The 142,724-nt window shown below is 46.3% G+C and overlaps 2 protein-coding genes across 22 annotated transcripts; one reads left to right on the plus strand and one right to left on the minus strand.

Annotated features, from left to right (window-relative positions):
* The first annotated feature begins 10,245 nt into the window (after positions 1-10,245).
* On the plus strand, positions 10,246-87,608 carry ST3GAL5 (ST3 beta-galactoside alpha-2,3-sialyltransferase 5). 18 transcript variants are annotated; one of them, XM_072861942.1, is made up of 10 exons: positions 10,246-10,356; positions 24,953-25,074; positions 26,860-26,974; positions 29,243-29,586; positions 30,994-31,180; positions 32,726-32,884; positions 69,424-69,485; positions 71,525-71,566; positions 78,649-78,845; positions 83,913-86,525. In XM_072861942.1, the coding sequence occupies exons 2-10, from the start codon at positions 25,037-25,039 to the stop codon at positions 83,981-83,983; spliced, it is 1,215 nt and encodes a 404-aa protein (XP_072718043.1). In that variant the 5' UTR covers positions 10,246-10,356; positions 24,953-25,036; the 3' UTR covers positions 83,984-86,525. The 18 variants fall into 18 exon arrangements, with proteins under 18 accessions (XP_072718043.1, XP_072718045.1, XP_072718048.1 ...); XM_072861944.1 differs by having other exon boundaries at positions 26,860-26,968; XM_072861934.1 differs by having other exon boundaries at positions 10,252-10,356; positions 24,953-25,064.
* Positions 87,609-102,868: 15,260 nt separating this feature from the next.
* On the minus strand, positions 102,869-127,449 carry ATOH8 (atonal bHLH transcription factor 8). 4 transcript variants are annotated; one of them, XR_012042522.1, is made up of 6 exons: positions 126,684-127,449; positions 112,463-112,654; positions 111,802-111,898; positions 110,460-110,516; positions 110,249-110,357; positions 102,869-103,800 (listed from the first exon to the last, which is right to left on the minus strand). XR_012042522.1 is itself a non-coding variant. In XM_072861766.1 (3 exons), the coding sequence occupies exons 1-3, from the start codon at positions 127,116-127,118 to the stop codon at positions 103,795-103,797; spliced, it is 633 nt and encodes a 210-aa protein (XP_072717867.1). In that variant the 5' UTR covers positions 127,119-127,449; the 3' UTR covers positions 102,869-103,794. The 4 variants fall into 4 exon arrangements, 2 of the variants coding, with proteins under 2 accessions (XP_072717867.1, XP_072717866.1); XR_012042521.1 differs by having other exon boundaries at positions 110,249-110,516; XM_072861766.1 differs by lacking the exons at positions 110,249-110,357; positions 110,460-110,516; positions 111,802-111,898.
* Positions 127,450-142,724: the final 15,275 nt, after the last annotated feature.

Raw genomic sequence — 142,724 nt, forward strand, 5'->3', positions numbered from 1 at the left:
GGCTGGAGGTCAGTGGTCACCCTTCAATGTCTCCTGAAAGCAAAAATCCCCCTCCTCCCAAAGCAAAGCCATAGACTGATTTCAGGGCAGCTCCCTGGGACCCACCCTGCAGATGTGCCTGCAACGCAGCAGTTGTAGCACTGCTGCCCAGTTATGAGTTATGTATGTTATACCCAGAGTTAAATTAGGACTTTATATTAGGTAAAAACACTTCTGGGAAAGCATACACTAAAGCAATCAACAGCTTGCACATCTGCTCAGTTTCCCAGATCTTGCCACTGCCTGAAAAGAAGCCCTCTCAGCCCTGGAGCAGAGCTAATAAGCACTTTCCCATTCTACAACAGCTTTATATCTTCTACATCAGCCTGACAGAGTTTGTGCCTGGCAGCTGCAGCCTTACTGCAGTTCTTTATTTTATCCAATTACTATCTGCGCAGTTTAGTCTTACTCATAGCAAGCTGCCATTCTGCTGCTCACACTAAGTTAGTATTTTTTGCCATGGCTCTCTGACTCGTCTTGAATATAGCCCAGGTACCAAAGGTGCTCTTGGAGGATGCAGAGAGGAAGGGACAGGAGGTTCCTTTCAATCACAGCCTCGCTAGCCTCTTTCTTTTCACTGTTTTAACCACTGCATACCTGGTTCATCTCAAGCAAAGCTGCTGCGAAGATTACAGTGGCGGTTTTCTCAACAGCATGGTGCTTTTTTATTGGTTCAGAGCAGGCTGAGTCAGCGAAGACACTAGTTCTGCTTTGCTAAGTTGGCACTCCAAATTGGCAGTATTTTGTGTGTCTGAGCATGGGCATGAACGAACATAGGCTTGCCATGACTTAGCTGCAAAATACTAATGTATGTCATTTAAACGTATGCATGGGGTAACTTATACAGCAATGGATGAAGGTCAAGTCAAGGGATTGCTTGAGAGAACTTCACAAATACAGGCCCATGGAACCTGACAGGCTGCATCTGTGGTGCCGAGAACTGGCTGATGTCCTTCCAAGGCCACTCTCTGTCATCTCTGAAAGGTGATGGAGATTGGTGGAAGACCCCAACAACTGGAAAAGGGCAAATGCCAAACACATTTTCAAAAAAGGCCAAAAGTTCAACCTGCGGAAAATAGGTGGGACAGTCTCACTTTGGACCCTGGGAAAATTATGGAGCATGTCCTCCTGGAGCACATTTCTGGGCACCTGAAGGAGAAGGTGATGGGGAAGAGGTTTGGATTTAACAAAGGGTAAATCATGCCTGATCAACCCAATTCCCTTCTATAAGAAAATGACTGGATTTGTGGATGAAGGGAGAGCAGCAGATGCTACTTACTTTGACTTTAGCAAGCTTTCAACAGTGTCTCCAACAATATTCTTGTCTCCAAGTTAGGATGTTACGATCTGGAGGGGTGGGCAATTAGATGGGTAAAAACCTGATTGGATGATCAAGCTCAGAGAGTAGTTAATGGCGTGTACTCCTCCTGGAGGCTGCTAACAAGTGCAGTACTGCAGGGGTCTGTCCTGGGACCTGTCCTGTTTAACATCTTTATCCATGATCTGGACAAGGTGATAAAGTGCACTTTCATCCAGCCTGCAGGTGACACCAGGCTGGGAGGATCAGTCCATATGCTTGAAGGCAGGGCTGCCGCTCAGAAGGACCTACACAGGCTGGAGGAATGAGATGACAGAAACCTTATGAAATTCAACAAGGACACATGGAAAGCCCTGGACTAGGGAAGGAAGAACTCCTGGCAATGACACAGGTTGGGGAATGACTGGGTGGGGATCAGCTCTGCTGAGAAGGACCTCGGGTCTTGGGTAGGCAGCAGGCTGCACATGAGCCAGCAGTGTGCCCTGGAAGCAAAGGCGGCCAAAAAGCATCCTGGGCTGTATTAACAGGACCATAGGCAATAGATTGATTATACCCCTCTACCTAGCATTTTAAATGAGACATTTGGAGAGGGCCTCCAAGATGGTTGAGGGCTAGAGCACATGCCCTATGAGGAGAGACTGAGGAAACTGGAAACTTGTCCAGCCTGGAGAAGAGATTAATGGGAGATTTGATTGCAGCCCCCCAGTACCTGTGAGGAGGTCATTGAGAAGATGGAGCCAGGCTCCTCACTAGGGTCCATGGTGGGTGCATGAAGAGACACCAGGCATCAGGTGAAACAAAAGAGGTTCTGACTAGATATAAGGAAAAACTTTTTCACTGTGACAACACGCAAACAGTGGAGCAGGTTGCCCAGGGAGGTTGTGCAAACTCAGTCCTTGAAGATTTTCAAGCCCCAACCAGATAACATCTTGTGCAACCTGGTCTGACCTCAGAGCTGACCCTACTTTGAAGAGGAGATTGGAGAAGAGACCTTCTGAGGTCCATTCTAACCTAAGTTGCCGTATGATCCTAATGTATGTCATTTAAGTTTATCTGCAGAGTAGCTTATCTAAAAAATGTTAGACAAAGTTAACTGATAAAGACGAAGTTAACTGATAAAGAATGGCACAAAAAGAGTGTGGTCTGTGGCGTGTACATACTTCCCATTAAAAAATTCTTGTTTTAGGTCCCTGCTTCAGAGATATGGCAAAGGTTACAGCAGATATGCTAAGTAAACAGGCTGTTCAAAACCACAGTGTTGGAATTTAAACCAGCAGGTGATAAGTGCTTATACTTTATTCTGAGGAAATCTACTAATCTGCCTAAACAAAATTCAGGAAAAAATGACAAATTGTATCAGTGATTTTTATTGGGGTTTAAAGATAACTGCTAAAGGAGCTGCATAGGAATTAGTAATGTTCTAGAATAAAAAAGGCAAAATTTACCTAAGTTCAAAAGAAAGCTTGCTAAACAAATCTACAGTCTTCCTCCTTTTGCTTGGTGTTTTAGATTGACTCAGTTTCCATTTTAACATGGACATTTCCAGGAAGGGCTGGGGCAAGGGAGAAAGGAAGAAAGAAGCCAGAAAAGTCTTCCTTTTGGCTCAGGCTGATGTGATCGTATTTAATATTCCTGGGAGTGGCAGTCCACAGTCTTGTGGCCAAGGCACACCTCCTGGTCAGCTGAGCCATGGAGAAAGCTTGTGACAACCTCCCAAAGCTGCTTGTCACAGCGGGCTGGATGCTTTTCTCCTCTCAGATTGCTTCACTCCACATCCTCTTCTCTCTTAGACCTCTTAGAAAAACTTGTAGACATCTACGATCTCGTAAAATGATTTAAGGTTATACTTGCTCTCTATTACTAATGCTTTGTGGCATTAGGTAATTGCTTAATTGAGCATTTAGGAAAGCATTAATATATTTTTCTCTGCAAATGCATTATTAATATATACATTACAATCTCTGCTGTTAAGGCTTTGTACAATTATTAATAGATTTAAAACAATATGAACTGCATGAAAATATTTTCTTCTAGGAAAAAGAAACTCAAAAGGACACAAATGGTATCTGGTCTATCATCATTATAAATTACACATGTGTATTGATAATTCTTTACTCCTAATAGTCCTAAGTCTGTCTGCACTAGTTAAAATTAATATTTCTGTCCTGTTTCCCCTTAATTCACAAAGCCAACTTAGATGTTTGAAGAATAACAAACTGCTTTGCATCCACCATTTTGACCACTGACTTCTCCTCAATACAATGTATTATTTTCATCTAGAGCAGCACACTATGTATAACATTACTCCTTCCATCTAGGTCGTATTTAGGATTGTACTGACAACCTGCATTCCCCTGGAAGTGAGAAAGGCAATACACCTACAAGCATTAATTTGTTTTTAATACATCTGGGAAGAACACATTAAAGACTTTTAATGAGATATTTTTTCAAAATAGCAGGCAGTGCCAAAAATGCATGTGGGCTTAAACATAATACCATGGTACACAAAACGGTGAAGGAATTAAGGCAAAGACAAAAAGGAGGTGCAGAAACCCTACACAATTACTTAATGATCTGAAGTAGTTTGGGGAGATTATAACAGCTGGATGATCTGGGGTTGGGAGGTAATATTATCAGGCTCACTACGCTAAAATAATCATAAGTACATAAAAACCGATACTAGGTCAGATGAAAGCTCCATCTAGCCCAGCAGTTTCTGACAGCGGCTGATAGCATGTGAGTAGGAAGAGAGCAAGAACAGGGCAAACACGTTCTGTATTTCCCCAAAATACCTTCCCAGTTCCAGCAACTTGCAAATCAGGAACTTGCTGAGCTAGATCAAGAGTCTTTGGTGATTCTTCAGTTGCTTTTTAAGCCCATGCAAAGTTTTGGTACACACAATATCCTGAAGCAAAGACTTCTTCTAGCTTAACTATAGACTGTATGAAGCATCACCTCCTTTTGTTTGTTCTGAGCCTTCCAAGTTCTACTTTTGTTTGATGTACCTCAGTTCTCTGATAAGGTCTGATAAGTTAGTGAACAATCTTGATTCCTGTTCCTTATTTGGATCACTGAAGATTTTATATAGACTATGATATTATCTCCCCTCCCCTGCAGACTGAAGAGACCCAACTGAGTTAGCCATGCCCCATCTGGAAGCCCTCCTACTATTTCTGATAATTCTATTGAATTTTTTTAATCTTTCCCAGTTCTACCATATTATATTTCTCAGATGGGGATACTAGAACTGCACAGGGAATTCAAGACGCAGGTGCAACAGGGATTTATACAATAGCATAATTATTCTTTCTCTTTTGGTCTCTATTTCTCTCCTAATAAATTTTAATAATCCTAACAGTTCTCAGTTTCCATTTTGATCACTGCTGAGCCCTGAGCTGACGTTTTCACAGAACCACCTCTTATAACCCCAAGGCCTTCCTCCTCAGTGGTAAAAGTCAACTCAAAGTTCTGCAGTATATATGTAAAGTTAGGATTTTTTTTTTTCTTGTATGTTATCCTTTCATATTTATCTGATTTTAATTTCACCTGCCATTTTGTCACTGAGTCTATTAGTAACACAAAGTCATCCACAGTTTTTCTCAGTTAGCCCTACCCTGAATAGCTTAGTATCATCAGCACATTTTGTAAATCACTATTCACCTCCATTTCTATCAGTTATTCGTCCATGTTTCATATCCACTAGCAACCTATTATTTTACTTCCTTTAGGGAGGAATCTGACTGAGTGCTTTTGGAAATCATCATAGATGATTAATTGAATCTTTGCTGGTCCATGAGCCTGTTGACTTCTTCAAAGAAAGCTGATACATTTGTGAGACATGAATTTGCTTTACAAAAACCATAATGACTTCCCCTAAATATGTCATCTTCTCCATGTGCCCACTAAATCTTTTCTGTTCTTTAGCATAATTTCTACTTGTTTGTCTAGTAAGGACGTCAGGCTTCCAGGTCTACGGCTTCCAAAATCTTCTCTCAAATCCTTTCAAAAATCTGCAACTTGAGCAACTTTCCAGACCCCCCTGATGCCGAGGCAGTTTTAAGTGAGAAGTTAGAGACGGCAGTTAGTACCTGAACTACTTCATCTCTGAGCTGCTTGAAAACTTTTGGTTGAACAACATGTGGTCTCAGCAGTTGGCTACTGCTCATTTTATTAACGTGTTCCTTCATCTTTTATACTTATACTTTAATCTGAGACACATTTTCCCAATTACTCCCCTTAAAGAAGCTTCCCAGTATTGGAGCTTACCCAAGCTCATCCATCCCATTCACAAATGCAAAAATCCATTTAGCTTTTCTTCTATGGCTGTATCTTCTCCAGATGTTTCTTCTGCATCTTAATCTATTTGTCTTACACAGCAGTCAAACTCTGGCAGGCTCCCTGATTTGTTCCAGGAAAGACTTGCTATTATTTTTTCTAACTTTTGCAAGTTGACCCTTAAACCTCCTTCTGGCTGCTTATCATGATGTATTTAACCCATCAGAGGTTATAGTCCCTTCCTTTCCTAATTTGGATACAACTTCTGCTTGTTGAAGGAAGCCTTCTTCATCTAGTAATACCCCTTACCATGCGTCTTTTTCCGGTGCATTGGTTCTGCCTCCAGAACAATGGCTTTAAGCAGTTCCTGTGCCACCTGTGAAGACTTAAGTCTTTTAGATGTTCCTTTTAGACCCCTTTTAATCAAAGGTGTGTCTTGTTTTATATTGCTCCTCTTTTTTGAAAAGAAAGCAGAATACTACTGATTTTCTTTTTCTTGGTGCTACAAGGTTGTTGAATCCAAGGATGCTACAGTTAGTGCTACAGCATGGTTCTTTGTCAATAATATTATGACATTGTTTAGGTCCACACCAGGGATTGCCTTTCCTCTTCTGGCTTCCCAGCTAGCGGTCACAGACAGTTTCTAAACAGCTAGATACAGCATCACCCCCTCCTGTGACATTTACCCAACCTACATTTGAGTTGTTGAAGTCACTTTACGATTGTGTTTCCTGCCCTGCAGACTCTCTGATCTCCCCGCCTTGTTAGCTAGACTGGTGACGCAGTTCAAGTACTGCATTTTTCCTATTTATTTCTGGGACTTCAATCCACTGAGACTCCATCTTATTCATTGACAGAGTTAACTGGTAATTGGAAGATCCTCTAAGCTTTCTTTAAAATATAGCATCACTCATCCACTGGCACGCCTTGTCCTGCCTTTGTATTTTACATCTCAACAATATAATACATAACAAATTTGATTGTTCACTTTTCCTATTAGCTTTCAAAACCTGAGGCTATCTTCCTACTGAGATTAATAATGTTCTGGCTCCTGTCTCAGTTTTAAAGAAGACGGGCAGGTCATGGTTTCACATGCTGTTCATGGCAAGGGGGTATATGCATACTGCATAATTATTCCAGTAACTGGTCCTCTATTAGCATAGCTAGGGTGTGTGGCTTTCTACAGTGGCGTCCTATCTCCCTTATTTTGTCCTTAACTGTTTCTAGAATGTATTTCGATTTCTTTGTGCTGGCACTAAGCATCTTTCATTGCCAGTAACAGAAAAAATCATCTTCCAGGTAGGAGAGTGGGATTGGACATGAAGATGACAAATAGCTGTGTGGTTTTGCCTTTGTCCTCCATGCAAATTGGGCAGATCCCACCTGTACAGATGACTAATGTCATTATATACACAGTTCTAGGTATACAATCTATATATTGTATACCTAGAACAGGAGATATTGTATATCTCCTAACCAGAGGAGAAACTTCACTTTTTTAAATTACTGTGGAAAACAGCCTGTATTTTTAGCAACAAACACCTAGATACAAAAGCACTCTGTTGAGAAAATGCTTCTCCTATAACTACAGTGGGACTGTCTAAGCATTTCTTCTCTAGTACCACAGCAGTGTCACTATTCTGTAATTCATTCATCAATCAGAATAAACATTAAAGCATAACACAGCTTAATAAAACCATTAGAGCTGTGCCACAGAAATAATTACAAAGACTGGTAATAAGAGAGAGCCATTTACTTAAATGGAGCATCCTTTTAAAGTGATGACTTACCTTACCCCACCCATCAAAGTAGGACAGCTGGAACATGGGAAGCAGCAGAGTCCATGATTCAGGCTCTTTCCTAGGAGGCAAAATTGATGACTGAACCTGAAAACATTTTTCTTGTATGGACCTAATTATGCTCAGAGCTGAGATCTCTGAGGTCTCTGATTCAGCAGTGGCTTGCTCCTATTCACTAATAAAAACTGAAAGGCATCCAGGGTGCCAGTTCTCCTACAGAAAAGTAAAGTTTACGGAAATGGCTAGACACAAGCTCACAGTTAAAATAATAATACAGGTAAGAAGGCAATTCTAAGAAAACAACTTAGAAAATAACAGATGCGCGCAAATCTAAAACCAGAATAAATCATTTTATTTTAGCAGCTGGTGCATATGCCAAGGGGATGGTGTTCTCAGGCTTGCTTAAATAAAGATATAGAGGATAAATGTCGCGAGGCTTTCAGAAGTGTTCTGGTGCCTAACTCCCACTGATTCAGTGAAGAAGTGCCCAGATGCACTTAAAAACCCCTTTTTATGCCTAAACTGTATGTTTAAGCATCTAAATATCTCCGAGAATCACTAAGTCCATAATCACAAATTTCAGAGATCATGGGAACTATTCTCGTATAATGTTTGATGAGATGCTGCCTCTCTGCCCATCCACCCTTCCAGCATTGCCCAGTGGTGTGAGCTACATGCACCCTGCCGTGTGTACCTCTCGCGTCCAAACCTCCGACCATCGATCCGCTGCCTCGCCACGCAAAAGAGCGGGTGGTGTTTCAGAGCCCACATCGCACGGCAGGAGCAGGAGCCGGCAGCAGCATGGTCCACACCTCTGCCAACTCCCAAATCCAAACATATTTACTGCCACGATGCATTACTGCCATTGTCAAAGCTGCCGTAGAGACATACTTTCAGCAGCAAATATAGCAGCTGAAAACTGATCTGAATCTATTTCTAGCGCTTTTTCACTCTGGTGGAAGTGAACATGTTCTGAAATGTTTTCTGCTATTTATCTCCCCCCCCCCCCCCGATGCCATTTTTTCTCTTACAATGATGTTTTTTCTCGGATTTATTAAGGTTTTATTTCTGATCCACTGAGATCACTCCTGCATTTTTTTTAAGAAATTAATATAATGCATCTTTGTTGCAGCTGCTCTTCTTCAAGGCTGCTTGTAAAGCCTGGTTGTTTCCCAGCTAAAGCCCGATGAGATGGGCCCTGTGACACCCTTGTGCGTGCCTGGCTGTACAGTCGGGGTCTTCATTTGCATCTTCGGGCTTCATCTGAAAGTCCAAACCAATTAATGGTTGCTTGCAAGTATGGAGGACTAGAGTTAAGAGCTAATCCTAAATAAATCTTCTATCCTTGGTTATGCCAACAGCTGAAAAAATGGAGAAGGAAATACTTTGTTTCTGACATTTATATATTTTCTCTTGAATTGTACAAAAAGTGATCAAGGGTCTGCCCTGACTATAAATCAAACCACCAAACAGTCAACAGAACACAAAAGCGATATATCATCCATTGTAGAGACTGAAAGCCATTGTTTAGCAAGAACCGTGAAGAAAAGACCAATATACGGATAAAAAACACACCTGCATTTATATTGTTTAAAATTCAAAAGCATCTAAACCATCCTGCTTCAGGACATGAGCTCATCCATCCCTTGCAGTCAGGGAACATATATACCCGCCTGAAAATCGTGGTTGTTTCAGATCTCCTTGTGTAGCAGTTCTTCTCATAGGAAAGCGATGCGGACCTCTACCACATCATTCCTTTTTAATTGTGAATGACACCGCAGGGCCAGTTTTATCCCACCTTGTCTAAGAGCAAGCGTATCCCCCTCGGCTCTCCTGACATGGCCACCATAGAGTGTTATGCACTGTAATATCAGCACTCATATATTAGCAGCTGCTGATGTCTGGAATTGCTGTTTCTGTTTTGCAGCAATCATCTAGGTTAGGGAGCAATTTTTGGATACCATAGCAATAAGCCAGCTATTTAAAAAAAAATTAAAAAATTCCTAGCTAGCACAAGCTGTAATGACTTAATCTGTTTTCTTGCTTAATCAGCTCTCTCCCGCAGCCGGTGCCCAGGCTTTCTAGCTCTGCTCCAGTGGTTTTTCAGCTCTTTTTTTTGGTGGTTCAACATGTGACTTCTACACCCATGGTCAGGCAGGTCGACAAGGTCGTTTCTCCTCTCTTGCAAGTCAAGCAGCCATTTACACGAGTCCACCACTACATCAGACATTTTTTAATGCTTATTGTGGTAGCGTTGGGCGAGTCGTGTCAGAAAAACGAGTTTCCTAAGACAGCTTGCGGAGAGGCCTGAAAACCCTCATGCACCCAAGCATGAGGTTCAGTCCTGGGAGTATAAGGCACAATAAAAGCAGCTAAAATGCTGTGGTTTTGAGACCGATCTCTTTTTCCACAGGGAGAGGGTGAAGGCGCTGCACAGGCAGCGAGGAAACAAGGTGGTGAGGCAGGGGATGGCCGGGCTGAGGGGACGGGGGGCGCAGGTCCCCCTGTATGGCCCTGTCGCTGTGTGTGTGTGTGTGAAACCCCAAAACCACGATTTCTTGAGGAAAGAAAGGTCTGGAAAATATTCATTTTGGGAAATAACACCACAAAAGGCTGCGGAATAGGGAGGTTGTGGCCCGTCTGTCGGTGCCCGCCCTCCCTCACCCCGCTGCGCCCACCCCGCCGCCGGCTCGGCGCTGCCTCCCCTCAGCCGCGGGCAGCGCAGGCCCCGCTCCCCCCGCCCCGCTGCGGAGCCGCGCTCGGCCCCCATTGGCTGCGCTCCGCCACGTGCCGCGGCGCCACCGCCCCCCGCCGCCCCCCTCCCTCCCTCCGCCGGCTCCCGCGGGGCCGTTACCTGCGGCGGGGCCGCGCTGCCCGCCCCCGCCCCGATGCGGAGGCGAGGCGCCCGGACCGAGCCCAGCGCAGGTAGGTGGCGGCGGGCCGGCGGAGACCCGCCCCCCGCGGGTATGAGGCGGCGGTTTGGGGTAATTTGCAGGGGGGAAAGGGTGGATTTTTTTGGGGGGGAGGCCGGTGCGGCGGCTGCGGGTGTGGGGAGCTGGGGCGCTGAGGGGGGCGTGGTGGTGCTGAGGGGGCTTTGCCTACAGAAGCACCCCGGGAGCTTCCGTCGCTGCTGAAAAGGGTCTGAGGTGCCGCTGAGGCGTGAAGGCACCAATGTCTGGGGGTGTTTTTTGGGGGGGCGATGAGTCCTGGAGGTACTTACGTGCCACGGGGCCGCCGCTCCCTCAGCGGGCCGGGGGTGCCCGGAGGCCTCTAGGGTCACATCCAGGCCAGGCCGCGCCGTCCACCCCGCTGCGATGTGGGGCTGAGGTGTTTAGGATGTACCCACCAGCGCCCGTGCTTTGAGGCTTCTCCCAGGGAAAGCGAGGAGACGCCGGGCCGGGGAGGTCTCCGGTCGGTGAGGTGGCAGCTGCGAGTTCTCGAGCAGATGGGCGATGGAAGTCAGGTCTGTCTTGGGCCTCTCCTGGGAGGGAGAGGAATGTAGTTGGGGCTGTCTCGAGTTGTTCTTCTGAAATAAAGGTGTATCTATATATATAAAGAAAACAGGCTTCTGCTTGTCTTTCTTTGAGTTGTGATAGCCTTTTTGTGGGTGATTTTGTCTTTTCCCGCTTGGAGCGATGCAAATGCAAAACAGAAATTGCTTCTGCTGTTGCTGCCAAAACCTTTTTATTTTCTTCAGCACTAGTCAGGAAAAAGAGTTTTTTGTGCTGAGCTGCCTTTTTATTTTTCCCTCCTATTTCAGTAGATAAGATCAAAATATAAGGCTGATGGAGGGGAGATGTTTATTTTGCAGCTCTCTTTAGTTATGGAAACGAATGGGAAATGTTCATAAAATTACTGGAGGTAAACAGCTTTCCTGTGGTAAATGGCTGGTTTTGTCTGATTCTGAGAAAAGGGGTAAATAAAAATGCATATTTTTTACTTTTCTAAAGCAAACTTGTTGAGATAAATGCTCTTTATATGTCTAAAGTAGACACGTTTTTAAACGCAGCTTACGACAGGACTGTACAGATGCAGTTTAGGAGTGGTGTGCGGTTTTCCTGCCGACTGTGTTATTCCATCTGTTTTGCTGCAGCGAGGTTACTGTTTCCCTTCTAGATCATGCACCAAGAAACCTTGAGCTGTCTCCCAAGCCCCCTGCTAGCTGGACAAGAGGCAGCAAATGCGGAGAATCTCATTGAAAGGTCAAAATGCAGCTGGAGAGTTAGTGCATGCAAGTGCTTTGCTGCGTTGGCCACTTCCTTGGGGCTGATGAGAAATGGGCTCATCCTGCCTCTGGTTTCCTGGAACTTCTTGGGATTTAGCATTCTCCCTTCTGTAGAGTTTGGTTAAATTGGCCAAATGATTGACAAGCAGTTACGGACAGGATGTAGGAAGACAAAATGTGATAGCAGAAACTTCCTTTCACTGAGGAAAATGGGCTAAAAATGTTTAATTTTGTTTGCTTTACATAGATCTGTTTAGGTGACGGATACAGAACGTGCTAAGATTGCTGCAGAGTTGGGGTGTTTGGCGGGCGAGTTATTTTGTTGAGATGAGAGATCCTGGAAAACTTAAGTAGGTCTTGAGTTTTGATAAAGGCTAAGTTACTGAACAAGACCCACCCAATGCTTCAAACTTGTCATGGAGTAATTTTCAAATTACAAGTGAGTCTGAATGAACCTTACTCAAACACAACAGATTAAAGCATCCCCAGTGGGTGCATCCAGCGCTTCAAAACCGCACAATGGTAATTCAGACATAGGACTTCTGGATCATGGAGGAGTCCCCCCAGTTGCAGGCAACTCTCTCTCATAAGGTCATGCATAAATTATTAAGGACTTTCTTAAAACTTGTGTAGGCTGTTATTTTCCGTTACTCCTATGGGAAGGCTGTTCCTTTACTGCTAAGGAATTTTTTGCTCATAGTCCATACATATATTTATGACCACTTTTTCCTGTCTGCTAACATTGTTCTTCTGCTTGAATTGTTTGCTCTTGGCATTGGTGTTTACATGTTTGGTGTATCTAAGGACAAACTCTCAACCTATTTTTGCGAAGCTAGACCAGCTGAGCTCTCTGTTCTCCTTGGGAGCAGCTCTTCCTTCACGTGTCCCACCAGTGCTCTCTGTAACCTGTTAGGTTCTGAAGTCTTGAATTCAGAAGTTACTCACTAAAATTGGTTCCAGCAACATTCTTTGCTATATTGCAATTTCCTTTTAAGCCTTTTCTTCATGGGAGGCTTTTGGGATCTCCTCTTTTGCTTCTGTAGGCTCAAGTGTGATTTTTACCATGATCTCTTGGAGTGTTAGATGATACTGTGGTAAAAATGCTGCAGTACTATTAACATTGTTCCATAATTACCAGTTGTTCGGTGCTATTCTGCTGCATAATTCAGATGTAATATGAAACATCTTGGCTGTGTAAGTCTGCTGGCATGTTTCCTTAGCCCAGTAAAGATTAATGCTATACCCTGTCTTTTCTGACCATTTCTTTTAGGGAAGATTTATTCCTCAAACTTCCTGTGTAAGGGGAAAGACCTAATTTGTTTTTGCTTTCTTGTGGGGGCTCAGAAATACCTTCCACTTGTGCTGGATGAACTCGCCCAGCTGGTGGTGGGTGGTAATGCTGATACACTGTGCTCTCTTCCTCCCCTCCTGGCTGGCGTGGCTCTTCCTCCAAGTACTGGAGCAGAGCGGCTCTTCCACATATGCAGGGTCTGTGGGTCTGGGGAGGAGGATGTGCCTCAGAAAGGATCGTCTGAGATGTGCATGGGAGGGGTTTCTGAGTAGCAGCTGCCTGCTGTTACGCTGCAATTAATTCTTCCTGCATGTTTGCTGCTTCAGCAGCTGCTGAGGGGAGTGGCTGACCTCAGGTTCTGAACATCCTGAGGAGGCAGGCCACCATTTCTTACACAAGTAACATAAAAGGGAAAACAGGGATTTGCTCTAAAAAAAAAAAAAGTGAGGGGGGCTCAAAAGCTTCCTCTGCAAGAAAAAAACTTATCTTTTTAATACCACAGTATTCACAACAGCAATGCTTTAACTCACCTGTTTCTTTCTGCTTGGCTGGAACACTGACTTTCTGTGACTCATTTGGGAGTCGGAAAAATTCCAATTCAGATAGTTTTCGTCTGTCGCAAAGCGTCAGCTGCCCTCTTAAGTGTTGAAGCACATCTTGTTGATATTTCTTGTTTTTATGCATTATGGAGTTTTGCTGTTCCTCACTTTAGAGCACCTGAAAGAGATTTCACAGAAAAGCTTAGAAAGCTTGACTAGAGAAGAGGGTGCCGAGGCAGAAGTGAAATCAAGAGGGTGATCCCTGTTTAGAACGTTGAATTGTCATTCAGAACCCCACTAAGAGTTCTTTGCCTATAACATTATTTTAGCAGGCACTGTTAATATCCAAAAAGCTTCCTGTGAATATTACTGAAAGGAAGTGATGGTGTTACACTCTGAATATCTCTAATTAAGCTGATAATTGGACTGAATTTGAGCTGGAACCAATTTTTTTGTGTTCAGTCTGGATGACCCAAGGTTAAGAGCAAGTTGTAGCCTAGCTATGTGTATCCTTCCTAAAGGAAAAGACTGGGCAAATAGACACAATAATGTAGGGTTATGAATGATTTCATGAGTTAGTTTGGTGGTTGATGTTGCAAAGAGGATGAAGGAATGAGCCATTAAACAATTAGAAGAAAATGCAAGTAGAGCATCATAAGGCCAGGAGAGAAAAATGCTGATGCCTCTAAGGTACTATTGCTTCTTGGTGGTATTCGTGGCTCCAGGCAAAATAATTTTCACCTGTGATCCTGTCGGTGCCCTTGAGAGTGTCTGTCAACTGCTCTGAAACTTTCATTTAATCCTCGTTTTGCTTTTGGCCAGTTGGGTCTACAAGTGTAGGATTCAGTATTGTCTTCTCATTTTCTGAGGAGACAGATCTTGACCAAATGAATTGCAGATTGTACAGACATTGGTTATTACTTTTTATTGTCTGATTAAAAAGCCTTACCAGTCAAAGTTCTTTTTGTAAGACGCATTATATGCTAATGTAATCAATACCCTGTTGTAGGTGCTTATAACCATATTGTAGGCTAAACTCTGCCATCAAGGATGTATTCTTTCTATTGACTTTATTAAATTAACCAAAACAACGGACTCTACTGTTCATCAGAAAAGGCATGTCTGTCAAATGCTTTTTTCATTCAATAGTAATAGGTGCTAAGGAGATAATAGTCAAAGAAAATTTATCAAATATCTGAATATGTTAAAGTACCAGCTTTACTGTGGCGTTTATATAGTTGCAACAGAAGAAATAATTGTCAGAAGTCTCTAATTTTTAACTTTAGTTCCAGTTTTTCCTCTGGTGAGAAGCTGTCGGTCTCTAATCTGCAACAGCTCCTAGGCTGCTGTCTTGTCATGTCTTGTGACTGTTTCTGCTAGGAAGTGGTAGGATGATGATCAGAGGATTATTTGAAGATAAACATCGAACAGTTAATACATTGCTACAGTTTATAACACAAGAGTCTCTCATGCGTCAGAGTGTCTCTGATAAGTCTGCCTCAGATCTTTAATATCTCTGGAATTTTTCCTCATGCTTGTGGTTTTAAGGGGTTTTTGTCATGTACTATTGAACAAGAGTAATAAAAAAAGATATTTCAATGTTTATTGTGTTATAGAAAGAGATTTTCCAATCAGAAACAGTTCCTTTGGGATTACTTGTCTGTTCCTTTTCTTTCCGTGCTTTTTCCTGAGTATTTTGTCACTATGGGCAAATGGGCCCTTTCACATAAAAGGCTTTTTACTTTCCTTGTTTAAGTTTGAAATCCAATTTCAACATCTGGGAAGCTTTTAATTGGTTTTCCTTGTCTGGAAACCTGTGTTTAAAATTTGCCTTAAAAATTTGGATTCACTTCTGCAGAAGTCATTGGAAAGTGAGGCAGTCCTTGACTGTGTTGCAGTTTCTTGGGTGACTCTTGCTAGTGGATGCTTGTATGTTGTTCCAGGTTGGTTGTGGGTTTTTTTAATAAATTCTTTAAGTTATAAGAGAGTAGGTTTTCAAATTGGTTTTGTATTTAAGAAGGACCTTGTGTTTTGGATGAATAAAAATACCTCTAATCCATTGCAGTTGTAATGTAGCAGTTTGATTGTACAACACTTGCAACTGCAGAGTCCTCTGTGTATAATGGGTTGCACAAGTAACTGTCCTTAGCTTCATCTTTTTTATTTTTTGTATTATCATTTTTCTCCCTGAATATTATTGGGACAGGGCTTGATCCACTGTTGATGTAAAAAAAAAAATTTTAAAAATTTGTTTATTATGATTTTTTTAAACAGGGTAGAGATTATTTGCAAAATTTATTTCATTATGATTTATTGTTTCCAATGAAGAGATGATGATGTTTGAAAGCATAGGAAGGATCTGAAGGTATCATGGGTTGATTAGAAGACTTAGGAGGGAGAGTCCTGGAGGAGGGACACCCTTGAGGGACTTGTGGACCACCTATGCCAGAGCAGGTAAGCTGGTAAGAAGCAGAGAGGAGCAGAGGAAACCCAGCGAGAATCACAGAGGAGCTGAAGACAAAAACCATTATGCATGTGACCCCAAGCTCCTGCACTGCCTGTCGCCTCCCCAAAGGAGTTGGGACGGGCTCTGTGTAACCTGTGGCAAAAATAAGGGAAATTGAGACAAGGAGGAGAGGAGAAGTGTTTGGCTTGAGTTTAGCCTGTGGAAGGGGAAGGAAAGGTGGTTACTCATGGGTTAAATAATTTGTTTTCTTTTTCTCAATATTAGAATTAGTGATTAGAAGTTGTATTAATTGGCAATAAATTATGTTATTTAAAAATTCCCCGAGTCAAGACTATTTTGAGCATTGAAGAGAATTGAACAGGTTTTGAGGATGTGGGAGGGAATTGGGAGAGTTCTATACTGATTTCTGAATCAGGTTTTTTAATGACTTTCTTAAGAGAAGATAAAGAAGTCAAATTTTGCATATTCTTAGGTTTCTTCAACTGAGAGGATCTGCTTAACAGTGGCTCTTAAACATATTTTACATCTGTTCAAAAAAACCCCACAAAAATGACCACCTAATTAACCATTTTTTTTTTTTACATCTCAGCCCTTATGCTTGATCTCTATGGGTTTCAGCACTGCAGAAGCAAACAAAACTAATCTGAACTATAAATTTTACCAAACTATTTTTCATGTTGTTACATAAATTAACAACCTTCTATTCAAATATTATATCAGTCTTAAAAGCCTTAATGAAAATTAACATCTCATCTATTTGGTCAATAATGAGGATAGGTTAAAATGTGTAATCTTTTTCTAGACAACTCTCGCAAGTAATCACAGACATTAGTGTTGTAGTTGTGTCCTGGTTTCGGCTGGGATAGAGTGAATTTTCTTCCTAGTAGCTGGTACAGTGCTATGGTTTGGATTTAGCATGAGAATAATGTGATAACACACTGATGTTTTAGTTGTTGCTAAGTAATGCTTATACTAAGTCAAGAAGGACTTTTCAGCTTCCCATGCTCTGCCAGCGAGGAGGTGCACAAGAAGCTGGGATGGGGCACAGCCAGGACAGCTGACCCAAACCGCCTAAAGGGCTATTCCACACCATATGGCGTCATGCTCAGTATAGAAACTGGGGGGAGTTGGCCGGGGGGCAGCGATCGCTGCTCGGGGATGGGCTGGGCATCGGTCAGCGGGTGGTGAGCAATTGCATTGTGCATCCTTTGTTTTGTACATTCTTTTATCATTACTATTATTATTACTATTTTATTTCAATTATTAAGCTGTTCTTACCTCAGTCCACAAGGTTTTTTCTTTTTACTTTTACTCTTCCGATTCTCTCCACCATCCCACTGGGGGGAGTGAGCAAGCGGCTGTGTGATGCTCAGTTGCTGTCTGGGATTAAACCATGACAAGTTGTCACTTAATTTGTGCAATCTGTTTTCCCCGAATGTGTCCCAGGAACAAATCTGTAGTTGGCTTAAGGTTTCTTAAATGTACTCTTCTAACTCCTTGAATAAAGTTTTGCAGTATGTCTGTGGATTTTTCTGTTGCTTTAAAAAGCCTTGGAACAGGAAGTTCATGCAGAATTCATCACTGATAATGTGCACAACATCTCAATGAAGAGTATCTTGCTCAATTTTATTCCATATGAAAACACCTCTGCTTTTAAACTTCACCTTTCTCTTTTGAAACATAAATGTTGCTCAAAACTAAGTACCTTTCATTTGATCATTTACTGTTTTTGAAAGTATGTTTTGTAAGCAGTTTGTGTGATTTACACACACAGGAGGGGGCCTGAAACCAGCAGGTGTTTTTGGGTGTTTTTGCATTAGTTTTGCCTTCTGTTTCACTGCCTGCCCAAGCTCTATTGTTCTTGATTAGCAATTCCTTTATATAGCACTTTCAGCTTTCAGTTGCTATGGGCTTTACACTGCAAGCTTCTTGATCTTGTTACATGAACTTCAAAGGCTGCATTGTGCAGCAAGACCTTGAGATAGACTGTCTTGCAGATGACTCGTAAAGCTGACTGTTTCTGCTACTTCTGGTGGTACTGCAAGAGGGAAAGTTAATTTGTATTTTCAACTCCTAGGAGCTTCAGATGTAGTCCCAGATCATGATGTGCTAGGTGCTATGCAACTGTAGAACAGAAGATGCCTCTTGTCTTGCTGGGCTTTCAGCAGTGGCTTGCCTAGGGTAGTTTCCCCATGGGCTCCGGTAAGAGCCTGTAGAGTTGCAGGTTGTAGATAACAGCCCACGTGCAGGTACTCACAGAGATCTGGGGGATAAGCTTCTGCATAAAGAGTTACTGACTGACAGTAACTGTCCATGCTGGTGCTTCCTCTGTGACTCTGGTCCTTGCCTGCACAGACAATTGTTTTGGAACAGTAACTGCTTATGTGAAATGCTGGGCTCAGCTGTAGAGGCTGCTAACTGGACCCTCGGTGTGTGGGGAGGCAGGAACGTTCTTGAATTGGTAGGGCAAAGGAGGTAAGTGGAAACATCCCCTGTGTGGGGTTACGGTTCTGGGGGCTTAATGATAAGGGTGGTGAGGAATGTAGGTATATGCCTCATTCTACACTTGTATGCAGGCTGATGTGGTCCTGTCCCTGGTAACACTGTTGGCACTCAGACAACGGGGGCTGAGAGTCCTTGTCATTGGCTAAATTCAGGTGCTGTACATAACCCAACACAATTTTTCAGGGTGTGGCCCTGGTCATTTACAACTCAACACATGCTGCTTTTTAGTTTTTAGCATTCCCACATAAAAAGACATCCTGAAGACTTAAATTAATTGCTTCTGAAATATTCCAAGTGTGGAAATTTTGTCTGCTTAAGAACAACAATGAGACAAAAGTAAATTATGGTGAAAAGAATAGCACCACAAAAAGCTTTGGAGCATATTCCTACTGATGGACGATTTAGCTTTAGCAGCAGCTTTACACAGATCACTTAAGTTCAGTAGATGAAAAACAAATTTGAGTCCCTCGAGTCCTCACTAATTACACCACAATGAGTAGCTATGGAAATGTCAATGCAAAATGTGATTGTAATACAGCATTACTACTGAGGCATCTTTTGTATGCAAATTGAGACATTTCCATTTATGGCTCTCAAAACAACTGTAGCACTGCCCCTTTCTGAAAGAGTGTAGCGGTGTTTGGCAGTGGTGTCTGTATGCAAACAACAAAATCTGGATGCTGTAGGCACATCTTGTCTTTGGTGCTTGGTTTCAGTGCTGTTCAATATTTTCATCAATGACATTGACAGTGAGATTGAGTGCACCCTCAGCAAGTTTGCAGATGACACCAAGCTGAGTAGCGCAGTTGACATGCCAGAAGGACAGGATGTCATCCAGAGGGACCTGGACAAGCTGGAGAAGTGGGCCCATGTGAACCTCATGAGGTTCAACAAGGCCAAGTGCAGGGTCCTGCACCTGGATCGGGGCAATCCTCGGTTTCAATACAGGCTGGGGGATGATGTGATCGAGAACAGCCCTGTGGAAAAGGACGTGGGGGTACTGGTGGATGAAAAGCTGGACATGAGCCATCAATGTGCACTGGCAGCCCCGAAGGCCAACCGTATCCTGGGCTGCATTAAAAGCAGTGTGGCCAGCAGGTCCAGGGAGGTGATTCTGCCCCTCTACTCTGCTCTGGTGAGACCTCACCTGGAGTACTGAGTCCAGCTCTGGAGCCCTCAGCACAAGAAGGACATGGAGCTGTTGGAACGGGTCCAGAGGAGGGCCATGAAAATGATCCGAGGGCTGGAGCACTCCTCCTATGAGGACAGGCTGAGAGAGTTGGGGTTGTTCAACCTGGAGAAGAGAAGGCTCCAGGGAGACCTTATAGCAGCCTTCCAGTACTTAAAGGGGGCCTATAGGAAAGACAGGGACAGACTTTTTAGCAAGGTCTGTTGTGACAGGACAAGGAGCAATGGTTTTGAATAAGGGAGGGCAGATTTAGACTGGATTTAAGGAAGAAATGTTTTACAATGAGGGTGGTGAGGCACTGGCACAGGTTTCCCAGAGAGGTAGTGGAGGCCCCATCCCTGCAAACGTTCAAGGTCAGGCTGGATGGGGCTCTGAGCAACCTGACCTAGCTGAAGATGTCCCTGCTCTTGCAGGGGGGTTGGACTAGATGACCTTTAAAGGTCCCTTCCAATCCAAAACATCCTATGATTCTATGATTCTTAACTGCCATGGTTCTCTCTGTAAACTCATAGATTTTTTTGTTTGTTTGTTTTTAAGCCCAGGAAGACTGTAGGAAAGGTGCACTCTCAGGTGCTTGTTAGTGCCAGCCTCGCTCTTTTGAGCACTCTTACGCCCTTCAAGCCAGTGGAAGGTACTTACTGACTTAGATGAGAGTGCAGGATCAAACCCTGAGTAATTTTAAAAAAATGCTATGCTGGACAGGTGTATTTTGACTTGATCTATCTATCTGTCTATATGTATTGACTTGCTCAAGAAAAGAATCATCTGAAGTAAACAGAACTGACAAAAGTCAAACTGGCAAACTTGCAAATGAAATGAAAACTGACATTATTTCAGTTACATAAACAAATTAAACAAAACCATTGAGCATACTAAATACTAGGAGTTGGACTCAGAAAGGATGTGCTGAGGTAATTTATTAAATTCTCTGTGTTTCCGTGTTCCTTTTTTTGCACATCCAGGTTGAGTAAAGCAACCATTTTAGGATGACTGGAATTTATTTTGCTCAGAGGCAGGAAAGACTTTCTGATAGCACTTGTTTATTGCATTCTTGCATTCCTCGTTAATCCCCTTCTGTCTTCATCGCTCTCCTCCTCTTCAGTTCCTTCTCCATCTTTCAGATCTCTTGCAGCCTTCCCTTTTCTTTGTTTTGAAAGGCTTCATGAAAAGTGCATCTGCTGTAGGATCTCTGCATACAATTCTGTAGTAGGAAATTCTCACCCTTGGAAATGATTAAAAGCATGCTGTTTGCAGAGTACTCTTCTTTGACAATTTATACAGCAGAGGAGATTAGCAGTGTCATTCCATGCTGCAGGATGATTCCAGGAGGATATTAGTGCCATTAGGCAATAAAAAGTTTTATATACGTTGAACAGTCTTTCACTAGCAAGTCTTTCTGTCAAATTACAACAGAACCTGGGTCCTAGAATAGGAAAGACTAATTTGCAAAGAAATGAAAACCTGCTTTGAACAAAGCAAAGGCAGTGAGGCTTTATCCTTACCCTTGTAATTCAAGCTGCAAAACTTAAAGGATTTGATACAAACTGCTGGAAAATGTGTGCTTAATCTGGACTGTGTTCCCTCATAAATGTTACCATTACCACAGCGAGACCTCACGATGTCACTTCGTTGCAATGATTTCCTGGTAGCAGGATTCTCTGATACCTAGTCTGACTGATTCCTTTGTGCAGAATCTGTTCTAATCTAGGTTCCTATAGACTGTGATCAAGTTACCTCTTTATGTTGTTTACCTGAGAGAGAATTATTACCTGCATTGTTCTCTAGTGAGAATGGCTGAAGCTTGTTTCATGCTTTTTATTCAGCATTTTTTCTTTTTAAAAAAATAAAAGTTCCATTTTATACTTCTCCCCAGCCGTGTATGTAGAGATCTGTGGAACTGACAGATGTAATTATTGTTTTGTTGTACATTGTAGCTTAGGCATATGCAACATTCGGCGATCACGTCCATGCAGTAAACCATCCATGTCGGTGGGCAATTCCCTTCCCTCTGCCAAACAGTGCTGAGTGCCTCTTGTTTGTGCTGGTCTGAGCCAGCCTCCTCCAAGGTGATCTGGCTGTTGGTACTCTGTAGTACGTGGAGCAATCCTGAAGTTTCCACATGGTCTGCAGGCCTTGTTCACACTCTTCTCTGCAGCGTCTTCTAATCGCCGCTCGTTTTGTGTGCCACGTGTGACTGTGCTGGCAGGCTCCATGAACTGGTGCTGCTCCCTGTGCATGCTGGCAACATGATCTCTGGGAATACCTGTTGTCTCCAAGATATGTTGGTATGAAGGTACTGGGTCCCATGATGAGGGATTGTCATGGTTTAACCCCAGCCAGCAACTAAGCCCCACACAGCCGCTCGCTCACTCCCCCCTGGTGGGATGGGGGAGAGACTCAGAAGAGTAAAAGTGAGAAAATGCGTGGGTTGAGATAAAGACAGTTTAACAGGTAAAGCAAAAGCCACGCATGCAAGCAAAGCAAAACAAGGAATTCATTAGCTTCTTCCCATCGGCAGGCAGGTGTTCAGACATCTCCAGGAAAGCAGGGCTCCATCAAGCGTAACGGTTACTTGGGAAGACAAATGCCATCACTCCGAACATACCCCCCTTCCTTCTTCTTCCCCCAGCTTCATATACTGAGCATTACGTCATATAGTATGGAATAGCCCTCTGGCCAGTTTGGGTCAACTGTCCTGACTGTGCTCCCTCCCAGCTTCTTGTGCACCTCCTTGCTGGCAGAGCATGGGAAAAGTCCCATGCTGAAAAGTCCTTGACTTAGTATAAGCACTACTTAGCAACAACTAAAACATCAATGTGTTATCACATTATTCTCGTGCTAAATCCAAACCACAGCACTATACCAGCTACTAGGAAGAAAATTAACTCTGTCCCAGCTGAAACCAGGACAGGGGTGCTTAGTTGTCTTGTCTGCGTAGTGTGGCAGGAAGGATGTGTTTCATACCTGGACTATAAGGTGATTGTGCAAGTCCTGCTGGATTGGCACTGGACATCTCAAGGTAGAGCAGTTCAACTTGGTGATCCATAACTGGCACTAGGATATGGTCCTAGTAACAAATCTTGCTGATGCACACTAGGCCTTTACCCATGTGGACTTGACTGATTTGCTGCAAATCTTACCTGAGAGCAAAATGGACTTGTAATGTGGATGACTGGGGTGGTGGTGTCAGCACCCAGTTTTGCTCCTCAGTGCTGTTTTTATTCAGTGGTATAGATGCAGCCAGTAAAGACGAGGTGGTGTTCTGAGAAAATGATGAGCTTGTAAGGCTTGATAGGTTCCCTGTGAGCTGTTGTCTTGTGTCCTGACAGATTGTGTGGGAGACTGGAGCTGGATTTGACTTCCAGCTTAACTGCTAGCATTCTGGGGGACCTTGAGGTGTCACTTACCCCTTGGATTTTGGTTTACCCTGTTCCAAGATGTAATAGTACTGACCTTGGTTTGTACAGTGCTTCCAGACCTGCTAAAAGGTGTGGTTTAAGGTGTTGCTGCTGTGTCACAAAGGCCTACAAACGGCTGTGACAGCTCAGAAAGCCTGTGCAATTAATAAACACAGCTAGGTGGGTAATTTGAGGTTCTTAGTAGTATCATAATAATGAAGTGACCTATGTTTGAGGTAAGTGGTGAAGTTTTCTGCTGGCAAAAACCATGAGGCTTTTTTTTTTTTTGCCTTGATCTGTTTTGTGGGTTATGACCACTTGCCGGTGACTCTAGAAGGCATCACTTAACTGTTGTCTGCTCTTCAAAGGACTTAAGATGCTGGTGTTGACTTTTATCTCTCCTTCTTCCACCCTGTCTCACAATGGTTTGTGGCTTTTGACCTTCTACTGCGTATATAAAATTTGTTACTGAGAAATGATGTGTGACTGTGCAAAGAGAGACTGACTTTGAGTCATCTTCTGAACTGGGTATCTCTGAAATTTCAGTGGGCTGGATCTGAGATCTGGAGGGGATGCTTCTGTCTCATCAGCTCCTTCATCCTGGTTTTTAAGAACCTGGCAATAAAGGCTAGTTCAAATGGGTCGTATCGCCATATAAAATAAAAGGAGGTGGAGTGGAAAAGAAAGTGTGGAAGATCATGCCTAGATAAAAGCCTTCCCTTAGCCCTGCTTTTTTAAAAAGTTATTGTGACAGAGCTCTTGGGCAGAGAACAGAAGAGTGTGGACATCTTTGCAGTGGAAGGCAGAGAGGGTTAAGCACTGAGATCAAAGGGAATGGGTAAGGCTGAAATCCTGCATTGTGGAGGATCAGGCTGCACCCTTCCATGGTTTGCTGATCAAAGGGAGCGCTGCTTTGAGAGACTGATTGGTAAGGCAGGAAAAACCCTTGCCCGTATCTCTTCTCCTTTCAGGGCAAAACCAGCAGGCTCGTATGGGTAGGCTTTGCATGGCTGTTTCCTTGTTTGCTCACATCTTTGGTTAATGGCAGCAGTCTGTGAGAAGTTGATGTGCCAGCCTGCATTTTTCTTCCCAAAATCAGAACTGAAGCATGCTGATAGAAACTTGTGGGAGCTTGCAAACACTAAGCATGGAGATTGCTTCTCGTTAGCTAATGATCAGTGACTTGGCCATCTGTGGGGGAGCACTGTGCGCTCCTGCTGGGTTCACGATGTTCGTTGGAGGGGAGCTGCTGCTGCGCACAGAAACTGCCCTTGTGCTGGCAGCCTCCTGGTCCTGCTGTGTGCCAGGCAAAATTTCCTGCACACCTGCTCTGGTGCTTGCTGTTGAAGTTGCTAACCACGTTGTTGGGGCTGCTGAAGAGGGCAGCAGTAGATTCAGACTGATGATGAGACACGTTTGCTTAACCTCAGGGAAATCAGGGAGTTGATCTGAGATGTGGGCTCTGGTTTTGAGGATGGGATCAGGGTAGAGTAGTACTTGGACACTTTGATCCAGGGATCCTAAATACCCTGAGCATACTGTGTCGATTTTTTTTTACTGTCCGGAGTCTAATAATCGCTCAAATAAAATGGTGTTTAAGATCAAACAATAGTGTTTGACAGTAACTGATGTAGTTGCAATTATTAGACTTCAGGCTTATGAAGAATGCAAAGACCTATAGGTGGGTACATGTACATATTTTTAGAGTCACGTCCTGGCAGTGCATCTGAAATGAGTATATTCTTGATCACAAGGAGGTCAGGAGCGATTCGGTGTTCCTGACACAATAACCAAGAATCACAGTCTTCTCTGGGAAACAGAGTAAGTTAACAGTCATTGGATGTCCTCTGCACTTTTTTCCATTCAGAAAAAGTTATGATAATTTTGTTTTTCCTTCTTTTTGACAGCAATGCTGAGTGACAATAACTCTGTGAAGCTGAAAAGTGATTGTTCACCTCCTGTGCAATGGTGTAAGGTGGCTGCACGTGAAGATGAGAAGACCAAGCTGGTTTTTAAAAGGTACTCGCAAGTAAGTGTCATTGTCATGGCAATATAGAGGTCAGTTGCTCTCCTTCTAGCCTGGGCAGTTACAAAAAGGATGCAAAAATCAAGGTATGAGATTGCCACAGGAACGAAATGGAGGGTTAGGCATGCAGCTCTCCCTGGGCACCTAAAACACTTTGAGGGCCTAGGCTCTCTCATAGTAGTACCTGTTTTCCCAAGCCAAGGTGAGATCCCAGTACTTCACTCACAAGTATTTCCAATCTTTTTTTGATCCAGATAAGTAACAATGTTGAGGCTTTTGTACAGTCTGATAACTGAAGAAATTGAAGGGCAGTGGATGTTTAGTGGGTATTTTGGGGAGGTGTCCCCTCATAGTTAACTTGTTTATGAAGACTTCTGGAATGCAACATCACAATCTTCGTTACTCCATTGTTTGTAGTTTAACATCAAATGGGAATTAATGAGTGTGTGCTAGTGTACATCCAGAACCATATTTTAAATCAAAAAAGCTCACTACCGTCATGCGCCTCTGCCACATGAATTTTTAGGTCTTAAAGCTTAAAAAGCCTAAAGCCAAACTGTTGTATCCACTGGTGTTTTGAGCACCTGAATGGTACAGCCCCAGCTGAATCTAGAGATACTTGATAAAGCTCTGTGGAGGAAAACCAGCCTCATTTGTCTGCTGTGAATCCCCTGTTTCTGTCAGTCAGCTCATTTCCAGGCATTGCAGCCTAACATGCTAATGAAGGTTTTAGACGCCTTATCAGTGCAACATTTAATTTAATTAAATCAGATGTGAGAACAGTGCTGCTTTTCCAGTGGCCACCTTATTTGCAGCACATACTGCAAATTAAGTGCCAGAATTGCATCTATTAGCCCATACGCTATAAGCTTTTTTAAAAGAAAATCTTGGAAACCTGTATTAACTTAACCTGAAAGAGTTTCAAGAAGCACTGAACACTTAGTAGGTTGTATATTTTTTTAAGACATTTAAACAAATGTCCAGTCCTTAGGAAACCATAGGAAATGTAAATCAATAATAAAGCTCAAAGTACATGCTTGAGCAACAACCACAACTCTAACAAAATAATGATGTAATTTTTGCAAATTGGTTTAGACATGAAATGAGCCAAGTGAATATTTGGAGATCAACAGTGAGATTCCTTAGGAATGAGAAATGAGTAGATCAAAAATACAGATAGTCTATATTACTCAAGTTTGAAGTTTGTGGGTTTTTTTTTTCCTTCTGCATGTTTTGGGGATGTAAATAATTAAATTAGGCTTCTCAAGATAAACGTGAGCATCTAAATTCTGCATGCTAGCCTACCAGTGAGTTGAAAGTTCTGCTTGTGAGTGATGGCCATTGGCCCAAAGTCTTGCAATTTGAAGTTCCATCCCTTTTTTTAACTTGCATGAAAATATGTATTTCAAAATAAAGTTGCCCTTTAAAGTAGGAAAACAAAAGTCACTTTTGGTTTCTTTATGCGAGGAGAGCTGTTTGACCCATCAGAGGCACATTTAAAGTATGTGATGCAGGCATAGAACTGCATAAATCAGAGTGTCGATATGCAACATTTTCCTTATCAAAGCATCTACATATGTTCCTACTTTCCTGCAGATAGCTCTGAAGAGTTCTGAAAGACTTGCAGTGAACAAAGCAATAGCTTTTCTTGGTTTGAATAAAATGCAAGTATTCACCTGAAGTTCTTCAACTGCCTTAAATTTGTTTAAAAATACTCCTTTAACAATTGATGGATTGCTGGAAAAAAAATTTTCTTCCCCCCCCGTACACCCTCCTGTTTGTTTTTAGACTTCTTGCACTGTTTGTGGTTGGAGCGTGTTTCCTTTATATCCTCAAATTACGTTTTGGCCCTGAAGAATGTGACAGAACAAAAATGCCATTTGTGGACCTCGATCGTGTAAGGGTTGGTATTTTTTGGTGGTTTTTTTTTTGACTTGGCTTAAAAAAATGTTATTAATTGACAATATAAGAGTTATAAGGGTCTAAAAGAACTAGAATGCTGAAATTATCCTGTGAGGGAAAATATATTTTGCTTCATTTCATGCCGTAGAACTTCTGGTTTTTGTTCCTGTGGAGTGACAACAGAAGTGCATAGAGAAACTGGATTTTTAGGGTTAAAATGAGGTAACTGTGACTGTTAAGAATAACATTTGAAATGGACATGTCATCATACTATTGTGTCAGTGCAGATGACACCGGTGAGCAGAAAATTGATGCAAATGAAAAGTAACATATTTAAAAGAAAAAAAAAAGCCACAAACCCAATACATTAAACCAAAAGTTTATTTTTACCTAAGCCGGTTCCCCAGTCTGCTTTGCCTTGTAGTTGCGCAGATGTTTTTGGAATCACAGGGCAAATGTGCAGGAGGGTGCAGCTCTTGGTTCGTTTATTTATGTAACATAGCAGCGACTTACTTCAACTACAGTTTTGCGTGTGGCTTTTAAGCTGGTGTAACAGATGCCAATAAAGCTTTCTTGTAATTCTTGCTGACATTTCTCTGGCTTTGCTACTTAACCTGTTTGCTCTTTATAACAGTACACCTTGGCTTGGAGTTGTTACATTTCTGTCTTTGAATGTTGTGTGAAAGACACAACTTATAGCAGAAGCCCTGATTTAAGATAGTCTCATCTTAGCATCTCTGCATGTGCATCCTCTTCCACCTTCTTCAGTGCATGTTTTTCTCCTTCTGAGCCTCTTTGCCTCCCCTTTTCTTCTCAGTTGACTTATTTTTTTTCTCTATAACATATTCTTGCTTCCAAACAATCACCACCTTAAGCCAAGCAAACCTAAAGGCTGCATGAACTGTCTCTGTTGCTGTCTCATGATTCATTTACTTTGTGTTAGATGCAGGATGAGGAAATAGCGTTGCTCTCTGTCTAGTTAGGTAGTAGCTGATTGCAGACTGTTAGGGGCAGTTGTCCAGTGACTGGCATTAATTTTTACTGATAGGATGTACAGCTGTCAGCCTTAAAAATGAGGCTCTTCCAAAGATGCACTGACTGTTGCTGGCAAAATACAGCATGAAGTTGCTCAGTCGTGCTTTGCCAAGGAAGAAGTGGGGTGTTTATGCCCAGACTTAGAGACCTTTGTAATGATGGCAGAGGCAGTTCTGTAGAACAATCTTGTTTAAAAAAAAAAAAAAGGGCAGCACAATTTCCCTCCTTGTGTGCCCAGATACACACTTCCCTTTCCTTAACAGTACAGAAGGGGAACTGAGGTAGCACAAGGTTTGAATCTTGACTCTGTGACTCCTGTGTTTGCTCATGGTTTGTTTTTTTTTTTTTTTTTAAATTCCGGTGGAGGAGAGATCAGCAGAGTTGTATTGGGGAAGAGAACATGCAAAAAGATTTTATTTTAACTGATAAAAATAATACCTTTGCTATTTCTCTTCTTCGTTACATCAGATACCGGCTTGCCACTACAGATTTCTAAAAAATGTACATGAATAGTTTTTGTTTGTTTTTTAATGAGACAGATCAATATGTAGTTTTATCTGACGGCTTAATCTTTTTATGCAATATGGAACTGTAGTCTTTTATTTTGGTGACTAGTCTTTGAAAGAAGACCTGAAACACCTCCACCTTGCATTCCTTTTAAAGTTGTATTTTAGTCATTGGTAATACCACTTTAGCAATACTTCTGGAAGAAGCATTGCTTCATTTGGATTAGTAAGGAAGTCCAGCCTGCCATTTCACAGAACTTTTACCCAGTGGATGTGTCTCTGGTAAAACCCTACCGCAGGCAGAACTCAGGCCATGCAATTGAGCAGTGGAGTAGAATTCCACTTGCTGGCTTGCTGCTGAATTAGATGGGTAGAAGTTTGTCTAGATTTTTTAATCTGTTTTTGTAAGTAACAATACAAATGTTCTCAAATGGCTCATTTTCACTTATCTCTTTTAGTAGCCTAATTTATTCTTTAGAAAAGCTCCTATCCAGATTTAAGTGATTGGAAGGAGACACATTCCTTTGCAGGTTTTCACCCTGCACTGTTTAGTATCTGCGTTTAAGTGAATGCTTTAAAATGTCTTGTATTTCCATGTTTAAGCTTTCTTTATAAACCCCTCTGTTTCTTTATAAACCCCAGTGGTCAGCTGGTGGGTTGCATTAAGAGGGCTTTGTATGTTCCTGAAGCTAGCTTTCCTGACTGAAATCATGTATGTTTTGTTTTAGAGAGCACAACAGTATGCCAGCGCTGCACTGCAGGAACAGTGCCGGCCTTCTTATGTGAAGAAAGAAATGGGGAAGTTATTTGCAGAGAAATATAGCATGGACATATCTCCCTTTGTAAGAAAAAATGTAAATGAAGATGAAGCTTTATTTAAATATGAACCTCCTTTTGGATTTCACAAGTTCTTTGATAAGCTTAAAAATCTCCTTGAACTCTTACCTGAGCATGATTTACCAGAAAATTTGAAGTCAAAACACTGTAAGCGTTGTGTTGTTGTTGGCAGCGGTGGAATTCTTCACGGATCAGAGCTAGGTCACTTATTGAATCAGTTTGATATTGTTATAAGGTACGTTTTTTCCATTTAAGGATTCCAACTACTTCAACTTTACTTTATGAGCCGACTTAGTTTTTTTTAAAGGGAAAGTATCTCAAACATTTATGCAACTTATAAGACTATTTGTGAAAATACTTTTGAGAAATTTACTTGTGACTTGGTGGAATTTGAAGTCTTAGGAGCAAAATAAATTGGTGTGTTCACAAGGCAGGAATTCAGTGTAATTATTGTGGACTTCAGATACAAAAAAACCATGGGCAGAAATGAGATAGAAACCAGTGAAATCATAGACAAGTAGACAATCCTGTTTTTATCCATTCATATGTTTAAGCTTTCAGAGGTAGGCTTTAGGACTCACCTCTGCCTTTTTCCCCTTGGTTAGTTGGGATGCTTATTTGAAGGATCTTTTTTATAACAGCTTTTTCAAACACAAAAATTAATTGGTGTTTCAGCATACAGTTTGCTTACATACTGTATAGCATGCTTATCTTTCCTTATCTTTACAAGATCAGTGCATGCTTTCTATGATTACCCATGTTCTCTAATGTCTGAATTAAATGAATACATGCTCTGTATTCGTGCCTTCTGAACATTATTGTTTGAACTCTCCTTCTTCATATTTTGAATCATGTAAAGTCACAAATGAATTTAATACAAGCATTTTCACAAGTTGCTTTGTAAACTAAGACTTGCCCCTCTTAAAAAGGGAAGACTTGATACGCTGAGTCAGTATCTCTTATATGAAGGTAAACAAACCTGTTAGCATGTGGAGGGGCAGAGAACTTGCATTAACTGTTCTCTGAAATTAGGGCTGGCAGCACAAAGGTGACTTTTCTGTTGATGTAGAAAAGTTTTCAGGACTTACACTGTTCTGCAGAACTGATGGAACTGGATGATGCTGTTCTTGTCAGCAGCGTGCTAGCATCTGAAGTTTTTGGTGAGCTGGAATGATGTAAACCCACAGGATGTGTTAAATTGTATTGAAAGGATAATTTTAATGCCTTTCTGTGTGTAATACTCGTGTGTGTGTGTGTATATACGTGTGTATGTGTGTATATATATCTATATATAAAAAGATAATGCAGGCAACTTCCTATGTGTTTTCTTTCCCTTCTTCTTTTAAGCCTCTTTGAGTTGGCACAAGGCAATGAATATGAAATTCTGCAATGCTGTTTTAAGTTACTTTTCTATTCAAGCTTTTCTTTTTGCACTTGTGCCAGTTAATCTAGAAATAGAATTGGCTTCCTCTAAGTTAAGGGATGGATGAGCATGTGAGGTGAGGAACATGGTGATACTAAGAAAACGCTGTACTCCACTATCTTAAAAATCTGTGGGCCAAATAAAAGTTCTTTGCTTAGTGTCTGATACTTTAATGAGATTGTAACCCATTTGGGTTTTTTTGTTGTTTGTTTTTGTTAGGTTAAATGATGCACCAGTTCAAGGATACACAGATCACGTTGGTAACAAAACTACTATACGGATGACTTACCCGGAAGGAGCCCCCCTTTCTGAACACGAGTATCCTCCTGCTAGCTTGTTTGTGGCTGTTTTGTTTAAAAGTGTTGATTTCAATTGGCTTCAAGCAATGGTAAAAAACGAAACCTTGGTATGTAATGTGGCAGTTATGTACCTGTGATTTTGTTTTTGTTTGTTTTTTCTTTTCTAATGCTTGAGAAGCTGGCTAATCTGTTACTTCCTGTTTTATTATCCTGAGGATCTTTTATTTAACTTTGTGGGGTTTTTAGCTCTGTCTCCTAGTTACAGTTGGTACCAGCATTCGTGTTGAAGGCCCATGCTGACAGTAACACTTTTTTTCTGCAGATATTGGTGATTTGCACCAAGCTACATGACATATCGAGTGTTTACTAAAGTGGAATTCATTTCACATTAGGTTTAAGTGACTTGAACAAGTCTGCAGAGCCGGAAACAGAAATTAGATTTCTGGATGCCAGTCCATTTTTTTTTTTTTCAACAGCTAAAGCCTGTGCTGTTACGATAGGTATACCTGCAGTTAATACCTGCACCTCTTTTCACTGGTGCCCAGTGACAGGACCAGAGGCAATGGGCACAAACTGAAACACAGGAGGGTCCCTCTGAACATCAGGAAACACTTTTTTTTTCTGTGCGGGTGACTGAGCACTGGCAGAGGTTGTGGAGTCTCCATCCTTGGAGATATTCAAAGGTCATCTGGACGTGGTCCTGGCCAACCAGCTCTAGGTGTCCCTGCTTGAGCAGGGTTGTTGGACCACTTGACCTCCAGAGTTCCCTTCCAACCTCAACCACTCCATGATTCTGTGAACTGAAAGCATGCTTCTCCTTTCAAATACTAGGTTTTCAGTTGGATCAGCTCTCTGTGCAGGCATTGGTACTTTAGTAAGCTTGTTCAGAGCACCAATGGGAAGACGGGACCATGGCAACCTAGATTTTTATCAGTTTAATCTGCTGTAGCTTTGTATGTTAGGGTAGCAATAAGCCTGTTTAAAAAATATAGGTCTATGTTGCAGCTATGTAAACTTTATCATTTGCTTAGTGGTATGCATTATAGGGAAAGATTTGTAAAATGAGCCTGATTTTAGTATTGTTTTTTCCATTAGCATGCATCTAATTGACTGCAAGTGGCATGAGATCAGAATCTAGCTTGCTGAGTCTTGTGTAAATCCTCTTCTGAAGTGCTCCATTTATCACTAGGTGGATGCTGTCAAACAACAGCTGTTCACTTTAAAGCCTGAGCAAAATTGTTTTAAATCCAGTACTTGCTTCAGAATGCCTGATTAATGTTTGTGGAAAACTGTGGTTTCCTTTCCCATTTCTTTAAATACTGCTGCCTGCTCAGTTGTGCTGGGGAAGGTCTAAAGAACCTTGTGGATTCTGGTGAATATGTTGACTGATTAAACACAAAGTGCAGTCAAATATTCAGAATAAACAACTTTGTCCCCTGCTATCCTCTCTGCAATTCCAAATACTTAGGCTTTTCCTCTTTTTGGTTAGTCACTTGAGCTGTACACTGGTATTCCTGAGCCCACCTTAGCTATAAACTGTTTCCTGAATTTCTCAGAATCACTGATGGATTCTATTACTTGCGTACTGTATGCCATGCACTTTGCAGTCTCAGAGTTTGCCTTTGCTGAACTATTTTTTTTCTTTCTCTTAGCCGCTGTGGGTGCGACTCTTCTTTTGGAAGGAGGTTGCTGACAAAATTCCTTTTACATCAAAGCAGTTTAGGATTCTGAATCCAGTCATCATCAAAGAGACAGCTTTGGACATTTTACAGTTTCCTGAACCTCGATCAAAATTCTGGGGTTGGGATAAGGTAAGAAGTTTCCTTTTAGGAGGAGACTATAAAATACAAACTAAAATAAGAAACTGAAAAAAGTTTTGGGCTCTTCCTTCAATATAGTTTCTCTGTGCAATTTCAGAGCTGGTCTCAAGTAACAGGGAAATTAATGCGCTCTCAAAAGACTCTTGTATTTTCTTGTGTAAAATCAAAGTAGGATTTCGGCTCACCTTTTTAGATAAGGTGGTATGCCTGTGCATGCTGACATGAAATGGCTTGTTTTACAAAGCATACAGATGCTGTGAGACATAAATTCATTCCAGTACAGTGTGTTCACTCACACATCATGGTTACTGGTGTTAAGTATTCAAAACATGCATTTGATGTATGTTAAGTGTGTTAAGAGCAGCCCTGTTAAATCAAGCCAGCAATCAGCTATGGACAGATGTGTCTCTAGCTGCAGGAAAGCAGAGAGAGTACGGAAACCAGGCCCCAGTGTAAAGCAACCTTCCAGCTGTTGGAATTGCTATGTATGCCAGTGTACTCAATAGCAACTGATGGATACATCCTCCCTCTACTTCTTTCACGCCAGCAATAGTATGGAGTGATGAATTGCCCAGTTTTAATTATACACTGCATTTTTGTTATTGTAATTATTCGTTTGAGAAATTGGATGTCAGTAGTTCTCTTGAACTATGAAAAATACTGAATAACCATCATCTTTTTACCTTTTGTGTGAAAGCATTTAATGGTAACATTATTGCACAAATGTTTGAAGGATCTTCTCACGTTTATTTATAAAAATAATGTTACATACCAAGCTACGTATCTTTTAGTTGTATCGTAGTGTACTTGCCTTCTTCATGGGTTATTCAGTGAAAAGGCATGTTATGAAGAATCCTGTTAGAGAGCCTGTTGCTTAAGACTGAAGTAAGCGTACATCAAGAAATATCAAGTTTAACTGCATGTCAGGAGTCATTTAAGTGTTTGGAGTGAGGGTTCACTTGTGGTTTAACTACATAGTAATAGGGCATCTTGTCTTCACAGGAAAAGATTTAGAGTTGACAGCCAAAAGTCTTGTTACAGGCAAATACTCAAGTTGTATTAGTATTTGGCCCTGAAGTTTTTAGTTTTACTTGATCATTTAATTTATTTTTAGTTTTAGTTGTAATTGATTTTAGTTTTAATTGATTGTTTAATTTACTTCAGTTTTAAGTGAGGGGAGGGAATAGACAAAGCCTTTAAATTTTGTAAAATGTTTATAAAGCTGGCAAAGGAGAATATATTTGAATTCAGCAGGCTTCTTTTTCCCCCTTCTTAGAATGTACCTACAATTGGGGTCACAGCAGTTGTTCTGGCCACACATTTATGTGATGAAGTAAGCTTAGCAGGATTTGGATATGACCTCGATCAGCCCAGCACACCTTTGCACTATTACAACAACCTCTGCATGGCTGCCATGAACGGACAAACTATGCACAATGTGACAAGCGAAACAAAATTCCTGCAAAAACTGATCAAAGAAAAAGTTGTCAAAGACCTCACTGGTGGGATACATTGTGAATTCTGTGTCAAAGACAGCTAGTGATTGAAGTGTGGCATGGCTTGGATTTGTTACATTTCCAGAGGTTCAGCTGGAACAACCTTTTCACTGTCTTAAGTAGTTCTTTAAAGTGTGTATAGAATGGACATGGAATCTCAGCTGCCTTTTTTAATGTCAAGTTCAGTTTGTTGGACTTTTAAATTTATTTTGATGTCAGATTTTACTTTGCACATTTTTGTGGATAACTATGTAAATACAACTTGGAGTTGAAAGAGATCCATTTAAAATATTTAATGTTTTAAGTTGTCTGAAGAAAAGCAGAGTTTTTCTTTTCAGATGTATATGGTGCGCACAAGACTAGCCTGAGTTGTCTAACAGCATACAAGAGTTATTTTCCACTGAACTACTGTCTTTGTTGATCCAATTCTTCGTGTATGACTCCTTTTCATGTATACCATGAAAAGAAAGGCGTATGCTTCTCAAGTCTTTCATTTCCTGCAACTTGAGCGTTGTGTTTCCCCCTCAAATATTTATATTCTTTTGTTTTTGTACTAATTTTTTCTTGGGGGTGGAGGAGGAATGTGGGAGTGGAGGTAAAGGAAAAGGAACTGTTGTGGCAACAACTGAATAGTAAGTACTTTGGCATTCATGATTGATATTAAAATCATTGATGCATTAATATATTGGGTTAGAATCCTGCTTTATGATGAGGCATGTTTGGGCCCAGGGCATACTGTAAGAGGATTTAGTCAGTAGGAGACTTTCATCTGAATCAGATCTTTTGTCATTTCCATTCCTTAGTACCCAGATAAATGTTTCAAACTAGTTGATTTGCAGCAGAGTTCAGCTACCCCAATTAAGAAAGTGGCATTAATACAAAATCTGCTCCCCCCCCCTTTTTTTTTAGTGGCTTGAGAATTGCTGGTTCTATAAGACACTGGTTTGTATAAATCTTCCATTTAGCAATAATAGAATCTATGACTAGGCTAAAATTTCCATTGGTTTACTTTATGATCCTTTACTAATTAATTACAGATACTGTAACCGTAATAGTTTACAATTATGATAACCGTTATGAACTCTAGTGTTGACTGGTTAACTGAAGGGAGGGGTAGAGTTGTTGGTTTTCCCAGATCAGCTTTTAAGTCAGAAGTTGAGTGAGTGTGTATAAGTTAAGAAGAAAATCACTTTGAGAAAGTAGTATGATCTAGTAGCAAGCTAGATAACTGCTGAAAGCAGCATACTTTAAAAAAAAAAGATATAAATATATGTTCTTGTGACTGGAAGTCAGTGCATTGCAAAGAAACTGGACTGTGCAGATCTGCAACCCGGCTTCGGTGTTCATTTTCATTTTGTTACTAGCAGAGTATGACTGTGTGTGCACTGAGTAGTGTTGTTACTCAATCTACAGTATATGATAAATGCTTTCTTTGGACATGAAAGCTTGTTTGCAAATTGATCCAAGGTTGGCCTAGAAACGTTATTCATAGTCATGGACTCTCCACATGGTGAACATTCCCACTTGTTTGGTTTTTTTTGTTGTTGTGGGCTGACATATGAATGTAGTTGTTTTAAATTTTCAAAATACTAACGTGGGAAAGCAAGATTAGGGTGGTTGGGGTTTTTTATTTTGGTGGTGTTCCCCCCCCGCCCCCGGAGAGAAGTCCTAATGAATGATAATGTTAGAATGCAGGAGCAGCAGACTGATCTTATACTATCATTATACTAAATGGTATTTAGTATAATGATACTAAATGGCCATTATAGTAAAAGGCAATAAAATGACATCAGATCACAAATGTAACTCTGAAGAAAGTTGGGGACCTCATCTTTTGTAAGTCGCATGTACCTACATGTCCTTGAAAGCCAGTGGTGGATGGTGAGCAAATTTGAAAATGAGATTCTTGTCTCTGGCACTGTTTGTGTTTATAGCAATAATATTAATCTAACTTCTCCTCCTCTGTGAAACACATTAATTTTTGTACTAGCAATAAATTTCTAGTGTATGTTTTTCTTGTAAGTATAACAATTATATTGTTTAATTTAAAAATATTTCATGTGTGAAGAGTTTTATACAGATAGTCTTTTAGTTAATATATTAAAATGTGCTAATTATTTTATCCTGGTATTTAAACTGGAAGCAAAGTACCTTAATTTCATTTGGTATTAGCGAAATTTTGGAAGATTGCAGAACATGTGTGTTGGGAGGACATCCTGAATACACCGAAAGTAGGTGTTTCAGAGCACTTGGTCCCTCACCAGTTTGCTTTACTCAGTAACTTAAAAATAATCAGTTGATTAATGTAAATGCCAATAGCTTTTTAGAGATGCTGTATTTACTGTCAAATTCTCAAATTATGTTGATGTAGGATTAGATTGTTTTCCCACCAGTTTTACGGCTTGTGATAAAACATTGTTCTCCGTGGTAGTGTATACTGCATTGAATACGCCAGCACAGACTCAACCATCCGTGAAATGGCAGCAAAGTTCAGGTTGCAAAAAGCAATAAACTGATGAAACCACTTTCTACTTATGTATTTGTCTCAGAGTTTGCAATTTGTTCTGCCTCCTTTATTAAGGTCTTACTGGTCCAATTGAAAGTCTTGATGCCATCCCAGGCACTCAAGAAGAGGGGAGTTAGTGGCCGATGAGAACTCTTTCTCCTTTCATTTATGCCTTTTTATGACTTGTCAGCAGAGTTATATCTGTCTGGCGCCTGGAAGAGAGAATCCATCTCAACACTGACTAATGTGGATGAGAATATTTCAGACTGGGTTATAGCACTGGCCTTAAATTCAAGGGTGTGTCTCCTTCAGTGGTGGAGACAGACTGTAGCTTCTGGGGTGTGCTTCAGTCTTGCTGGAGGTGAGATAAGAACAAAAGCTCTGTGTGTCTCCATGCTGCTGTGTCCCCCATGTTACGCTTTGCAAAGAATCTGCATCATCCCTTGTAGATATGCCTTAATGGTGTTTTTTTAAAAAGTCAACAAAGAATTTGGGAGCTATGATAAAGCCATTGTGTTCCACATCAGAATTTCTCTTTAACTCTCCTTTCTGTGTAGGAGCTATCACAGTTATGACGTGTCTGACCTGTTCTGATGCTGAATTTTTTTCATGGCTCCTGTGCAGGGAACATAGCTTCAACTTTGTCCTACCTTGAATTTAGAGTCGTCGTTAAGTACTTGCATTGTCTGTTATGCCTCAGTCTTTCAGGTGAGATAAATAGAAATTCTCTGTTAGGACTGAATAATTCTGAAACTGTTTTGAAGATTTAAATAATTTGTGAAGCTTTTTTTTTATTCTTTCAATATGTTCAGATTTGTATGGCCACTTAGGGAATAGCAAAAGAGGTGAACGGCATGTTTATTTTGGCTAGATCGAATTTGTTCAAACAAATGGAAACTTTGAATTGTCAAGTGTGACTTTGTGGTGCTGTTTTTCAAGTGTTTATAGGAGTCCTGCACCCAGCTGGTTTATCTTTAACTGGAGACAAACTGATGTCGCCTTGGGAAAGTACCATGGGTAAGGTTACAATGTATTTCTTATGATGCCATGAACGTGTGCCAAAGTTGCAGGAGAAGACATATAGAGCTGCTTGGCTGCAGAGTGGGAAAGTGCCAAAAGAGGTGGCTGCAGACCACGGTCAGTGACTGGTTGACATTGGAACTGGATATTCAGCACGTAGGGTCGTCTGTTTTGATGCTGATAAGGAACTGAAGAGCAGTTCAGCCTCTTCAGCAGATGGATGTGTGCTGATAGCTTCAGTGCTTGTGCTGCCGTTGGAACTCCAGCAGGAGGTGGGAGGGGATCGGAGGAGGCAGCGGTGTAGTATGAGTGTGATCTCTTTGCCTGTTGCCAAGGGCAGATGAAGGAAGAGCTCATGTACCTCTATTAAGACTAGCACTGATACGATCCTGTGACTTCCTTCCTCCAGCCTGCCAGCAGCAAGGTTTTATACAAATACTTGATTTTTACCAGCACCTGGATCTTGCTCTCTGAAATTTCTGTTGCCTCGGAAGGCTCTTGCCTTTCCTAATTTCAAACGTACCTACAGTGATGGTATTCCACATAGCTCTCTTATTATTAAATAAATCCAGGATGTACATGCTGACAAACCAACATTCATTGCCATCATCTAAAATGAAGGGTCTTTGTTTCCCGGGAAAGAACAACCTTGCCTGTGTGTTATAAACAAAAAGCCCAGCAAAATCCTGCCTGTTGGGGCTGAGATAATGACCAACTCCATCAAAACTGGAGAATATGATGATATTTAAAAATGCTACTGCTGAAAAGCTAGGCGCTGTTGAAGAAACCATTGCCTGAAGTGACATATGACCGGATTCAAATATAAATTAAAGGATGAAGGGGTGTGAAGAGGGACAGCTGAGCCCTGCTGTGAAATGCAACCCCTTTTGTTCTGCAGCCACTTAACTCCAGAAATGTTTACCCTCTTGCAGCAGCACAGGTCTTGACCTGAAAGTTCTGGAGGCCATGGGAGTTATGTTTGTAGACAAATGTAGTGTGCTGGTTTTGGCTGGGATAGAGTTAATTTTCTTCATAGCAGCTAGTATGGGGCTGTGTTTTGGATTTGTGCTGAAAACAGTGTTGATAACACAGGGATGTTTCCGTTACTGCTGAGCAGTGCTTACACAGAGTCAAGGCCTTTCCTCCTCCTCACCCCACCCCACCCCACCAGTGAGTAGGCTGGGGGTGCACAGGAAGCTGGGAGGGGACACGGCTGGGACAGCTGACCCCAACTGACCAAACGGATATTCCATACCATAGGACATCATGCTCAGCACTTGAAGCTGGGGAAGAAGAAGGAAGGGGGGGATGTTGAGAGTTATGGCGTTTGTCTTCCCAAGTAACCGTACATGTGATGGAGCCCTGCTTTCCTGGAGATGGCTGAACACCTGCCTGCCCATGGGAAGGAGTGAATGAATTCCTTGCTTTGCTTTGCTTGTGTGTGCAGCTTTTGCTTTACCTGTTAAACTGTCTTTATCTCAACCCACGAGTTTTCTCACTTTTACTCTTCTGATTCTCTCCCCATCCCACCATGGGGGAGTGAGTGAGCGGCTGTGTGGGGCTTAGTTGCTGGCTGGGGTTAAACCATGACATGTAGGTACGTTCTGGTCGCAACAGGTTTGAGCAGTTTGGCATCAGCCTTGCCCCATGTCTCAAGGTGTTGGAAGGTAGGCGACCCACTCCTCGAGTCCCTGAGGGGCTTGGTCACACCACACCTAAAACTCTCCGTATGTCTCATCGCCTTTCAGAGGCACACAAAAAGTGCTTTTCTTGCTACAGGCAGTGTCTCCTGTGTTCTCTGCTTCTGTGGCTATTTTCTTTATTTTCCCTAAAACAACCCTGTGAGCAGGGACTGAAGCACCCACCCATGTGCCCACCGGTGGTGTGAATCACGAACTTGAGTATCTAGTGTCTGCATTTCAGCATGTCCCCAGCCGAAGGGGGGATGTATCGCAAGGTGAGCGCTCTTACTGTTTGACCAAAACCTGCCACATTTCATACGTATATAATCCTCCCCACCGTTCCTGGGAAGGAGCCACAGTGGCTCATAGCTCTGTGCTGGTCTGTGTGTTGCTGGGGACGGACCTGTACATCGCCATGAGGGAATCCGTCTGCTCAAGCTCAACCTTTATTCCTTGCTCCTCTCTGTATAAAGCCTATTGCACCTGTGTGCTAAAAGCAACAAGACTCTTAATTAAAAAGAATACAGGAACATGCCTTCCTTGAAGCATGACAAGGGATCTTTTGGTGGGGACCTGGTATGTGTTCCTCACGAGCTGGAGTTCAAGCTTCATCACATGTGACTGACACTCACAAGGTCATGACACCATCAGTGACAGCTCTGATGGTCAAGGTAGGAGGCAGGCATTAAATCAACTGTGCTATGACAACTTCAGGGGTTTATATTGATATGCAAGGCCAGGAATTACCAGGACTGGGTTTTCAGGCGGGGGAGTGGAATGGCAGGGCCCATAGATTTTTGTTAATCTCTTCAGCTACTTGCCTGTTTCAGCTGATTTACCCTTTTCTTCTTGCCCAAGTACTTGTGCATCACCTCCCTGTGGTTTAACAAAAAAACCCTGTGATTGAATCTTGATGGAAATTCTTGTACCTGTTAACACTTGCATTTTCCAGCCTGTGAACTGGAATTAGAGCTGCTCACGCTTGGAGGGTTGAGCAGGGCTGAACGTAGGTGGTTTACCTCCCTTTGGGGTCATCTGCCTGGTCATTCGTTTTCATAGCCTGCCTCTCGTGCTTGGGCCAAAAGCAACTTGTTTCCAAGCTCCTACGTATGCCTTTGAGGAGAACAAAGCCTTCTTGTTCAGTGCAGCCACGCCTGCTCCCTCCTTGTGGGCAGCGAGGAGCCCTGGCCTTTGGAAAGAGGCGCTTCCAGTTGCACGGGATGGCTTTGGCACTGCTTGGGCACTGGAGCTGCTCGTTGGAAGGGGCTGCCAAGGGTCAACAGGAACATGATGAGTGAATCGCAGAAAAACAAACTTTTTTTTTTTCCATCTTTCTGACAAAGGAAAACTAGAAATACAAGCAGGTGCTGCAGTGCTAAGCATTGCACCCTTCCTTCTCAGCGGTCTTTGCTTTACTGCTGTAGCGAAAACAATTATTCTGTAGCTCAAGGAAGTCTTGAGCCCCAAGCTTGGGCCTTTAGTATGTAAGCCAGTCCTGAGAGGGAAGCAGAAACAAGGTTCCCTGCAGATTTCTCCCTTTCTCCAGCCTGTTTCTACCTGATCTCAGCTTAAAGCAGCACATTTTGCACAGGCTGGAGTTATCCCCCAACCACCTCAGGCTAAGTTAGAGGATGAGAGGATGTGAGGACCTGGTGGAGCTGATAGAGAAGCTGTGAAGGAGTTTTTTCCTCTGCAAGAGCTGGATTGTTGCTCATCATTTTTTCCCTTGTATCCCTTTTAGTTCTGCCTCCTTTGTTTTGGGCCATCAATATGTTTTGGTTTTTTTATGCTGTTTTACTCAGTTCTCTTCCTCTGTGCTGCGCTGGGCTGTGGTGTCTCTGGCTGCTTCTTGAGGCTGACCAGCTGGAGAAGTTCAGGTGGAAACGGTTTGTGTCCAAGTGATGCAAAGGCATTTGCTGCAGGGTTAAGAGGCTGCAGCAAAAAAAACATGAGAAAAGGACTTGGGGAAATGAGGGATATGGTGGGGAGGAGGTTTGGGACAAGCAGGCCTGGAGGGGAATGAGACTAGGACTTTGGCGGTGGGCTGGAGAAGGCAGGAATATACATGCATCTTGTTTGAAATATCCAAGTGCAGCCTTAGGAATGCCTCTGCAGCAGGAGAGCAGTTGCCAGGATTGACCCTCTTAAGCACCGTGTGCCTGGGCCTTTCATGCTGCTGTAACATAAATGACCACGAAATACCTCAGCAAAAATTTTTGGCCAACTTCTCCTTTCCCCTGAGGAGAGCAGATGCTCATGAGAAGCAGTTGGTGTTGGCATTGCCAATGGCAGTCAGGGCTTGGCCTTGCTGTACCTGCAGGAAAAGATCAGGACATAGGTCCGGGGCAGTTTTATGAGCCCTCTGTGCTGCTCTGTCGGAGAAAGATGTTTGCAGGTTATTGTAGTTGGTTGTATCATGCCTTTTTTATGCCAAATCTTCAAAAAGAAAGAAGGGTTGGTTTGTTCTAGCAGTTGAGTATCGAGATTACTGTGAGCATTTTCAGTTTTATGGCTGGTGGAGAGGTCTGCGGTTCTTTTTAAGCAAGTCCTTTCCTGTTCATAGAGGCAGTTAATCAGGACAGATCACGGCTTAGCTCAAAACCCCATGGGATTTTCCTCTGTGTGGTCACGAGGGTCTGAAGCCTGTCACCGTTTCTCCTGTCTGGTTTTATCAGGCTTGATTTCTAAGCCTACTTTTCCTCCCAGATGGGCTGTTCCTCGTGTCACCAGCTAGCAGTTTGTGCCGGCTTGTCCCAGGGTCTGGTCGCTGCTCAGAAGTGGATAGATGAATGCCACTTTGTAGCTCTGCAGCTCCGGGAGGCACTTGGGGGTATCCTGGGCTGGAACCTCCTGCTGCAAAGGGACAGTCCCAGCCGTTGCCTATGACGGCTCACACTCAGGCTGCATTAGAAATGTCAATGATTTTCGATACCTGGATACCAAAAGAGACGTCCCCATGCCCGACAGCAGATCTGGAGGTTCACAGATAAGAGATGCTGAATTTTACACGGTGGTATAAAAGCAAATGCGGTGAAGTGGTCCATGAAAGCAGCGCCAAGGAGGGCTCCCTATGTTCAGTAAATGCAGATTGGGCTTTTCTTCCAGCTGAGCCTCAGGAAGGCATCTCACATTTGCAGAAGGACTGGAAATGAGAAGCGGGCATGTAGCCCCATCTAGTGCTTTGGCCTGAATCATGCTGCTTAGCCGTGATGTGCACAGGCTGTGGCCGAGGTTCTCCTCCAGCTGCGATGCACCATTCTGAAGGATCAAACCAGGAAAAATCCTTAACCACTAATGCAACACGTGTGGGCTGGGTGCTGGAAGGTAAGCCTGAAGTGAAGGCCATGGGAATGAACTGTTTTCCTTGCTCAGCACACAAATGGAGCTCAAGATAAGGACTTTTATCCCATGGCTGAGTATTAAATACAGTCAGCTCTTGGGCCAGCCACAGTGCAGCAAAGGATGCAACCCAAGGTGGCAAATATCAACCTACACCCAGGCCTGGCACTCTCCAAGAGGAGCCAAGTGGTTTTTTAAATCAGATAATGTTTTCTTGGATTGTAAATTCAGTTTCTTTCATCTGTGTGGGCATGGACATAGCAAAACCTGCATATAATAATATTTCTAAATTCCTTTTCCTCAAAGTCTCCATCGATGGTGCTGGACCAAGGTGGGGGTATCTGAGAGCTGCTAAAGGACCTGGGTGTCCGACTCTGCACCTGTGTGTTCCTTGCCTGGGACAAATCGGCCTAAACTGGGCATCCAAAGAGCAGCTGGGAGCAGAGGGTAGGTGCAAGATGGGTTGTAGAGCTCTTAGGTAGGAGGGGTGTAAAGTGACAACCAAGGCATGTAATAATGGGGCTTTCTCCCCGTCTTGTAGCGGGTTTGTGTGTGATGTTTGGTAGCTCATGTGGTGATAAGCCCATTTCTCTACAGAAATGTTTCTGAGGGTGGTGGCTCTTGGTGTGGAGCATGTTCTCACAGCAAGCAAGGTGCGGACCAAGGGCACAGCTGTAGCAAGCCATCTGAAGAGGTGGGACATGCTACATGGGTTGGAGGGAGGAGAGCTGATGTCCCCATTCCTACTCACTGTGTCCCCACTCTGTGCCCCCACAGACACAGGTATGTGTCTTCTGAGCAGAGCATCACACTCTACTTTAGTGCTGGTGGCACTCAGGTGGTCAGAATACAGCACCAGTCCTGGATCTACTGCCCGCACCTGGAGAAAAATAATTGTGGGTCTTCACACTCTGCACAGAGCTATTCAGGTTTGTCCCTCCTTTATTTTTGTTCCTCTGGTGTTTGCAGGGAGAATAGGTGGGAGAGACCAGTTAGTGATTTGAGATGTTTGTATTTTACTCCCCCCCTAATGTTTAAGAGCATTTGGGAAAAGGGAATTTTTCCTATTCCCTCAGCCCAGTCCAGCATCCTGAGGCCTGGAAGGGGCAGGCTGGGGAGTGTTTGCAGGTTGCATGGACAGGGAAAGTCACTGCTCAGCTATGACACTGCTGCTCTGTGCACCAGCAGTGCAGAAGGAGAAGCTCTCTTTGTGTTTGAGGTTGGTGAAGACCAAGTGTGGAGCTCGCCTGCCAGGGTAGAAACTCATCAGACCTCTTCGGAACAGTCCAAAAAATACCACTGCCTTTACCAGAAACCCTGACCCTCTGAGGGTCCAACACAGTATTTTGGAGATAAGTCAAGGTCTCTGCCACCTCCTGCCCTGACCCTGCTTTGTGCTGCTTCTGAAGAACCACCTCATGGTCTTGATTGGCCAGATCTGATGGTCCTTACCCACATGTGGAGGAGTCTCCTTGCTTCCCTCCATAAGCTCAAGCCTCTCCCGTGCTCTGGGAACCGTGGCGTTAGGCACTGAGTCACGGAGCAGCAGAGATGCTGTGGTGCTGAGCTGCCTCCCTACCACCTTGCAGGGCCTTTTGGAAGGCAGATGCCCCAGGTGCAGCCCAGCACAGGGCCCTTCCCCGGGCTCAGAAATGAGCTCTCCTTTGTACGCAGCGCAATTGGCTCTTGGCTCAGTGGTTGCACCCATGAGCCCTGCAGAAATGACCTCAAAAGGGGTCTCAGCCCTTTGGCTGCCAACCTGGAGCCCTGGCTATGGCTGGAGGCAGAACCATGGGCTGCCCAGATGATCTGTTCTCTGAGGATTCACGAAGCACTGGGGTTTGGTATCATTTGAAGGAATCTCCCCTTTATTTTATTCCCTTTCAGCATGAGAAAGTGGAAGAAGGCACTTGAGACAGAGGTTTTATGATGCATCTTCATTTCTCTGGATGTGGGAGTGCATGGGCAGGATTACTGATGCCTCCTGCTGCAGCCTCCATGGACATACAGGCTGTTGCTCACAATTCCCAGACGTTTGTATGCAGCAGGAATCTTCTGGATCTGAGGAAAGCTGAGATTTGTCTGCATGGGAAAGTCTGCGCAGCCATAATGGACGGGACAACGGTGATGCGTGTAAAAACTTCAGCTGCCCTGGCTTTAACCCAGGACACCGGGAATTGTGCTCAAGTTTGTTCCTTGCTTTGAAGCATGTAATTGATGAGCTAGAGCTCATTTGATGGTGGCTAATGTTGCAGCTCATCTCAGTGCTGATGCCTCTCTGTGTGAGATGGTTTCAGCAGACTGCTTATGCTACAGGCAAATGGGGAGGGGATCAGGACTGAGCCCTGGGAACAGTCTGAGCCCATGAGTTTGTTGTGATGAGTCAGTCTTGATCTGTCACGGATGCGTCTCCTGTGTTGGGTACTCACAGTGAGTGCTGTTCAAGAGAAGACTTGAGATCAATAGTGTTTCCTGGTTCTCTGCTGTGAAGTTGCCACAGAGGTCATTGTCCTGGTTTCAGCTGGGATAGAATTAATTTTCTTCCTAGTAGCTGGTATAGTGCTGTGGTTTGGATTTAGTATGGGAATAATGTGATAACACACTGATGTTTTAGCTGTTGCTGAGTGGTGTTTACACTGGCCAAGGACTTTGCAGCTTCCCATGCTCTGCCAGGTGCACAAGGAGCTGGGAGGGGGCACAGCCAAACCGCCCAAAGGGCTATTCCATACCATATGGCGTCATGCTCAGTATAGAAACTGGGGGGAGTTGGCCGGGGGGCAGCGATCGCTGCTCAGAAACTGCCTGGGCATCGGTCCACAGGTGGTGAGCAATTGCATTCTGCATCACTGGTTTTGTACATTCTTTTATCATTATTATTGATAATAATAATTTTCTCTTCCTCTGCTGTCCTATTAAACTGTCTTTATCTCAACCCACGGGTTTTACTTTTTTCCCCCCGATTCTCTCCCCCATGCCCCCGGGAGAGGCGGGGAGGGTGAGCGAGCGGCTGCGTGGTGCTTAGTTGCCGACCGGGGTTAAACCACAACAGTCATTTAGGACCTCATCCAAAGCCCACTAAAATGCAGAGGCTCACTGACTTCAAAAGGCTTTGGACCAAGTCTGCAAGGAGCTGACTCTACAGAGCAGTAAAATACTCCCAAAGCATGGTGGCTCCATGCAGGTGTAGTGCCACAGGAGGGAGGCTATCATGCAGAAACCAGGTGGTTACATGACTTTTGAGGGGGTACCTTCTCGCTCGTTAGGGATTCATTAGCACCAAGGTGAAGGTGCTGGGTGTTTGCCTGCTGAATTCACCCAAACCCTTCTGTGTTGGGTAGCACAGGGAGACTCCAAGATGGTCTTTTCAGGCACGTGAAGGTACAGGCAGTAGCTGCCTGTGCTCTGGTTGAGAAAACCTTCCCGTTTTCCTTTTTTATTTTCAGTCCTAGCTCTTTGCGTTCAGAAATGTGGAGCACAAATTTAAGGAAAACTGTATGTGGGAGGAAAACTATTTTATGATTCTGTGAAAAGCAAGACTTCTGCCAGCCTGAATGACATGTGCATATACTCTAGAGATCTTGTTGTATAGAGGTTTGTGGAAGGGAACAGTCTCCGGCTCTAGAGGGAGCGTTGCTACGTATGTTGCGTGTTGCTCCATTTCCCAGGGAGCTGGACTAATGCATGGAGGTCTGTCCAGCCTGGCTTAGTCCTCTATGCCACTAGAGAGACTTGGAGGACAACAAAAATCCTGAGACCTCCGAAAACATGGGCTGGCCAGGATGCATGAGCAAACAGAGACCAACTAGTCCAGAGAAGACGATGGAAAGGGTCAGTGACAGAGAGATTCCCTTCTTCCCTCTGCATCATCCCAGGGAAGGGACAAGCTGTAACGGACACAAATAGCATCCTGGGAGGTTTAGGTTCAGCAAGAAGATTTTTCTAACATGAGATTAGAGAAGCGTTGGCATGGATTGTGCCGGGAGGTCTTCCAGCACTGGAAAGTTTGAAGACTTCATTGGATGAGCTCCAGCCAGGACTGTTTCAGCTGTAGCTGATCCCACCGTGGGCAGGGGATGGATTTAGCTGCCCCGGAGGGAGGAAGGGAGTGTTCTTTCCAGCTTCTCTCTTTTTGCCCTTTCAGCTCGATGCGTGATATTAGACACTGATGCTGGGGTTGCGGTTACTCACCCTTCCTCCTGAAGCATTTTTAGCTCTACTTCTAGGGCATGTTGTGAAAAAGTAAAGCCCAGCCATAAAAGTGGGGACAGACTCTCCCCTGTAGCTAAAGTCGATGCTGGGGGCAGAGGGGAGGGAATTGCAAGCCCTTGATTCGGAAAGAGCTGTGTGTTGAACCCCACCATGGCCAAAATTAGAGCATCTCTTGGACTGATTTAAAATTTACAATCCTGGAAAAATCACCTTATCAGCTTGCAGAAGCTGTTATTTAGTTGGAGATGCGTCTTCACGTATGTTTGAGCACCGGCGCTTGGACTTATATGTCTTCTTGAGCAGTGATTGGGAATGTCAGCTTAGGAGAGGAGATCTGTGGACAAAAGAGGTTCCACATTGTGCAGAAATAAAGAGGAGGCTCAAAAACTGCAGGAAACCTGCTCTCTGCATTTCCCTTCAGTCTCTCTCTCCTTCTGTGAAAATAATGTGTGAAACCTGGAGAAGCCAGCTGGAGCTGAGGGATGCAATGGACCCTGACACTGTAAAACACTTCCCTGCTAAATCCTGCCTGCAGCCTGTCCAGGGAGGATTTGCTCCGTGGCTCATTGCACTCTCAGCTGCCCTTTTGCTTCAGCTGCTCCTCGCACCTGCAGCGGCGGTGGCAACAGGAGGGGCTCCCATGTGCAACCTGCAGCACAGATGAGGTGCGGTGACGTGGGGGGGGATATGTTTTGGTCTGTATACAACATATACATCATTGCACATGAAGCCACTGACGCGAGATGGGGGTGGGTTTTTGCAGGCACAAATCTGCGTAGAGCTGGGAGCTGCATTGATTGATGCCACAGCAGGGTGTGAGCTCACCCATTGATATCAACTGCAGCCATTTCTGCTATGTCTGATGTCCCTAGAGAATCTTTTCCTTGTGTTTGAAGGACCTCAGCTTTTTCTCTATGTCCTGGTTTTGGCTGGGATAGAGTTAATTTTCTTCCTAGTAGCTGGTATAGTGCTGTGGTTTGGATTTAGGATGAGAATAATGTGATAACACACTGATGTTTTAGTTGTTGCTAAGTACTGCTTACACTGGTCAAGGACTTTTCAGGTTCCCATGCTCTGCCAGGCGCACAAGAAGCTGGGAGGGGGCACAGCCAGGACAGCTGACGCAAACCGCCCAAAGGGCTATTCCATACCGTATGGCGTCATGCTCAGTATAGAAACTGGGGGGAGTTGGCTGGGGGGCAGCGATTGCTGCTTGGGGACGGGCTGGGCATCGGTCGGCGGGTGGTGAGCAGTTGCATCACTTTTTTTTGTTTGTTTTTCCCTGTGTTTTGTTCTCTCTCTCTCCCTCTCTTGTTGTTTTCCTTTTCATTACAATTTATTATTATTATTATTATAATATTATGTTTCAGTTATTAAACTGTTCTTATCTCAGCCCATGAGTTTTCTTACTTTTGCTCTTCCGATTCGCTCCCCCACCCCACCGGGGGGGAGGGTCAGTGAGCAGCTGGGTGGGGCTTAGTTGCCGACTGAAGCTAAACCATGACACTCTACTCCAAGTTTTTTTTATCACTCTGTTATTTCCACTTTTATTATGGGAGAGGAGGAGAGAGGAAAAACATAATTGGTTAAAACACTGGCCTGGAAAACTCAAGTGTTTTTCCCAAGCTCTGCTTATCTCTGACTGTCGGGCCAATCCTTGTCTATAAAGGGATTGTACGCATACCACTCCTGTTCTTGTTTTGGGACACACTTGCAAGCGTGACCCCGTATTATTTGTTCTTGGCGTATGTGCTTGCCCATAGCTAGTCTTGCGAGCTTGTGACTGTTATTAGGGGATGTAGCCTGTCCCTCATCTAGCATGCGTGACAGTCAAGTCTCCTCTCCTGGACTGGTTTGCTTGCTGCTGGTGATGGCCGCGGTGGGTTATGGTAATGCAATGACATGTTTTGGGCCCTTGCTCCAGCTGACATTGCTTGGAGGTCTCATCCTTTTTAACCCTAAGCTGATTCCTGAGCATATGTGGGCCAGACAGGGAGAATCCCACCACTCTCCTTCCAAACAGCGCTTCCCAGATCAGAGCTTTGCTGTCATTTCTCTCTGCAGTACACAAAAGACAGAGTTGCCATAAAATGATCACACCTGGTAGTACAACAACCTCCTGATGCACCTGTGAAGAGATCCTGATGTTCGACCCAGCAGCTGGCAATCATCAACATGCAGAGCTCCAAATAAAATACATTCCTGTGCGGCTTTCGATCCTTTGACAGAGATGTTTCCCTGTGTAAAGCTGCCATGAAAAGTGTAAGCCAAGAACATATCATTTCTTAACTAGCGGTGCTAGGAATACTGCTGCAAAATGCAGGAATGAAGCAAATACACCTGTAGCGGTTTTATTCTGGCTCTGACTTTTCTTCCCATCTGCACTAGCTGTTAGATGAGAACTAAATGATGCTCAATTCATCATCTCATCAAAGGGCTGCATGAAAGAAAGGAATAGGAACATCACAGGAGGTGTAACGTGCTGTCCATGGCACATGGTTCCCCCTGCTAACAGCTGCTGAAACCCGAAGCCTGCGGTATTGCCCAAAGCCTGCAATTATGCCTTGTGTTACCAGCTCCCTGGAAAGACAGAGGACACGTAGGTGTTTTCTTATACAGAAACAAGGGGGCAACTGGGTGTTGAGGCCCCTCATCCAGCATACGCATATGGACGTCACTCTGGGGGGATCTGCAAGTCCAGCAGTGGGTTCCCATAGGAGAATCATGGAATACTCCAACTGCCTATGGAGAGCACGAGGGGAAGTTTTAAACTGATGGATCATTTAGCAGGTCAAATTTTGGTTTTGCGTGATCTCTGTGAGCCGTTTAGGTCAGGTCCCAATTTCAATATGAGAAGACTTTGCTTTTTGCTGATGTGCCTTCAGGCAGGCATGCCCGCAGCAGGCAGGCAGGGCAGGTAAGAGGGGATGTGGCTGCCATTCGGCGCGTTGCCTCCACTGTAGCCTGCATCTAGCTTTCACTTTGTTCTTGAACAAGTTGTTGGTACATTGAATGACAAGTATTTTCCCCCTTTTTCTTTCTTTTTTCAATAGGTTTACTGAAGAAATAAAGATTACGCAGTGTGACCTCTGCCCGTTGGTCCCCCAGGTAGCTCATGGCCAATTTTAAATAAACTTTACATATGGGGAGAGTTGCAAAAAGTATTACAAATTCATAAACAATGTAAAAATCTGTGCTTAGGTAGGGGAGGAAAAAGGTAGGTCATTTCCCACTCTGTTTTGGCCAGCCAGCTCTGGCTGCGATACTTGGTGGGAATCCAGGCTTGCTTAATCCTGCTGCTCACAGACCTTCTAACTTTGGCTTTTGCAGGTACAATTTTAGGGGTGACTTTAGGGATGCAGAAGCACAATCCATGGCTTTTTTCAGTTCGCTTGGAAAGCTGATGCTTGAAATTACAACAGGGAGTCTTTGCAAGTAGGAGTTTCATCCTCACCGGAGGGAACTGATGGATCTGATGGCTTCCTTGCTAGCAATGAGCAGGGAATCACCTTAGGGTCAGGAAACACAGCCCAGCCTCATCACCAGGTTGGGCTGGAAGGGGATGGAAGGACGACGCTCACCTTCTGTTGTCTTGCATGTTGTGTTTGCTCCGCCGCAGAAGTGATCGGATGCTCTGCTGTGCTCTCGCTGCTGTGATTATACAACTTGTGCTGCTGCTCCTCCAAAGCCCTTTCAAAAAGGCAGTCCTGCTGACATTGTGCTCTCCTTGAAGTGCCTCGCTTGCTGTTGGCTCTGTTTTTCTTCCAGCAGACAAAGCTTGAGGGATATAAATCAAAAGGGACAAGTGGAGTGTATGAAACAGGCTACTTCAGCGTTCATATTGGGGGAACCTCATAAAGTCCTTCGCAGCAGCCAGGAGATTCCAGGTTTGGCCGCAAGACTGTGGTCCATAAAAGTTGCTGGGATAGTTCTTGTGCTTTCCCCCCTGAGAGAGAGGAAACCTTTTTCTCTGTCTCATTTGCTGCTTCTACCGATGCCAGATTTCCCTGTGCGAATGTGTTTCTTTTCCTTCATACCCTCAGACAGAATTTCCATTGATCGCTGCCCAACTCTGTGGCCTTTAGATCCTGGAGCTCAGCGCTGAAATAGCCTCCTTCAAAATGAAAAGGAGGGATGAGGAGCTAAAAAGTGGTGGGTTTCACTTCTTTATCAATTACAGTGCTTCCTAGGCTATGTGGTTAGAGAAGTGCAGAGCTCAGGAAAAATCCAGGCTGGGGACCTGGCCTCAGCATCAAGGATTTCCTTTCTGAGATGAGCTAACTGTTGCTGTGCTCTCCAAAGTAAGGATCTCCCACTGTTTTATGTGATTGTATTGTTATTATTTATGTCACACACCTCATTCAAGGGACATCTGAACACGGTTTTCTCATGGAAAGTGCAATCATTTTCTGGAACATGTTGCTGCGGAGTATTGCTGAATCCAGACACTTAGCAAAATTCAAAAGGAGGTCAGATATTTGTATGGATCACGACACTAGTCCAGACCTGGAAGGGATTATGCTAACAAATTTTAGAGCAGATCTGCATAGTGCTTTCAGGCCTTAGCTGCTCTCTAGTGCTTAGAGCTTAGGAGGAGACCCTCATGGTCACGAGATTCCCAAATATCTGCCTCCCTGATGTCTTCTTGTACCTTCCCATCACCGTGTGCTGGAGAAAGCATGGCTCTGATCCATATTTTCTTGCTGTGGCTGTCTACTTGCAGTGTGTGTAGACTAGCTGAAGGATCATAAGCAAGATGGTCCCAACAAATGTCATGCTTGTCCCAACTCTCAGAGTGAAGGAGAAGCCAGCACTGGCAGGGAGACCTGGGGTTGCAAACCTGCCTCCAGCCCCATGCTGGATGCTGGGATTATGTGGGGTATCTTCTCATGTCATTTGGGAGGCCATTCTCATTCTCTTCTCCCTAACCTGTATTATGGGGCTAAGAAAGGCGTGTGTGAGGGTCCGAAGCCCTCCTGAACAAGGAGCAGAATAAGGCACCTGTGTGGGGCTTGAGGTTTCCCACCCCACAAGGCAGGTCAGTGACAACTACCTTTGACGGCCACCATGTTATTTTGGCCCCCTGTCACTAGCTGTGCTCCTCACAGTCCCTGGTACAAATAAAGCCACTGCAGGGAACAGGAGGAGTCTGCAGACAAGACAGGCGATGGATGAGAGTACAGCTCCCAGCTGCCGTCCTCTGCCTGGGTGCTGGGGTGATCGCTTTGCCCTGGGGAGAGGGGAGGTGGTGTTTGGTACCTAAACAAGCAGGCATGGAGTGAAACACTACTGAGCCTGTAGTCCTTCTCCAGCAGGGCCTTGTGTTGCATATGAATCCGTCTGTCCACACATCCATCCATCCATCCATGGCAGAATTAGAGATGGCTGTGGTGGGAGTATTTAGAAGACTGGCACATCAGGCTGGTTTTGAACTGTAGAACTAAACTTTGCTAAATTCTGAACAGTCTTCTTGCTGATGGTCAGTTCTTCCACTGTGTTCATCAGCATCACTGCATATACAAGACTCAGTCTCCAGCGATCCTATATATACTAGCTGTAAAAACGCACAACCCACAGACGCTGTGCAGTGAGCGCTGGTGGCTGCAGTCTCAGTGGCTCTTGGTCACCCAGATCAAGGTGACCAGGCTTGAGAGAGCAAGTCAGAACCAAACTGCTTATTTTCTTTTTTTCTCTATTCTTCCTCACTTATGCCTGATGTTTTTATGCTACTGCCCAATCCCAAAAAGGGAAGGGGGGTGCTGGTGGTGTGTTCCTCTGCTTCTGATACCGCTTACCTTGTTTTCTTTGTCTTGCCAGCTATCCTCCTTGTGTACTGGGGCGATGCTCTGCCTTTTTGCAGCCCCTTGTGTTTATCTTGGCCTCCCTCTGGCAACTTTTGTTACCGGGATGCCTCCTAAGCGTGCCTACACCATCTCTGTCTGCCTTATTGGTGATCACGGTGCTGACATACATATGCAAAGTTGTGTCTGGCTATGCCATCGGTGTTACAAAGCACTCGCGTGCTCTTGCTAGCTACACTATTTTAGTAAGCTTATACTGGGTTCAAGGCAAGTTAATACTAATTTTACACTGGTCAGTGTGTTTATAATTTATGGATGTCATAGGTGTCTGCATTGGCTAGGCGGGCTCTCATGCGTGGGTGCATCGGCATCGCAGCATCGCTCACTGCTCCGGTTTAGGTTTCATCTTCTCCGCGTGGTGCGGCAGGGAGCTAAAGTTTGCCTGAAAGCGGGTGCAGGTTTGCATCGTCACCTCTCCGTCCTCAGCATCGCTGCCGGACACTCATGCCACTTGTGTCCCGGGCCTGTGTGACCGCGCCGGACATGCGGGGTCCCAAAGCCGCCATGCTCCCCGGCAGAGGGCAGTGACAGACAGACAGATGGATGCACAACGTACGCCAAGAGCTATTTTGCTCTTCTCTGAGGCCCTTTAGCCAGAGATCTCGAGCCAGTTAAGCTATAGCATAAGCCGCATACTTAACTGCTTTGCTGGATGAGGCCAGGCTGCTCAGAAGCTGGCAGGATCAAGGCTCGGTCTCTCGTTTCCCCAGCTGATGAGGATAGTGCCTGTGGCTCCGGCCCATAAAACCTGAGCTCGGTGTGGGTCTTTGGCAGGACGGGGGTGGGTTAAAGAGGTCCCTGCAGGATGCTAATTCTTGCACAATTCTTAGGGAGGATTTCTCTTTGGCACAATTTATTTTGAGTGAGTGTTTCAGGGTGGGTTGGGGGGGAACACAGATGAAATCTCATATTCTGACCATAGATTTTTGCCTGAACAAGTACACGGAGAGCAGATTGCAGATGGAGACCTTGGGAAGTGATGCCAGGAGAAAACTACCACCTTAAAATGTGCATGAAGGTAATAATATCTTTTTTCTTTGGCTAGCCACATCCTCCTCCTCCCTTTCATTTCGTTGCTGGTCACAGACCCCCTGGCTCAAAGTGTCACACTCAGACACCAATGCACACAAACAAAACCTGCATGTTTTTTGCACTGACCCACTGATCAGTGAAATTTGAAGCAGGAGAGCTCAAATAAAACATTCAATATTAGCCTATTAAAAATCCAAGAGGGTCTTTCTATAAATTGACTGTCTCCCAGTTTGCCCCAAATAGGGCAGCAATCTCCCTATACTGTGCTTGTTCTTGTGAGGTCTCAAAAGCCACGCAGCAACAGGCCTGGTTAGCATTTAGATGGAAGACCTCCAAAAGCTTTGGGTTGTTGAGAAACAAGTATTGGAGGTTCAGTAAGTGGCATTTTCCTCTCTTGAGTCAGTGTTGAACAGGCGCCTATTCCAGCAGCAGCAGATGTCATTCTTCAGCGCTGTCATTCTGGCACCCAAGAGCTCTACAAAGTTAAAACCCATCTTGTCAACATCAGATGCACTGAGATACACTGGGTGCCTGCTGAAGAGGAAGAGACACATGCACAGGACATGGTTCTGCCACCCATCACGGTGTCCAGCGATTCAAGTTTTGAGCAAAAATGATCATATTTTTAATACAGCAAGGGTCAGGTTAGGTGATGCTACAGGAAGAAGTTTTTGAAGGAGGGATTCAGATCTCCCTGTGCTTCTCTCTTTTGCTTGATAGCATCAAGCTGACAGTAGCTGTTCCTGACCCTTTCCTCCAAGGGCTGCTAGATAGCAGTCTCACTCCTCTCACAGTGCCCATTGCTCTTGCATATATATCACTTGCTGTCTTCTGAAAGCAGAACATCTGTCCAGTCTATGTTTCCTCCAGACTCTTCCTTGTGGGCAACATTACTGCTAATTTACACTTGATGATTCAGAGCAGAAGATGGAGAAGATGAGGATGTTCTCCTTAATCAGGAGCAGGAGAAACTGCACCTGGAGAGTTTCTTTGCTTGCGAAGCTGGATGTCTGGATGGGGACAAGCTCCATAAGCAAAGCAGAGTAAAATTCTGGCAAATAAGACTCTTTCTTTTGCCTCACTCTCCTGAATGTTTCCAGTGACACCCTGAAAGTCACCAGAAGCTGCAGACAAATTCAAAACTGGTTGCACATAGAATATGGAGCAGGGGAAGGTTTTTGTGTTAGAGCAAAGCGGCCATATAATGTGGATCTTTTTTTTCTTCCTGTGGTCCTGTGCCATCATAAGGGTCTACAGCTGCAAGATGTCTATGTGATGGCTCTGGGCAGGGTGACATACAGGCAGAAGACATCCTGCACAAGGCAGGCATGGAGTTGGGTAACTTTCTCAGAAATAAATAAAGCAGAGGAGAGGGTGGTTCTTGCACTTCCCACAGGGCTGGGAACAGCCTGGCCTCCGTGGCCTGATCCTAACCTCTCCATGACTCCAAATGGTGCATGGGCTTACATGGTGGGGGACAGAAATTACATCCACCAGCGTGTTCGCCTGCAGAGGCTTTCCAGCGGTGAGGACTTAACCAGTGACTGCCGACGCTTCTGCGGGGGTACCATTACAGTCCGTTTCCACAGGCTATTTTGGGGTTTTTCTACCTCGGGGAGAAATAAGAAGCCCAATAATAGATTTTCCCTGATTTCATCCTCAGACTGATGTGGGTGGAAAGGCTGTAGTGATTACTAAGGACACAGTGGAGGTTTTTTGGGGTTCCTAGAAATTCAGCGTGGGTGCCTTGAGCTGGGGCTGTTTTGTTTTAAAGGCGAATGTGAGCTGTTGGACCTGGCACTGTGGGATGCTGACACCACCTGGCAGAAGGGTTGCGCTCAGATCAGGACAACTGTATGTCTTTAATTTTGAGCTGGAGGAGGAGAACTATGCTGAGTCCTGGGTCAGTGACAATGAAGTCTGGACTCCAGATGTGCAAAGCCTGGCAGGGCGAGACGGGAAGGCTGTTTAGAGAAGAACATTTTGGAAGTCTGGGGGAGTGCACAGTGGGATACTAGATCTCAAATTAAATCTTCAGCCAAAAAGGGAGGAATCTAGCAGCAGTTTTATCAGGCTGGGCTACTGCAGGAATTGCTTCAGCTGCAGGCCAGGAGTGTTGCTGAGAAATTGGCTGCTGCAGCAGCCTTATCTGATGGGTCAAGGGAACGGCTTCCAGATTTTGCAAAGTGGTTCATCTAAACGTGGGGTGATGGCGTAATGAGCTAGCTTGGGATTGCTGGGTGAACTTTTGAAGGTGCCTAGTGTCAAGTGGTGCTTTTGACTGAAGGTTGTGCGTGTCTGGAAGAAGTATTGCAGAGACAGCAGGGATGCATCACTGCCGAAAAGCTGCAGAGCTTCTGTTGGTTTTGAAAGCTTAACTATCGTGATTGACTTACCCCCATGGATGGCAAATGGGAAGGAGGTTTTGAGGCAAATGATGCTCCTTGGATGCAAAATTTCATGCTTAAGTGTCAGTTAGTCACATTGTCAGCTCCTCAGATACAAGTGTGAGATGGCTGCGGGTCGCTGGAGCAGCAGGCAGCATCTCCTGCCGCAAGCTTGCCTCCGTGCATGGCCCCGTCCGCTCCTGTTGCTCTTGGCAGGTGTCCCGTACCTCCCATGACACGAGTTGTCACGGCCGCTCTGCTTTGTACTGATGAGGGATCCATTTCCAGAGCAAAACCCAAGCGTTTGACAGCACCATGACTGTCTTTGTGCGTGGTGTGAGAAATGAGCAATGCCAAAATGTGTCTTCAGTCTTTTGAAAGGGCTGTGGCTCTCTATACTCATGCTGTTCTTCAGTTTGATGTGCATTGCATGGTAAGAATTATGCTTATCTTCAAATTGGGTATTTAAATATCTTATTGTAAGGAAAAGTCTTAAAACAGAAGGAAAAAACAGTGCTACAGGGAGAGGTGGTGCCCACAAACAGGCAGGTAGGCACCTTGCTAGTGGGAACCATGGTCCCTACCAATGTCAGGCATCTCCAAGAGCAAGCAGCAGCTGTGCATATTTTAGGGATGTGAATTTTGAGTTAAGAGTTGAAAGTTCATGCTATGCGTCTTTTAGGTGCTCAATATCTTTGGTAGATGCAGGCTGCTGGAGGAGATGTGCCCTTGAAAAGCTCAAGAGGGAGAGAGTAGCTTGTAAAAAGCTTTACCGCTTTGGTGGTAAACTGGAGGTTTCAGCTTAGGTTCACCCACTAACTCAGGTCCTTAATTTTGAAGTGGCATCTTGTCTAAGTTCCCTCTGAAGTCAATAGAGAGAGATGAGTTGCCCTAGACCTAGAGTTGAATCGTCTTCACAGGCTATAAAGAAAACACAGGGCAGTGAGACATCTTATTAAAAATATGGTTTTGGATAGGATAGGATGGGACAGGATGAATGGATAGGATGAATTCAGGCCCCAGTCCTTAGCACTCTGGGTTGAGATCTGAAATGTTTTGACTCGCAGAAAGCCCCATATGCACCGGCTTTTACCGATTTCTCTTCCAAGATTGCCTCATTAATATTACTCATCCCTGCAGACTTTGGTGTGGCCCAGAATCCCATTTCACAAGGTGTTACACCAACACAGCCTGCTGCCATCCTGCTCCTGAGCGATGATTGAAGAGCCCCTGTGAGCCTTGTAAAAGTTTGGTTTCGCTGTTATAAATCGCTGACGTCAGCGATGATAAACCCTGACCGAAGCTCCAACTCTAGGATCTCCGATGCAGACCCGAGGAGGGGATCCCATGTTGGACCCAGCTCTCACATCCACCTCCCTCCTCCGATGCCCTAGTCCTATGCTCTAGCTGACTGTAGAAGATCTAACAAATGTAGGAGTGGTTTTTAAAGCAGTTTCCTAATGAGAAGCACATGTCTGCTGCATGGGATGCTGCATGACCAGAGAACCGTGACCGTGCACCACAGGACCACGATGGACCATCTCAGCTCCGCCCTGGGAGCACCTCCTTCTATTCAAAGCCATTGTAGCCTGCTAGGGAGCTCCCCGGAGAGCCTCGGGAGAGGGTTTTCAAGAGTGGGTGTTTGCGAGGACCTTCCCATCAGCAGGTGTGGGGCAAACGGCCAGATGACAACTCAGAGCACAGCAGGGAATGGGGCAAGCCCTTACAAGGGAATGTACAGTATGCCGGGCACACACAGGCAGCGTCCATCAGCAAGTACAGTAGCAGCCTGGAATAGTTTGGCTGGGTAGCCCTGCATGAGGGAACGGTCCTGAAATAGGTTGATAGTCTTGATGTTATTTTTGTTGCGCTGGAAACCACAGCCCTGGCATCCTGTGTGGCTGCTGGCTCCCAGGTGGCTGAGCTGTGGTGGGTGCCCCTCTGCATCCCAACACAGGAGGCAAAGAAGCCACCTTTCAGTGGGCGGAGGAGGGTGTTTTGGAGGGAAATGGTGAAAGATTTGTAAAAATGAGCTTGCAATGCTCTGGAATGGAGAAATATGAGCATGGTATGGGAAGCCAGTAGCCTATGATGCTGAGGACCAGAGACTGAGGAGAGGGGCCCGTGGAGGGATCACTCCTCCCTTCTTGCACTGCTTCATCATGTGGATGGCGGTCAGAGCTCTGTTGCTGCAACAAACTTTGTCTCAATGGTCTATGCAACACAATAGATGCTTCTGTCAGAGCTACCATCTTGAAATCAATCCCAAATTGTAAAATATCTCCAGAAGTGACAGTCTCCACTGGGAACTGAACAGTGGTCAACCAAATTCCCAGTTCAGTCAAAGGCTGGCCCAAAAGAAACCCTAGGGTTGTAGCCTTAAACCACTTAGGGCCATGGAGTTTATGAGGTCTGTAGAAACTTTCTGACCTCAGTGATTCATTTTTAGACAAAATCTGTGCTTTTCATATCTCGGCATGAGGCAAACTTTAGCAGGAAAATAGTTGAATGCTCAAAAGCAAATTTTGCAGAAAAAAAGGTGTTAAGCCTAAAATTTCATATAGGAAAGTTGGGAGGAAAGCTGTGCCAAGCTTCACTTATGAAGCTAACTCTGACTTATTGGGTCCTTAAAATAAGCGGCCACTTTTACAAGGCGATGACGATTTCCAGATTGCACGTTCCTGCCTGCTTTGAGTGGGGGTGAAATGGGCTAACTTGCTGTCATTTGGTTTCAAGGTGGATCCCTTTTTCTTACTGCATCTGAAAGATAAGCAAAGCAAGGAAATTGAGGTTGAAATTTAGGGACTTGTGAGTCTTCATGTAGCTCCCAAGAGTTATGCTTGAAGACACAGCAGATATATCTACTGAGGTCCCTGCACAGTGACAGTGAAGTGATGCATGATCATAGAGGAGAAATATCTCCAGAAATAGAAGCACATTTAGCTGCAGCATGTGTCCCTCCTATGCTTCTTTATGGGGTACAAAAAGCATGAAGGGATCACCTCCTTTACTCCTTTTTGAGGCTGTTAGGCAGAGCTGGGGCTCATTATCCTCTGTGGGAGGGTGTGGAGGGAGGGATGTTCTTCGGGTACATAGGAGATGTTCCCATGCAAGAATATTTAAGCATCTCATGTTCTTGTGGCTCCCTGGTGAGTAAGGGGAGGCTGTTCCTGTGTTATAACAGGGAACTGAAAAATGAATCTTTCAGACAAATACAGAGAGAGGAGGGGGCTGCAGGGAATTCATAGGTTTCACAAATTCCCATCTGTGAATTCCCCATCTACTGCTCTTGGAGTGAAATGTCATGCCTCATTTATTCTTGTCACTGTTGTGAGCTGCTGTGAACACTTGAATTAAGCTATACCTTGTTAAAACACCATCAATACGGGCACAAGAAGAAACATTATTCATGGGTTTGTCCTGGTCCTCAAAGAGTTGCATTCCTACCTTTGCAACCAGGATCCAGGTTTCTCTTGCAACTTCTCATCCTCCTTAGGAAGGACAAAATCCCTCCCGTGGCCCTTCCAATGAACTTTCCACCTGGAAACCCTGAAGCTGTGACTTCATTTAGAGCCTGAAGGGGCCAGCTCTGGATTGTGTCAGGCAGGATGTCCTGGGACTTGAGGTCTTGAGGAGAAGTGATGGATAGAAAAAAAAAAGGAATAAAATGCCATTTTTCTTTCATTTCCCAAAGGCCTCCTTAACACCATTTCATTTCGAAACAAAAATGTGCAAGAGCCGTGTGTTGGAATGGGAAGATGGTCTCAATTCACAAGTGTGGGGTTAGCTCCTGGGCTCGTGCTAAGCTCCTTCAGGGCATGCAGTGAGGGGGCAAATGTCTCTGGGCAATGCAGAATGGAGAAGACTTTCAAACGTCCCCTGCCTTCATCTCCCTTGGGAAGAGTGGGAGCATGTTCCTGAAGTCTGCAAACCAAGTGCATCTGAGGTGAAAGTGTTTTTGGAGTAAATATTAAGCTTGTAATACATGGGCTATTGCATGGTTGATTATTGCACAGCTGCAAGAGTGCATTTCTCTCCGTTGTTAAAGTGAATTAAATTCAGTTGTTTTCCTCTAGAAGCACTTGTAGATGTGGTGGAGCCTTTTGTGGTTCTCTGGGAATCAGGAGAGTTACATGAAACGGCTCCTCTCCTTATAATCTCCCATCCAACCTCTCTTAAACCTGATATAATTGCTCACATTTTCAGAGTCTCCGATCGTCAGAAAGATTCTAAAAATACTTGAAGACAGTGGGCCAGAAGAGCTTGTGGGGTTTTATGTAAGCTGATTCTGTGCCTGCGAGAACAGCCATTGATTTTTATTGAAAAAATATATGCAAGAAGTGCTATGCTTGGTAACAACATTCCCAGGATTGAACCTAAATGTAGGGAGGAATTGAGAGCTATATATGAATTATAAGTTTAGTAATTAGGCCTTTCACCTACCCATCTGCCCTGAATTGGCTTTCTATATGTATTTTTTTAAAAACAATCGGATTAAAATATCCCTAGTGAACTTTGTCTGTTAAATATGAAGTATATAGGGAACATATGATATGGGGTGTGGTAGGAAGGGTTTACTGGCTCTCATTTGGGATGACTGGGATAATATAGCCTGAGTAAAATAGATGTGAAAGATAATGTAGCCTAGAAGTGTTTATGGGAAGAATCTGAGTTACAGTACCTGAGTTACCTAAACTATACTCAGGTTATCTCAGGGATGTCAGGCAACCCGTCTATCATATACATGTAATCTTCTCAAAAGTCTGATCTTATAATGGGGGCTGGCTTTTGGCAAATCTCCAGCTGCTAAACCAGAGCTTTCTTATGGCATGAGGAGGAGAAAAAATTATATAATGAATATATATAATTTTTGGAGCACCTACAATTTCCCTCAAGTAGATGTTATTACTTAGTCATATGTTGGTATTGAGGCTGGCGGGAAGTGTTCAGAGCTCCTCGGGAAAGCTGGGCTCGCCCCTTTCAGCTGCCATAAATCCCCAATTTGTATGCATGAACAAGGCAGTGAGCTGCAGCTATCTCTGCCCACCTCCTTGCCCATCCTTGGCTTTGCAGCACGTGGGGTGAAAAGGCTCCCTGGGGAGCCCTGCAGCAGGCATGGCATCGTGGGAGACTCCATCTGTGCAGGCTGGACCTCATAAACCTGTTTAAAGCCCTGAGGATGCCAGTGTGCTCCTCCTTCCGAGGGGGAAACTCAGACCTGAGCGAGGGGCAGTGATGTTTCAGGGGGTTGCATCCCTTCAGCTAGCACTGTCCATGCTGGGGGTGAGATAGGGCAGCAGCCTGCAAGGCTGCACGAGCTGCCGGCACCATGGCCGTGCCCAGTGTGGCTTTGTGTCAGGGCTGTGCTGGGGCTTTCCTTTCTCTCTCAGTGCAAAGGGAAGGAGCTCTCTGTTCCACGTTAGGGCTTTGTTTCACTTCCACCTTTGACTGTGGAAGGCTGGGGGCATGATGTGGTGGTGGCAACCACTGATGGCAGGATGTGTTATCTTAGTGGCTCTTGACAGCAGGAAAGGTAAGTCTTACTAGTTTTCTCCATCTGGTCTTCCGGATAGATCAGGCCATTTCCTTACCTCTTTCCATAGGATGAGCAGTCTAGTCCTACCTCTTACTTGTCAAGGGGGTGGATTCCAATTGCACCTGAACTTTGCAGAAGACCTGCACTAGCTCTGTGGAGCAGGAACCATGGTTCCTCGTCAGCACGTTTTGCAGTAGAGTCCTGGTGGGCACCAGCACAAAACAGGTCACAAAAATGGCCAAACTCATGCAAAAAGTTATAGTGGGCTTTTTTCTCTTAGCTGCATTTCCAAAAATGGACACTTTGATGGGAGATTGGGGCAGCTTAGGTCAAATCTAACATTTATAGCTATATCTCTGTATTTGCCTACATGTCTAGCATAGTGGTACCTACACATTCATAAGAACATGGGATGTGGGACTAGGAAGGATCACCTGGATGCATGCTGTGACCCTTTGTGTTTCAGGCAGCAGTGACATACAGCCACCCCATGTCCACCCCACATCTTCATTAATTTAGTCAGATCCATCTGACAGAAAAGCGCTTTGTTGTCTTGTAGTCCTTATTGGAAGGCTGTTCCAGGCAAGAGCTTCTCAGAGGGTTGTCTTCTCTCTCTAATTTCTCGCCTAATTTATTCCTGGCCTCTTCATGCCTGTTTGTTCCTGTGCCAACATTGTCTTTTAGCTTCAATAGCTCAACTGCCTCCCTGGTGCTTGCCCCTGATGTATTTATAGACAGCAACCGTGTCTCCTCTCAGCTTTCTTTCTGTGGCCTAAATGAGCTTTTTTAGGAGATGATTACCTAGGGAGTAGATATGTGTAGACACATCTCAGCTGGCCTGACAGTGGCTGGTGCCCGTGGCAGCTCCAGGGTGTTGGGGCAGAGAGGGCTGTGCAGTCCCAACAAAGAGCTGCAGGGCAACCTGGGCAGCCGATGTCCCTGCCAGCACATCCTAGGTGGCAGCACATGAGTGTGATGATGCCCAAGAGGTTGAATCCATGTGACATTGTGTGGTGCAGTCATGCTGCCTTTGTGCTACATCCAAAAGGAAACCAAGAAATTGGTAACAACTAAGGAAGGAGCTGTGCCGATGCTTCAGGAACCATGCACAACCCATTGGTGAGAGACTCCAAAGTCAATCGTTTTACTTTTTCCCTAAGAAGTTTAAGAAGTGGTGCAGGCATGAGACCAAACCATGACATTTCCATTCAGAGATGCCTCTTCCTACCATAAGTCACTCAGCTGGAGAGGTGGTGCACTCTCTACCTCTGGATGGCTTTTAAAAAAATATACTGAGGCCTGTCCCACTCTCTCCAGCCATCATAGAGCATGTGGATGGAAGAAGAGGCACAAACTGTGGGAGTGAGAGGTTGCTGCCCATCTTTGACTTCTTCTGGTGTCTACACACAGGTCTCCAAACTGGGTGTGAAGGGATGCAGAGCATGGCTTTGCCATGGATGCGTTAGGTGACCCTGCGGCAGCTATTCCACCTCTCTTTGCTTTCTTGTCATCTCTTTGGCTTGTAACCCCCCTGGGGACCACATGGACCCAGCACACAACCCGGAGCACGGCAGAAGACCCCGCTTTTGGGGTTTCCAGGAACTTCTCCAGCAATGCCGGCCATCGCTTCCTGCATTGTTTATTGTTCCCCTCCGCCTCTGACCCAGCTGTTCACATTGCGGAATTTGCAAGGGTTTACAGTATTCCACGGGAAGGAAGTATAGCTACATTTTAGCTTATATTTATGTGGTTCTCATCCTCCACCTATGCTTAGGGCTTCTGCGAGCTCTGTCATCACTCAGCAGAAAGGAAGGAAACAATGAGTCCTTGCCTGAAAGCGATTTTTCTTTTGCAGAAACTTTTGATGAAAACAAAAGTCTTTTCAGGTCTGTCAAAACAGAACTGAAAATGTTGCAGCTGAAAGTGGCAGCGGTAATTTTCTTTTCCCATCCTGGTTTGTTTCTGCCACCTGATTGCCCGTCCTGATGTCTCCTTTTTGGCTGAAAACTGTTCTTGCAGTGCGTTTGTGGAGATGCTTTGGCTGTGCGTCCTGACCCTGGAAACCCCAAGAGAAAACTACAGCTCCCAGAAAGCACTGCGATACGTATTTTAGGTATGATGGTTTGCTTGTGGTCAAAAAATTTCTGTGACAAAAATGACATTTTCTGGGGAAAGCTTAGTTTTAACCTTTAATACTGATGGACATGTGGCCATACATAGACAAGATAATCCACCCTGGTTATGTGCACCTGGCCCTTATTGTCATGTTGTAAGAGTATTGGATGCAACCACTTTGCATATGATGTGCTGCTTTGAGCCTTGTCTGTACCCTGACACAAAGGCAATAACTGTACATGCTTTATTTCAGGAGATATTGGAGATTTGAGGTGCTCAGACACAACTGGTGAGGTCGTCAGACACAACTCTAAGAAATATCACAGTGAGGACCAGCTATAGAAAGAGCTTGCATCCAGTGCAGGGTTTTTATTAAGTAAAAGTACTTGGAGAAGATGATTTCCCCTTTTCATCTGTCTCTCTTGTCTCTTCCTTTGATAGCCAGTCCCGATATCACCACCCATTTCTTGACCAAATGAGAAGTCTTCAGTTCTGCCTTTCATGCCCTGACCAGGTTAGCAAACTTCTTTCTCATTGACAAATTCTGCGAGATTCCCATTTTTCTCCCCTTTGGCAGCAGAACAAACTCCAGAAAAGTTTCAGCATGTGGAGGAAGGGCAGGGACTGACAGAGACCAGCAGAGCAGAGCCAAACCCCAGTGGTATGGAAGCTGGTGTGGGGTAAGAGGGATGAACTCTCCTGCTCCAGCACGGTGGCATCAACCTGGGGCCAAGCCACAGCACTTTAACCCATTAGCACCAGCCAGTTGAGGGACCCAGACTGAAGTAAAACGATCCCATTTTCCACATGGGGCTCAGCAGGGTCAGATGTTTGTCACAGGGATGTGGGACAAGATGGTTTGGTCCATTCCAGTAGCCAGCAAGGGTCTGGGGACACACATCGGTGTGCGTGATCCTGCAGATGTGAGCTGCAAACAGCCGCGGTGCTGGGCCCCGCTGCGACGTGCCCATTGCGGTGCTGTGACCCATGGGGTTGTGCGGTGTCACAGCTGTCACAAAAGCACGTGGCATCAGCTGGGGAAGGGCCGAGCATTGTGTCCCGCTGGAGCCGCGTGAGGGTTTCCAGGCAGAAAGCAGTCTGTCAAATTGCTGTGCTTACTTTCTCCTGACCTGTGTGATCGAGAGCAAATTGCCCAGGCCAAAAAAAAAACCCAAAAAAGGAAGAGGGACTGAGGTTGTAGCCTTCTTGCTTGCAAGAGGGGCTGGAAAACTGCATTTGAGGAAGGACTTGGTCCTTCCCATTGCGCAGCTGCCTGTGCTCACTCAGATTTTCAGTGTCTGCAAGTATGTGCTAGAGGGAGTTGACCATCGCATTTTTGTCAGCTCCCTCCTCAAAGGCAGAACTTGACGTCCTGCTTCTCTTTTTCTCTTATTTGTCTCCCCCCGCTCCCCTTTTCCTCTGTCCACATGACAGTCATAAAAATATAATGGAAACAATATGGGAATAGTCCTGGTTAGAGCAGCTTCCTTCTGGATTGGAAGCGTGCGCAGAAGCCAGGGAGGCTGCAAGATCCCTTTGGAAAGTCACCAAGGGTGGGTTATGGCATCCGTGTTTCCAGAACCGGTGCTGCAGTAGGACCATACTGGCAGAGCAGGGCCGGTTGGGGACCAGGCACTGGGCATCGCACTGGTGGGATAGGAAAACCCAAGATGAGGTTATTATATTTGATTGGTTTTTGTACTGAAAGGCTCTTTGGGGCAAGGCTGTGCAACCATCAGAGGGTGCTAAAGGCATCCTGAATCCTCTCCTCTTTCCATCCTGGCCGCGGGACTTGCAGGTCCCTTGCCGGGCAGGAGCTGCTGTGGGTGTGCTTGTTGGCTGTAGCCTACTGGTGGCTGTTTGCGGCCAGGAAGGACAATATGCTGATTGCAGAATCCGGTTTAATTACTCACAGCACATGCCATTAAAAGAAATTGGCTTGGCTTTCTCAGGAGCAACACGTCTGAACTGACTCACCTTCATAAAACTTGGCTCACATGCTAATTAGATGGCTTGGCTTAAAAAGATTGAGCCCCTATTCTACTACCAGCTTGCAGGACCCAGTGTTATTTAAAGATCCTAGGTTTCCTTATATAAGAGTTCAATTGTTTCTTCAAGAGAAAAAAAAAAAGACCCAAAAAAGAAAAGAAAAAAGAAAAAACCCAACCCACACTTTAAACAGAATATAAATTTATACATCATTGAGTTCTTAATTTTCATGGAATTTCTCTCCCCCTCACAGACAGAAGTTGTATATACAGGATTTTAGTATTTCCTCTCCGGCTCCAGCCCCAATTTGAAGGACTGTAAAAGTTTGAACCGATTCCAATAGCGCGCGGTTTGCATGGTCTCTGCTACGCTGCAGAGTCAAAACAGCCCACACAGTAACAGACATGCAGTAAATCTTGGGAGAAGTGTTTCCTTTCTTCACACACACACACACACACACAGAGGATTGAAATTAAATTATAGTTTTAAAATAAGACTGAAATTTGCAGGCAGAAGATAAAAAAGCAAGCAATGCTCCTCGCAGCGAGGAACCCGGCATGTTTTGAAGCACTATCAGGTTTCACCGAGCTCGGAGCTGCTGATAACGTGTTTAGCATGTTCTACAATCAGACTAGTTTGCAAACAGGAACTTATTATTAGTGAATAATCATAACAGTTAATTGTCTTTGGAGAGAGATTGAGGGTCCCCTCGCACTGCACTTTTTGCCTATCCCATGTACTTTTTCACAAATCTTGTGAAGAACAGAATGTAAAACTGCAGATCATCAAATTAGCCTTTAATAATACTGCAAGACCTGCGTGCACTGCAAATACACAAAATCCTTCATTCTCCTCTGCTTTTTCTCTCTCCTACATATTATAAACAAAGGAAGAGAGCAGCAGGCTGTGTGCCAAATCTACCCATGTTTTCTTTTTATCTTTCCTTCCATCACGCTTTTGCCTAATTATATCACGGTGCCTGTAGGAGAGGGGCTGTATCATCAGATATTTGCAAAATGCTCAGCAGCGGCAGCAACGATTGTCGCACCCAAATCAGTCCACGGGGCTTTGCTGGCTGAGTGCGAGGCACATTTTAATAACAGAGCAGCGTTGGGTCGGTGTTTTCCCAGCGATGCTTGTATTGACCCCGCAGCGTGCATCTGGACTGAACGCCGTGAGCCAGGACAGATCTGTCCTCCTCTGTAAAGGAGGTTGAGTTGTGATTTTGGAGACGAGAGCAGCCTGTTTTGTGGGAACCGCGGCTGTTTGCCATGCAGAAGTGAACCCAGAGACTGGATGTAAAGCCTTTCATTTCTCTCCCAGGCAAAGAAAGGCTGTGAAAAGGACCCAGCTGAGAGATACACATGAGAGTTGGGGAAGAGAGATTGGACTGGGGAAGGGGGGAACAAGGAGAGGTAGCAAGAAAACAGAGGGCAGCAAGAAGGTAAAGCCAAGGGAAGCCAAACACAGCCCAGGAGCCCAAGACACACCGAGACACTTAAACGTTTCCCACTCTGGGCTTTGGTGGTTGAATTTTGCCTTGAAATAGGTTTCATGATCGGGTGGAAAATCCATGGGGATTTTCACTCACTCCCTCCCCGCTGGGCATCGACGTTTGTATTTCAAGGGTATTTCAAGGGGTAGCTCAAGTCCTGCTTTCCCCACGGTAGCGTGGAGTGGTTTCTTGCTTACAGGTGTTCAACTGCCCGGCAAACCTCAAAAGCCAGAGCAGCTGGGCTGTGGAGGTTGGAGATTCACCCTCTGCCACAGAGTATTAAAAGTGCCTTTGGTTCATGTATTTCTGGAGCACGTGGAGAATTAGCCAGGGGAAGGGAGCACGTGAGGCATAGAAAGCATCTTCACCTTGCATGGGAGGTGTGCACCTCTGCTTGAAGTTGCCTAGGTAAAGTCTGTGCTATCCACAATTTCAAAGCCTGGTTTCCAGTGCCTTTACTAGCAGAGTTTGAGTTTGGGCTTGTAGCTGAGCACAGTTCAAGCCTACATCCCTGTAAATTCAGATAGAGCAGGCTAGAGGGTTGGTGCAAGTCAGTGAAATACTAGTGGAATGTGTCCCTGACCGGGGATTTCAGTAGCGTGCACACTCTGAAGCAGCCTGTTGCACAAGTCTGTCTCAAGTCACATTGCCTGTGGTTTTTAACTGGTAACCAGCTCAAAGTCCAGGGATCTTTCCAAGTACCCTGGATATGTTTTGTACCATCTTTGGTCCTTTCCCTTTCCTCAGCAGCCTCTCTGCCATCCAGTTATTACCTGAATCACTTGGTCAACCAAATTTGACAAAGGCAAAGTGATTGTTTTTTAATGGTTTTGTGCAAACTGATGGGAGGGAGAGGAGGGACGTGGATTATACCCCTGGGGAGATGCTGTGCTGGCAGTGCCACAACCCCTTTGCTGCTGGGCAGCTCATAGGGCAGCACTGGCTGCAGCATGTGCCTCATCTTTCCCAGCATGGGACAGTGTGGGCATCTTGTAGGGGAACGATCTTCAGGAAAACAGGCTTCACCGTGTCTACCACCCCAATTTATTAATCTGTAAAGTTCAAAATCCATCATTTCAGTACATCTTAAAATATATCTGTTTGGGGGTTGTTTTGCTTTTTTATGTCCTCTTTTGAATAGCCCTTTGACAGTGCTGGAGAAAGACTCCGAAAGGGGCTTTTCTCAAATTGCTGGTGTATAACCCTAGATGTGGCTCCACTCTAAGAGCAGGTTACCTAATATAGTGCTACAGTTGGCTACACGACACATGACAGTATAAAGCAGCCTGTATTTAATAATCCCTATTTTGGGTGTTTGGAGAAACATCTTCTCTAACCCCACTGGAGCTGGTGCATGGGAGGGATGAGCCTACACCAACACACCTGAACTTTTACTGTTGCATCCAGCTTGCTGTCAGTAGCTTACCCAAAAACTTTAGATTGCAAATGCCATAATCATTGGAAAAACACTGGCCTGATTTTTTTCCCCTAGTTCATTCACATATTCATTAGTGAAAATGCTTTCACATCTGACGGCTCAATATAGTCTGGTTTCCATGCACCCAGCAGCTCTGAGAGTCCCAGTGGATATGTAATTGTCCGAGCCATTTTGGGTCACCAAACAGACAGGTTATTTCAGTCACTGCACATTAAACTTCTGGGAGCCTCTGAACTGAGGGTTTGCTGTCACATAAAACTGATGTGGGATGGGCTTGGGAGCCAGGATTTGGTAGTACTTCATCAGAGCACTTGCAAGTAAGGGCACCAGAGCCTTTAGGGGCTTCAGGACAGCTGGGAACCTGAACGGTGGGGAAAATAAGTCCCTTCACTAATGAGACAACTGTATTTTTGTTTCCTATTCAGAATGATGTCCATAAGACATTGCCTGGGGCCAGAAGCTCTCAGCTACCACATGGACAATACAAGTAAGGAGGGCTCTGTTATTCAAGGTCCATTTAAAAATACTTTGATGGCTCACAGGGAAGGACAAATTAGCTTAATCTTGCCAGCTCTTAGTGGTTTTGTTGGGTTTTTTTGTCCCAGGAGGCTTCAGTGCTCATCCAAAGGTATGAGCTGGGCACCCTGGGGAGTGGTTTGGGCAAGTCACTCACTCCTCAGAGGAGTGCTGGGTGGCAGCTGGGGACTTACCTTCTAGAAAGAGTCTTTTGCCTATTAGACCCCTCTAACTGACCTACCCTAGCTGAAGTGCAGCATCATCGACTCTCATTTCGCCTCCTTTTGAGTTAAATTGAGATACAGGCTGGGCTGCTGGTGCAATGAGTTTCACTATTACAGATCTTGTCATAAACTGCCACCTGAAGATGCAAAATGTCTTTTTGTGCCAGAAACACGGGCTTCTCATCGCTAGGGGAGATTTCTTCTAGTTGCTTTTAAGCAGAGGTCTCCTAGCCTCCAAATAAGCAAACCACCAAAGGTGGCATCTCATACCCACTGAAAACTAGTGGTTTGGAGAAAGATCTTTTATTGGGATGAGAAGCTGAGCTGTGAGAAACAGATTTTTGTTTGTTTGTTTTTGTGTCTTAGTTACAGAACAAAACATTTGTAAAAAATTTAGGTTTTGCTCCAACCAAGCTTAAAATTTTTAGCTTTCTTTCAATAACCCAAGAAATTAAAAAACCTTCTTGTGTTGAGCCAAATGCTCTTTTGGTTTAAAGCAAAACATTTTATTTTCAGGCCTTTGTCCAAAAAGCAAAGAACCAGATAGCCGTGTGGAAGTGGTAGCTGCCTTATATCCAAAGGCCCATCTCTTTGGACATTTACCCACAGTGAAGGAAACTTAGATGCAATTTCCTCCCCCACCGTTGGAAGGTCCAGCTTCAAAACCTAAACTCTAAGGCAATCAATCCCACCGCAAAGCTATATGATATTCAGCAGAGGATGTTCGTCAAATCTACTTCTTAGAGCTTTGTATGATGAAGTCCTAAAAATCCTTTCTGCTACAGAAGGAGAGATGATGGCTTTCTCTGTCTAGCCTATAGAATAGGTTTCCCAATATTCATGTTTATGTATGAACAGTTTAATAGTGTCAGTAAGAGAAAATGAAAAATCCCACCAGAGGTCTATTACAGGGTGACTAAGATGGCACATTGCAGCCCGTATCTAGACTGGGAGTATATTTTGCCCAGAGCTCAGCAAACCATGATGCTTCCCACATTTCTGCAGGTGTTTTTGCGTCTCCTACAGGTCACCTTCTCCTGGGGGGTATCTGAAGCTGGGTGCTGCCATCCCCAGCAGTAGGAGGTTGTGCACGGTCCCCGGCTGGCCCACGGGACAGCACGTTTCTCCTGCGGAGCTGACCTCAATAAGACAACCCACTGGGCTTTGGTAATGCTTAATTGTGTAGCTCTCTCCTGTGGTCTGGTGGTTTGCAGCAGGAAGATGGGAGATGTTCAGATCGCCCCAGGAAAAGGAGGAAATTGAAGCAGGGTCCCTCGTAGTCTAAGTGAATGTACTAACCATGAAGCTATTAGATAAAAGAAAGGGGTGTTGATGTGTGTAAGGGAGAAACAATCATAACTGCATTTTTGGGTAAATTTACTCTCCACTGAAAATAAATAGTCTGGCCTTCTCTGCTAAGAAGTCACGGTCTCCCATTCAAATCTTTGGGTTCTCTGTTCACAAAATGACCTTTAATTGTGTTAAAGACTGCAAATCTCTGTTTCGGGGAGAGCAGTAGCCAGAATGGAATGGCTCCTTACGTAAAGCCGAGAGACATGAATAGTTCAAGGCAGCTGCAGGGATTAATGCTTTGCAGGGCGGCTCTTTGTCTTGGGCCATGGAAAGGACTGGTATTTGGCACTCTGTTTTGTTGCATATTTTATGGTCTGGAAGAGGTCTTAACATCTTTTATAATGCAGTCACTCCACAATGGCTCTCTTCAGCAGTGCTGAGAGCTCATTGGTAGGGCTGAATGAAAAAATGCGCTATTTTTCTTTTTGTATAGGTGTATGGGATGGGATGCTCTCCACCAAGGAATTCTTTCCAGGTAAGGTTAAAAGACTTGCTTCTATGATCTGAGATTTCAAAGGTCATGAGATTTGGGGTGGAATTGTGAGTTTTGGCAAAATGACACATGTTTTTGGTTTGGTTTCTGCTTTCAGAATGGGAACATGCCGATGTAGTGAGCCATTGGCACAGGGCACTGGGGTCTGAGACCATGACCAATGCTCTGTGATGCCAGACGTGGGGATACAAAGACTATCCTCAGTAGACATCAGCTCAAGACATTCAGCAGTAGGATCTCTCACTTGTGGTAAAAGAGATGACCTTGAGCCTTGTAGGATGATTTGACCTCTGAGGCCAGCTGCTATTGTATGCTCTAAGCCAGTGCATACAATTGCTGCATTTTAGGCAAAGAGAAGACATCTTGGTCATATGTCCTACCTGCAGAAACTTGCTACTGTACCAGTTATCATCCCAAATTTCCTTCATGCTGCTTTTTTCTTGCAGTTTATTCCTTCTTTCTAGCATATATTTGCTTTCCACTTGTTTATTACAATGGCATTTCTCTCTTTTGTCTCAACCTTTGCTTCCTAAAAACTTGTAGCATGTCTGGCCACTGCTCTTGTTGAGCTGGAGGGATAAATCAGATGCATCCTCCTTCTAGGCTGTAGGAAATCTGTAGGGTTGTGGTCCCATTTTGAAAATTGCATGGACGGGAAATACACATTCTGTGAGATCATCCACCATGATATCTGTTGGGAGGAACTAGAGATGCCATGAGCCATGCTCAGCTCACCCAAACCCTGTCTGACAGGAAAAGGAATTCCTGTGTAATAAAAATTAAGATAATTGCCTATGAAGAAATGTTTCATTGTGGAGGGTATTTTCATACACATTAGTGGACAGGAAGTCAAATTCAGAGAACATAAGATCAAGCCCTGGGAGAGGCGACTTTGTTTTTCTTTAAATTACCATTTTGGGTTTTTTTCACAGATGCTGTTGGGTTCTGGGATAGGTCCCCACTTACTTTCCTGGGGAAAGTTTAAAAGTCCTAAAAACTGTGGGAGCTCTGAGCAAAGGGAATGTCACTGTTCTCTCCACCTCTTCCACATCTATTGAGGAAACTATTCCATATATATTGAGGAAGAAAACAGCTTTTTTCTTCCAGCATCTCAAAGTGCAAAGCCAAGTAGCTCACCTTGCCCCATCTGACCCCCCAGTCAGGAGAGCAGCACCTGGCAGGGCCAGACCTGCTCATCTCTGGATGTGAGGATACCAAGAAGATGGAATTTAAAGGATTCACAGCTAGCTGTAGAGAAGTATCTGATCCTCACCCTTTACCTGTTCTGATCCTGCCTGAACAAACTTCAGGTCAAGAGATGATGAAAGTAAAGTGTGATTTTCTTGTTAAAGAAAGGGAAAATTAAGAAAGAGAAAAAGGCTAGAGGAATGAGAACTATTATACATGGAAGATTTTGGGGCTTTTGTGGCTGGGGTAAGGGCAGTTGGGTGGAGGATGAGGACAGTGCTGTGCAGAAGACCCTGTTTTGCTCTTAGTCTTCCACTTCTCTACAAATACATGTAAGCTCAGGACTACTGGGGTTAGATTCATAGTAAAGCTTGCTAGGAGAGGTGGTGGGAGATGGACTAAAGGGGAAAAGAAAGTATGAGAAGACACCTTCAAAATATTCAGAATGAGGAGAGATGCTCTTGCTGGTGTTGGCCATGGACTTGGAAGACCTTGGCTCTGTCCTGGAGTCAACCATAAGCCATAAATTGACAACTGTGAGGTGCACAGGTTTCAGCTCATACGTTTACTTTGCAGTTGTAACAGCTAGGAGCATGTACTGTCTGTTTGAGTTTTATACACCAGTTTGTTTGAGCTGTCAGCTCAAACGCTAAGCCCATCACTGTGTTCATTTGTGAGTGCCTGTACATCTCCATAGACTTCCAGTGTGGTGCTGGCCACATCATTTCTTCACAGTGGTTCAGGGAAGCTAGAAGTCTGTATGAGATAAGAGAACCCTTTGACTGAATCCCTTGAGTGTTAGGGAGCCTGCTCTATCCGTTTGATGTACCACATGAAATACATTAGGTCTCCATCTGGTAAATAATTCCTGTCTTTCCACAAAAGGGATCTAAGAAGGAGATAAGCAGGGCACCTTTGACCAAAAAACATCTTCTCATCTACTTTGGGTCTGCTGAAGGCCAGCACTGGCATATTAAGAGCAAAGATTTGCAAGCAAAGATTCCCCGTTTCTGTCTGCAGGAGAAGGGCAGTGATTGTTCAGTCAAACAGCACCTCACGGTTGGGATTCACGTAGGATTTGCAGAAGCCTGGACCTGAGCTTCCAGGCAACATACTGCTGACAACTGGGATTCCCAAACACTCGGACTCATGGAGATTTTGAACTCCGCTTATTTTATGCAGTACTCCAAGGGGCCTTCGAAAGAATATGTTTCACCACTCTGTCCTCCCAGAGAGACCTCATGTCAGTTTGATACAAGGGGCCTTGGACCGAAGTGCTGTCTGAGCAGCAGTGATTGCCTATCTGCTCATCTCTTTCAGCTGCACTGTCCAGAGAATGTTTTTTTTCTCTTTGTCTCCTACTTACTATTACCTCTTCCCATTTGTCCTTGATTTTATCAGTTGAGAATGTGCCTATGTGTTGTCTACAATGGATTTTTGAATGAGTGCCTTTTGGCCAGCTGGTGCTGTTGGCACTTTGGTGCAGACTGGTGAGAAGAAAGGAGAAGGGATTGAATTCAGGGCTCCAAAAAATGAAACCACCTCATTTTTCATCCCTTTGATTAACTCACTGGTTTATTTGCCTGGAACAATGACAAATGACGCCACCAGCTGATGCTATCACATTTGGCAGAGTCAGCCTAGTTTTGAACTTGGCAATTAAAACTCTACATGGGACAGATTTATGGTAATGTTTCACAAACTCTTGGGGAAAAAATGTCTTTGACAGCTACAAGCTAAGTGGGAATCTGAAAGGTTCTTAACAGCAAGAACAAATAGTTCCTTTATGTCCTATCTATTTATTCTGAGCTACTAATATCCACTAATGCTACTCACGATCATGATTGTAGGGTGTCCGTGTTTTATTCTCATTGGTTTTTTGTCTGTTTTACTGTCAGTCTAATCCTGTTCTTATTTACACCAGTATAAATTGGGAGCACTTCCACGGAAATTAACTGTGCTAGCTTTACGGTAGTACAGGCTCCAGAGAGGCTTAAAATGCCTCATCCAAGCAGCTGAGGGCAGGTGGTTGCTTGTTGAAGGAGAAATCTCACCTTCACTTAAAATCTGCTTTTTGTCTTCATGGCTCTTAGGAGAGTCTCTCTGAATACAGAAGGCTCAAACCAAGAAAGCAAATTAAACTTCCAAATATATTCTTCCCTTCTTGTTATTATTACCTGGGACGTGGCTGGGAAGGTCTCATAGTTGTTGAGCTTTCAGGTTAGATACTACTGAATGTCAGGGCTTTGCAAGGAAGTGACCCCATGCCATGCTTGTTGCATCCATTAATGTCAACAACAGTTTTGTGTGCAGAGACGCTCTGCATGTGGGATGGACCCAAACCTATTCCCATCCTGAATCACATATCTGATGTGTTTTACAGCCAGTGGAGTGGAACAGATGCCTCCAACTCCCCTGAACTATTTGAAATGCCACATTAGGGGGCCATGAGTCCCACCTAGTATCCTAAAGTCCAGTTTAATCCCCGTCATGGCTATAGCAAGTGTGATCAAACTTCAACCCTGCAAGCTCTATACCCAAATCCTTGTGTACCTGCAAGCCACAGCACACAACCCACGTCCGGGAAAATGGGAGAGGAGGAAATCTCCAGGAGGATCATAGAATCATAGAATCATTAAGGTTGGAAAAGACCTCTAGGATCATCTAGTCCAACTGTCAACCCAACACCTCCATGCCTACTAAACCATGTCCTGAAGTGCCACATATACACGTTTTTTTAACTCCTCCAGGGATGGTGACTCCACCACCTCTCTGGGCAGCCTGTTCCAATGCTTGACCACCCTTTCAGTAAAGAAATTTTTCCTAATATCCAATCTAAACCTCTTCTGACGCAACTTGAGGCCATTTCCTCTTGTCCTGTCGCTAGTTACTGGGGAGAAGAGACCGACACCCACCTCTCTACAACCTCCTTTCAGGTAGCTGTAGAGAGCGATAAGGTCTCCCCTCAGCCTCCGCTTCTGCAGACTAAACAACCCCAGGTCCCTCAGCCGCTCCCCATCAGACTTGTTCTCCAGACCCTTCACCAGCTTCGTTGCCCTTCTCTGGACATGCTCCAGCACCTCAATGTCTCTCTTGTAGTGAGGGGCCCAAAACTGAACACAGTATTCGAGGTGCGGCCTCACCAGTGCCGAGTACAGAGGGACGATCACTTCCCTAGTCCTGCTGGCCACACTATTGCTGATACAAGCCAGGATGCTGTTGGCTTTCTTGGCCACCTGGGCTCACTGCTGGCTCATGTTCAGCTGGCTGTCAACCAACACCCCCAGGTACTTTTCCTCTGGGCAGCTTTCCAGCCACTCTTCCCCAAGCCTGTAGCGTTGCATGGGGTTGTTGTGATCGAAGGGCAGGACCCGGCATTTGGTCTTGTTAAACCTCATACAAGTGACCTCGGCCCATCGATCCAGCCTGTCCAGGTCCCTCTGTAGAGCCTTCCTACCCTCAAGCAGATTGACACTCCTGCCCGATTTGGTGTCATCTGCAAACTTACTGAGGGCGCACTCAATCCCCTCATCCAGATCATTGATAAAGATATCAATGACTGGCCCCAAAACTGAGCCCTGGGGAACACCACTTGTGACCATCCGCCAACCGGATTTAACTCCATTCACCACCACTCTTTGGGCTCGGCCATCCAGCCAGTTCTTAACCCAGTGAAGAGTACACCCGCCTAAGCCATGAGCCACCAGCTTCTCTAGGAGAATGCTGTGGGAGACAGTGTCAAAGGCTTTACTAAAGTCCAGGTAGATAACATCCACAGCCTTTCCCTCATCCACTAGGTGGGTCACCTGGTCATAGAAGGAGATCAGGTTGGTCAAGCAGGACCTGCCTTTCATGAACCCATGCTGGCTGGGCCTGATCCCCTGGTTGGCCGGCACATGCCTGTTGAGCACACTCAAGATGAACCGCTCCATAATTTTTCCCTGTACCAAGGTCAGGCTGACAGGTCTGTAGTTCCCTGGATCGTCCTTCCAGCCCTTCTTGTAGATGAGCGTCACACTGGCAAGCCTCCAGTCATCTGGGACCTTCCCTGTTAACCAGGACTGCTGATAAATGATGGAAAGTGACTTGGCAAGCTCCTCCACCAGCTCCCTCAGTACTCTTGGGTGGCCCCATAGACTTGTGAGTGTCCAGGTGGCATAGCAGGTTGTTAACTGCTTCCTCCTCGATTATGGGGGGTTTATTCTTCTCGCCGTCCCTGTCTTCCTGCTCAGGGGGCTGAATTCCCTGGGGATAACTGGTCTGACTATTAAAGACTGAGGCAAAGAAGGCATTAAGTACCTCAGCCTTTTCCTCCTCCTTGGCGGCAATGTTCCCCCACACATCCAATAAAGGAGGGAGATTCTCCTTGGCTCTCTTTTTGTTGTTAATATATTTGTAAAAACACTTTTTATTATCTCTTACAACAGCGGACAGATTGAGTTCTAGCTGGGCTTTTGCCCAGCGAAGGGTTATCAAGCATTGGAACAGGCTGCCCAGGCAAGTGGTTGAGTCACCATCCCTGGAGGTATTTAAAAGACGTTTGGAGGAGGTGCTTAGGGACATGGTGTAGTGGTGGTCTTGGTAGTGTTACATTTATGGTTGGACTCGATGATCTTAAAGGTCTTTTCCAACCTATATGATTCTGTGATTCTGTGATTTTCTTGCCTGCCCAGGCACAGAGGAGTGGCGAGTTGTTTAGAGAAGCTCCAGGCGTGTCTCACAGAAGGGTAGAGGGTTCCCATGAGGCCCTGTAAGATGGGAGCCAGAAGACCATGGGGACATTTTCTTGCCTGCCCAGGCACAGAGGAGTGGGGGGGTTGTTGTGTTCAGATCCACTTTGCTGGGAAACAGCTCTAATAAAAGCAGGGTCGTGATCACCCGTGCCTGCCGGTGTGTGGCATGCTGTACACCCAGGAGGAGGGTGAGTCAGTAACAACACACCTGGTCCTCCAGAGGAGATGCAGGTAGACCTAAAGGGCCCTGCCTTTGCCTTGAAGTCTAAACTCATGGATTACACACAAAGCCACCAAAATGAGTGGTTGCGTTGTAAGTCCGTCTTGTACAATGCAATGCACTCATCTACCCCTCCCCTGCCACAGCACTGTTAGTAATTCATTCTGCACATCTGCTAATGCTCCTTGTCTCTCTCCGCTGCCCATGGCTTTTGTTTAGATGTTAATACCGTGTGTGCTGCCTTTTATCTGGAGATGAAGATGGATTGCTGTGTCAGGCTGGACTTAAATTCATTTTGCTGTTAAAAATTTGTAATTATATTGAAAGGTTGTATGAAGTCCAAGACCTCTGTGGGCTACTGTGGTTAATTAGCTGCTACAGATATTGTGCATTCAATCAAATCATACTCACTGCATTAAATTAAGTTATTAAACATTTGAAATAGTTGAGATATTAGCAATGCTTGATCGCTGGAAGGTCACCCACTTCGTTACTCATCTAGGCCAAGTGCTGTATGTTGGGCAATTTAAGTGCAAATGGATTTGCAGGTTGAAGAGCCCTCTGAGAAGGCATTTGCTAACGGTTGGCAGATTTGCACAGACACTGAGAATGTAGTGAGAGGCCGAGGCTGGGACCTTCATGAAAGCAATGAGTTCCTCATGCAAGTCAGGTCTGTCCCTGCTTACAGGCTCCACCAAGCAACCAGCGTTCATTAGGGACCTATTGAAAAGGTCCTGTTTGCCTGTTTGAAGGAAGGGAGAGGAATTGCTCCAAATAAATTCAGATGGGAGTGAAGAGATAGCTGTGGATGATGATATGAAATTAGAATTGGGTAGGGAACTACTACATATAAATGGAAATAGATGCCTTTGTGCTGCTGCTCTGGAAAATGTTGGCTTTTGTCCTTGTCCTTCTTTTCCAAGGGCCTTGTCTCTCACACTGTCCTTCGTGCCAGGAGGCCCAGGTAGGTCCCGTGTCCAGTCCTGGCCATTGCCATGTGCTGGATGGGCGACTCATGCTGAGCTACTCCATACTGCTACAGCCAAATCTACACCATACTGCGATGTGCTGGGATCCTACATACCAGAAACAACCACGGGAAGACTCTCTACCAACACAGGTCAGCTAGACCTGGCAGGTAGCTTGCGGGGTGGAGACGATACTGCGCTGGTGGTGATATATTCCCCAGCTGCAACCTCTCCTCATTTTCTTAATCTGCTTTTGTCCTGCTACACCACTGAAAGCATTGCTGATCCATGGCAAAGGAGCTGCATACGCTCTTCCAAGTAACTCCAATTCCTCTCCCACTGTCCTGGTTAAACCCCAGCCAGCAACTAAGCACCACACAGCTGCTCGCTCACTCCCCCACAGTGGGATGGGGGAGAGAATCAGAAGGGTAAAAGTGAGAAAACTCATGGGTTGAAATAAAGATAGTTTAATAAGTAAAGCAAAAGCCGCGCATGCAAGCAAAGCAAAGCAAGGAATTCACTCACTCCTTCCCATGGGCAGGCAGGTGTTCAGCCACCGCCAGGAAAGCAGGGCTCCATCACGCGTAACGGTTACTTGGGAAGACAAACGCCATCACTCCGAACATCCCCCCTCCTTCCTTCTTCTCCCCCCAGCTTCATATGCTGAGCATGACGTCATATGGTATGGAATAGCCCTTTGGTCAGTTGGGGTCAGCTGTCCCAGCCGTGTCCCCTCCCCACTCCAGCCTACTCGCTGGTGGGGTGGGGTGAGGAGCAGAAAAGGCCTTGACTGTGTGTAAGCGCTGCTCAGCAGTAACTACAACATCCCTGTATTATCAACACTGTTTTCAGCACAAATCCAAAACACAGCCCCATACTAGCTGCTATGAAGAAAATTAACTCTATCCCAGCCAAAACCAGCACACCCACACACGCTGGCCGCCCAGTTTGTCTATCTGGTGTTTGGGTCTCTGCTCCCTCCTGTGCATCAGCCATCCCTGCTGGCAGGCAGCTCATTGCTGGGAGGAAAGAACAGCTTTGGAGATGCTAATGGCCATTTCACATGCAATCAAAAGCCTTGTGGCCATAGACAGGGAAGACATCTCTTGAAGGTGCATCTGGTGGCACAGGCAGGCAGAAGAAAGTCCCCAAGCTGTGGGCCAGGCTCTGTCCAGTTTGTTTGAAGGCATCATGTGATGTGGCTGAGACAACCGGTGTGGTAGCTAACACAGATGCCATCATTTTAGAGATGGGGAAACCGAGGCAGAAGGTTACACAAGGTGACAGACAACAGAAATCTTCTCTTTTCAGGAAACAAACCCAAAACTTTTCCATCACTCAAAGTCCACTTCAGTGCTTTACTGGGGGTATTAAAGACAGCCCCCGGCCCCTCTCTGCAGGGATGATGCTGCAGCACGGGGTCCATATTTCAAAGCAATGCAACAGATCCTCCCTCCTTAGCAGGTCCCACCTGCTGCCTCCATATCCCTGGGTGAGGGAGGCAGCAGTGAATATTCAATTCTCCAAGAAAACCACAGTGCACTGTATTGTGCCCCTGGTTCTTATTCCAGGTGCTCCCCAGAAATCGATATTGCTATCTGCTCCTCTGCAGGAACGTGGCATGCTTGTCTTCATTGATCTTTCTTTTGAAAAAATACAGAGGAGAAGAGGTTATTGTTTCTCTCTCTGCTGGACATGTGCTATCTCCCAGACCCACAGCCTGCAGCTGGTTTTCTTTGTCAAATGATTTTGGCTTAGCTGCCGTGATAATCACACAGCTGGGCAGTGGGAAATCCCGCCCAGTAGCTGACGCCTGCCTAATCGCTGCTGGTTGTGTTTGGAGACTCCAGGACCTGCTGTAATAACACCGCCACTTAATTAGTCTTTTCCTGAGTAACGGCTTTGGAAAGCAAAGGAATTGTAGCTTCCTAGATCCTCTTAACTATGTGAGTACACGATGGGTGAAGACAGTCCTGATAAAGAACAACAGAGGGAGATTATGTAGCTGGATGTGAAAACCTTGGCCCTGCCTCAGTTTCCCCTTCTTGGGTTTCTCACTATCTGGTGTCGAGACAATCCAAATAACACCCACTCCTGGGGCATGGTTTATTATAAGGACATTACAGTTCAAATATCAGAATAAATCTATATATTTCCTTTTCTGCCAGGGCTGTCTGGCATGTCAACCACCTCTCCATTTGTGGAGTTTTCATCACAAGCAGCCCCAGCTCACCTTCCAGGCTAACTGCTCCACTAAAGGGCCTCTAAAAGCAGCTTGTGCTGGTATTTTAGCTTGTTTCTAGGTTTGTATTAATGACAGAGTGCCTCTTCTGTATTTGGAGGGTTCAGATGCATGACTTACCAGCCCCTCAGCCTACCAGCAACCTACCAGCCCCTCAGACCCCCCTCCTTATCCCTGACTTGTTCCCAACTCCTGACAGATACCTTCGTCCTCATAACCAGCCCCTGACCTGCCTCCTCCTCACCCACCTGTTCCTTATTCCTTCCCTTCTCCAACCCGCCCCAAATCCATCTTTTCCTGTCATCAGTTCTTGTCTTGGTTGATCCCTCCAAACATCCTGCTCAATGTCCTCCAAGTTGGTATTTTTGCTGCGTGGCAATCCCATTTTTGCCTAAATTTGAGACTCTTCACCTCCCCTCTCCCTCCTGGCATACTCTTCCACTTGCCACTGACATTGCCCTCCCTGTGTTTGCCTTTCTTCTCCTGGCCTTCCTCACAGAAGTCCTAGCTCTGGCAGCGTCATCAAATACCTAGTTCAGTGCCTCAACCAAAGAAAACATCCAAACAGACCTTGAAAGCAAGAAAAGAGGATATTTCCAGGAAAAAAGCAGCCATAAGATGGCTCTACTTCATTCTAAAGGCTCCAAGATCTCTTAGTTTTAACTGAGCAAAGAATGGCTCTTTCAATGGCCATTTAATGGGAGACTGGTTGGAAGACTGAAAGTCAAAACCCGGTCCAAATTCACATTCACAGAACTTCAGGAAGTTGAGATTTGTTATTGTAGTTTGGATCTGTGTTGTAAAAGTGCAGTCTAAACTCTGGCACTCAGACTCCAGTCCAAATTTCCCTCACTTCTGTGCAGTTTCTGGTTTCAGCACTGGGTCAGATCAAAGTTATCCCTGGAGACAGGGTGCAAACACCTCCTCAGTTCTGAGTTGGGTTTGCTCCGCTCTTCAGCTCCATCTCTGAGTTCAATGCTTGGGGTAGAAAAGTATTAAAGTTCTTCATTTTCTTTTTAGTCACTAGTATTGTGTTTGTGTTAGAAGTCCATAATATTTAATTCTTCCTGTACATTTTTGATCTCCACTGTTGCTGTGCCAAACCTTGAATATTAATGCAGACTGTATCAGCCATGTACTTCGTGGAGCTTATGGTGGACGCAGGGCCAGCAGCTCTAACGAACCTGTGGGTAAATGCTGTTTGGATGCTTTGGAAGACAGGTACCAGCACCTTCATCTCCCAGAACCATGGGCACAAATGTGGTCCATGTGGTCCTAGTATAAGATCTACTGAATTTAGACTCCAGATATTTATTTTCTTTTGCTATTTGTCTTAATTTCCACAGAGATAGTTGGTATTTCATAGAAAAAGCTGAAGCCATTCCCACCTCAGAGCTGTTTGCCCCTGGGCAGGTCAGCATGGCTGCTCCACAGCTGTAAAGCATGGCCACATGGTGGTCAAAACCAGACCATGGTCACAGCCCTGAGTCCCGTGGGTAAGAAAAGTGAGCTGGGGAGAGGAGATAAAAGTGAGGGTGTGATAGTCCCTCCAAGGATCTGCTTACAGAGCCGGATGAAATTATTCATTCAAGACATTCTTCTTGTGGAAAATGCCTTAAAAAAAAAAAAAAATCTGTGGGAAATGTCCAATTTCAACAACAATTTTGGGGTTTTCATTGAGAAAGAAAAAGCTTGAAAAATGTGCAGTTTTTTTGGCGAAGGAAAGCTAAGGAGTTTGGCGAAAACCCAAAACAAAACCAAAACCCAGAAACCCCAAATTGTTTTGGTTTGTGGCCAAAATGTTTCCAGTTTTTGATTGCCAGAAACCAAACATTTTTCATTTTTTTCTTTTTCAATGAAAATCCCCGAACTTCTGCAGAAAAAAGTTAAGATAAGCTTTTGTTTTCACCGATTGTCTTTCATAGGAACAGAAACAATTTCTGGCGTTACCTTTTTCCTCTGTGGATGGATGCATGTGTGAGCGTGGGACTGCGATGGCTCTTTTGTGAGCTTCCTTTGTCTGTCAACCTGAGCTGCAGCATTTTCTCTTTCTGGCTTAGCTCTTCCAGCCCTGGCTGCCTGCCCATCGCTGGCTGTCCATGGGCAGGTTTGAGAGTCCCCTGCAAAATACTTTGGCCCTTCAGCTTCCAGAGATGTCAGTAGCATTTGAGGATGGCAAACACATTGTGGCAGTAGCTGGACATCATGCAGGATCTGGCCCTCAATAAAACTACCTTCATCTTGGCAGGGAAGTCTGGATTATGCAACACCTCTTGGCTTATTAATTGTGATTTTCCAGCCTTGCTTCCCACCCACTGTGCCTGGGATTACACCTGTCTTAGTGTGCGTGTTCTGCATTGCTGTGTTCCAGCTTGGATACACTCCCTTAAAAACAATTACTTCATGTGGCAGGTCTAGTTAACACCCCTTCACAGCTCTCAAGCTGCCTCTGACCCTGCAGATGCTAAGTGTTAGCACTTGTGCTCTAGCTGCTGTAATTCTCATTACCTCAGTGTAGACAAGACCTGTTTGCACCTTGAAAGCTTTAAAATCTTTTAGGGCGATCAGTTATGGAGGGTTTGATGGTGGTGGTGGTGGTTGGGTTTTTTCTTCCCAACGATGTGGAGTGCCAGTATCTGCCAATTACTTCACTGGAGCTATGTGAGATGGGCACCCGCGGAAGCTCAGCCAACTTTTTGCCCTTTACCACCCCACTGAAGTCATCTCCAAATATAAAGCCAGGCCCTTGTGGATTTTCTTCTCAGTTTCAGATGTGAAGGTGATCAGTTTTTGACTGAGTGTTGCAGAGATCTTTGGAGAACAGTACACATTCAGCTTGGAGATGAAGAGCTAAATTCAGACCATTTGTGTTCTTGGCATGATGCTTGTCCTCATCGGCTCTGTGTTTGCTTTAGAAGTCAGACTAGCTGGCATGCCCTGGCTGCTGGCTAACATGGATTAATTCTGCCTTCTTCAGGCTTCAAGGAAGCAGATTGTAGAGGGGCTTTCATCACAAGAGGAATTAAAGAAGCTAGCAAGGTATCTTAACCCGAACCACGTCACCTATGGCTTTCAATCAGGAAGGAGGACAGATGAGATTAACCTCAAAAACCCCTTGACTTCCTTGCGGAGACTGTAAACCACAGTGCCAAGTGAGAGAGGAATGCAGGAAGAGGATCATTTTTATGTGGACATGCAAGGAACTGGACTTAGACCACCAAGCCCATTCCACATTGGCCACCGAACAGTCATCAGAGGGTGTTGACTTCTGACCACTACTGTTTTTGTTAACAGGGAAAATAAAACCATATGTTGCCTAAGTAGATGCACAAAACTTTTCTCCAAATCCCTGCAGAAAAACTGTCAGCAGCAAAAGTATTTACTTTGGTAATGCAGCTGGGCTTAATCCCAGCCCCATTGTGTTTGTGCATGCCTTTTCACCACTGAGCTCAATAACATGCTGTTTGCGAAGAGGGTGAATGAATGCATGCAGTATGATTTCGGTTATTAGGCCTATCGGTTACAGCCCGAGACAAAAGGCTGGAGTCAACAATGGTAGCACTACATAGGCACTGCTCATGCTTCGAGTTAGGCTAAATGGAAATCTTAGTCATCAGTCACGTCAACTAGCCATCAGCTTGAGGTAGGCCAGCAGGACTTGGCCTGGCAGCGCGGATCCTCAGCTGGCTTAAATCAGCGTAAATCCAGTGTAGTCCAAGGAGCCACAGCTGAGGATTCTGGCGCCTACTGTCTATTTGTGAGTTTAGTGGTTGCTGAATGCTTAATTCACTGGGCTGCAGGCTCCCGCAGCTGAGCAATGGATGTGCTCGCAGCCTGCTCCTTCCTGGCTCGGGGAACAGCAAACCCTGGTGGGGTCCCTGGCTGGTATCTCTGCAGGTACCAGCCTTCACCTGAGGGTTGGGGTCCTGGGCAACTGCTCCTCCTCTCCCTCCTGCTGTCCCAGGGAAAGTGGTGTCTCCACATGGAACAAGCTGGTTGAGACATTGCAAGGACTGTGGGCAAGAGCAGTAGTTGGGTGAAAAGGCTAGTGTATAGGGGTTGGGTGCTTGTGTTAAGTAGATTTATAATTTGAGGGGGTTCAGGCAGTGAATTGATGATGGTGATGGTAATGGGGAATGCACTACAGCTCTGACCTCAGGTTAGGTACTCTATGACACACTCTCCATGGAGGACATATCCAGGAATGAGCTGCCTCCTTGTGTGATAAGATGACATGCAAGGAATATGTTGCATGTGTTTCTGCAGGGCTTTGGCTTGTGCATGCATTTAAAATGGTGCCATCACTGAGTTTTTGAAGCTGTCTGTGACTTCGGTACAGCTGATATCATAGAACCATAGAACCATAGTTTGGTTGGAAGGGACCTTTAAAGGTCATCTAGTCCAACCCCCCTGCAATGAGCAGGGACATCTTCAGCTAGGTCAGGTTGCTCAGGGCCCCGTCCAGCCTGACCTTGAATGTTTCCAGGGATGGGGCATCTACCACCTCTCTGGGCAACCTGTGCCAGTGCCTCATCACCCTCATTGTAAAAAATTTCTTCCTTCTATCTAGTCTGAATCTACCTTCTTTTAGTTTAAAACCATTACCACTTGTCTTATCACAACAGGCCCTACTAAAAAGTCTGTCCCCACCTTTCTTATAAGCCCCTTTAAGTACTGGAAGGCTGCTATAAGGTCTCCCCACAGCCTTCTCTTCTCCAGGCTACACAACTCCAACTCTCTCAGACTTTCTTCATAGGAGAGGTGTTCCATCCCTCTGATCATTTTTGTGGCCCTCCTCTGGACCCGCTCCAACAGGTCCATGTCTTTCCCGTGCTGAGGACCCCAGAGCTGGACGCAGTACTCCAGGTGAGGTCTCACCAGAGCAGAGTAGAGGGGGAGAATCACCTCCCTCGACCTGCTGGCCACACTGCTTTTAATGCAGCCCAGGGTACAGTTGGCCTTCTGGGCTGCGGGCGCACATTGTCGGCTCATGTCCACATTTTCATCCACCCCAGTATCCCCAAGTCCTTCTCTGCAGGGCTGCTCTCAATCCCTTCATCCCCCAGCCAGTATTGATACTGGGGGTTGCCCCAACCCAGGTGCAGGACCTGAATATGGGTCTGAATGCAGTGCCATAGGAAGATCCCCAAATGAAACAAACTTGTCCATGTGCTGGTATGGTATGAACGCAGCCCAGAGCAGGAGTATGTCTTTGTTTCAGGCTTTGCTGGGATAACAGGGTTCTTTTCTTGGATACATCAGTTCTGACATTCCCTTCCTTGAGCAGGAGACAAAGGAAAAAAGCAACTGAACTGCCCCACAGGTGACGACAGGATGGGTGTAGAAAAAAATGGGTGAAAGTTACATGAAAGGTGAGGAAAGAACTGAAAGATTTGGGATGAACAGAGGTTTTCCATGCAAGGCATGGAGCTGGGCAGGTATGGTGTTGGAAGCTATGTGTAATTTGAGGGAATGGGGCAGGGAACAGCAAGATAGGTGACCATCTGTGTCAGCATTTGTGTGAGACACCTGAGATGGGAAAGCTCACAAGAGAACAGATTTTGTGCCTAATCTGACTGGTTTGCATCTTCCCCAGGGCCTGCTTCAAACCCTCAGCATTCATAATCCTCAAACATGGAGTTACTCTGCATCTGGATTTTGACGTGGCCGAGTCCAGAGTAGAAAGGCAAAGGCAGGCGCCCCGGATGCTGTCACTGCAAACATCTGTAAGTGAGGGTGAGACCCACAGCAGCAGGTCCACGCCTGGTGCTGTATTGGGTTTGCATGGCAAGGTTTAGGTAGCAGATGGTAACAAGGGTGGCTTCTGTGAGAAGCTGCTAGAAGCTTCCCCTGTGTCCGATAGAGCCAATGCCAGCTGGCTCCAAGACAGACCTGCCACTGGCCAAGGCTGAGCCCATCAGCGATGGTGGTAGCACCTCTGGGATAACGTATTTAAGAGCAGGGGAAAAAAAAACTGTGCAATTGCAGCCGGAGAGAGGAGTGAGAATATGTGAGAGAAACAACTCTGCAGACACCAAGGGCAGTGAAGAAGGAGGGGGAGGAGGTGCTCCAGGCGCCGGAGCAGAGATTCCCCTGCAGCCCCTGGTGCAGACCATGGTGAGGCAGGCTGTCCCCCTGCAGCCCATGGAGGTCCACGGTGGAGCAGATATCCACCTGCAGCCCATGGAGGACCCCACGCCAGAGCAGGTGGGTGCCCGAAGGAGGCTGTGACCCCATGGGAAGCTCGCGCTGGAGCAGGCTCCTGGCAGGACCTGTGGACCCGTGGAGAGAGGAGCCCATGCTGGAGCAGGTTAGTGTCAGGACTTGTGACCCCGTGGGGGACCCACGCTGGAGCAGTCTGTTCCTGAAGGACTGCACCCCGTGGAAGGGACCTGCGCTGGAGCAGTTTGTGAAGAACTGCAGCCCCTGGGAAGGACTCACGTTGGAGAAGTTCATGGAGGACTGTCTCCCGTGGGAGGGACCCCACGCTGGAGCAGGGGAAGAGTGTGAGGAGTCCTCCCCTGAGGAGGAAGGAGCAGCAGAGACAACGTGTGATGAACTGACCGCAACCCCCATTCCCCGTCCCCTGCGCTGCTGGAGGGGAGGAGGTAGAGAACTCGGGAGCAAAGTTAAGCCCAAGAAGAAAGGAGGGGTGGGGGGAAGGTGTTTTAAGATTTCATTTTTATTTTTCATTATCCTACTCTGATTTTAATTGGTAATAAAATTAAACTAATTTCCCTGAGTCTGTTTTGCCCATGATGGTAACTGCTGAGTGATCTCCCTGTTCTTATCTCGACGCACAAGCCTTTCGTTATATTTTTTCTCCCCTGTCCAGCTGAGGAGGGGAGTGATAGAGTGGCTTGGGTGGGCACCGGGCGTCCAGCCAGGGTCAACCCACCACAGGCGCTGACCCTGTTTTGGTGGCAGTGCATGCAGGACATAGGACCTCTCCCAGAGGCAGCGTGCTGTCAGCGTGCCCTGGTCCCCATTGTGCTAGGCTGGTGACAGGGCACGGTGCACACCCTCATTACAAACTTACCAAAGGGCTGCTTTACAAAGTGAAAAGCTGCTAAAATTCCAGTTAGGAAAGTGGGGAAAAGCCACCTGTCCTCACCGTCACCAGAAGAGCCACAGTATTTCAGTACGGTTAAAATGGAGAGTCCTTTCTCACACAGCTTCAGCTGGAGGTGTGGAAGCCATTCAGCTCCCATAAAAAGCTGTTTTGATGGACTCTCCTTGTGTTGGAAATACCACGTGGAGATGAATTTCTAGCAAACGGCGTTGTGCTTTGGGTCTGAGGAACTCTGACCGTGGTTTGGCTCAATGCAAATTAACTTATTCCCAAACTTTGGAAATAAGTGAGGAAAGGTAATTTTGGGCCCCAAGAGGGCCAAATTTCTCATTGTAAAACAAATATAAAAAGAACTTCTTTCTCTCAGGGTAAAGGCTGATAGAGAAACCAGATCTTCCCAGCTAAGAGAAGATCTAGTTCTGCTGAGACTTCCATGAGGATGCAACTTTTTTTTCTAATATTCTGTGATAAACTTGAACAGATTGCTGGTAGACCTATGCAACACAAATCGTTTAGACCAGCAAACAAACCCATGCCAAGATGGGTGATTTAAAGTATCCTTTGTAGAGCTGCATAATAAAGGAAAACACCTGATAAAATTTAGGGATATTCCCTAAAATGCCCCTGTAAAACATGGGACACTTGTTTTAGGGCTGTTTGACACCATTTGCTTCACGATGTCAAAAAGTATTACAGTGCCAGCATTTATTTCTGTAACATCGAACCTTTGGGATAAGAAGTAGATGTATTTTGGGGCAGTGGCAGAGCAAGACAAGACGCACAGGGTGGTGCAGAGCAATTAAACCAGAGAGAAAGCCCAGCACCTTTGACATGCTCTGGTATCACACACGTTCAGCATCACAAAGCTATGTCTGTATGAGAGTATTACCATCAGTAATATAATCTGATTAAAACACCAACACTGCGTGTGCTGTGAGCTGCATGAGAGAGAAGCCTGTCCTGTCGTGGAGAGGCTGTACATGAGCTGATGAGTGCAGTGAGGCGAGGGCAGGGCTGGGAGGTTCTGCAGAAGGAACACTGACGTTGAAGACAATGAGGGAACCATTAAAAATCACCCATGGAAAAACACTGATTTTTTTTCTGGTTTTCTGGGGAGTGGCAAAATGACTTTTTTGTGGAATAATTTCAGCTTTCAGCAGAGAAAATAATCCTTTTGATATTTTTCCCCAAAACAGTTTTTCCTCTTTTTATTTTTTATATAGGCTGGAGACTGCTGTTGCCACTGAATCTTAAGTTTTTATTAGAAATTTCCTATGGGGCAGGAGACTGGGAATTATTCTAAATAACTCTTTCTATATAAAAATCCTAAACCTCTCAACATTGGTCTCATGCTGCTCCTTCTAGTCATGCAGGGGACAGTCCCCTATTCAAGCTTCTCCTCAAGCAAAGATGCTTTAAGGGAATCCCAATGCTCCTTAGCCCCAAATGTTTTCCTGCTGTTGCTCGGTAGTTTGCTGTCCCACTGCTGTGCCAAAAGAATTGCTTGTGGGTTGTGCTGCAAATGGGGTCTGTGCACTTTTAAAAGTCTCAATTAATTTATTTCCCCCCTTGACCCCAAGTGTTTTCTTTCACTGACTTGGTTTATAGATGGTTGCATGGGTCTGAAGGAGGAGGACATTCAGGGACCTCTTTAGCTGGCTTTGCTTCTGGAAAAATGTCATGTGGAAGATGTTAGGGGAGCATTTTCTGGCCAGCGCCATGTGTTATTGAAGCGATCATCTCCTTGAGATCAGTCCCTGGTGGAACAAAGTCTCCTCTGCTGACCTCAGCGCTGTGTCTTCATGTGCCAATTACCTCCAGGTAATTACGGTCTAAGCAGCACACTACAGGGTAGGTATTGTGTGGCGTGCAGTCTTGCTCAGGAAAGGACATGAACACAAGCACTCCCTAAATGGTCACGGGTTAGCTAATGCCATTTTAAAGGCTTCCCATGTCTTCGCTTGGCCCTGGTGCCCTGAGAACACTGCTGCAGGAGAGAGGGTTGAACTGCAGGAAAATAGTGAGTTAAAATGTTCATGGCCTCTTCAGGCCAGCTAGGATGCTATTTAAAGGAATGTATTATTCTCTGCTGTATCTTCTGGCCTGCACAGGGAGCTTTCATTAGAGCAGCTGGCAGAGAGAGAGAGAGATAGTGCCTTGGAGAGCTCGCAAAGCTTTCCACAACAGCTCGGATTGAAAGAGCCTTTGACTGTGCATCTTGCAAAATGTTTTCTCTGAGATGTCAAAATATGCATCAGTCAAACCGAAGGAGTCTGGAATGTATGACGTACGTGTTGGTGCACCGTTACCGATAGAGCTGTAGCCATGCGGGACTGGGTCACAGCAGGTGCTCCCCAAAGCTCTGCAAAGGCACTGTGGTCCTCAGGGACTTTCTGAGGTCCTGGGGAGTACCTCAACCTCTGTTGTAGTGGGGACAAACCTCAAACCCAAGGGGGGATTCTCCCCCAGGGGGACAAACCTTTCAAACACCGTTGGGTTCGAAAGCAAGCAAGCAACTTTTTGCTACGCCATCTCTCAAAGAAGGGCAGGTCCCTTGGCTTTCTTCTCTTCCAAAGTGTGAGATCACATACGTTGAACTTCCCAGCAGGGGATGGGAGGGTGCACAGGCAGGGATGGAGGGTCACGTGTCACAGCATGTGGTTACAACCCCCATGGGGACCATCTGAGCTGGGAGCCCTGGGAGGTGACATAGCTTCCAGACCCAGTGTGCTCCTGTCTTGCCTCAGAAAATGTGGTTTGTTGACTGGAGGCCAGCTTGCCCTGCTGTCTCTGCCCTGTGAAGTTGAGAAGTGGGAGACTGACCATTATGCAGCCTTGCAAACGTGCAAGGCAGAGTCGTGGTTTGGGAGCCAACTGGCAGGAGCCCATTTTGTGTATTTCACGCCCAGCCTTGAGGACTTGAAGGCTGTTGAAGGGGGCTGTGGAACAACAACATCTAAATTTTCCTAAGGAAAATACATCACAAAGCAAACTCTGATAACACAGGGATGGACAGGCAGGGAAGCTGCTTTTAGTAAAACGCCTGGGCATGTCTCTGGAGCCTGTTGAGAGCTGCTTGAAGGCACTTTATTTCAAGAAGAGATTTTGGTGCCTGTGCTGTCAGAAAACATCCAAGTTTTCTTGGATGATGGGATGACTCGCACAACTGGAGTGCGGCAATGGATGGCTATAAACTCTTCAGGAGGGATAGGCGAGGCAGGAGAGGTGGTGGGGTAGCCCTATACGTTAGGGAGTGTCTGGATAGTTTAGAGCTCAATGATGGTGATGATAGGGTGGAGTGTCTATGGGTAAGAATCAGGGGGAAGGCCAACAAGGCAGATATTGTGGTGGGACTCTGTTACAGACCACCCAACCAGGATGAGGAGACTGACGAACTGTTCTATAAGCAGCTGGGAGAAGCATCACAATCGCTAGCCCTTGTTCTTGTGGGGGACTTCAACCTGCTGGATATCTGCTGGAAATACAATACAGCAGAGAGGAAACAGTCTAGGAGGTTCCTGGAGCGTGTGGCAGATAACTTCCTGACACAGCTGGTGAATGAACCAGCTAGGGAAGGTGCCCCGCTGGACCTCTTGATCACGAACAGAGAAGGACTTGTGAGCCATGTGATGGTTGGAGGCCGTCTTGGGCAGAGTGATCACAAAATGATAGAGTTTTTTCTACGTGGAGAAGCAGCGAGGGGGGTCAGCAAAACTGCCACCTTAGACTTCCAGAGGGCAGACTTCAGCCTGTTTAGGAGACTGGTCGACAGAGTCCCCTGGGAGGCAGCCCTAATGGGCAAAGGAGTCCAGGAAGGCTGGACATTCTTTAAGGAGGAAGTCCTAAAGGCACAAGAGCAGGCTGTCCCCAGGTGCCGAAAGACGAGCTGGCGGGGAAGAAGACCAGCCTGGCTGAATAGAAAGCTCTGGCTAGAACTCAGGAAAAAGAGGAGAGTCTATGACCTCTGGAAGAAGGGGCAGGCAACTCAGGAGGACTACAAAGGTGTAGCAAGGCTGTGCAGGGAAAAAATTAGAAGGGCCAAAGCTGAGCTAGAGCTCAATCTGGCTGCTGCTGTAAAAGACAACAAAAAATACTTCTTCAAATCCATTAGCAGCAAAAGGAGAGCTAAGGAGAATCTCCAGCCCCTAGTAGACGGGGGAGGGAACACAGTGACCAAGGATGAGGAAAAGGCTGAGGTACTTAATGCCTTCTTTGCCTCAGTCTTTAATAGCAGGGCCAACTGTTTTCTGGGTACCCAGCCCCCTGAGTTGGAAGATAGGGATGGGGACCAGAATGGAGCCCCCATCATCCAGGGGGAAATGATTAGTGACCTGCTGCACCACTTAGACACTCACAAGTCTATGGGGCCTGATGAGATCCACCCAAGAGTACTGAAGGAACTGGCAGAGGTGCTCACCAAGCCCCTTTCCATCATTTACCAGCAGTCCTGGCTAACTGGGGAGGTCCCAGTTGACTGGAGATTAGCAAATGTGACACCCATCTTCAAGAACGGCCGGAAGGAGGACCCGGGGAACTACAGGCCTGTCAGCCTGACCTCGGTACCGGGGAAACTGATGGAGCAGATCATCCTGAGTGCCATCACACGGCATGTAGAGGATAACCAAGGGATCAAGCCCAGCCAGCATGGGTTTAGGAAAGGCAGGTCCTGCTTGACCAACCTGATCTCCTTCTATGACCGGGTGACCTGCTTAGTGGATGAGGGAAAGGCTGTGGATGTCGTCTATCTAGACTTTAGTAAAGCCTTTGACACGGTTTCCCACAGCATTCTCCTGGAGAAACTGGCTGCTCATGGCTTGGACGGGTGTACTCTTCACTGGGTTAAGAACTGGCTGGATGGCCGGGCCCAAAGAGTGGTGGTGAATGGAGTTTACTCCAGTTGGTGGCCGGTCACAAGTGGTGTTCCCCAGGGCTCAGTTTTGAGAGCAGTTCTGTTTAATATCCTTATCAATGATCTGGACGAGGGGATGGAGTGCACCCTCAGTAAGTTTGCAGATGACACCAAACTATGCGGGAGTGTTGATCTGCTTGAGGGTAGGAAGGCTCTACAGAGGGACCTGGACAGGCTGGATCGATGGGCTGGGGTCACTTGTATGAGGTTCAACAAGGCTCAGTGCAAGGTCCTGCACTTGGGCCACAGCAACCCCATGCAATGCTACAGGCCTGGGGAAGAGTGGCTGGAAAGCTGCCTGGCAGAAAAGGACCTGGGCGTGTTGGTCAACAGGTCGCTGAATATAAGCCAGCAGTGTGCCCAGGTGGCCAAGAAAGCCAATGGCACCCTGGCTTGTATCAAAAATAGCATGGCCAGCAGGAGTAGGGAAGTGATTGTCCCCCTGTACTCAGCACTGGTGAGGCCGCACCTCGAATGCTGTGTTCAGTTTTGGGCCCCTCACTACAAGAGAGACATTGAGGTGCTGGAGCGTGTCCAGAGAAGGGCAACGAAGCTGGTGAAGGGTCTAGAGCAGAAGTCTGATGAGGAGCAGCTGAGGGAACTGGGGTTGTTTAGCCTGGAGAAAAGGAGGCTGAGGGGAGACCTTATCGCTCTCTACAACTACCTGAAGGCAGGTTGTAGCGAGGTGGGGGTTGGTCTCTTCTCCCAGGTAACAAGTGATAGGACGAGAGGAAATGGCCTCAAGTTGCACCAGGGGAGGTTTAGATTGGATATGAGAAAATTTTACTTCACTGAAAGGGTTGTCAAGCATTGGAAGAGGCTGCCCAGGGAAGTGGTTGAGTCGCCATCCCTGGAAGTATTTAAAAGACGTTTGGATGAGGTGCTCTAGGGACATGGTATAGTGGTGGTCTTGGTAGTGTTACGTTTACGGTTGGACTCGATGATCATAAAGGTCTTTTCCAACCTATACGATTCTGTATTCTGTGATTCTGTGATTCTGTGAAGTGTGGCCTTGAGTATGGCCAGAGGGTGTCATTCAGAGCATGTGGGATCCCATGCTCTTGGCCAGGCTTGGTGGCTTGCTGTGCTGCTGAGCCCTCCCGGTGCTGCCAGGCTCACGGCTTGGATGGTGCCAGCCATGTCCCTTGGGCAGCCCGGGGAGCAGGTTCCTCCCGAGCCGCTCGCTAACGGGAATGCAGGCATAGTGTTTCCATGAGTAAGCCTCACTTGCAGGGGTGCATGTTTGCAGGATGAGGCCATGGAGCGAATTAGTGAGCTCCCAGCCCGTTGTGAGCTGGCAAGGTACACGTGGTGTGGAGCTGGGCAAATGCACGCTCGAGAGCTTTTAATTTCATGCTTCCTGAGCAAGCACACTTTTCTCCATAAAAGCTGCAAGACTCTTGGTGGTTTTATTTCTGTATTGAATTTAGCCTTTCTTTAAAAGTAGAAAAGTCTAAAAATGGGGGAGTGGTACAGGACTGGGGCAGATTTGCTTGTGGGCTGGGGCAAGGGGCATCTTTCTGGTTTGCACTTACAGTGTGCACAATACGGTGTGGTCCTGCCCTGTACATCTGAGACAGTTCATGACACTAATCATTCAAAAATACACATTGCAAACATCTTGCTCAGGATGAGCTGCGGCCCTTCCCTTCTAAGAACAGTGGATAACAGATGAGGTGTGAGGCAGGGGTGTGCTAGGGGTCCCCAGGCAAGGTCAGCAAGGGTTAGTACATCCAAATGGCAGGTCCCCATTCAGGTCCTGCTCACAGTTATGTGTCATGTTAACATGGCAGCACCGGAGCTGGTATGCTCCCGCAAGGACTAATTAGTCTTGATTTTGGATGATGCTGATGTGGACAGACCATTTCCAGGTCCGAGGCCACCTCTGGGATCTGTGCACGATGCTCCATGTGCTGTGCTCCCAGATGTGCAAAGGCACTTCTCGCTACCTCAGTGAAGCACAAGGAAAGAAAAATTGTAGTGAGTGTAGCAAAACTGTTGGATTTGCTTTGCATAAATGTAAAATCTTTTTCATTTTCCTTTCCTCTAACTCACTCCCTGCTCTATAGCCCAAAACACCATCCCAGATCTGCAAATCCTTACTAGGTTTCCAGTCGTTACCTGGTTTCTAATCCTTTAAACCCATTTTTCCCCATCTAGTAGATAGCACATGGAAAACTTTGGGTTCACGGTCACGCTCCCCACACGGATGTGAGTGCAGTCCAAGCAAATAAATCCTGAGTGCAAGCATTCATACACGAAGAACTTCACACTCGGAAACATGACCACACTAAATTGCTGCCAGAGTTTTAAAGGCAGCTTTTGAAAATATTGGCCCTGCATCTTGTATTTCTGCACCAAATGGCTTGATTCATTAGGGAAACATCAGCTAACTGCACATAGGACCGCATCCTGGGGATGCAAGGAGGAGAGAGGCTGGGATGAAGACAGCTCTCTGCTTGTACATAAACACACCCTGGGCTGGTTAGCTACCAGAGGAAAAGGAAATCCTTATGATTTCTGCCTTTATTTTCCATGTCTCTGCAATTACAAAGACTTGATATAGAAGAGTATCTTTCAAGTATATAAAGCATATGCTCCCCAGAAACATTCAGCAGCAATGGTTTTGGCTCCTGTAACTAATACTAGCAGAAGGTTCAATTTCCTGACCGTCAGCACCAGTTTTTATTAAGAATTAACATTTTCCCTTTATTTTTCCCCCATTCCCAAAGTATTATTGATAGTTGATTATTACTGTTTTATGTGAGGTCATCACAATTAGGTTTGAATTGTAGACGTGTAAACGTGCAGTCTGTAAAACTCAAGTCAGTGTTGGAGTGCATAGGTAGTATATGTTTATAAACTGCCCTGAGGCTATGAACTCCCTCACAGAGAAGTTAGGAGATTCCAGACTGAAGGTTTTATCTCCCATCTTTATTTATCTTTCACAAGCCTGTGTCTCATGAAGGTCTCATGACCATGATACAGTATTTTTGTACAGGATCCTCTTCATTCAGCTCACCGAAGAGGCATTGCTTTGTCAAGGAGCACCCACTCAATATTTCATGTCGGGCCCGTGGTTGCTCCAACACGTGTGCTACCGGTGAGGTGGGGATCTCAGTCCATCACAGGTCTCCCCACATCAGCCTCAGCTGCTCGGGGTCCTGCTCACCCTGCAGTCCCTCTCTCCTCCGCTGGCTCCTCAATCAGGGGCTCAAGCCTGTCTGTGGGTCTTGCCAACTTGTCTCACTTTCAGCCCTCTCAGGCATCTTCCAAAAAAAGTCCCTTGCTTTCCTCCGCACAGCAACCCTAGGAGTGATTTATGGTGTAATTAATGAGTTATATACTATTATAATGTGTATCATGCAAAGGGATAGAGCAATGAGATCTTCTGCTTCATTGCAAAGACCCCTATACTTAAGCCCATGTTTTATATATGCTTACGTACGTGGGATGGGGGCCAGCCCCCATCCCAGTGCATCTCTTTTAGTGCAATGTGCCAAATGAGAGGGAACATGCTTATGGGGACAGGAACTTAATTTTAATATCTACCAGTATTTGAAGCTACGTGATCTTTCACTGCACAAAACCCATCACTGACACTGGGTCACCAGGGCACCAAACCGGTTGCTTGTCCTTAATGCTGTGAGAAGTCCCATGAACTTCAGGAAGATCAAGCACATGCATGGATGCCCCCAAATCAGGCTTGTCATTCAATACTGATATGAAAGGCCACAGATTTTATAAGTTATTGGTATGTTGTAGGTTAAAACTTTTAAAAGAGTGCTTTGGGCGAGCTTATTCTATGTATAACTTAGGGTTAAATTTTATCCTCCCCCCAGCCCTTAACTTTTACTACACGTTTTGTTTCAATCAGGATTTGCTTGAATTCACCCGGTTATATCTGAGGGCAGGGTTTGTCCTTCTCTCTATTGCTAAGTTTAGTTACACTTAAAGCAAAGAGATGTGAGGATCCTTGAAGGAAAAAGGTACAACTAATAACAGTAAAATTCAATTACTGAACATCTATCAATGACAAAGTGTTGTGGAAAACGTTTTGATCTGAATGAAATACTTAGCTCTACACAAAATGAAATATTGTCTGATATCTAGGGCTTTTCATAAGCAAGTGGAAACAAATGTAATTATGATAGGCAGAAAGGAAAAATCAATGTTTTGCTTTGAAAATTAGCCTTTTCTGGATTGTTTTTTCTGGCTGAGACAGTCTGACAACATTTTAAGAAATATTTTGATCTACTTAAAATTGTCTGTCTTTCTCTCTCTCTCTCTTTTTTTAACCAAAAAGATGTATTTCTGGGTAAAAATTTGTACTGTATCCAGAAAGGGAAATTGTTCTGTCAAGGGTATTGTAAAAAACCCTGTGTTTCATTGGCTTTTAATGGAACCTTAATAGAAGTTGGCAGTGTAGATGACGAAGCTGGAAGGCTGCAGTGAAATTAAAATAATCAGAAGTTGTTCTGAGGTTCATGACCATGAGAAAGCCCTCAAAGCCTGTAACTATTCACTCAGCCATAAAAATGGCTGATCTCATTTCTTCCCATCACGTCCCATCCTTGGGAGAAATGCTCACGAGTGCAAGAAGCCACCGTGCTATTGCTATTGGTCTTAGATGGAAGATGCGCAGATACTGCAGTGAGGAGGGCAAGGACCAGCTTCACCAAAAAAAGTGCCTTGAAATCTGGAAAAGTTCTTGGGTCTGGGAAGGAGACGATAAATTTTGATCAATGTCAATGTTTCCAGACGATTTAGAAAAGCCTGACTATGCATTAAGCTGTAATGACCTCTGGCAGACTTTTAATCTAGATTCAAGTGTTATAACTTTCTTTTTTAATTATGAGTATGGCTTCTAAATCCTTTGAAACAGTTGCATCTGAATGAGTTTGTGCTACTGGGAGCTTACGTTGCACCCGCTGGAGGTTCCTCAGATTTTTGCTGGAGTATTGCCGAAATCAGAATTAGAAGAAATGTTTCCCAGGGATAACACTACCTGGACTGGTACTTCTATTGACCCCCTACACTGGTTATTTCTCCCCCTAATATATCCGCACGCTCTTTCTTTTTCCCCATCATTACTGCCATATATTCAGACGGCTATTTGCTTTCAGTCTATCGGTTTGTCTACTGCATAGCCTTTAATAATGGTTATTTCCTGGTAGTGAATGCTCGAGTTGGTCTAGGGGGACCTGTTTGTAGCATAGTTTTCTGTAATTACCCAAAATTTACACAGCAATTCCAGGCCTATTATATGGGGCATAGTATGTAATTACAGGCATAACGTATTAGGTCCTAATAACAGCAAATATATCATTACACAAATCATTCATGTTACTGTGCTGATATTTTTATATGGAGTAAGTGACTACAATTGCTAATAATTACAACACACATCTTACACTGCCGTGTAACTGGTGCCACTGCGACATATAGCAGGGCAGGGGCAGGAATAAGGAAACTCCCAGTGAAATACGGTAGACTCCGTGAAATATTACATCCAAAAACCAAGGTGGAAATCCTCTCTGTATAGTTTTGTGTGTGTGCATGTGCATATATATGACAATTGTATTCAAAGCAGCCATCTAGGAAGAGGGATCCACATTGTCTTGCTTAGATGACAGATCTCCTAGTTAGTTATGTGAGGGGAGATGGTTCTTTAGGCCCCAGGGCTGTAGAGGGAGGGAATAAATTCTATAAAAGCAGCAGCAAGCAGAGCTGGGCCAGCAGGTCACCAGGTGAGCTGTGCAAATGGTGCATCTCACCTTCCAGTTTGGAAGAGCTGGGCTCAGCCCAAGATTTGTAATAAAAGTGCTTTGAGGCACTTTAAATCTCCCCTGAAAGGTGACCACTGATCCCTGCCAAATGTAGGTAGCTTGTAGGGAAAATGTGTTCGTGCTGGCATCCATCAGGCAGCGCTGGGAGTCGTGTGGATTAATGACACAGAAGGGGTGCAAGGCCAGTCCCGACCTTTGCATGCAGCTTTATGAGTGATTTGGGTTGACACATATAGGTTTATGAGTGATTTGGGTTGATGTACGTTGGTTAATGGGTTGATTTAGGCGTTGCCATCCTGGCACTCCAAGGTGCGCCATCTCAGCCCTTGGCATGGAGGGCAGGTGGGTGGAGGGTAGATGCAACGGGGACTTTTTTTTCCTATACCACTATACCAAAAAGTTCAGACGGTGACTTCTGTTTCAACATCTACCTATTTATATTTGCTGCATGGTTTAGGCCGAAATTTGTTTCCTTTGCCAGCAGGTTAACCCGCTTTCTGGGCTCTGTCTGCAGCATCCCAGCAGTACTTTTGACAGCACTAACTTGCAATGTCAAGCCTCCTTTCTCTATAGCAACAGGATAAGGGTCAACCACCCTCACCCAGGTTAATGGAAATTTTGTTTACCTCTCCAGAGCACCTCAAACTGACAATATGAGGACAAAAACACGTAGGCTGGGGGCTGCCCTGCGGCATATCTTCACGGGCACGTGTTTGGGAGTTATCAAGAGGACTTGGCTTGCACTCGGCCACCTTAGTTTGGGCAGAGGTCTTCACTTTGCCTGTGCCATCCTGTTTCAGTATGGAAATACTCTGGTTAGAGCAGGAACGACGAACGGGAACCATGGGGGCCAGCACCAGCCTGCCAAAGCCATTTTACCTGGCCATGGAAATACTCATGGACCAGCCCGAGCGGCAGTATTTCTGTTCATATACAGAGGAGACAGCAGGGAGATGGCAGGGATGGCAGAGGGAGATGGAGGTGCTCACCTGAGCCTGGCGAGAGTTGTCGTGCAAATGTGGTTGCATTGGTCAACGGAGAGCTACTTCCAATAAAAAGGGCCAGCATGAATTTGCACCAGGATAAAGCCAAAATAATACCACCGCCCTCGATGGAGACACACAGCAGAGCACAAGCCACTTCACAGGAGAAAATATGCAAGTGTGGTGGCCAGGGCTCCCCATCCCGGGTCAACGCAGCCTTTTGGGGTCCATTCTGCCTTGCTTTTTGCCCAGGCTTGGTCTGGTCATGGCCGGGATTCAAGCAGGGGCAGCACCACCATGGGGGTCTTTGACTGGAGGAGGCTGGTCCTTTGTGCAGGGGCTCTGCACTGGTGGCTTTCCCCGTGCTTTATCTCCTTGATGCTTAACGAGCCCGAGAGACTGGGAAGTGGGAGCTGTTGATTTATGTGAAGCGGGCAGGGATGTTTTCAGAGGCCCAGGCACGTAGTGAGCTGTGTCCTTTTGCAGTGTGACTGTTCTTGTGGTGTTTTCATGCTCAGCGTTCAAGGGTAGAAATGGTAGGAAAGGTCCTACTGCTCCCCTGCTGCTCTGCTGATCCCACTGCCCACAAGCAACAGAAAACCCTTGAAAGAAAGAAAGAAGAATGTGGCTTTATGGGGCAGATTATTACACATGGTATTTTTGAGACTCTCTAGACAGCCTTTCAGCCCCTGGCAACTTAAGCTGATATAAAACCTGGCTTGAAGATATCTAGATTTATAGTTGTCTGTGCAGGGCAGGGCTCCTCATGCAAGAAGGACTTGGCAGCTGTGAGGACATTTATTTAACAAGCAGGTAGATGGTGACTGCTGCTGTGAATCCTGTGCAATACTTTGAACAAGTCTGGCGGTGTTGCCACATTCATAAGATGATCCTCACCTTGGTCCTCACCTTTGGTATCTCCTTGGCCACTAAATTCCCTCAGCAATTGTTAGATCAGAAATAAGGGGAAATGCTAATGCCCTTCACCCACCGCACCTGGCATTCGAGCAGTGGATGCGGTATGAGCATTAATGGGGTGCGGTGCTTTATGTCTAGGCAATGTTATTAGTTTCGTGTGTGATTTCTGGTTTAATACGACATTCAGCATCTGGGAAAAACACAAATAAATCCCCCTGGCCTCTCAGCATCCCCTTTGCCTAATAAACGTCATCTCCCCTCTGTCCCATGGTGGGTCATGGTCAGCTGAGTTCCTGCAAATCGTCCTATGCGGGGGCTGCATTACAAGGGCTCCCGTGCCCTCCCATCCAAGACTTGGTGCTGGGGGCCAGCGCCAACTGGGAGCAAAGGCTGTGGCTCTGCTGACTGTGGGGAGGTGACAGCACGGGGGCCGTTTTGCTTTTCCAGCATGATACAAACATCATTACCTTGTTACCTGCAGAGGAGAGCGATCACTCGTCATGTTTGCTGGGGAGGAATGAGGCAACGTCGGCCCTGTACCTTGGCTGACCCCGGCTGTGTGCCTGGCCAGGAAAGCAGAGCGTCACCTCTGCTACGGTGTTCAAACTCACGTTTGCTACCCTTTGGTAAAAATTTACCCTTGCTGTTGTCAGAGTCGGTTGGTGGAGCTGGGCAGCACGGGGCAGTGGTAGGGATGGCCATTGCCGCTCCTCTCGCCTCGCCTGACCTCCCGCTGGGAGGCAAAAGCATCTACGCAACCTCTTGCAGAGGCTTGTTCACTTGAACCAAGCAAAACTTTTTTTTTTTTAAACTTTTAAGGGCTATCTTTCTGCCTGCATTTACTGGAGGACAGCGGTAGGGTGGGAACAGCAGGCAATGTTTAAGGAAAGTACATTTGGGAATTTGTAAATGAAGCAACTTGATCCCAAGGGTTAATGTTTCCCTAACCAGGGGGACAAACAATATTGCATAATCTAAAGCCTCAGTTGCAACCCGATGATGCCGCCCAGCTTGTGACTTACGTATTTGCAGCAAATTCCTTACCTATCAACAGGAATTGAAAGGAAAAAAAAAAAGGTGAATAAAGAATATCAGCAGTATTGTATTGCTGACTCTCCCTGCAGACCTTGCCTTACTGATAATTATTAACTCTCACAACCTGAAAGCCACTGCAGAACTTGTGACTAAAACATGATGGTATTTCTTAAATTAAAAATACTTAGTGAATTTTGGACGGTGATCAAAGACAGAAATGCCCACAGGGTTTCCTCCGGCTACGTGGTGTAGCCTGTGTGTGCCAGGGTGGGGACAACCCCAAGTTGTCCCCATTGCTCTTGCTCAAAACCCAGATGGGAGAATTGCAGCACGGCCTCATACAAAAACTGCAGTTTCCCCTTTATGTCATCTTGAGATGCTGGGTTTTTTTTTTACTGCCTTCCAGTTCCCTTTCTCTCACTGTTTTCTGCAGGTGGGCCACCGTGAGGTCCAGCCACTTGCCGGTTCTCGAAAGCAAATGCACTTTAAACCCAACTCTTTAACATGGCTGCAAATACCCATGGAGTGTTTCCTGCGGTCCACGAGCTCAGCCCCTCTCCCCGTTATAAGCTAAAACACTGGCCTTAATGTATATAATGAAAGACAGGACTAAAAACTGTGCTTTAATAAAGAAATACAAATGACAATCTAAAAATGTATTTTATTGGGCTGCTAATAATGACCGGCGGTGAGGGCGGAGGGGTGAGCAGTATAATGAGCTCCTGGGAGGTGGCTTGGACACAGCCATCCCCCGTGTCCCAGAAATCAGGTAGAAGACATCTCGAGCATCCTCACCGGGAGCGTGCCCATCCTCGCCCGGGCCAGGGGACTTGGCAGCGAGCAGCCCATCACTGCACAGCCTGGCTTCCCCCAGACCCAGACTCTGCTCCAGTGAGCTCAGGTTTTGCATACCGGCTCCCCAGCTCGGTGTTCATCTGCCAATTGCTCAGCTTGGGAAATAAACGGGCACGCACTGAAGAGTTCAAGTTTTGTATTCGTGTCAGTAAAACAGAGACCATTCCCCTCCCCTGCCCGCTGATGCTCGCCCGCCCCAGCCCCTCGCCCTCCCCAGCGCCTGGCGATGCCTGGCCAGATTCAGACTGGAGTAAGTCTTGCACACGAACTGCATTACCTATAAAGTCTGCTTACTCCAAGCAAATGTTTCTCAATCTTTTCTTTTTTTTTACTTCAATTTGAAGTGAAAGGTACAGTATAGGATTCAAATGCTTTTGCATTACATGGGTTTCTGACCACTTGAAAAACCCCACGGAAAACGAGACTTCACAAACCTGAAACGCCTGCTGAATTGTTTTGCTGCATTTTGTTCTGCCTAGCTGAACTTTCTTTTGATTTCCTTTTTTTTTTTGCTTTACATGGCACTCAGCTTTTGCTTATTTAATTTTATTTATTTATTTATTTAAAAAAAAGGTTAGCTCCTGTTTCAGCTCTCACTTCGTGTTAGTATTTCTACCCTGTGGATGTGTCGCACAGGCAGGAACGTCAGGAAATTGCCCAAAAGGCAGAACTACGGAGTAGCTCAAAGAAAGAAGCAAACCTGAATGATGAAGCACGATTTGGTGTTGTCCCAGCTCTTGCCCACACTGACCGCTGGCTCCAGGGCTGCAGGCAGAGAAGTGCGGGCAGGAGAAAAAAGAGGCGACTCACAGAAGGATTCAGAGATTTGGATTTGTCACCGACAGCTGGCTGGCCTGCTTGCCACCATCTGAATGGCACCTCTGACTTTTCTTTGGCTCAAAGATTTAACATTAAGGCAAAAATAAGACACAGTGTAGAAGCTCCATCAAATCTTTGGCACAACAGCAACAACAACAACAACAAAAAATTACTGTACACATGAGCTGAGAGGGTAACATTTCCCAGTTAAGCAAAGGGAAAAGTGCTAAATAAATTGCACGTACTAAAAGGTGGCTGGCTTAACAACGATAAGAAGCATCCCTGTCCTTTTTTTTTTTTTTTCTTTTCCTTTTTTCCTTTCTGTTCCAGAGATGAAGAAAGTTCCTTGGCCAATCGTCATCTCGAAAAGGGGTTTCTGCAAAAAAACTGCTTGCAGTCTTCATCTGGATCATGCAACCTTTGCCAAGAACAGATGTAACTCTGGCTGGAAGCTCTTCTGAATCCTCCCTTCCTGGTTATTACTCCTGGAAAGAGAAAGATGCACCGTCAGAACGGCGAACACATGGTGTCCCGGTGGCTCCTTGCACGAATGACCACTGTTGACACACGTTGGGGTGTCCTCGGGGACTGTTGGCCATGGGACCCGCTAAGGGCTGGCTTGCAGAGCAACCACCTGTAGGTGCCACAATGGTGGCTAGAGCCCACAGAGAGCAGAGGGACTGGCAGAGAGGGGACGAGGAAGGTTTGGGGAAGAAATGCAACCAGGTAATTAGGTGCCAGCTCCAGCTCCTGCTGCCAAAAAAATTGGAAAAGGCGGAAAATACCTGCTTTTGACAAGACCTGCAGCTTTTTGGGTCTATTTTCAGCTTCAGAAGCTGATCTCAGAATTACAGAGGGAAAGCAAAGGAGTTGGGACAAGCTGGATTTGTGCAGGATATGGGGTTTATTTCTGTATTTTAGTGATTGCATTTACTTTTCTGCGTGCACGGCTTCTCAGCCTGCAGGACTGCAACCTGTCCCTGCGCATCCCCCTGCGAGTCACGGCTGTGGCAGATATACTTGGGTAATTGCGTTTGACTACAGAGTATTATGGCCAGGCCCATTGGAAAATGCACAACTCCAAAGCACAGCAGCTTCAGACGGGGAAAACCTCATCTAAACCCCCTTTAACATCAAAATAAGCCCTGTGAATATACCACAAACAATCGTTAGCATAGTTCAAAACAGAGTAAAATCCTCAGGGCCTGCTCTTCCATGAGATCACATCTCCGTTGTCCAAACTGATTTCATCAGATGGGCTCCTAAATCCTCCTTTAAGTAACTTAGGAATTAGAAACTTGGAAATGAGATCCCATTTACTGAGTCCAACCACCGTTTCTTGCTTTTTGCCAGTGGATTTAAAAGCCCTTCAGGGTGCAGTACAGCCTCTGAAGGTCCTTTGGACACGGTCATCAATTCCCTGGACAGATCAGCCATCTTTCTGACAGCCTTAAAAAGGTCAAACTCCTTAAAGCTTGGCCTGAAAAATATTTTTTCCTCAATCTGTTTTGTTTCTGTACTGCCTCTCCTTTTCCATTACTGGATATTGTAACATTAAGGCATAAAATATTACTAAGGTACTGATGCTTTATTTTATTTTAGTTATTTTATTTACTTTTTTTTAAATTTATTTTTTATTTTGTTACTATCATTAGGGCAGCTGCTTGTGAGATCAACCATCACAGCTGAGCATCCATGCTGGGCTAAGGGGCAGGGGGACCCAAAATCTACCTTGTCACCCCCTCCTGCAAAGTGCAGACTCTGGGAAGCACAGGATTGCCCCAGGACCATCAGGATTTCCCTTGGTAAGAGTATTTTGCTGAAAGGGTCCAGGTCATCCTCCATGCAAGAAATGCTGGTCTCTGCTGGACCTCAGACTCCTGGAGTTGGGGTCAGCACATCTGGATACAATGGAGGAGGCATTTGGCCATGCAGCTCTGCTGGAGGACAGGACAGAGCCGTGGGCTGGCTGCATCCCACTGCATCCCAGGCATAACAAAGTTCCTGGATAAATGTCACTCTGTCGGTCCCAGCCCGCATCGGTTGCTCTCCTACGTAAGCAATAATGAACTCTTCACATCTGGCACATGCCAAATCTGAAAACAGAGCTCGTTATTGCAATTATTATCAATAAGGAGGTGTCTCTGCTGACTGTAAGACACTACCTAGGGCTGCTCGGAGCAGGAGAACGTAGAAACGATTGCCCTAATTCAAGTCCTTAATTAGGATTTGGGATTTTGAATAAATGAGGTTTAGGTGGGAGAATGAAAAACAGCCTTGTGTATCACAAATGGTTTTTTTAGGAAACCCCTAAAATTATTTTCCAACAATAAATATTATATATTAATAACCTGTAATAGAAAAATCGGTTGTTTAATTTATCCCACATGGAAAGAAAATGTAAAAGAAGAAAAAAGAGGGAAGCAATGACCACTGTCATTAATATTAAAAGACAGTAGAGACAAATCCCCCCTGTTCCTGTCTGGAACAGCAGTCTTAGCAAGCAAAACCTTTTCCACTGCAGGAACGAATTACCCAGCAATAGCAGCCTCATGCCCCAAGCCAAAGCCACCGCAGTCACAGGGCCCCTGGTCCCCTCTCTTGTGCCTCCGGTGCTCTTTAAAGTGCTGAACAAACAGGACCTGAGATTCCAGTTAGAAATTACCATGAGCTGTAACACATCCTGCGTTCGTTCAGAGAGACCCTCCCCTTTAGCTCAGCGTGCGCGATGCTGATAAAAAGCATCGGTGGGTTTTGGGAAGCAGGGTGGTTTTAGGAAGAGGAGCCTCAGCAGCAGGTCTCTGCTCTGAACTCTTTGCAATTGGGGAATATCAGCCATGGGGGGGGGCAAGAGGGAATATGTACAAACCAGCCAAGGGCAGGTAAGGGCCGTACCTTCAAGGCAAAGAAAATGGAAAGAGGAATGGAGAGATCCCTCTGCAACACGGTGGAGGATCTCAGCAGACCTCGCTGGCACCGCTTGGTTGGTCCCCAGGTGCTGCCGACGCTGGCCATGGGTTATGTTAGGTGGGAACAGGCTCCTTTCTTTCCCCCCTCCACCTTTTTCCACTCCAGCCAGGAGCTCTGAAGACAGATTTATTAACCAGGGTCTGCTTTAAACTAATAATATCAGAAGTCCCATGGCTCCTGAATTTGACAACTGGCCCAATGACCTTGGTGAGTTTGCAGCATCCCAGAGCATTTCAATCTCTATAAATCAAACCACTTCTGGAATTGAGTCAGCCTTTGTTCCAGGGCTTCTCCTGTCTCTTCTACTCACATTTTCCTTTTGCTGTAGTTATGTGGTATCTGTGGGGCGGATCTTACCCTATTCTTGGTAATACCCTTGCTACAAAGGGAACAGAGCCTACCCTGGGAGCCTGCTCCCACCACGGGAGCGAATCCCTGGCCCCAGCCTTTGCACGCTGCGATGGGGCTGCTCCAACACCCCTTAACGCAAAGGGGGTTTTGGGGTGCTGTCATGCAACGGTGGAGTCCCACATCACATCCCTTTTGCAAGGAAAAGCTTTCAGCCCTGCTCTTTGGGGTACTGATGCTCAATCCCCCGATGGGCCAAGGCAGGGTGTGCAGTGCCTCGGGGATGCACATAGCTGCTGCCGCCTCCTTGCCTGGCGTTGGGTGAACTTGCTCATGAACTTGTCATGAGCCCTTAGCCTCACACCTGTGCACCATTTGTAATTGCTGTTTCGGGTTGCAGGGACGTATCGAACGCAAGCAATAGGCATGGGAATCCGCTACGGCGCTTACGCAGCCTCACTACCTCCTCGCCACCTTATTTTTAAGCAGGTCTGTTCTGCGGGTGTGTAATTCTTCAGCTAGCACGGGGCAGGGATAACTCATGGCCAGGCAGATCCAGGCCCCCCTCCCCTGCGGATGCTGCCGTCCCGCTGTCCTGCAGACAGACGGACGGCTCGGAGTGGGTCGCTGCTCTCCTGTGGTCCAGCTCCTCCCCGGGGCCCGCGGAGCCGGCGGCCGTGGGGAAGCAGACTGGCTGGCTGCCCGCTCTCGCCTGCAAGTCCTAGCAGGGAAATGAAGCTATTTTTAAAGAGGAACCTCTGCTAAGTCAAACTGCAGAGAAAGGGAGGTTGAACCTCATTATCAGACCCCCCCTCCCCGCACAGGACGGGAAGCGGCAAGGAAGAAATGCCATGCAGATCATCAAGATTTTTACTGTGCTGGCTCCAAATGTGTTATAATAATCCGTATCAGATGATCAATAACAGCAAGCCCCGGCAGCCAGGATCATCTGCGCAAACCAGGGGGTGGGAGCTGTGGCTTTATCTCGGGGCTCTGTCTAAATAAATCAGGTGTCATGATACAGTGTTATAGAAAAAATATGCTCCAAGCGAATGGTTTCAGTGCCATACAAATCAAGCCTGCCACTACCATTTCTCTTTTTTAATATAAAACCTTAACTTGTTCACTCCTGCAAGTAAATACACCCACAGAATGCCCTCCTTTGAATTTTTCAATGGGAATAAGTGTCACCTACAGCGGGAGCTCTGCTTTTAGCAAAGTAGCAACGAGGCAGCATCAAGGCATGGGAGAACACCACAATAACTATTTTATATAATGCAATAATTACATACACAATGTGAGCCATTTTAGTGCAGCAGACTGCAACAAATAGAGTGGCTTTTCATTCTATATATGCTTCTATATCATTTAATTATTGGGGAATATGTATATATAGCTCATTTTTAGTTTTTAATTCCTTGCGTCTGTGCGCATCCACACACACAGGCACAAAAACAAGAAACTAAATTCCAGCCGAAAACTTTTATTGAGCTCCAACTGCTCGCCTGTTATTCATAACCCAGTTTCCTCTCTCACAAAGAGACCTTTCGCATGGTTTGGGGTTGGTTTTTTTTTTTTTAATGTGTGTGTGTGGTTTCCCCCCCCCCCGCCCCGCTTCTGCCTCGCTAACAGCTGCTCGCAGTGTTGTATCCTGAGTGATGATGAGGTTCTGAAAGTGTTTTTTTGGAACAGATGGCCAGGAGAGAGCCGGGGAATGTGCCAGCAGTGAGCTGGGGAATGCGCCAAGTCCTGCAGTGACTGAGTACTCCGGGTTCCAGCTCGCGTGCCTTTCCCCTGCCCTCTGCCCCAAGTGGCGCCAGCAGGACTTCCCAGCTCGCGCTCCGAACATCTGGAGTCTGCGACTGCCAGAAAAGCTGGGACGGGGGGAGGATGAAGCAAAAAAAAATCCCTCACCCATCCCTCCCCGCTCCGGCTTAGCTCCCATGGCCGTGGCGATGTTGCTGCCTAGCACGAGGGCTAATCGAAAGCAAAGAGGGGAGGGGAAGGAAAAGAAAATGAACCTTGCGATGGGAGTTTGGTGGGTTGTTTTGGTTTTTTTAGCGCTCGGGGTTTTCTGCTCAGTGCTGGGTGCTGGGTGTGTTGTATAGGGTATTTGTTAGCAGTCGGATCCTGCTCTGTGTAGACCGAAGGGCTGTGGTTGTGCTGGCTGGTGGGGAGGTAAGGTCTGCCCCGTAGTCCTGGGGGCCGGATCCTGTGGGGCTGGGGGATGTGGGGGGCTGTGGTGCACAGCTCTGCACCCACAAAAACACCAGTCTCCAGGGAGAGCACCCAGCCATGCATCCTAAAGCCCTAACCCTCCCCTGAGCCATAACGCCACCTTCCTGCAGGGAACCACAATTTGGCCCCGGGGGAAAAGGCTAGAAAAAGAGACTGTGCAAACAGCAGGCTGGACCTGCAGCCCTACAAAATCCGTCCGAGGCTTTCAGATGACCTCTGGCCACTCGGGATCCTGTCCTGTGCAGAAACAGGGTACGCCAGGGATGAGGAAACTTGGACTCCCCTTTCTGATCCACCTCCTTTCGCTGTTGCATCCTCAGCGCTGCCGGAGGATGCTCTTGGCTGGAGCCAAGGGCAGATCCCCCCCTTCTCCCAGGACATCAGTGTGGCCCCAGCAAGACTCAGGGCTCTGCTGAGGGTGTCGCAACCCAAATCGCTGATGTGCTGCAACTCTTGCATGCATGGTGAAGGGCAAGGCTTAGTCCAGATCACTTGTATAACCAAGCAAAAGGCAGCTTTAAAAAATGAAGACTACCCTCAGAATTCACCACCCCCCCATGCAGCTTTTTTTTTTTAAAGGAAAAGGCATTTGAAGCCCTTCAATTACCCCTTTTGCCGCTTATAAATGAGATCTCCCATCACCAACACCGTTGGTCAATTGCAACAACTCAAAGCACTGTATAACTGTAGTTAAGACTGGAAAGGGGATTTTTTTTTTTCCTAGTGAAGTATGAAAGGCTAAAGCCAACTTTTCTAATTAACAAAATGGAGTGGAAAGGGGGGGAAAAAACACCCATTAAATTTCCTGTTGCAACAGCAAAGTTTGAACAACAACCTAGCGTTAGGGACAGCAGATGATTCGCCCTCAAAAACAAAGCAAAAGGCGACGCACAATCCAGCAAACGCAACATCTGGAGCCCCTGCCTGCCAAAACAAACTCCAACCAGCTACTTTTTTGTGTGAAAACTCACAGTGCCATAGCACATCGCAATCGGAGAGCTGAGAGAGCGAGCGATAGAGGCAGAGACACAATAAAATGGAGATGACAGGAGATAAGGGTGCTGTGGACCCAAGGGTAGAGCTCAAGGAGTGGAGGTCTGTGCTCGGGCTTGCTGTATTTTTTTTAAAAGACAAAATAAAAAAGGAAACCCACAAAACAACAACAACAACAAAAATATAACAACTACCCCAAAGTCAATAATTCAGAGGAACTGCTCAGTGAGCAGTAGTTTTGGAGACCTGATTAAAAACACACACAGCTTAGAAAAACGTGCCGATTTCAAAATTAATGAGGCGTGGTGATTTTGGGCCAAGTCATTGTATCCTCATCCAGCCGCCCGCATGAGACCCCCCAGGAGAGACATCCCTTTACACCACCTGACATCCAGAGCTCAGATCTTCCCTGCACAGCCATCCTGGATCTATAATTTCCCTCCGACAACAGCATTTCCTTCCCTCGTGCTCACGATGCCATCGATTCGCTTGGCTCAAGGAGAAAGGGAGATACCAAGATGAGTCCTCCCAACCCAGGCTTTGCATCTCCATTCCTATCTACTGGGAATTACTGGTGTTACTTCGTGGTACCTACTGGTTTTGGCTTCATCACCAGCTGAATGTGCTCTTGCCATCACCTGAGCAAATACTGCTGGAAATAAAATGATACGTATCAGCCAGGGGAATCCACAGGCTCTTGAGCTGCCCTAAACTTGGACTTTCCCAAATACCAGAAATCCTTTTGCAAGACACTTTCCAGAAAGAAAAGCAAGGCAGAGCAGGGACTAAGACCTTGCCTCAGGTACAATGTCCAGCTTTCTTTTTGGAGAGGGCCTTTGGAGAAGGGTTAAGGTGGGTGTCCTTCAAGAACACGGAGAAAAGGCAGATTTTTCTCCCGGTGACACTGTTTCTGCAGATCGGTGGTGGCCATTTGGGAGGCGGGATGTGCCGATGCCCCGTGAGAGTTTCATTGTTCATGCACTCTCGATGGGCTTGGGGCTTTTCTCCATGCATCCGCTCTGGAGCGAACTTTACAGAACAAGCACCATAAATGGAAGGCTTTTAATTCTTAATTTATTTTTTTAATTAAGGATGGGCCCAGCCCTAACCCTCAGATGTGAACACCCTGGGATTTGGAGCCATTTGAAATCTGGCTCCGCGTTTTCTGTCTTTAAGCTCGCATTGGTTTATGTAAGCCAAGACAATGCGTCTCAGCCCGTTGGGCACCCAAAGCCTGAACACCAGCCCAGAAATCTGCCGAAGCCCCAAGAAGGATGCTCATCCTCTTCTTCCCCCCATCTCAACTTGGGGAGGGGACCCAAGACCCAACTAGCAATCTGCTGAAGCCTCAAAAAGGATGCTCATCCCCTTCTTCTCTCCCATCTTGACTTGGGGAGGGGACCCAAGACCCAACTCTCACCTTGCCCTAGGGTTGGTGGCATCACATCAGCGTCCCTGGGACACCACCACCTGCGGCACTATGGACCCCACAATGAACCCCCAGTTTCGGGCCGTGCCCAGGAGCTCCCCCTGCACCTCCCCGTTTCAGCTGGTGCTGTAGGCTGTGGGTGAGCGGTGCCACGTCCCTGCCTGGCACTGCTGCTCCGGGGGCATAAATACAGCCCGTGACAGCGAGAGGAAGCGACAGGGAGTGTGCTATTGTGTTTATTTATAAACTGAATTGCTGCAGGATGATTTGTTGGGCTAAAGAGGAGGAAAAGTGAGGAAACCTGCCCGCATCGGAGGCAGATCTTAACGACACTGGGGAAGGAGCCTGCTCCCTGGCTTAGCTGCCCATTCATCCATTAAAATCCCGCTGATTTATTATCCTGCCTGACAAGTGAGCCCAGAAAGCAGGGGGAAGTTCAATTCAAGTTTACAAAACTCTTTTTGTCATAAAAGCCCGAACAAAGACATCAATCACTCCTTTAATTCACCCATGTCACTCTCCGAGAGGAAAACTGGCAGAACGCTCCGCTTCCTCCTCCCGCCGCTTGACGATGATTTCACCTAATTGGTTCAGTGTTAAGTAACCTAAAGGAATGCAAGGCGTAATTAGATTTAATGTTGTTTCCTCAAGATACCCACATGTCCTTCAGGTCATACATCTTACTAATGTGTTTATACATACAACGTCTTCATTAGCTACTTTTTTTTTGTTGTCGGGTGATTTTTCTCGGAGATAAGTGTTAGATTAAACAAAACAGAAAACACAGGCGGGTGACCGTGTTTTATGGGCTCCAAAAGGCGACTCGAGGTTGGTTTGGTTTAACAAATAACAGCCCCAAGATGACTCTAATAGGATCACGCTCATGTTAAAACACACGATGGGCGACTAATGAGAGGAAGAGCCTGGCGTGGAGGACAGGGAGGAGAGAAAAGCTTTTGATTAGCGAGGAATGCGGTTATTACAAGATCAGACGGATGGAGGAGAAAAAGCGAGAGAGAAAGGCAAGGGATAAAAAAACTCAGGAAAATTTCAAGAGGTTGAGAAAGGAAGGAGACCGCTTTGGATTTTTTCTTTTTTTTCCATTTTTTTCCCCTTTTGTAACTTTTACTGTTATTTGGGGGGCGAGGGGGGGGGAGGCTGTAACATACCTTCCTTTTTTTAGATCTTCCTTCTGCTTGTAAGGTCCTAGTGCACTGCTCCACGCATTCAGAGAAGCTCATGTTACTGTGGTCAGCACTGTAATCCAGGTCTGCTAGTCTGGCCAGGGAAAGGATATAGTTACAGGCTATTCTCAAGATGGCCAGTTTGGACAACTTTTGACCATAAGAATAGCAGGGAACCTAGAAAGGGTAACAGGGAAAAAAAAAAAAAATTAAAAATTAGGCCAGATAAACAAAATATCTTGCTTGAAGCATGACAAAACAACTGTAGGTTATTTTTCTTAGCAGTTTTTAACATAAATAGGAACTCTAGTGATAAAAGGCCATATGGTCCCAACAGGTTTTTAAGAAGAACTCCCCCGCTGATCTCCATGGGGATGAAAGCAGCACGAAGCCTCTTGATTTCAGCAGGGCAGTTCTGCTTAAAATGCGATGGCAGGATACGGCCTGGGACGTCTGCCTGCTGTTCAGTTTGCTTCTTGGAGGCCCTGTTTTTCTCAGAAACCTGCAACTCGTCTTCAGTAACTTACTCCCCGCAAGGAGCTCCAATGCCATCACGTCTTGCAGAATAAGTCAATAAGGGGGGTATGAGCAAATATATCACAACCTGGTGTTTTTGCACTCAAACAGCATTGATCATGACTTCCAGCCCGTGCAAAAACATGATGCTGTTGTAGGAGCAGGACCCGGAGGCAGTAATTCCTACCTGCTGAAACCCCCCATCACGGTACCTCACCTCCCAGAAGAGACCAAACCAGAGCCTGGTTCGGGGCCCTGGCCATATCTTAGGCGATTTATTTCTTTACCCTTGAAGATTTCTAGCGTAATGTGAAACATTCAAACAATTCAAACTAAACAGCATGCGTCTAAATAACTGAACAGTATACGTTTCCTGCTGCACAAGGTTTGATTGCTTTTTTGATCAAAACACTACATATATGCTCAATTTTAGGCGCACAACTTTGACATGTCTAGCTCCAAGACAGTTCTTCTTCTGAGTTCAATATGCTTGGGGCCCTGTTCGCTAGTTTGCAAAATTGCTAAAGGTCATTCATCCTTTAATGCACAAGAGTCTATTGCCTATGGGGAACTGGAGCTGGGTATTTATCTGAAATCCATCCTAGCCACGCAGGCTGTCTGACCGCCTGTCAATCTAAGTTTTCATACTACATCAATCACTGGGTTGCCTCAATGTCCCTCTACCATCTGCCTCCGTACCAGTCTCCATCCTCCTCATCTCTCTAGGGTGTCACACTCTGCTTACGGTTGGAGATTTTTTAATGCTTCTTGCCATGCTCATGCCTCAGCTTCTCTTTTCTCCGCAGAGACACAAAGCCAGGCTTATCCTTTGATGTCCCTGACTTTACATAAGGTAAGACAAATTCATCCCCTCCACAAACCCCACAGCAGCCATACGCAGATGCCAAGGGAGGAGCAGAGCAGCTCAGGCATATATAGTATTTCCCCAAGTATTCTGCCAGGCTCCAACTAATGTCAGCTCTATGACCTCAGCTAGATGTGCCTCCTCCATATTTAGCAACCCATGATAGATCTTTTTGTCCATGAATTTGGTCTGGTAAGCTGAACCCCTTTGAACTTTTAGCACCCACAACATCCTTTTGCAAAGTTTTCTCCCCATTCTATATAACACAGCTCTCCTTTTGATTGTTTTGAACTGAGCTCCTACTGTCTTCACTTGAGACTCCCCAGTTCTTGTACTAGAAGAGAGGACAATGGATCTTTATTCTTTTCCTCTGTGACACACATTTTTAGCCCTCCACCATCTCTTCTGCCTCTTTTCCAGAAGGAAAAGACCGAACCTCCTTAGCTGACAGTTGTGTGGAAGCCATGCCATAACTTTGATCACCCTTGCTGCTCTTCCCTGAACCTTTCCTAGTACCACAGGTCCTTTAGGAGCTGTAGTACCAGAACAACACGCAGTATTCACGTTGTGGGTGCTCTGTGTATTTATCTAACAGATGTTGTTGATGTTCTCTGTTTTGTTTAATATTCCTTTTGTGATCACTCTTGATTTGATTTGTGACCACTACCAGTCACTGACCTGAGATTTCCATTGCACCGTCTACAGAAACTCTGAGGTCTCTCTTGTCTGAGATAACGGTCAGCTCAGAGTCTATAATTTTGTATGTGGAATCTGGTATGGTTTTTCCCATATGCATCACTTCACTTTATCTACATTGTATTTCATCTGCCATATTATTACCTAGTCACTCAGAGTCATAAGGTGCCTCTGTAGTTCTTCTTATCCTTGACACCTTTAGCAAATATCTGTACCTTTTGCTGGAGTATCTCACTGCTCACCCACCTTTCCAGGTCGTTTATGGACACAGCAGAACAGCTCACAGTATCACAATTTCAGGCGATGGGACCTTTGGGGTCTCCAACCCAAGTCCCTGCTCAAAGCAGAGCTAACCTTAGAGTCAGATCCCGGTTTGTCCACCTGTGACATCCCTCCCTGCAGGAACGAGCCCTTTTTCCCTACCTGTTCCCTGCCTGTCCACCGATCACTAATCCATACTCCTGTCCAAGCTGCTCAGTTTCTTCAAATGCTCCTAGGGAGGAGCTCTGCAATAACGCTTATGGAAATCCAAACCAACCACAATCGGTTGGATCACCCTTATCCACTAGCACATGGGTTTTAATGCTGTTGGCCCTATGGGCCAGTTGGCTTGTATAATACAGCCAAGGTGCCCAGCAGGATCGAACCTCTCCAGGAGCAAGCCAACAAGCTTCAAAGGGCCTTTTTCTATACACATCGTCCGCTACCGATACCCCTGAGGAGGCAGGGAATTTATTCTCTGGGAATACCCAGTGTCACTGCTGCGTTGACCTCTAGTGGCAGTTGCACGGAGCAGAAACTTATCTGCTGGTAACACCAACCCAAAAGGGACAGAGCCACTTCCAGGTCCCTCCTGCTGGAAACAGCACTAGGTGTCCCATGGGATTTGAGATACTCTGTACCTCAGAGTATCTCACAGATTACTGTAAGATTACCTTACAGATACTCTGTAAGACTCTCTTTGCAAAGCGGGCAGTCAAGGAAAACGCAAGGCTAAGTGTTGGCCCCATCGCTCCAGAGTAAATCAGAGGGGTAGCTGGAAATGGCTGGAGTCTGGTGGCACAAAAGGCATCTTTTTGCCCGACAAAATCTCTCTCCAAATCCTTGCCTTCAGTTCTTTGCCAGCATTATGCACCCGCCAACGGCGCTTGCCCTCAGACCGTAATACCTGGCCCCCAGATGCAATAAGCCGAGAGTTATTTTGAAAGCAAGAGCTTTGGGCAGCAGAAACACCCAAGTCTCTTTCGACACCGATGTAAGAAGAACAGTGGAGATCCCAGATCAAACAGCAGCGTGAAAGACCAAAGCAAGATGGAAACTAAAATGGAAGGGTTCAGTGAAATGTGGGAATAATTTCAGAATTAGAGCAAGAAGGAAGTTAAATCGAGTGGAAGGAAAATAGACCACGAAATCCTTGAGGCTGATGCACAGATGCTGTCCAGTTACAACACAAGAAGGCAGGCTAATGTCTCTTTTCCTCATCTGTTTTGCTCTCTTTCTTTTGTGTTTTGTTTCGATTAAAAAAAAAAAAGAAAAGGAAGAAACAAAATAAAAACCAAACCGTTTTGTAGGACATGTTTGCTACAAATTCCAAAAAAGATCTCAGTGCTAACACAGTTGACAAAACCCTCGACTGGGATTACACAACAGTTTTCCCACACGCTGCAGCAAAGTCCAAACTGGAGCTGCCCCGTACCTCCACAGCAAGAGGTTCACCTTGAGCAGCTCAGATACCACCGTGATGGGTGCGGGGCACCAACATTAGGCGATAAGAGTTTTTGCCATGGTAACAGTGTTAGAATAACTATTTCAAAGGAACCCTCCCTGTCTTGGCTCGGCTCCTGCCATTTTAATGTTTCCTTTTGAATTAAACATGGGAAATTGAGAGAGGAATGAACCACTTAGTTCAGATCCAGATCCAAAGCTTCGCCAAGCAGGGGTGGGAAGGGGAGAAAGTGAACTTTGGTTTTATCCCTTCTTTAAAATAAAGCCAGCAGGGAAGAGGGGACAGATTTGCACAAGCTGGAGTGAAGGGTGTCGATGACACACCTGGATGCCAAGAAATCTTCAGAATCCAACCCAAACCAGAGCAAGTGCCTTAGAAATGGGAAAAATGCCTGATGCCGGCAGGTGTAACCCTCCCAGCTCCCATGGGGTCTGCGCTACACAGATTTTCGGCAGGAGGCAATGCGAGCAGGCATCCGTCACGCTCCTGGTGAGCGCCAAGCCCTTTCCTTCTGTCACCTTCTTGCTCAGCACACCTGAGCTGAACAGACATCAGTGCTTTTGTGGGAGAGCTGTGAGGGCGGGAGCTGAGCAGGCCCGTTCAGAGCCAGGGGGAACCAGGGGAGAGCTCAAGTTCCCGTGCAGTTAATGAAAATATTTCCCTTATCTGACCTCACTGATTTCTGCTGAGCGGCAGCGCAGCTCACCATCTTGCCTGCAATATTTGCAATGATTAAAAGGAATTAGGAAGGAACTGCAACTGAAATTTCACACCGATCCGAAGGAATGCAGCTGTCTGCTAGAAAGGAAAGGATACTGGCACCATCCTCGGCTTCAGGAGATCAGCACGGCAGTGGGCTGGGACCAGCAGGAACCAGAGCTCCAGCCAGAGGATGCTCGTTGATTGCGTCTGCGAAGGGCTCTGCAGAGTCTCATGGGTCTTATCAGCGATCCCCAGGCTGGCAGGGGCTGAAGGAACGCACGATGAACACTCTTGAGACGTATTCCTGTGCAGAAGAGCCCTTCTTTGGCAGGAAGATAGGACAGGATGTGACCTAACAGGTCTTTTCCATCCTTGACATCTGCAATTCAGAGGCAGTGCCCTTGAAAGACCACAGATGCTCCCTTTGAAGTCCATGGGAAGTCTGCCGCACACTTGACTGGAGCAGCGCTCGCCCCACGGCCAGCCCTCTCGAGGAAGGCAGGGCTCCGCTGCAGCCCGCCGGAGGGTCACCGTCATCCACCAAAGACATGGTCTTGGAGTTGATTCTCACCCAGGGCACAGGAGAGGAGACTGTGGGATGAGGTTTGGGAACAACTAGAGAAAAAGATGGGTGAGGGTGCAATAACCGCTCCTGCCATATGAGGGTGCAGGGTATGTTCACCACGATGGGTCTGTGGGGAACAACCAGGAGCATCCCATGGACTTTAGGAGCATTAAGTCAGTTCACACCATTGAGCTTCTGGCCGGGTAGCTCCGTCCTTATCAATAAGATACAATTTCTATAAACATCCTCTGGACCTGTACAGATAACGTCTGTAAAGCCAACTCCACTCTGCTTTTACGCTGCATGGAAATGCTGGAAGAAAGAAGAGCGTCAGGCGCTGGGGGTCCAGACCTCTCTGTTACTGTGCTAGAAACAGGACTTAGCAGCACAGACTTGCACAGATCTCCTCCACATGAAGGTCACAGAGGGCAGAATTGGGCCCCCTGGGTACAGCAGGGAAGAGGGACTGGCTCCAAGGCAGAGAAACGCCCGTGTTTGCGATGCAGCATAAGCTAAGCCCTCCTGATGGCTAGCTCCTCCATAACATGCCATAATAAGCTGCTGAATTTACCTGTCTGCTAATTCATCTGGTTTATTTTTATGCTGGGAGTTAAAACACATCAGGGCCCCCCCCCCGGGAGAGCATTTGGCTGCCTCTTTTCTGCGTCCAAACACACAGTGCAACTGCACTGTCTCATTGTTTGTACTGCGCCTCCTGCCAAAAGTATTTCCAGAAGGTTCATATAAATGTCCAGTGCTTAATAGTTCTGGCTTTCGTACACCCCTCCTTCCACCTCGGGGTGAGACAGACGTTTCCCGGGGTTAAAGCACCTTGGGGGAAAGGTGGCAGGTTGGGGCAGCAGGACTGCTGGTGCTCCTTGCTCATCGATCCTGAGCACAGGGGAAATCTCTCTCTCACCATCCCGAAGTATCTTCAGGGATGGTGTCTGTGGAGCTACCGGGAGGAGGAGGAGGGAAGCTGTAGATGCTCCATCATTGGAAGTGTTCAAGGTCAGGTTGGATGGGGCACTTCCATGGAGTGCCTGAACTTAGGACCCAGGAGAACCATGGCGTGTGGTTCAGAGCCACCAAGTAACTTGCCGCCACCAGACAGGCAGCTTTGCTGCCTGCAAGACTACTCCCACATGCAGCAGCAGAGCCTGCTGCATAGCCCTGGTCCCCAAACACCCCTCCTCCTGCCCACAGCACAGCAGCAGCCAGCTTCCACTGATGGCTCTTCCATGCCACCAGTGCTCACTACACTGAACTGGACCTTTGGGGCAGCACGGCATGGGTTTGAACCCAGCAAGGCCACATCCTGCTTTGTGGATAAATGGCATGGTTCTCAGGGGAGTGCTTTTGGAGAAGGGCCCCATAGACTCATAGAACAGTTTGGGTTGGAAGGGACCTTTAAAGGTCATCTAGTCCAACCCCCCTGCAATGAGCAAGGACATCTTCAGCTAGGTCAGGTTGCTCAGAGCCCCGTCCAGCCTGACCTTGAACGTTTGCAGGGATGGGGCATCTACCACCTCTCTGGGCAACCTGTGCCAGTGCCTCATCACCCTCATTGTAAAAAATTTCTTCCTTCTATCTAGTCTGAATCTACCTTCCTTTAGTTTAAAACCGTTACCCCTTGTTCTACTGCAACAGGCCCTACTAAAAAGTCTGTTCCCGTCTTTTTTATAAGCCCCCTTTAAGTATTGAAAGGCTGCAATAAGGTCTCCCTGGAGCCTTCTCTTCTCCAGGCTGAACAACCCCAGCTCTCTCAGCCTGTCCTCACAGGAGAGGTGTTCCATCCCTCTGATCATTTTCGTGGCCCTCCTCTGGACCCGCTCCAACAGGTCCATGTCTTTCCTGTGCTGAGGGCTCCAGAGCTGGACGCAGTACTCCAGGTGGGGTCTCACCAGAGCGGAGCAGAGGGGCAGAATCACCTCCCTCGACCATCTGTGGGAATCACGGTGTCAGATGCTCCGCAGAGCTCTATTCCAGCCAGCGATGGGCAGCAATTTCATACCATGGGTGTGGGAGGCTTTTGTTTCTCTGCCACCAGACTGCAGTGGTGGGGAACGGGCAGCCCTGTGCTAGCAAAGCAATCACAGCAGCTTGAAAGAAAGCCTCACCCCTGCTTCGCCACAGGCAGTGAAGCATCCAGCCAGGGACCAAACCTAGCTTAAAAATGCCAACAAGAACAAAAGCAGCATCGCTCAGGCGGGAGCACTAGTCCCGACTGAGGCGCCTTCGTCTCTTGGGTGGGTCCACGCTGTCAAATAACCCAGCTCCCGGTTCCCTCCCAGCTCCTGGCTCCCCCATCGCTCACATTGCAGAAACATGAGTTCACTCCTTGGAGCAAAAGAATTGGCTTCCTCCAAACAAAACCTAGGTGTGGTGCTGGGTGAGTTCACCCCAGGGATCTCTTCCAAACGGCAGTCTGGTTAATGCTGCCCCAGGCCTGGCTCCGCTCCGTTTTGGACAGTCCTCCTGCACTATCCCCGGACGTTTTGCACCCTCAAAGCCTCCTGCACATCCTCAGGGCATGCAACACACGCTCTCAGTATCACGCATGAAAAATATCACATTACTGGGCTGTAGCAAAGCTCTTACCTTATTGCAGGTGCTTTGAACCACCTCCCAAAATAATAACTACACAGAGGACTACCGGGGTGTCACAGGAGAAATCCCAGGGCCATTGGGGACAGAAAATCTCCTCTAGAAAGGGGCTACCCTCAAGCACTATAGTCGGGAACACATTTTGGGTGACATTTTAGTAGTGATCACCTCCATCTCTGAGGTCCAATGGGACCAATTCACCTGGGGAACAGGAGAACAAACTCCACCGGAGCTAACAGTGTTACACCAGCCCCAGCTTGGCCATTCTTTGATCTCCAGCCACTGATGGACACCATGGGGTTTTCCACTCCCTTGTTATCGCTGCTTAGACCCAGGAGCTGCCCCGAGCCCGTGGCCAGCTGCAATGAGCACAACTCTCCTGCAGCACACGCGTGGCTCTGCTCACATCCCTGCCTGGCACAGGGGACAGTGCAAACTGGGACCGGGGTGGGATATATCACTTTGTGAACACACACGGCATGGACCGAAGGAGATGCAGGTCAGGAACAAAGAGCCTGGGTGTCTCTGCTGCAAGGTACCACACAGTGTCCCACCTCCCCACCACAGGGATCACAGCCCAGAGAGGAATTTGAGAGCGGATTAAGGCAGGGAGCGGAGGCTGGATTCAAAGCTCGCTGGAGAAAAGCGGACTCTTTCCTCCGATTTCAGCAGGAGCCATAAGAAAACACAGAGGTTAACTCAGGGTGGCTGCAGCAGGCAGAGCAAATACCTCCCGACAGGAGCAGGATTTGTAGCAGAGGATAAAATCAGTTAGCAGCAAAGGGAGCAAACAAGCCCCGTTCTTGGTGACACACAGTCATTGTTTTCAGGATTTTTGTCCTTTTGTCTGGTTTCTCCCTTATTTTCTCTCCCCTTGTGTTGCTTCAGGCCAGTATTTTGTCATCTTCTTTAGCTGTTAAACCACAGTGCCGCCCTGCTCTGCCCCGACCGGGCTCTAAATAACCGTAAGCGTCACTCCGGACTGGCTGTAACCACCGAGATGCTCTGGTTAACGCTGTGCTGCTCGATGACAATGTGCAGCCGTGACACCACACGTTGCGAGCAACGTGTGGAGGACGCTCCAGCTCTCCCGAAGCCCAGCAGCATCTCTCCAACTGCCACCGTCGAGCAGAGCCAACCCCCCCCCACCCGGCTGTCACCCCCAGGGAGCTCGACGGGCGGTTTGTCTTCAGGAGCTGGGTTTTAAGGCATCTTAGGGTTTCCTGCTGGTGGGATCATGGGGGGATGAATCACTGGGAATAGGGCTGGGAGATGTCAGCAGGTGATGGAGGAAAGCCCTCAGCCTCCCCACTACGCAGTAAGGACATGCCAGCGACACTGGTCACATACGGTGTCCCGCCTGCAGAGGTGACAAACCACAGCCGCCTTTGGGATGACACACAAAGAGGGCGAGCACGTAATGAAGCATCCCCAGAACAGTCTCAGCCTCCACTGGCTTGCGGCTAAGGCACTGCTCAAGCCACAGGTCCTGCCTGCATTTAGTGCCTGGCTTGTTCCCTCAAACCCCTGCAGACAGCTTGCCCCCATGCCACCCTGCAGCGATACGACTTCCTCCCGTGGCCTTGAGGCTGCTGCTCCTGACGTCCCACCATGCTCCCAGCAGGAGCGAGCGGGGTCTTTTCTGCACTGATTTAACAACAAGCCACAGCAGCCACGTGCATGCCGGCAGCAAAAAGTGAAAGGATACTAGTGGGGGGAAAAAACCTCCACTCCAGCAGCTAAAAAGCCCTATAAAACCCTAAAATATCTCCAGAACCCACATGAGTGTGGAGAGCAAGGCTGTCAGCTGCTAAGGCAGAGAGCGCCCTGGTAATGCAGTGGTGAAAAGACTTAGAAAAACACCAATATACTTCAAGGGAAAATAAATGTCTGTGGACACATTTGCTCCTGGTGCAGACTCTAGCTTGCTCGATGTGTTGCTTTCTTGAGGAGGAGCTGGACAGCAGTGCTCCAGAGGGAAACCAGATGTGCAAGCCTAGGCAGGCTCCAGATCAGGAAGGCTGCTGTGGTTGTCTCCGTCCATCGAGGGAGAGTTTGCTGCCACCTTAGGGTCTGTCAGCACAGCTGAGAAGCTCAGTCGCAACTCCTGCGAGTGCAATATACTGGTGGGAGTTGGTTTGCTTGGGTGCCCGCTACAGCCTAACGGTGGAGAGCACTATCTCCCCCTGGCCAAGGCCTCCAGGAGCAAACCTGGTGGCTAAGTCCATGCTGCAATAAACATTAAGATGGTTCAGTTTCACACTTGGGATATGCTGGAGTAAGAGACTCTTGATGCCAGAAGGAATTTACAGACAAAAAACAGGAGCCAGTGTTACTGGCAACCATGGCCTGGCCTGGATAGCAGCTGCTCTGAAGATGTGCAGTGGTGCTGTCGCATCTTGTCTCTGAACAGTTGCACTGCATCATGAACTGGAACATGGACCAGCACAAGGGCACTTCAGATGGAGGAGGAGACGACCTCAGGTTCTTGTGAACTTAGTACTGCGTCTGCTGTCTGCATCAGAGATGTTTGGGTTCCTTGACCACCCACAATGGCAGGGAGAAGGAGGGAAAAAGGATGGAAGTGACAACCCGTCACATCACTTATGGGGGGGGGCCTGGAGCAGCTGGGACAGTGCAAGAACCCACTGAGCAGCACCTGCCAGGGCATCCGAGGGCAGGAGACCAGTGCTCCGGGTAGGAGCTGCCCAGCCATGGGGACAGGAGCAGCACCCAGGAGGGACACCAGAAAGGCAGAAGCAGAGGGAGAGCAATATACTCTCCAGAAGTATCTCAGATATCCAGAAGATACTTAGCAGAAGTATCTCCAGTATCCAGAAGATACTTAGCAGAAGTATCTCCACCATCTCAAAGTGTTTTGGAGCAGGTGGGTGTTTTCTGCAGAGAACTAAGCTGTTAGCCTCAGGAGTCCACTGTCAGTGGAAGGATCAGTTGGACAAATGATGCTTGGGGGATTGAGGGGGGAAATCTCTTCCAGACTGAGTAGCTGAAGATCGGAAGTGCCGAGACTAGGAGGAAGGAGCTGCATCTCAGGAGCATCTATTCTTCAGTCCCACTTCAGTGTTATGGCCCTATGGTGAAGGCAGCAGCTCGACAGAGAGAGAGAGAGAGAGATCCTTGTTCCTGGTGGCCGTGACACCAAGGGGTGAGCACAACGGCAATGACACGTCTCTCCCAACAGCAGGCAGCTTCCCAGAGCCGGCAGCTGCCTGTCTACCTCCCACCTCTGAGGGAGCCCTGGCTTCAGAGGCAAGCCAGGGACAGCTAAGTGCTCAGGGACACAGCTGGATTAGTCTCTCCTTGTGTGAAATGACTGTCGTCGGCTCTTCCTCCACCAAGAACTGGAGAAAAAAACAACCCACCCCTTCCTGCCATCTGGAGAGCTAGCCGACACAAGCCAAAACATGTGTGCCATATGTACACAGCTGCGGAGCGCAGGGATGCCGCTGTCAGCCCATCTGCCCGGCATGCTGCGTGCCAGTTGCTCGCCCTCGGGTAGGCTGCCGAGACAGGGAGGGTGTCCTGCAGAGAGGCATGGCTTCCCCTTCCTCCTCCTCCTCACCGGGCATGGACGGGCCGCCTACGGCGTGGCTGTGGTGGGCCTGATCGTGCAAGCATTGGGGTTTTATCTCATGCATGCCAGCGAGGATGGGTATCTCCAGCCCCGCGCATCCAAACAGGGTGGGGAAGGGGATGACACCTGCATGGGTGCTGGGTACTGGTGGCTGAGCAGGGCTCCTGCTTCCAGCAGCTCCGCATCCAGCACCCGACCACCTCCCAAAAGAGCACAGGGCCAGGGCCGGCTGCGTGCAAGCGCGGCACTCTCCCGTGCTCCTTGCCCTCCCGTCTGCAGGGAGGTATCGGTTTCAGTGCCTCAGGAAAAGCCTCCCAGCTGCTTAAGAGCCTGATACGTGATGACAAGGAGGGGATGGAGGACTAACTGAGCACCAAGAAGTAAACTGAGGTCCGCGGCTGACGGCACACAGGGATCGCCTCCTGCACGGGGCTGACGGCCCTTTGTATGCTCCGGGATGTGAAAAGATGGGGCTTACCTGAGGCAAGAGAAAGTCACCCTACTGCGTTTACCTCTACAACGCATCTCTCCGAACTCCCGCTTCCCAGCCCCGCTGACCAAGACATGATGGAAAGCAACGTCCTCTCTTCTGATCCGAACTGCTCCTCAAAAACCTCTCCGCCGGCACCGGTGTGAATGATTTGAGTGACAAGCCAGTGCCGCGCGTATGTGCAATGAAGCTGACTGTCACCTGATGTCACGTACGGCACCAAGCACGCCGTTGGCAGCCCGACAAGAAATGAATCCAAATGTCATCCAATGATGGTCGGGACAGCCAGCCCACCCCTCAGCAAATTGCTAGGAAAACCTCGCAGCAAACATTTCCCAGAGAATGATTTCTTTCTCTCTGCAAAGCGAATACAGCTCTGCCAGTATGTTCCCGTGCTGACCCTAGAGACCGGCTTTCATGGGAAGAGAGGACGGCAACTTGTTCTCCAGGCTCTTTGGGCTCCCAGCTGAGTCCAGGGTTGAAATGATTTATGGAGACAGGGCCAAGGCCAGGAATCTGAGGCTTTTCAAGAGTTGCCCATTTCCCAAAAGAGTGCGGCTTTAATTTGTTGCTTGCCTGACTTCTGCTTGAGGCTCAGCCTAGAACAAGATTGCCAGTGATTTGGGAAATCAGTGCTACTTCCCCTTGCGGTTTTGGTGGTGTAGATGTCTGTCCATGGAGAATTAGACTGACACTTACAAGCGCGTTACACACAGTCGCTAAACAACCGAGATATGGAAGCAGCTTATAGAAACAAAATATATCAAGTCTGGAGTTTGCATCTACAAGGGTCGGCCTCTCAGCACCGGAGGGACAGCATCCAGCATGCACTGGATTACCACGATTATAACAGAAGCTGTCAGATCCCACCACCGTGCAGTGATTAAAAATGCTCTAGTTTAGACGCTCATCAGCAATTCTCTCCTGACATAGAGCCCCAGTCTCAGCCTGTGCTTCCTAGCGAGGTCGGGGCTGGAAGTCTATTTACAGAAGTAGATGATGGGGACGGATTAACTCTTGGGGTGCAGCTATCCAACACACAGCAGTCACCGAGAAGGGCTGCAGGCATCACGCAGGAGACGGGAACAAGCAGAGGTCCTCTAAGCAGGAAACAGGATTGAGTCCTAAAGTGAGCACACTTGGGGAATGGCTTGGATAAGTCATGTCTGAATGACGGTAGCCAAAATCCCGGGTGTGTGAGCCCCCCTGCAAGCAGAGCATGCTGCTCCCACCGGGCTGGAGGGACCATCCTGGGGGAGGCAATGCTCAGCATCTCTCATGATCAGATCTGCAGCTCACAGCCCTCCAAGCCCTGTGCATCTCCTCCTTCCTACACACCTGGAATAGTTCCATCAGGAAGGGCAGAAAAGCCGGGACAGCTGGGCTTGCACAGGGCGACAGCACATCTTTGTCTGTCAGTGAGCTGTTACAGGGTACCTACACATGGACAGAAGTATAGGGCTGAGTACAGGGGCCAGGGCACTGATTTATCCTTGCGGGGAAGATACAAGAACCTTGTGGCTTCTCTGGATCTCTCCTCACCTTCCACATGTTGGGAAGGTGACAGAGGGATTTTGTCCAAAACTTCATTTGCCTTTCAGAAGCTTCACCCTGCCAGCAAAACCACGTCTATTATCCTTCACGGACGACCACGAGGACTTTCAAGACCTCTCAACAAGAAAGCCTGGCACCGTACACGCGTCAAGCACACACTACAGTAAAAGTCATGGGAAACTAACTGGCAGGGGACCACAACTTAGCTCGGCTATCCCTGGCAGACATAAGGCACACGGAAAGCTTCAGAGGTGGCTGCAGGAACCCCAAGGGCCCTGAGGGGTCAGGCACCCTGCACAGAAGTCAGCGGGAGCATGCTGCTGCCCAAATTCTCAGTGATCCCTTCGGGGCAGCCCACCCCAGCAGGAGAGCTAGCAAGTACACGTGCTCTCGGTACAGGAGCATCACCGCAGCTCGCAGCTTGGCCGAGTGCCTCTCTCCACCCTCTGTTTTCACTCGGAGGGCTTTCTCGTTTTCATTTCGCCCCCCCCTCCATGCCATTCTCTCTCCGGGGGAAAAAAAAAAAAAAAAAGTCCAAAAGTTTGTAACTGCAAGCAAATTGAAAGCCCTTATTTATTTGAGCGTTAGCACAGTTCTAGGGTTGGTACTTCCAGGCATTTTGAACCGACTTCCCCTTCTGTCAGGCGCCCACTCCGGGCTCCTGCCTTTAACCTCCCCTGGCCCCAGGCGTACGGCGGAGCGGGCGCCTTCCCCGTGCCCTGCGCACCCCTCGGGCGTCCCCGAAAGGGAGAGCGGGGGGGGGTATTTGCAAAGCCGTGCCGCCACCGCCACCCCCCCGCTCCCCGCAGCCCGCCCCGGAGCCCCGGCTCTCCGCGGGGCCGCAGGAGCCGGGGGGCGGGCGGCGCGGTGCCCGGGCCGGCGGCAGGTACCTGCTTCCGCAGCGCCTCGAAGGCGGCGCTGATGGTGTGGACGCGGGTCCTCTCCCGGGCGTTGGCCAACAGCCGCCGCGTCTGCTGCAGGGCTTTGATCTCCGGCGAGACGCCGGCCGCCTCGCCCGGCCGCGGGCGCGGGGAGGCGGCGGGCGGCGGCGGCGGCGGGCGGGCGGCGGGGGGCGGCGGCGGCGGCGCGGCGGGGAAGGCGCTGGCGGCGCCGAGCGCGGCGCTGCGCGGCTCCCAGGCGGGCGGCGGGGCGACGGGGGGCGGCGGGGGGGGAGCGCGGAGCCCCGTCCGCCTCCCGCTCAGCACTTTCAGCTCCACGCGGAAACTTTTGCAGCCGTGCTTGCGCCGCAGCCGCCGCAGCCCCCCGAGCTCGGCGGCGCAGAGGCGCGGCCAGGGCTCGCCCTCCGCCAGCGGCGTGCTCCGCATGGCGCGGGGCGCTGCGCGGGTGCGCTCAGCGGCGGCTGCTCCGCCGCTCCGCTGCCGCTGCTGCTGCCGCCGCCGCCGCTGCTGCTGCTGCTGCTGCTGCCGCCGCCGCCCCGCTGCCGCCGCCGCCCATCTGCGCCCGCTCGGCCGCGGCGGGCAGCGGAGCCCCGGCGGGCCGGCTCCCTCCGTCCGTGCGTGCGTCCGTCCGTCCGCGGCTCCCCGCAGCCTGCCTCCCACCGCCGGCAGCCGGCCCGCCGCGCAGATGAGCGGCTTTAAAGAAACAGGAAGGCTGGCTTTTTTTTTTTTTTTCTTCCCAAAACAGCTGTGCTGCCAATCTCCTTTGTTCATCCCCCCGCCCCCCCCTTCCCTTCCCTTCCCTCCCACCCCACTCCCACTTTCTTCTTTAATCTCGCTCTTCCATGCGATGGAAGAGAAATCCTGCCCCCCGGAGACTCGCCGCGACCCACCGTGTGCGCTTTTTCCCCCATCCCCCTTGCCTCCCCAGGGAAATCCGTGATTTGCTTTGGTTTCCAACCCCCCTTCATCCCGCTTCTCCCCTCCTACCACTCGTTTCCCTCATCAAGATCCTCATTTGCGAGGCGGGGGGTGCCTGACTTCACGTTGCCTTCCTAAATGTGTCCGGCAGCACTGAGGGCACGCCGGCGGGATGGGGAGCCGGGGCAGCCGGGGAAGCTCCAGCACCTCGCAGGTATTCCTCCCGTCGCCTCTTCGCCTTTCACGGCTCCCTGAAGCCTTCGGTTGCTGCTCTGCTACCGACTTCGGATCCGCTTGGAAGAATTATTCCGCAGCAAAGGGCTGCCCTGTTTTTCACAGGGATAACAGGGGAGCCCAGACGCGTGGGTAATTGCTACCAGCCGTGGGCTGCCGTCTGCTGGCACCCCGAAACCCCTTAACTCCCCTTACCCCAGCCATGCCGGGGGGAGCAGCCCCAGCGCGGCAGGGCCAGGGATCTCCGCAGAGCGGGCAGGCAGGGTGGGAGGGAGGGATGGAGAGGTGCAGGGACTTGCCTAAAGGTCACAGTCAGCGCTGTGGCACAGCTGGGAATAAACTACATTTCACAGGACTGTAGGAACATTCAGGACAGAAGGGACCTCAGGAGGTCCTCTGACATTTTTAAAAGTATCTCTGTTATTTAGGCACCTGGCTTCTGTTTTCAAGTCACCTAAACCCCTTAGACATTAAGTTGTATTGAGAATCAATGGGATGTAAGCTGAGAGACGCTTGAATTCACTGCAGAGAAAGGCATGTTGGTTCCTAACCCTCCTCCTTCTCCCATGGCATGTCAACCTAGCAGCCATCAGCACCACATGGAGCGAGCAGAGGGAGCTTCTGTTGACTTAGTTGAGGTCCATGAAGCAAGACAAGCTCTGCCTGGTGGCTAATGTCCTCTGCTTCATGCTGGCCAGGCTGCCCCAGAGCAGACATAGCAAGGGTTTCTTCAGGTGGGGAAACTAGAGGTATTGGAGATAGTACTAGGGAAGATACGCTGAGTCCTGGTTCAGCACTGTATCTGTAACAGCCGTGCTGCCTCCTTCATTAAATCCTCTGCCCCAGGTGTCCCTGCAGTTTGATTTTCTTTTGCAAAAGGACTTTAGCTGAGTCAATTGAACTCAGAAGTGCCTGACTTCCCAGTGTGGGTAGCATCACCCCCCCTTGCCTTGTGGTGGTGCTGGCAAACTGCTCTGATATCCTCAGCTAGAGCCTGTGACTTATTGCTACTAATGCCAGGGCTTGCCTTAATGACCATTTTCTCCATCTTTCGTCTCTAACATCTTTCGTTCCTCTAACTCTCAAAGATGAGAGCCAACAAAGGGATTTTTGGTTCACCTGGTTTCTCCCAGATGTCCCAGTGAGTGGCAGTAGCACCAGCCCCTCTAGCAGAGTCTGTCTTTCAGTGGAAGCCTACGTTAAACATCTGGTGGGTCTTCTCACAAGAGAAAGAGGATTAAACCCAAGATCTTGGCCAAATTTCAGTCTCAGCCATTACATTCTGCCTACCTAAAATCCCCCCGCTGTTCCAGCTTGACCCTGTGGACCAAATCCATTCGGGGGGTAAATAGATGAAGCCCATTAAAACCAAAGGAATTTGCAGCCATTTACACCATTTGTTTTTCACAGCTTGCCCTTAAGGCACGTGTATTTTCTGGGTGCTGGTTATATAGCTGCTCCCTTGGCGGTAGCTGCATTACAGAGTGCTTCCAAGAAGAAACCTAAACCTGAGCGTCTCTAGTCACATAACTGCCTGTCAGACCTTCCTCTTCTCTCATTTTAGTATCCTTGTGGTTATGGGTATCACAAGAGAGCTGGGGAGGCCCAAATCAGGGCTGGGTCACGATGGTCCTTGTCCCTCAGGGTGACGCACTGTGTGGTGCATATAGCCCGTCCTTGTCTGTGCCCCGTTCACAGAGGATACAGCAGCGACAGCTGCCAACCATGGAACACAGACGCCGTGTACATACAAACCTGCACTGAGTGCATTAACCTGCTTGTGCTTCATTAGTTGAAGCACTGCAGGCTGTGTGCGGACTCTCTTGTTATCATCTGATTGGGTTGCTGCTGTTTACCTTGAAGGTGGTTGAAACTAAAGCTTGCTTGAGACTAAACTGAAGGGAGAGAGATTTCAACTGCAATGAAAGGTTCCATACAACCTCTTCTACCAGCTTAAGTTATTTAGCTGAAAGTTACTCTTTAAATTAAGCAAGGATGAGTTTCCTGCAGAGTAAACCCTGCCCTTCAGCGCACGCCATGGTAGCCCCGGAGCCATTGGCACGCTTTCCCTGTGCAATGGAGATGGGCAGCGACGCCTGAGCTCACAGAGATCACCTTGCCTCTGGAAATCAAAGCAGCAGGGCCGTGCTGGCATCAGTACTCAGGCTAGGAGCAGCGCGGCCTCGTGCCATGCCACCGGAGCAACGCGGCTTTCGGGACCGAATGCAAGAAAATCTCTGGGTGGTGCTGGCTGCTCTGTGCCATATGGATGCAGCAGCTCATTTTGCGGTGTGGTACCTATGTGCCAAAATGATGGCATGAGGTGAAAAACAGATGGAGGGAATCGCCTGCCTGCGGGGGAGAAGTGCGGAGTAACAGGACCGTGGTTATGACTTGTAGCGGAACTTCTGACCTTTACTTTCTGCAGACCACTTAACGTCAGCCTTGTCTGCACTCAGAGTTGCACTGTTTTAGCAGTCCTGCAATGTCATACGGGGCAGGTATTCACAGATACGGGTAAGGCAGGTACTTGCAGGGCATAGGCACGCACAGGGGGAGGTTTCATCTATGGTAGAGCCAAGCTGGTGGTCCGGTGCCACTGTCTGATCCCATTGCCCTGCCTCCTTCTCGCCGTACTCCCATTGCCTCCCTTTGCCAGCTCTGGGGTCCTCTTTGCTTGGGGTGAGCAAAGCTAACCCAGCCCAGTCCTGTTTAATATGCCTGGCATTTTGTGATGTGGTGTGGCCACGGCTACATGCTAGTGAGGTGGGAAAGGGGTTGCTCCTCTGCTTTGAGATCCACCAAGAAAATAACTTCAGCATAAGCACCAACCGAGAAGCTTGCCATGCAACTCTGCTACCTCTGCCTTCAAGGGTAAATAAATAAGGAAATAAACCCTTTGCCAGTCCCCTGTGAAGGACATAAGAGTCCTGGGTAAGAATCTGAGCAGAGAGTATCACTGGAGAAATGTTAACCTCTCATCCCAGCATCCTCTGGCACTGCGTTACTCAAAGTCATGGATTAACTTCACCCAGTACGGGGTTGAGCTCTCCCTAACTCTACAGCATCATGCCCTAAACTGGTCTCTGCCTCCTGCCAGTGGGTGAAACACCTTGTTGGGCGGCTCTCTGCTCTGCTAAAAATTGATGTTGTTGAAAGAAATTACTGTGAAACCCCAGAATGTGTCTTCAGATAATATATTTTTTAAAAGGATAAATAAGTAGAAAGGAAAAGGAAATGGAAACAATCTACTAAGTGGCAAGATTTAGTGGTAGGTGCAGTCTGGGGTGTTTGAAAGGCTTGTCTTCAGTGCCCAGGATAGGCGATGGAGGAAAGACATGCTGCAGGTGGGTGCCAGGGAGATGTCTCCAAAGCAGAGCCTGAAGGACAGGACATCTTCCCCAGGAAAGCATCCTGAGCATTTCTGAAAGGTGATTCAGCTGGTGACAGCTTTGTACTTTCTGAAAACCAGAACACACTTCCAAATCCTGGGAAAAACCAGAGCTCTGCACTTGTTAAAAAGGAACGTCTACTCTCATGTACATTTTCCAACATCCTCCTTAGGCAAGAGGAATTATTTTAAAATGCTGTTGAAGAGCAAAAACAGAAGTCTGATCACAAGTGGCATGCTGAGAATATCAATGTAAAGTTGAGGCATCAAAGCGAAATTGAGATGCAGCCTTAATCCTTCTTCTTTTAACGTTTAAATATGTGTCATGTACTCTGATATCATTAATGGTTTGACAGCTTTTGAGCAGCCGTCTTTCTTGGGAGGTTACAGAATTTCAGTATGTGTTTTGAAGTGTATAAGACATAAGAAAGGAGAAGGGGAGAACTTTTCTTTTTTGCAATAAAAATTCCATCAGGAGCACATTCTTTTATTGTGAAGTATTTAAACAACAAAAAAAAAGAAATACTTGGCAGGCTAAAAGTTTGTCCAGTCCCTAATCTGGAAAAAAAAAAAAAAGAGAAAGAAAAAAGAAAAAAATGCACTGTTTTTATAGTTCTATGAAAAATACATCTTAAAAATCAGCAATTTGAGAATATAGGCAGGAGAGGAGACAAAAAGTGAGAAAAGGCTGCTGAAACATGTCTGTTATTAGTGAAGAGAAGAGAAATTTCTCCAGCATTAGGAAAACCCTGTAGCATTGCTAAATACCCATAAAATGTACAGTGGGAGTTGCAAGAACCCGTAAAGTTGGTGGTCTCTCATCAGTGGGGTTTTTTAGAGCTATTTGGAGACTTGGCAAATGTGCCTGGGCAGGATTATAGGATAGTCCTCTTGGATAATATGAAACTGAGGAAAGATAGTGAAATGAGGTAAGAAATGAGAATTATTCACACTCAGTGTATATTGGAGTCATATCTGCCATTGACTTAAAATGGTATTTCTTTTTAAATGCTTGTTTTTTACTTGACACAGTCAACATGCACTCAGAGGGAAAAGTGCTTATGACAGTCTGCAGCTTAATTTTATTCTCTCAGACTGAATGATGACATTTAATCCTCCTCTCCTCTCCTCTCCTCTCCTCTCCTCTCCTCTCCTCTCCTCTCCTCTCCTCTCCTCTCCTCTCCTCTCCTCTCCTCTCCTCTCCTCTCCTCTCCTCTCCTCTCCTCTCCTCTCCTCTCCTCTCCTCTCCTCTCCTCTCCTCTCCTCTCCTCTCCTCAAAAAGGGGCTGTAACAGTGATCCAAGGTCTGAAAAATATGTTTTGTCAGTGTATCTCAGAAAAGAGCAAAGGGTGAGATGCTCATGGTTCATTCACATAGAATCATAGAATCATAGAATGCTTTGGATTGGAAGGGACCTTTGCAGGTCATCTAGTCCAACCCCCCTGCAAGATCAGGGACATCTTCAACTAGGTCAGGTTGCTCAGAGCCCCATCCAACCTGACCTTGAAAGTTTGCAGGGATGGGGCCTCCACTACCTCTCTGGGCAACCTGTGCCAGTGCCTCACCACCCTCATTGTAAAACATTTCTTCCTTAAATCCAGTCTAAATCTACTCTCCCTTAGTTTAAAACCACACCTCCATGAGGAGGACATTGCTGCTGCCCAGTGGCTTTCTAGTCTATCAGAAAGAAGTGCAATGATTTCCAGAGGCAGAACAAATGAGGCTTGTGATAAGAGCTATGTAGTTATGCTGAACGTAATGATCTTTGCAATATATAACCTAAAGGAATAATGGAGTCCACACTGCTTGAATTGTATAAATAAAAGCTGAACATCTTTTAAAAATATATGTTATGGTTTAAGCTGTGGACTTGATGCAGGAGTTACTGTATTAATTTATTTTATGTGGAAAGCTGGACTAAATACCTGTACAGGACCCCTCTGGCCCTAATATCTTTGAATGCCAATCAGATATCTGACTTTCTGAAACATCAATATACGTCTTGGTGGAAGCCACTGGGTGCTTGGCAGTCTTGCAGATTGGTTTGGATGCACTCTGCTAGAGACTGAGAGGCTCAGTTTTATAAAAAAACATTTTTGTTCAAAATTTTAAAAAGCCTGAAGTTCTCAGCCTAGCCCCAGTGGAAGTACTACGTTACTCAGACCAATGCCTTAGTGCCTCCTTCCTGCTAAGGCAAGGCAAAAGATGTGTCTCCACTAACCTGCTGGGAGGCTTAGCCACACCGTAGCAGCTTATACAGTGAAGCTGGAGCCATCAAGGCCAAGGCCAACTCTTCCATTGACTTCAGGAAGAGCAGATGCGGGCTCCTGCATTGCAGGGATGTGAGATATATGGGAGGTTGAATAGCTGGGTAAGGACCTGCAAGAACCTCAACTCTTTCTCCACCTGTGAGCCAATCCACTGATTTCTGCACAGTTGCACTGGCACCTGGTCTGGCTTCAGCCCGATCTGACCTCATCCATCATTGAAACCAGTAAAAATCCTCCTATTTGTTTGTTTAGGACCTGGCTGAGGCTGGGAGGTTGTTCACACGGTCAGGAGAGGGGTTGTGTGTGGAGATGGACGCAAGGCGCAGTCCCAGCTCTGCCAAAACGTCTCTTGCGGGTTGTTCCCCGTAGTGCTCCTGGTCTCCTGTGGATCCTGGCAAGCAGCAGTGCCATGTCCTTCCTTGCCCCAACACACCTCCTCACTGTGATCCCTGTGCCCTACAGCACCAACAAGATGCCCAGTATAAGCATTAGCTCAAACTCTTCCTCCTTTAGCTGGTCAAGGCAGTGAGAGCTGAAATAGTATTTTTTAGGCTTTTCAAACAACTACTCCTTATGGCTAGACAAAATCACAGATACAGAATCAGAGATACACAGGCTCATGCAAGCAGCCTCAGGCTTCCCTCTGCCTTAGTTTCCCCGTGTGCACTGAGCATCCTTTGGGCTTTGCTGATTTTCTTTTTGGAGTTTCAGGTCCCTTCTCTCAGCTTATCTCCCTCCAGCATTGCTTCTTCTCTCTGGTCAGTGAGAGCAAGCTTGTCCCTTTACAGCTGTCCGCCCCCATCAACTGATATTCCTGGTCAGCCTCAAACCCTGCCCTGTTCGTGCACCACTTGGTTCACTCTGAAGCTCTTGGCCAACTGTGAAATGCAGATGGACAAGAGGCTGAGATGACCTTGGATAAAGCTGTCTTCAGTGACAGTGTATGCTTAGTGACAAATGCCATGGAAAAAGCAGAATATTAAAAATCTCTGTGGAGAAATTGTGGCAGAAAAGAAAAAAAAAAAAACGATGAGGTGTGAGGATGCTGAAGTCTTTCACTTAATGTTCTTCTGGTCTAGAAAAAGGACAGTGGACCTTAAATAGAACATAGGTACAGGACAACCTCTTTTTTACTTCAAACCTATGTACTTTGGATGGAAGTTTACTTTTGTGGGTGAGGGCAAAGCAAGAACTTTGCCAGATTTTTTTAATGGTGGCTGTTGAATGTGGTTTGCAAGGTCCAAAGAATTCCCAATGACTCTTAGTGGTTACAGTAAAGAGAGTGCAATTAGAGGCACATTTATTCTAAACTCTCTAGTCAGATGCTCCAGATTTAAAAGAGCTTTTAATGGTGAAAAGGGAAGAGTACTACCACTGAGAGCTTCATTTACATGAGCTAAGTAGGCAGTGGGCAGCCACCATGATGGTGCAGAAATCGAGGTTTTGAGAAGGTAGAGGATTCCCAGAGAGGCTCATCTTAATGAAGGAGGTCTTATCACCTGCTAAAGTTTATTATTTTCTTCTATTAACCATTCATCAGAAGGGCTGAATTTATTATTAGAGTATATCAATAGTGTAACTTGGTATTTTTCCACAAAACTTCATGTAGCAGCTTGCTTCTGGTTAAGTTTGAACTTCACATTGGGATACATTACTTTAGAGGCGTGTTAGTGAATAAGGACATGGGAATCCAGAGTCATACTGTCTCGGAGTTATAAAATAGAAAGACTGTAAGAAACGGAAAAAAAAGTAAGAAGCAGGTTGAGTGCAGAGTGGTTCTACCCATGGTACATCATCCCAGCTTCTGGCAGCCAACAGCTAAGGGAACTCCTGAGATAAAGGTTGCGTTTGGACTATGGTGTTTAGTAGCCCTGCTGGAGCTAGCCACCATTACTATTTTAAGCCCATTTGTACTAATTTGTAATTTTTTCTGTCCATGGTGATGAGTCCCATAACACATTTGTGAGAGAAATGTCCTTCTTTCTGTTCTAAAATCACTGCCTGATTGTTTCGCTAGTTAGTCTCTGGCCCTTGATGTTCTAAGAAATGGTGCACAATTATTTGCCGTCCATCTTCTCCATGCAACTTATGACTTCATAGACCTCTCTCAGATCCCCTCTGTCTTCTTTTCTCCCAAGATGAAGGGTTTTAGCCTATTTTAGTTCTTCTTGTCTGGAAACTGTTCCCCATCTCTGCTGTCTTGTTGCCCTTTCTTGCCTTTTGTCGTTCAGCTCTATCCTATACGAGATATGGAGCTATGTGCAAAAATTCTTTTTATTGCTCTAAAATATTTTCCTACTAGTCTTTGCCTTTTTAATTCCCACAGAGCACTAAGTTCTCATTTTTAGAAAACCATCCACAGTAGCTCCAGGATCTTACTCGCAACAGTAGTAGCGCACTCAGCGCTCATTATGGTGCATGTATCCTTAGGATTGCTTTTTTCTCATTACTTATATTACTCTGAATGTTGTCTTCCATTTTATTGCGCAGTCACTTAGCATTGTAAGTCTTTCTGAATGTCTTTGTTCATAGCTTTAGTTTGGACTATTTTAGATGGTTTAGTATCGTCAGAAAAAGTCCTCACCCTGCTTTGCACTTCTTATAACTTTTCTAGAATAAACGTGTGTGTTGAGCACCAGAGGTCCTAGCAGCATAGAACCTCATCCAGCCCTGCAGATTGGCTCTCTTTGTTATGAAACCTGGTCATTTATTCCTTGTTTGGTCTCCTAACTTTGACCAGTTGTTGAGCCATAAGAGGACCTTCTCCCTTGTTCGAGAACAGCTTAATTTTTTCATAGGTTCCCACATTTGGAAATCCAAGTGAACCATATTACTCAGATGACCATCCCACAAAATTCAGTGACACCCTCAAAGAACTTGATTTGTGAGACATGACTTCTACCTATAGATGCAATATGTGACTCTTCCCCATTACACCTTGTTCCCTGATTTGTCTAATATTATTTTTTAGAATATTTATCAGTTTGCCTTATACAGAATCACACTTGTCTGTATTTATTTCTTCAATGAGCCATCTGTGGAAACTGCTATTTCATTCTGCATCACGTTTACTGCTTCTGTTCTTTTGACATAGGTTGATTTAAACAGCAGGTTGGCTCTGCACTGCGGATAACTGTTCAGCAATTTCCTCTTTGGATTTTCATAGAGCTCTTGGGTGAATACCATCTGGTCTTGCAGATTTGTCTTATTCACTTTATCAGTTTGTTTGAAAATCTTTTCTACTGACACTTCAATTTGAGATATCTCTTCAGATGTGCTCCCAGTAAGGAAAGGCTGTAGTGTAGGATGCATCCTCAGTATTTATTTGACTTTGCTATCACGAGATAATGTGTCTTGAGTGCTCATCTATCACATATTGATCATCTATTAGTCTGAACAGCTGTCTGGCAAACTACTTTCTTTGGAAGTGTTTGGAGTAGTCTTTATTATTAGCTTTCTGAGCTTTAGGAAATTGCTCTTCAGAATGCTTTTTAATAGATTTATATTAATTTTTAACATTGGCTTACCTATATGCATGTTTTTTCTCTATTCCCTTTTTGAACTTCATTCCCATATTTTACTTCTAATAGACTTTATTCTGTTGTTCATTCTATTAACATTTAGCATTGAGAATGTACTGTTTAAATAAACTCTGTGAGCCCTGAAATCATTTGACTCCTAACTTTCCCTTTCAACTTCCTTTCAGTACAACTCTTCAGTTTTGTGTTACTGCCTGTCAGCATCCTACAAGTAGAGAAAAAGCTCCATTACTTAACGTATGAAAGATGTGAGTGGTAACCTATACATCAGTTTACTGCAAGACTTGGTTTAGTACTAGTCAGTAAATGTCTTCCTAGGTTTAATATGATATAAAATATAACCCCTGCCAAGATTCAAGCCAATTCTGCAATACAGTTTCTCCACCTTGGCCTCCTAACACATTTCACAGCACATAAATGAATACCCTGTCGACATTATCAACTTTCTGACAGTTTGGTCTGTGAACTTCTTACTTCTACACTGATCGGGGTCCTGGTGAACAGTGTAGAAAAAAGAAATAGGGAAAGAGAAATTAGTGATGGGCTGAAGTACAGCAGTCAACTTGTGATACAGAGTTCAAAGTCTCTCTATAAAGCCCAGAATGTTTGATCTGTTGAAGAACTGGGCTTTGGCCAAAATTTGTTGATCCATTGTCAAATATGAAGCTGCCTTAGAGTGGGAGTTTGCCTTCAGGGTTGGGTTTGAGTATCCTGCTATGTTGGATGTGAGTCATTCAGTGCTGAGAATTGGACACATCCATTCACCTGGGTGACATGGGGACAGTGCGAAGAGGTTGATTCTCACACATGATTGCCATGTCTGTGGTTTGGCACTTTCTCCCTTGGCTAGTCATAGGAGTGATGGTCTCTCAACTGGCTGAAGATGGATTGGTTTGTTATTGTTGTTGAATTTGCTCCTGTCCCATCAGCCTGGTGAAGACACTTGTAGCAGGACTGTGTCAATGCACCAGCCAGGCCTTTCTTCCCCACTGTGGAAGCTTTTCTCAGGAGGGCAGAGAGACTGCCTAACCAGGGCCATCCTCCAGTCTGCACCCAGAGGTGCACACCACGTCAGAGGACAGAGCTGTTGTTCATATTCTTAAATCATGAGTGCGCTCCATTGGATGGGTTTGCTCTGGGCCAAGTAAGTTTTCTCAGACAATGCCTGGGCACACTTTGGGGATAGCCTGGGATAAGGATGATTCCCAATGGGCAATTTGCATGTGATCAACATGGGGTTTTTACTTTCTTTCTTTTTCCTCTTTTTTCCTTGGTTGTGGGTGAGGAGCATTTAGCCATCTGACCCATATTATGCTATGACAATTGACCTCATAGCTAGAAAATGGCCTTTACCTGTTTTATTTATCATTATGCATGCAGCTGGAGTCTTCACTGCTGTTCTTGAATGGTCTTGGGTGTAAGTTTGAGCAAGTATCCTTTCTTCCTCCAGCCTGCTGTGTCATCAGCCTCATAGTTTCTCAGCTCAGGCTGTATCTGGGAGAAAAGATAACCAAGGATGCTGGTTATTGAACAGTCAATGACATTGTTAGTCAGCCATGTCCTTTAACCAGGTCCCTGGCTGTTAAGAGGTCTCAGCAAGGTGGTCAGGGTCAGGCAGGGCTCAAAAGAAGTGAATGAGGACAACTGTGGTCAATGGATGCAAATTTGAAGAATTCAGTGGTCCAGATAAGTGAGAAGAAAGGCCAGAAATTTGGCCAAAATATATCTAGGAACTCTTTCAAGAAGAAAATAAAAGTTTAACCTGGGGTTAAGTTGAATATTAGGAAGAGCGGTAACACAGGAGAGGATCCAGGACAAGGACTAGACAGAACGGGAGTGAGGTCAGGCAGATGTAGATCAGGGACCAGGGCTCAAGCATAGCAGAGGTCATGCTCAGGAGATGCAACCACAACCCAGAAGGATGGTGAGGAACAGAGAGCAATCAGAAGGACTCTTGAATAGTGACTGGTTGAGGCAAACCTCCAGTCAAACCTACAAGAAAACTCTCAGGTGCTTGGGCACTTTTTTTTTTTTTTTTTTCTGGCTGCAGAACACAAAATTCAGGCAAAAGTCAGCACTGGTATGGAAAACATTTTGGGCTATAGCCAGAGAGCACAGGAGAGACAGTGACACAGAGACTGCAGGTCCTATGAATAACTCTGAAAATTAGCTGTGAGTAGTCCCTAGCAGTACTTGATTATGTTTGTGAAAGACTTTGATATTCATGGTTATCAGTGGTGTTGCCCAAAGCAAAATTAGCAATGGAGCTAACACGTAAGAATTTGGGTAATATTTTGTTAGTGATATTTCTTAGCTTCTCTAAATGTAATTAGACCAACCTTTTTCTAGGTGTCCAGATGTTTTTTTGGAATATGTTCACTGCTGGTTGAGTGCTTGTTCAAAGGAGGAGTGTCTTCCAGCAAAGCTGTAGAAAGCATATTTCTAAGTAAAGTCTTGCACTTTTAGGCGTGATCCCAAACCATCTTCCATTGGTTTTCAGGGGCTTTTGGATTAAGCCTCACATGCAGATTTGCCAGTGCTCTCAGATGAAAAACAGTGAAGGATATGAAGTGCCAGATGGCATTAAATGAAATTTATTGGGTTTGGAGGTAACGCAGAAACCCTAAGCTGAATGGACCCAGAAATTCTGGCTGCTGAAGTGTGATTCCCCATCTGTACTGAACATCAAGGTGGCTCAAATAAAGGTCAGGGACCCACATTGCCATTCTCTGTTCCACTGGTGGCTTATAAAATATTTTAGGATGCATTGAGTGGGCTGTATAGGAACAGACTGACTAGTTTAGCAGATGACACCACTAGAAGAATGTCTGCCATGATCTGGTGTCTTGTCCTTTGATAGCTGTTCAAAGAGCAGGCAGGAAATTGCACTGGTGAAAAATAAATTGGATATTAACACAACAGAAAGAGCTGATGTTTCTCTTTGTGATACCAGGCTGAGTTGATCAGAAAGCTAACCTTAGCCACCCTGAAACAGGAGCCTATTGAAATATGCCATGTGGACCTGAGTCCAGTTTTCGTGTGGACATTTTTATTCTTGTGCTTTCCACCCACCTTTTAGCAGAGCCAAACATGACGCACAGTTAAACAAGACATTGAGGTCCTTTAATTTTAGCATTCACCCTAACTTACAACCATTTTCCTGCTACCGATTGCTCCTAATGGCATTCAGAGCCCCTGATAAATTCCTGAGACACTCATTCACTTTCAAATCTGCAGGTACATATCTTGATAACTGTTAAACCTGGTCACAATCAAGGTGGAAATGGGATGGGAGGAAAGCCATAGAACCATTACAAGGACCTATTGCTGAGCTTACCTGGAAGGGAGGGTAAAAAAGATTTCTTTTTTTAAAGGTCCAGATGACAGTGTTCCAACTGATATTTAAAATGGTTAATGTGCACTGAACGGAGCTACACAAAAGAGCATTTCTAGGGCTGTTCCAAAATATTTACCTCTTAAATGTTCTCTGACAGAAAATGCCATTATGGATTAAGCAACTTTTTTTGAGAAGTGTCTGTTTTCAGCATGAAATTTCAGATGTTTACTGAAGCTTGTCAGCTAAAAGCAGAAAGTTTATTTTCAGCTCTTTCTATTTTTTTTTTAAGTAAAAGTTAGAATTTTTGTGAGAGAAGAAGAAAACTCCATTTTCAGACCAGCTGTAGTCCATTCACCCTTCCAGACAGAGAATAGCCTGAATAATGTCATTTTGAAGCATCAAGCTCTGTGTGAACACTGGAAACCCTTAGTAGGGTCCTGGCTAGATAGGTTTGACTCATGCCTGTTGCATGGCTTCGCTCCGTGCCATGGGAGAGACCAAAGGAAAACAGGACATAAATGAAACCTCTAATAACAAATTCTGACAAGGTCCTAAAACTTCTCAGAGTTGAAATTATGTGCACACATTAAATGTATGTCTGCCTTTAGTGCAAAACATTTGCACTCATGAAGGCTCTTCGAGTGTTCCTCTTTCTTGAAAAATGGACTCCAAATACCAGGTTACGTGAACAGGAGAGGAATCTACTGTGTTGCCTCAGGTGACAGCCACAGCATTTTTTGTGACCAGCTGCTTTTGGTGCCTGGTGCTGGTAAGATAGCTCATTCCCACCAGAGTGTAGTATTTTGGTGTCCTGCCCATCTTTGACCTTGTGTACCAAGTTGAGATGATCGGTGGACCACACATCAGGATGCCTTGAGCAGGCAGGGCCCTAGGTTTATTTGTGCTATGTGGCAAATAGTTGAGATACAGCCTGAGCAGGAAACAAGGCCAGCTGCGTGACTCCCATGCTTGTTGGTGGAGACTTGATGGGTGTCCACAATTTGCCTTGCTCTTCTGACACAAACTCTAGGTGACTGCTGGTGCTGATGCTCAGACAATTCACCCTCTTCAGTGCCAAATCCCATGAGAGCTAGATGAACCAGAAAATTTGGCAAGGTTGGTGCTGAAGGAATTTGAGACTATCTTTCTCCTTGGAGAAAGAGGTTTGTGCAAGGTACAAGGCCATGCAGCGTCCGTGGGGAAGGGAAAACCCAGTTCTGCAAAGAAGAGAAGTGTTTTGCATGTCTTCATATGATGGTGGGTATGGATGTGTTATTTGTGACTGCTCAGGAGAAGCAGTGCTGGGGCATTTCAGGACTTTAAGTTCCTTCAAGTAGTGTGCGCTCCTCACTGGAGCTGAGCCTCCAGCCTTGGGGTTTACAATTGAGAAGTGCCTGAGAGAATGACTGCTGCTTTCCCCTCTCACCTCTCCTACCTTCAAACACTGCCCATCCCACAGAGCTGCACCTGAGTGTAGGGCATGGGGTCCCAACCATGCGATGCCACTGTGAGCCTGCATCATCCAGCCCAGCACCCAACAGAGTTTGGGTACGTGTCTCCATGCATGGCCTACTTGCAGCACTCAGAGTTATTGTTTGATCGTTTGGTTCCACAAACAATCTTGCTCCCTCCACAGGAGGAATTATCCTTTTCTCCATCAGTTGATTTTGGATCTTCCCACTGTGAAGTGATCCAAGCTTGTTAATCCTGTTAGTGCAGAGCCGTTCTGAATAAACTGACTCACAAGGTAGCAGTTGTCACTGCTGAAAGCCTCTGCATAAAAAGGAGATGTTCGATTTGTCCTCCTGGGGCTGATGCACAGCCTCTGTCTTGCTGCTGAATTCCCGTGTGTCACGGAGGGACCCTCCTTTGTGCTCCTGCTCCAAAGGCTGAGAAGGCAGCACCGCTTGGCTCTGCGGCATGCAATCGTCTTGGCCACTGACGTGTTGGCTCTCCGGGGGGAGCTGGTAGAAGTGATGTGGGAAGCTCAAACCTGAAGTCATCCTTCCCTGCTTGCCAGAATGAATCATTAAATCATCTGCTTTTACAGGCTGTGGCCAGCTATAAGCACCCGTGGAAAGGGAGAATTCACTCTCCTTCTGCCTCCGTGCAGCCACACGGGCCCAAATCCTAGCCTGGTGCCACTCCAGTGGTTTTACACCAAGGATATTCGCTCTTTTCAAAACTAAGCTAAAAGTGTTGGTTTTGTTTTTTTTTCTCAGAGATGGTCTCAACCAAAGTTTCTTGAAGATATTTTATGAAATACTTTTTGGGAGGGGTCAAGAACGCCTCTTGCTGTATCTGAGCATCTACCAAGTGATTACTCCCACTAGCCCACCCTAG

Source organism: Ciconia boyciana, chromosome 5 (genome assembly GCF_034638445.1).
Source record: "Ciconia boyciana chromosome 5, ASM3463844v1, whole genome shotgun sequence".
NCBI classification, from domain to species: domain Eukaryota; kingdom Metazoa; phylum Chordata; class Aves; order Ciconiiformes; family Ciconiidae; genus Ciconia; species Ciconia boyciana.

Coding starts and splice junctions, on each gene's coding strand:
- ATOH8 (XM_072861765.1), bottom strand. CDS start 127,118: ATGCGGAGCACGCCGCTGGCGGAGGGCGAGCCCTGGCCGCGCCTCTGC. Junction 112,655..126,683: donor TCGAGGCGCTGCGGAAGCAG/GTACCTGCCGCC, acceptor TACCCTTTCTAG/GTTCCCTGCTATTCTTATGG.
- ST3GAL5 (XM_072861934.1), top strand. CDS start 10,320: ATGCGGAGGCGAGGCGCCCGGACCGAGCCCAGCGCAG. Junction 29,587..30,993: donor CAGTTTGATATTGTTATAAG/GTACGTTTTTTC, acceptor TGTTTTTGTTAG/GTTAAATGATGCACCAGTTC. Junction 71,567..78,648: donor CACCAAGGAATTCTTTCCAG/GTAAGGTTAAAA, acceptor TTCTTTTCCAAG/GGCCTTGTCTCTCACACTGT.